The 144179-nt window shown below is 38.4% G+C and overlaps 6 protein-coding genes across 6 annotated transcripts; 4 read left to right on the top strand and 2 right to left on the bottom strand.

Moving 5' to 3' along the window:
- The first annotated feature begins 9348 nt into the window (after positions 1-9348).
- On the top strand, positions 9349-19181 carry LOC139735396 (uncharacterized). The gene is made up of 4 exons (XM_071646144.1): positions 9349-9870; positions 14432-14557; positions 15422-15478; positions 17946-19181. Exons 1-4 carry the CDS (start codon positions 9420-9422, stop codon positions 18536-18538), a joined length of 1227 nt encoding a protein of 408 aa, XP_071502245.1. The 5' UTR covers positions 9349-9419; the 3' UTR covers positions 18539-19181.
- An 8458-nt stretch (positions 19182-27639) lies between these two features.
- Positions 27640-29067, top strand: LOC139735395 (protein BTG2-like). Its single transcript, XM_071646143.1, has one exon. It carries the CDS (start codon positions 28178-28180, stop codon positions 28721-28723), a length of 546 nt encoding a protein of 181 aa, XP_071502244.1. The 5' UTR covers positions 27640-28177; the 3' UTR covers positions 28724-29067.
- Positions 29068-38906: 9839 nt separating this feature from the next.
- Positions 38907-72029, bottom strand: LOC139735405 (non-structural maintenance of chromosomes element 3 homolog). The gene is made up of 9 exons (XM_071646158.1): positions 71868-72029; positions 70356-70419; positions 68838-68917; positions 62465-62577; positions 61720-61799; positions 59527-59578; positions 58693-58755; positions 39742-39856; positions 38907-39381 (listed from the first exon to the last, which is right to left on the bottom strand). The coding sequence occupies exons 1-9, from the start codon at positions 72027-72029 to the stop codon at positions 39238-39240; spliced, it is 873 nt and encodes a 290-aa protein (XP_071502259.1). The 3' UTR covers positions 38907-39237.
- A 4965-nt stretch (positions 72030-76994) lies between these two features.
- On the top strand, positions 76995-98790 carry LOC139735404 (uncharacterized). Its single transcript, XM_071646157.1, has 8 exons — positions 76995-77121; positions 84703-86406; positions 88094-88363; positions 89469-89549; positions 90858-91096; positions 95873-96398; positions 98276-98487; positions 98787-98790. Exons 2-8 carry the CDS (start codon positions 84844-84846, stop codon positions 98788-98790), a joined length of 2895 nt encoding a protein of 964 aa, XP_071502258.1. The 5' UTR covers positions 76995-77121; positions 84703-84843.
- A 113-nt stretch (positions 98791-98903) lies between these two features.
- Positions 98904-103691, top strand: LOC139735394 (uncharacterized). The gene is made up of 4 exons (XM_071646141.1): positions 98904-99055; positions 99626-99848; positions 102096-102152; positions 103124-103691. The coding sequence occupies exons 1-4, from the start codon at positions 98928-98930 to the stop codon at positions 103625-103627; spliced, it is 912 nt and encodes a 303-aa protein (XP_071502242.1). The 5' UTR covers positions 98904-98927; the 3' UTR covers positions 103628-103691.
- A 14477-nt stretch (positions 103692-118168) lies between these two features.
- LOC139735393 (uncharacterized) lies at positions 118169-138159 on the bottom strand. Its single transcript, XM_071646140.1, has 7 exons — positions 138028-138159; positions 125391-125511; positions 122579-122764; positions 121550-121679; positions 120440-120521; positions 119279-119539; positions 118169-118999 (listed from the first exon to the last, which is right to left on the bottom strand). The coding sequence occupies exons 1-7, from the start codon at positions 138091-138093 to the stop codon at positions 118334-118336; spliced, it is 1512 nt and encodes a 503-aa protein (XP_071502241.1). The 5' UTR covers positions 138094-138159; the 3' UTR covers positions 118169-118333.
- Positions 138160-144179: the final 6020 nt, after the last annotated feature.

Below are 144179 nucleotides of genomic sequence, written 5' to 3'. Positions count from 1 at the left end.
AAGTTTCTCATTATCTCACAAAATAATGTTGAAAACCTGAAGTCAGGTTTTGGCCAAAACTATACGATCCCTTTAAGTAAACAGTTCTTGAATAGTCAGTGATCATGAATATGTCAAGTGATGATGTCATCCCCTAGCAACTTAAGTTATGGTACATAAGATTGTGAAAATTCCAGTTTTCATTCAAACAAATCCTGATATGAGCATTATTCTGAAGTTATTCAACCAGGAATATCACGTTTTAAACTTTTATAACAGAGGCATTGAGAGACATGCAAAATTTGTGACGTGATGACATCATCAGCTCATTCATTTGCATATTCATATAAACTGTACGAGAACTGTTCTGGAGAAATTAGTGGAACTTCACAATTTCATAGCTTACATAGATATCATTATTAATTTCTATCAAATTTTGATAGATAGAGTTTGATGAAATTTCACTGTTGTGTCCGTATGATTTTACTCTTACTTATCAAGTCCCGACCCCTAATAAACATAAATAAATGAATGAATAGATAGATTATATCAACATATAATAAATCAATGACTGAATAATGAATAAATGAATTAGTGTCAATAATTAGTAAACAATTCATGAATTAATAAAGAAATAAATGAATGAAAAACAAACTCGTTCGAAGTCTATGTCAACAGCAGCGGTATTTTGTACTTCAATCATTGGGAAGACATTGGTTCGATTCGTAGGTATATGAAGACAGTGTATCGATGTACGGAAGTGGAATGGACCCAGGAGGTTACACAGTGTGCGATATATCCTTGAATTGACCATAGTACATTGTACTGCACATTGTGTTTAATCACTTGAAAGTGACGAGGTTATCGATTGATAACACCCCAAACATGAGCTCATTGCAAAACAGACTTCTCGAAGCCTGTTGTTATAAATTCACCGATTGCAGGCAGTGAAGTGCCATATATCTCCCACAAAATAATGGAAGTGAAACTCTGGTTTCTTTACGACGGTGAACTCATATCCCTCTCCATGTCATAACTATAGTTACTGTTACGGAAAGCACACGAATGATTCGTTCTTCAAAGGCACAGTGGTGAAACTTGGCGTGTTTGGGTATACATGTATCTTATAACAGAGAGAAGTTCTCGACAGCTAGTATGAATATGTAAGCAACTTGTATCTCTATGTATCCAAATATAAATCCGTCTATTTTGATCTATCTCTTTCTCTCCCTCTCTTTGTCATATTTGATTACATTAAATACGCATCTATAAAAGTTTATATGAGCTCAGTTGGAAAGGATTGTCATCGTCTACTGTAGTCACTTGTAATGCAGGAGCGGGATTATTGCTTGTCGAAACAATTAATAACGATCGCGATATCGTTCGATATTCTTCGTTTGTAGCGCCGCCGTCAGTATCAGCAAACCGCTGCGCATACCAAGGGCAAAATGTTATCCAACCTGAACATGAAAAAGCAGAACATCTTTCTTCCTCCCTTGTACCCCCCCCCCCCCCCATCCCCTCCCCCAGAGCTCCCCATTTCCCATCAATCCTTCATTTGCGTCCATTTGTGTTCTGGTCCAGACATGTTTGGGTCGTGGAAATGTTTTTGTTCTCATTCAGTGTATCTCCCTTCTTACCTGAGCTGAGAGAGATGCGTGTTCATGGAACAATCATCAAAGCTGATCTCAAACTCCTGGGATCGCTGAAGCAAGGTGGAACCACTCGATGGTTTGATAACAAAGATTGTTTTGTTACCTCCAGCGCAGGGTAAGCCTTGGAGCAAAGTGGGTGTGTGCCCGAACTTATCCCTCACCACACACGGACACACACCGATGAACAATTGGTTATTGACGAAACCAGGGAAGTGTAAGCTGTACCTTGCTTTTCTTTATACTTCTCGTTTACGCAGAGTCCCCGAATGGTGCCGTCATCAGAGCATTGCTCAATACATCTGACGAGGATACTCAAAACCGCAAAATGCCTATTGTCTCTCCCCCCCCCCACGCTGTGGATAAGGCCAAGAGTCGATTGTACCATGGACCTACAACAACTTGTTGTAGGTCCATAGTACTCGTGCTGTAAATACTAACAGAAATGATTGTTATGATGCTTTATGTACAACTTGCTGCACAAAATTCCTTTCCACCCGGATCATGTTTAAAACATTACGCAGCTCAACATCTTCGCCCCCCTCCCATGTCCCAACTTACTGGGATCAAGTCTATCTTGCCGTCTTCTTGCATTATCTATAGTATATGTATTTATCTATATCTCGTAATGTATCTTTCTACCCGAATATTCATCTATTTCTATGTATGTATACCTCGCATCTCTCCCTCTCCCCCTGTCTCTCTAGCTCTCTCACTCCCCATACAATTTCAATTTCTCTCTATTAATTCATTCTTTCACTGATCGATGGATAGTACAAACTGGTCGGCCTAATCCTATGTATTATAGGAGTCCGTGCATGGGGCACAAGGTATTGGTGGATGTTTAGCAAGCGTTTGGCTCGACAAGCCGCGCCATGGGTAGACAGGCATACCCAGTGCATAGATACTATTGTAACCATAGCAACAAGAGCAGGCGAGAGAGAGAACAGATTTTTGATCGCTGTCGTCACACACAGTTCAAGACCCAAATATTTCATTCTCGGTCCATGTCTCTCCCCCCCCCCCCCCCCAAGTCATTCCATGTGAATGACTCTTCAACACCTTGAAATTTACCAAGTGAGTGCATTAATTATGGTGTCAGTAAACTGATCATGGTTTTTTTTAATACAAATTTACTGACCAACATCATTCCTGAGCACCTGCGCTGCCGACTTTCGTTCACCCAGGGAGGTGAGAGGAAACCTCCCTGCGATTCATCGTACCTTTTCTCGTCAGCGAGTTACAGCACAGTGACCTTCAATCTATGGAGTTTCAACTTTTTGCCCATATTATCATGTTTAGTAAGAATTCACAACTTTTGAATGGATATTGTCCGATTTTTCCTAGACTTAGAGAACTGATGTGTATTGCTGATACTGTTTTCCACATTTTTGTTAAACTCATACAAGATGTAATGATTTTTGGTTAATTCTCCTGAAAGTTTGCAATGCTAGACAACTCTTCCAAACATTTATGTACAGGACTAAAGTCCACAGTGCTAGCTTCTATACTTTTGGTCCACAGCCAAGACAGGTCAACCCCGAATGACGTCGTGTTTGTGCTGGTTCAAGATGACCCATTATGGAGCCGATTACAAGGAAGAAACGATCAGATATCGACCTACCAGCTGTGCAGACGTCATTTTTATCACAGCGTAGCAAACATTGATATCCAACTTTTATCACTACCTCGTACTTCATACATGTACATTGTACTCTGTTTGTGCTGGAAGGTACAGGGTCCATGGTTTGGTTTGGTTTGAGCAAAGGTCCAAACACCAAACAAGCACTGGCTGAGTGCACGTACGTAACTCGTATAATCAACAAATCGCAGTGACAAAGGCGAGGGTCAAAGGGCACCGAGAGGCGTCTTCTCGAGCCCTCCAGTGGTTGCAACTGTACTGCCCTCTGGACTGGAACGAAGCACTGAGGTTGTCTCCATAGTAAAATAACACTTCTCTCTACGAGCAAAGGAAACAGTTGGGCAATATTTCGGAAAAATCATTACGAGAAGCCCTTTTGAATATATCCCCTTTATGTCTGCAATACAGGATGCATAGCGATTTCTCGGGTGACTGTCTGAAAACGATAGATAGGGCCTACAACGAGAGGCTTTCCGAAAAACTAAGGAGAAAAAAGAAAAAAATACGACAAACCAGGGAGGTGTCACCTCCTTGGACAAACACCAAGGTCCTGACATGCTTTTATACTTTGAACAGAGAAGTGGGTTGGTTGTAGGTCTTACATACTTCGTATAGGCTACACGTTTATAAGTTTTGTTCAGATGCATTCTTGAAGAATAATAACATAGGCAATCATACAGGCAAGACATAAATTATGTTTACTACGAATGACTCCTAATTGTAAACAAATTCTTGTGTTTGGCGTTTATTAAACCGTATACTAAGTGCAGTTTACATGAATCTTTTCGCTTTTGCTATGTATGTACAACATGTAATAGGCCTTTCTATACGTTTGATGATGGTTAGAGTGGGTAGGTATATCGTGTTGTGAAGCGTTTGATGCCCTACTGAAGCTTTCAGTATTTATTTTCGTCCAGCCTTGCAATGCGATGCCCATTAGACTGCACACAATATGTCATCTTCGCGGAATCCTTACTGCAGTCAGTGTTCCAAAGCAAGCTGGAGGACGATGTCTGCCTCGTGCTAAACCTGTTTTTCTCCTCCCCACCCCTCTCAGCTCAGCGTGAGTTCCCGTCCGTGTTTCTTCCCCAGTGGTTTCGAGAACCCGTATGCATGTGAACAGCCGATCACGTTGCTCGCTCCGATAGCCACCACAAACATGCCAGTGAACTTGGGGCTCCATTATTTGTTTGTGTACTGGAGCTCTAGTTGATATGAGCGACGATTCCCGTGTATATCGCATTGCACGTGACAGTGAAACGTGAAGGGAGAGAGAGCGAGGGAGAGGGGTAAAAGACAGGTGGAGAGATGATAAAGGCACTGCGCGATGTTATTGTGGAGAAAAGGCACTGTATAGCTGTGAGCAACACAATACCCCATGTAGGATGACTTGTAGCTACAGGAAATTTGCTGCAACGAAAAAAAAAAAACCAAACCACGATCAAAACAACTCATGATCTTCATGCATAAACAATGTAGGCCTACCATGGTAACTTATATCCCGTTATACATTGCTAGGTAAGAAGGTACACGACTCTGAACAAGCTCAAACTTTATCGGAACTCAGAAGACGTTCAGGTCACAGACGAACGGAGGAAACCGGATTTGTTATAGGTTTCAAGGAAAACCGAATTATTAGAGTATGAGTGAACGCAATAAGAGATGTTCTCTCACATAGGGCGTTGAGACCAATGAAAGGATGAAATAGGATCGAAAGACGTGTAGAAAGAGTCCTAAACTATAGGGTCTACTTAGCATCCACAGCAGTAAAAAATACCAAATATAATATGGTATGCAATAATATACCCCGAACACGACTGACTGTTTTCACCGCCATAGCTCTCCCTCTAGTGCCAAGTTGTGTCAGACATTTTGTTTTCTGTTGTAGAAATTTAGATGAAGAAAACTGGACTGTAATGATATTCTGCGAGTTTTCAAACTTATAGGCCCAAAATGAAACATACATTTTGTGTTCGTTGTAAGAAGTAACGTTCATTGAATATAACAATCTAACTAATCCATCTAGCAGAGTTTATTTTCGGCTCCAAAAGTAATATGAGTTTGGCAAGGAAACAAGACAAACATCAACCGTTCTAGTGAGCACAAAGTACATATTCTGCAAGATTTGAGTGATGGAATATGAGTGATTTATATAGACCAAAATGACTGTACGTATAGTTATAACACAAAATGAATATTATCGATGCACGACTTTAGGGCTTACAGTTGATGGAAAGTTACATGCACGAATGTTATAAAAAAGATGATGGACATCAATAAAGCAGGTCATTTCGAAAACTGCGCGTGACAGGGTTTCATAATTATGTGACGAAGTATTTGCCTGGAGGGGAAATATCTATACCAATATAAGTATGACTCTTCACCTACATTGCATAATCGATACCGATTCCTTTTGTGTCAAATATTCTTCACCATCACAATCGACTGGTTTCGAGTTGGTAAGTAATTCTAAAGTAGAGCCTGTTTGGTAGTATTGATTCGTACATGATTCGTATACATCCCTCCATTCACGCATTGTAGCAGTCAAGTTTTTACTATGTCCATCATCTCTTGTACCTCAGTGCACGAACTTTGAAGCTATCCCCTATATTGTCTCGGATGCTGAAATAGCTTTGGTTGAGATGGGGGATTCACATTTTCACTTTTTGTGAGATAGTGAAAAATCTCTTATGAAATGTCAAAGAGCATAAAATATTCGGAAGAATTCAGAGTTTTATGAAAATCCGCAATGAGCGCTATACTTTCACAGTCATCATAAAATAAGGAAATGAAAATCAATCACCTTTAATGATTAATCTTAATATGCCATTCACAAGATTGACTTTCTTAACGTTATAGGATATACTGTTAATTACATCGTAAACAAAACAAGGCTTTGCTGAAATTTTGTTTTAAGCGGAAATGTATAACCTTCAAACAAATCGTAGATCATTAACGAGTGTCTGCATGTAAGCTCTCCTCACAAAATCCGCTGAAATGAGCACGTACACCACCTAAAAAAAAAAGAAAAAAAAAAAGAAAAGGAGAAGTGTGGCACGAACCGGAGGGGGGGGGGGGGTCCATGCGACTCTTGTGTCACTGTCAGACCTGTTGAGTGTTGTAGACGTCATATCTTTTGAGAACACCGACTAAAGGTTAGTGCAAACACTACCAAATTATCATTATACATGCACCATTACTGCAAACACACTCCCTATATACCATTACCAAAATGGACTTTGATCTCTAAATGGAACACATGTTTCTTACTTTACACACTGCACCAGGTATAAGGACTGACATAGATATCCTTCACCTCTTTAGGCCACTTTGATGAAATTCAAAAGACTTCTTCGGAATTTTGTAACCTTTGTCATCACAACAGCTGGTGACAGAATTGAAAAAAAAAAAGAGTACGCATATATATAGACCATGGAAATGGGTAAAAAACCTTATAGCTGTAAAGCATATACTGGACCTACTACATGACTATTATAGTAACGAAGGTCTTTCTTTGATCCTACACCGCCGCCACCTGATTATGTGCATCTTAATTAGTATATTCAGGTGCCTTGTATGATTGTGACATCGTGCATCGAAACTGACAAACGAACCATTAAGTCCTGATGAATAAATAAGAACGTAACAGAAATAATTTCACATATTTAGTGATGGCATTTACAATTTTTCTTTAATTTTCCCTATTTCAAAAGAGAGGGGGTATAGCTCAACAACCCGAGTCTCCCTATCATTATACTTGTGTATATACATCTTTATACGAAGGGTTTGTTTGCAAAAACCGATAAGTCCATTTTTGAAGATTTTGAAGTACGATCTCTGTCATAAAGTACAAAATAATACCTTTTAAATGATATATTGGTCACTTCATATAAAGGTATATTTTTTAAGTTATGGTCAAAAGAAGCAAAAATTTTCTTATTATTCTATTTATTTTTCTTTACCTTTAATCGCAAATATCTCCATTTGGCAAATATGGACTTATCGGTTTTTGCAAACAAACTCTTCATTGTGCTCTATCAACCAAATTATTTTCTTCAACAGGCATCATGGATGACTACAAGTAGGGCCTACATGGTAATGGGAAAAGTTAGACAGATATCTCTGCTGTGGGATCCAGAACATGCTGACTATAAAAACAAGAATCAACAACAGTAGGCATGGGACAAGCTCGAAAGTGATAATATATGCATCCGCCCAATAAAGGTGTGTGATATTGTATTTAATTTAAATCATTTTGGGGACGATATATCGTACAGTCTGAACACATGCTGATGTTGCCATTCCACACTCCCCTGCGGGTCGAAGAAAATTCTGTAATAGCATCTCAGGCCAGCGTCGTCAGCAAACCTTGTGCCATGAAGAGCTTGGAGATTGATGAAACCAAAGAGGTTCAAGAGATGGAGTAACAGCAGTGTTATTCCTTTGGTCCAATGTTATGCCGCCACTAAGAAATATTTGAAGTACATGTGCTGAACCAGAGCTGCCTCACAGATAAGAAGACAATAATTGATTCATGTGGCAATGCATCATGGACTCGTCACTCTCAATGGAAGATAAGAAGGTCTTGAGCAAAATATGCTGAATTAAAGATGAAACTTCGACCAGGCATACCCGGGCACTAATCTGGTATATCTATCAATAAAATTGAAGATTATTCCATATTAGTTTTATTTGTGGAAATTAAGCAGAAAAGTGATGAAACCAGCTTTCCAGGATGGTACAGTTTTAAACATTTTCACGATATGATACAGCTCTGATTTACACTTTTGTGCAATTTTCTGGACGGAATTAACTCTTGTTTTACATGCTTTATTATTAAGTGAAATTTCATTTCATTTGATAAATGAATAAGCAATGGCCAACATTATGATAACGTTCAAAATGAATCTTCAGATTGCTCAGCAAGACGGCAGCGTCGAACATCGATCATCAAAGGCACAATCGTATAACACCCGTGGAGTTCTTTTGTACATCAATAGAAATCTGACAACTGTTTGAATAATTACAACCAGTTGGAACTCCATGTATAAAACCTCCTTGATGAAACCATATCCTGAATGGTTTCTGGAATGTTTCATATACTTCACCTATGATGTGCGATCTTTCATGTGGCCATCCCGTACTCTTCTGACATAGGCCTCTATGGTTGTGAAGATCCGTGCCCGCATTCGTAACTACATGTGCTTTGTCCGGCTGAAGGTGCATATATAAAATTATATAGGGCCTTGGAAAAACTTCATTTATTTTTTTAAAAAGTGTATTATTATGATTATTCTTTAATGCCGAAAGCGCATTCAACACGACGTCGGGCTCTGGAATGTCCATAGTTTACGTCTCTCATCATTCAGGGTATACGGGCTGCAAAAGGGCGCATCAAAATACGTCTTCAAGGGGAACGCTTCCAGTCCCCAACAATCAGCGGAATGTGTTCATCTGACGTGTTAATTGTGAAATATCATGCCTTTGGAACAAAGCTGATTCCTTTCCAAAAGATCATATTATTATCACTGAATTCTGGAAGACGCCGGCATCACAAACTCTTCCATTGACCACTCGTCATTAACCAAGGTGAAACAAGAATGTGCATCACCTTGCCTTGAGCATAATGCTGAGAAATGACCCACTAGGTGGGACTTAATCAGCTTGAAGAATTGCCCAGTTTCTGATCCAAAGAATTAACCCGATCAGAAAAAACAGCCCGCTAATTTTGCTGCTAAGACCAATACGCGCTCTTCCGTTCAGAAAATAAGCCAAAGAAATCTTGGGCTTTTGCAGAATGGTCAGCTAATTCTCAAAATAGCGCGCTACAGCCAAACTAAACCCGTCTTATCAGCAGGCTCGAGCTTGAACATCGGGCTTATCGATCCCATCATACAACGCGTTAATGTTGATTTCCGGTTTTGACAACAACGCGATCACACACGGTACGTATCCGTACCACTCGTATTATACGCTACCCGTACACATAACACGTGTGTACCTCGCGCCTCGCGCCTTTGACTGTGTATGCATCACGCTATTCTTTACTGTACCGGTACTCAGCTAAACGTCAACAGCAACATTTTTCGTTGATTTCGTTTCGACCCATTATTTGGTGGATATTTCGGCTTTATCAATAGCTCGCTATGTCGCAGTGGTGGACCATATATGAGACTGCCATCCTCATAAATTTGTGGAGGGAAGACGATATTTTTTCGCGGGTAGCAGCGACAACGACAAGAAGTAAGAAAGTGTACGATGCCATCAGCGAGAAGCTGAAGAGTGTTGGTATAGAGAAGACAGCGAAACAGGTGAAATCAAAACTAAAAAACTTAAAGGCTGAATACAAGAGAGAAAAGGGCAACAACAAAAGAAGTGGAAATGAGCGAGGAATAAGTAAGTACTATGATATACTGGATGAAGTTCTCGGGGGTCGCCATGTTGTCGAGACCATGCCCATGCCTGCATCTGTCAGTGACAGTGTGGATCAGGATGACCCCGATCCTGAGGAAAGTGAGACCGACGAACTCCGACTCGAGCTCGAAGACAAAGGAGGTGGCAACCCCGGCCACAATCCGCTGGTGGACGTGTTGGAAGGTTTGTGTGTTTGTTTGTTTACTTTTTTTTTTGGTAATATCCCCCAACAAAATTGTTTTCTTCTTTTTGAATGAGAGCCAATGCTGTTGGTGTTACGAACTAAAAGAGTAAAAACTACATGATGTAGGCCTTTTTTGTCAGTAAATTTACTCTACCTTAATTGCCCTTTTGGGTTTTACTTGCATGGCTCAGCCTCAGCTCTGCCTCTGGTCTCGTTTTTTGTCGAGCCCACCGGAGGTTAGGGGAGCTTGGGAGACTAAAGGATCGCCTGCGGCGTCTGTCCGTCCGTCCGTCAAAAAACTCCAATAACTCTTTACTCTGGGCTTCAGTTGCAATCAAACTATGAGGGAAGAGGGGTCATACAAAGTTTCACATTTACCATATACAGGTGTATGTGAAGTTCACCTCAAGGTCAAAGCTCAGACTTCAGAGGCAGGGGTCAATGATCCTTTATAGGGCCCAATGTTAAGTTTTTATGGCGCGTTTCTATTATGGGTCATAACTTTTGATCCATAACTCCATTTGTGACCAAACTTGGATGGTACAACATGTAGATGTCCCTTGGGGAGTGGATAGTCACCACAAGGTCAATGGTCACAAGCATGGGTCAATGAACTTTTAGAGCCCAATGTGAAGTGTTTATGGCACGTTTCTATTTAAATGGGTCATTCATAAGTACATGTGTATTAAACTTTTGATCCATAGGTCCGTTTGTGACTAAACTTGGATGGTAGATGTCCCTTAGGGGAGTGGATGATCACCACAAGGTCAAAGGTCACAAGCAGGGGTCAACAGACTTTTAGAGCCCAATTTTTTATGGCGCGCTACTATTATGGGTCATAACTTAAAATCCATAGGACCGTTTGTGATTAAACTTAGATGGTAGATGTCCCTTGGGGAGTTGATGATCACCACAAGGTCAAAGGTCACAAGCAGGGGTCAACAAACTTTTACAGCCCAATGTTAATTTTTTATGGCGTGTTTCTGTTATGGGTCATTACTTTTGATCCATAACTCCATTTGTGACTAAACTTTGATGGTAGATGTCCCTTGGGGAGTGGATGGTCACAAGGTCAGTCAGTGGGCACGAGCATGGGTCAACGAACTTTCGAGCCCAATGTTAAGTTTTTATGGCGCGTTTCTAATGTGGGTCATAACTTTTGATCCATACATTGTAGGTCCGTTTGAGACCAAACTTGGATGGTAGATGTCCCTTGGGAAGTGGATGGTCACCACAAGGGCGAGACACATTTGGCACTTGCCTTGTTTTTAGAAGGCCCTACAGGACGTATATACACCTGTACATGTTGTATGTATATGTGTAGGCCCTAGGTGGGCAAGTCCAAGATAGGTCCCCTCAGAAGGCAAAATTTCATCTTTTCTCAATATTGACATGTTTGGTATCATTTTGAAGCTTACGAGTTGAAGTTTTGATTTCCATGGAGGAAAAAGTGATATCATGTAAATTTATGCAAATTTCAAGGGCTTCATTTGCATAAATGTGAAGTACAGCGTTACGTATGGGACATTTATAAAAATTCAGTTTATTCAAAGGAAAGCAAATGATATTTGATTAATATGTGGACATAAGTTCATCAAGTAGTTTATTTAAGCTTGGTATGAAAATTTAGGGATTATGCAAATAATCGTGCAAATTAGCTCGTGTCCTATCATGGGATGTCCCATAAGTAACAAATTGAGGTCATTTTTTTAGGTTTTCTCTGAAAATTCTAAGGTTATTTGAATGCCCTTTTGGAAAGTTCTAATTTATTGTTTAGGGAAGTTAAATACCATAGAAAGAAGAAAAAATAGTAAAAGAAATATTTTTTTTATAAGGGAATTAAATAATGTTACGTATGGGATGGGACATCCTGATACATATTGCATGTGAATGCATGTAGCTATGTAGCTGTGAGGGTCTCTCAGTACACAAATGGTCAACCATCCTGAAGAAAGCATTCCAACTTTGCAACTTCTTTTGAGTTATAGACACTCGAAACAATACATGTACTTGACTGAACAATTTTCAGGAAGGGGGAGATGGCAAAATACACAATGAAAATCAGCATTAAAGGGATGGTATAGTTTTTGTAGAAATGGGGATTCAGTTTTTGGCAACATTTTACAAGATGATTGGAAACCAATTATATGAATTATTAAAGAGCATAGAAATCTCAGAGTAGAGGAATTCAAAGTTTATTTGATGGAGATCCAATTTGAAATGGCTGAGATGTATAAAAACAAACAAATACAAAGTAAAATGAAGTGGTCCTAGTAATAAATGTGACCCACCTTTTGTTAGGACACCACGTTTCTGGATATCTCGGCCATTTCAAAACAGATTTTTGTCATGTTAACTTTGAATTCCTCTTAGAATTGTATGCTGTTTAAATATTTCATAAAAGAAGGGCTAATTATCTTGTAAAAGTTGAAATCAGAATTCCCATCTGAACCAGAACTATACAGTCCCTTTAAGTAGAGACCTCTGATTTAAAGGGTACTGAAACCGAATGTTTTATCAAGCAGATTGAAAAATACTAGTATATTGGGTAATGTTCACCACTCAATGTAGAGCTCTAGCTGCATTGTAGCATTGTATAACACATCACATGTTTGTATGTGATGAAAATGAAGATGTTACTTCAAATTAGTGTTTTTTGAATAATTTTTTTAATATTTTTATTGCAAGTGATAAACAAATTGTCCTTATTCAGTTTTCAGTTGTAGCCACGACAAAAATCATGGGTAATACATACTAAGATGTGACTCGAATCAATGACCTGATTGCTAGACAGACATCATCTATACGATTACTGGGGTTCCATGCAGCAGGTATTGCATATTTATTAAAATTAATATTTCTTGTGTCAAGTTGTTTTTTATTGAAACTGAATGGCAAACTGTCCTTCATCAATGGAAGTAAACACTTTACTATTCAATTTTTAGTAGTGACTATCCTGATAAAAATACAGGGCATACATGTACACTGTACATGTACTCATGTTGGTCATAAAAATATAGAATATGATTAAAGATTATGATTGTAAATATTTGGGGAATATTGTTCCCTTGACAATCTGGATCAGTATTGAGTAGTTTCAACTGATTTTACTTCAATAATTATGCAAAATACCCATAAACATGGTTCTCCACACACTAAATGAATGGGGGACAAAGTGTCCCGTACGTAACTGTCCCATACGTAACACGTCATGTCTGTCTTTAATTAGAACATGTAATTAGAGCTTTGCCTCATGACATGAAACTTGCCTCTAATACACGTAATCTTGAGTGTTGTAGCTTTAATCACAGTGAGTTACAAGTTGTAGAATGAAATACTTTCAGAGAGTTTTGAGGTTGAAAAAAATGTTCAAAAAAACCCCAAAATTTTTCTGGTCCCATACGTAACGGCACATATTTTCTTCTAGAATATAATTGTGAAGGTCATTTTTCTCCATTTTTTACATGATTATACTTCTCCTAGATATCAATTACCATGAAAAAGTTCAATATGATCAAAGGCCATTTACACTATTTTTCAGGTCATAAAAGTCTCTGAATGTCCCATACGTAACGCGCGCGTTATCTTGGACTTGCCCATATTCATTTTATTTAGGGTGTATTTATTTATATATTTATTTATGTAGGGCCTATTTACAGTTAACAAAGACTCTTCTTGGCCTTAAGAAATACCAAATTTGGCAAAAAGATTGTTTTATGTGATTTCAATGTTTCAGGGTCAGACATTGTATAAAGTTATGTAGAATAGTATAGAAGGAGGTTGCGGTTGCCTAGGTTAGTTTCTAAAATCAAATTTGAGACATTGAGATTTAAAAAAAATATGAAGCTAACAAACGGGAAGCAGAAACTGTTAGTTTAGTCGAGCACTACATTTGTAGCTAGTCCAAAGGCTTCAGACTATAGCCAGTGTTTTGTCTCTTTGAGGAGGAACGAAGATACAATGTACAGTATACAACTTGAACAACAAAACACTGAAGCCATGAGACTCAAAGTTGGCTATATTTTGGCGAGCTCTTGCCGTGGCATGGACTTTAGAAAGAAAACAAAAAATCATGACGTACATGTAGTCTATACATGTACTAGGATAAAGAGGTTGACCTCAAATGCAGTCTATTCCACATCAACCCGTCATCCCCCAGAAAAAAAAATAATAAAAGTGTAACAAGTTTAAGAAACATTGCATAATTTTAAAATTATATGATATTTGTGATGATGTTTCTTTGAATATAATATTAGAGTGTAAATCTAGACACCAGCCCCTTCACCATGCAAGAATGTCCCGATGATATTTTTTAAGTGGTTCTACATCTGTAGCGAGAATACATGAAAAAATAAGCATTTTGTAGCCAGAGCTTTAGTAAAGTAAACAGTGTCTGTCTGCCCCATATCATTTGCTATATTGTGCTATTTGCTATTTGTTATATTATGCTATACTGTGGTATTGCAAGGAAACTACCTAAATGAAAGCTTGTTTTCCATGTTGTTACGATCCTGTTGGGATTAAATAAGCATTGATTGATTTTCTTTTGTTTTGTTCCAGTTCAATTCAGTGATTGTTCAAATACCGTAGATTCTGGTGCAGAGTCTGATGTGCTAGAGCCACAAGCGGATGACCCTAAAGAACCAAACATGGATCCAACGGATGATGATGCTGCTGTGGAAGCTGGTGAGATAGGCCTACACAGTTCTTGATGTCCATGGGTGCGTTTATCAACTCTTTTTCTTGGCAGAAACAGGTTTTCCAAACAGCTTTCAAGGAATTTTTACGAGTTGATAAACGCAAAGCTGTTTTGAAAGCCCTTTCGGAAAGCCTTTTCGAAAGTCGCAAATTTGTGCTTTCTGAAACAGGTTTCCAGAAACCTATTTCTAGAAGCCTTTTGAAGTGAGATAAACGCAAAGCTGTTTTGAAACGGCTTTGTACTGCGGTTGCGAACCATGCACACCTTATATGACCTCTTCTCCTCGGGTTGATTGTGCAATGCAGCTGTGCAGTGACAGGCCAGTTTTCATGTCCGCAAAGAGTTGATAAACGCAACTATTTTGGAAGCCATTTCTAAAGGGCTTTGGAAACGGCTTTTGAAAGCCGTTTAAACAGGGGAAAGATGATAGACGCAGCCCATGTGTCGCATAATTGAATGCAACTAATGATAATATAAGAAAGTTGTAAAGTGCTGTTTTGGGGCAAATATTTCTCTTTAGGCAGAAATCATTTACCATTGAATAAAGGCATACCTTACAATGTAATTAGGAGACTGTAGGGGTGTAGTATGTGAATATTTTTAGGTCTACGAATACTTAATTTATTTTAAGTGGTTAAACATTTTGAACAAGTGCAAAATTTTTGAACCAAAATGGTCATGTAAACATTTAAATGTTTTGACTCACCTTAATTTGAAATTATGGAGCTCACAGTGCCAATTTAATAATCTGATTATTTAAACTATGATTATCAATAATGACTGACATAGAATGTAACATTTTGGTCTAAGTATTTTTTTTTGTATGTTACCTTATTTTACAAATCAATTAGATAACGAACTGACTGATGTACAAGTTCAACCAGCTACAGCATCGAGGAAACGTCCAGGTGATTTCCTGTCTCTTCTTTATTCTGTACATGTATATGTATGATTAAAATTAAACACTTAAGCATGCATATCCCATTGAATCTACATTTTGTACATTCCTTTGATGAAAGTTTTGTGCTGAAACTTTGGTCTTGTTAATGTTGTGTATAGTGGCAATTTGAAGACTTCTGATTTTTGGTTGTAAGGTAATTGTTGATTAAGCCACGGTATCTGAAGCCACTGTAGACATGGGTGACATATACTGTAGGTCAGAATTTGTCTGTAACCTCAGAGAGCTACTGATAATGGAAGCAGACATGTTTGTCTAAATGGTACTCGATGTTTTTTCAGCCAAATGCATTCATGTAGCTCCATGAGGGACTATTTCTGATAGAGAGTCGCCTGGTTAATCTTGCCATAGAAGTGGTATTATGATGGTTGTAGGATAATTAGAAAATATGAGAGCATAGACATTACAATTCTGCTATGCACGTGTGTTACACTGATGGTCAGCCAACTGCAGCTGACGTGTACCAAGTTTGCACAAACGTAGTAGTTTCAGTATGAAAGTGTTTTGTACACGGCCATTCAGCTAAAACTATTGTGAAATTCAATTCGATTCAATTTGCGATTATTTCATTCAAACAGATGAAAAACATTCAGACAAGGTATATAAATAAATTCAAATTGACAATACAAATTGTACATATGCGACAGAATGTGAAGACAGCAAGAAAAACAAAGTTCTTTGCGTAACTGCCACCATAACAGAAACATTTATAGTAAAAGTCATATTAAGTGGAACAAATATATGTGCACAGAAATTAAAACCAAAGTAATTAAAAAAAAACATGTTGAGAGAAATACAATAGACTCATAAAAACAAGACTAAAAGCAAACAAGGAAACAAACAGAGTAATACCCGACTGCCTAAGTTACTTTTCTTTTTCCAATAAGAATAATTTAAATCTTTGTTTAAAAACATTTAAAGATGGACTTATTTTAATTGTCTGTGGCAAATTATTCCAAATTAAAGGTCCTCTATACAAGACAGAATACGAACAAACATTTGTTTTATTAAGAGGTAAATGATAATTCAGAGTATTTCTCAAACAATATGAGTGAATGCTATTCAACTGAAACAAGAAGAAAGACTTGGACGAATGCAACTTTCAAAACATAAATACATAGATACACCAATATTATAATTGTTCAATTCAAAAATATCTAAGACACTACATTTCATAAAAAGAGGTTTAGTGGAGGCAAGATAATTGGCGTGACATATAATTCTTACTGCTTTCTTCTGCAGACGAAAAAGTCTGACCATAGAATAATTTGATGTATTTGCCCAGGCAATGTTACAATTTATAAATCATACATTTTACCGAAAATATAGTGAGGAAAATATCGTAATTTGTATAAAATACTGATACATTTTGAAATCTTATTAAAGACAGAATCAATATGTATATGCCGGGATATATTAGCAATAATGATGCCAAGAAATGACAATGAACTCGTAATTCTTATAAGATTGTTATTCATATACATGTATTATAAACTGCTGAATTCTGTATATCAATTTTCGTTAGCAAAAATCATGCATTGAGTTTTCTTCTCATTCAAAACTAATTTATTCATGAGTCAATCGTGAATTTTTGGAATCTCTTCATTAAAACGTTAAAATGAAATATCAGTATTATCATCATACATAAACAACATCGGCATACAAAATGAGCTATATTTTTTCTGTGACATTGCAAATATCATTGATATAAAGAAGAAATAAAAGTGGACCAAGTATTGAACCCTGAGGCACTCCACATGTCAGGCTACACAACTCAGTTTCCATCTAAACCAATACATGTACTAATAGAAGGCCTTTTCAGTAACAGTTATGAAAGTAACAAATAGATATGTTATGTAAAATAAAGAGAGTTATCAAAGTGAATGAGCTAGCTGTGAAGTTTCCGTATCATCCTGAGTGTCAACGCAATTGGAGAATTGTCCATATTTTCACAACAGCTGACTTCGGGCTGACTTCTCTGATCCCACTTTAGCATGCTATTCTTCAAGCTCGAGCTAAGTGTACCAACTGCAAAAGGATAATCCAACAAGTCGCCGAAACATTTCGCCATTTGTTTCCAACCATCTTCGGACGGTTTGGGTCATCTCCAGAGGCTGCAGTACTGTCCCTCCATAGTTTCTCACAAGTTTCATACACATGTTGGGCTATCAGATTTTTTAACATGTGAAATGGTGCTGACATCGACACAAACGAGGATCCCGTGGCAAGATGTCTGAAAACAAAACACATGAAAAATTATTTTAAAATACATGTTTAGACAGACAGAGAGAGAGATAGATAGATAAATAATAAATAAATAAATAAATAAATAAATAAATAAATAAATGTCAAGTTTAAATAAATTTACAATTCCATGTTTGTTTGCATTTTTGTTTTCATTTTCTTTTCATATTCAGGGGTGACAATGAAACAAACTTGGGAAGGCCTGAACCGTACTTTCAACAGTGCCTTGAGTCAACGAAAAAAGAAGACATCTAATGGCGGCCAAGGTCACGATAAGCCATGGAAATTTGAATCATCAATGAGTTTTGTGAAAGCCGTCAAAGAGAAAAGGAACATTGCATCCAATCTGGAGGAGATTGGCGATTCTGAAGGTGACGAGAATTTGAGAAGAGGGATGTTTGAACAAGTTGTAGATGAGTCGGGCATTTATGAAATCGATGATGATGACGAGGACAATTTGGCTCCATCGACGTCATTCAAACCCATTCCCCAAAAACCCAGTACAAAAAGCAGGGCTTCTAAAAGGAAGGCAACCGATGATACGCATGACGTCGCACGAGCTGGATTGTACAAAGTTATGACCCAATGTCTGGAACAAAAACAAAAATCCCCTCGACTCCAGTTCTTTGAGTCAATAATGCCACGAGTTGATGAAATGGCAGATGATCGTTTTTTAGACTTCCAGATAGAAGTTCTGAGCTGTCTCAAACGTTTTGGACAACAAGATCCTGTCCCCGAAGGCTTGAATGACAGTCACCCTGTATGACCCCAGCAACATGGTCAGCGTTAAGTCGACCCAGTACACCATCACCCACACCATCAACTCCCTATCCCATGCAGGGAGGATTTCTTCTTCCTATAGGACCATCCTAGCAATCTTATCAGTTTCTTAATGGAGATTACATTGGAATGACCCATTTTTTGTTTCAAGAAAGTTATTGAGTATATGTATAAAAAACTGACCCAACTCCACTGGGGGCTATTGTAGGTAAATCATTCAAAACTGATTATTTTTAATTTGTTTAGTACATTGTAACAATACATTTGATCATGATGGGCAACGCTGCATCAGAATATCAGTCTACATGCTAGTGTCATATTTTGTTAAAGGGCAAATCTAGACCAAAATTTTCATTTCATAAACAAAAGAAAAATTTTCCCTATAAAATGGTACAAAAATCATGACAATCGGATGAGAAATAAGGAAGTTATGAATTTTTGAATTTTCTCATATTTTCTGAAAACACTTCTTGCCCAGTCCCTATGAATATTCATTTGAGTGAAGTGGTGATGTCATACCCTCCCAATTTAACACACGCATCATACATGAAATAGTGAAAATATATTTTTTGGCAGATGCAGGTGAACTAGTATGTCCCTGTATTGAAAAAATATTAGAATAGATATGATTTCTTGTTTTGTTGGAGTAGATAAACAGTGGATTAATTGTAGCCTACCTAAGAATTAGATTTTTTGGGGGGTCATTTTCTGTTCATGAAATGTGTAGAAAATTGTGAGGTTGGTACAAATGTATATACATGTAAATGTCAATAAAGTAATAATAAATTCATGTATTCTGCTATGAAGCACAACTTCGGCGAGCACGTTACGTGTATTTGTGTGTACGTGTGGTGATTCTGTGTTTGAGTTTGTGTGTAGGCGTGTGTGTGTGTGCGTGTGTGTGTGCGTGTGATGTGGATGGTGATGGTGTGAGTGCCCACCTGCCCGTACAATTGTATATGCTGATGATATGACAATTTTTGTCAGAGATAATAGTTCGGTTAAAACAGTGTATGAAATTTTGTGTTTTTATGAAATGACTGGTTTAAAGGACAAGTCCACCTTTACATACACGAGGATTGAGTGGATGCAGCAATATTAGTAGAACACATCAGTGAAAGTCTGGTGAAAATCGGACAATCCGTTCAAAAGTTATGAATTTTTCAAGTATCTGTGTAGTCACTGCTGGACGAGAAGACTACTACAGTGTATGATGTCATATGCGTACAACCATATAAAGAAAATAGAGAATTTCACAAAACTTTACTTTTTGAATAAAGTGCACATTTCTTTGACTTGTTACTGACATATGTTAAGGGTGATAATATTATTCCCCCTGCCTTCTGAAAGAGAGAAGTCAAGTGTTCTTTTGTTATGCGAGAAAAGTGAAAATATGTGGAATTTTCTTTATTCTTTCTTTATATCGTTGTACTCATGTGACATCACAAGCTATAGTAGTCTTCTCATCCAGCCTGGGGTGAGCAGAAACTTCAAAAATTCATAACTTTTGAACGGATTGTCCGATTTTCCTCAAACTCTCAATGATGTGCTCTACTAATATTGCTGCATTCACTCAACCCACATGTCTATGAAGGTGAACTTGTCCTTTAAAGGTTAATTTGGAAAAAAAAAATATTTTGGATAGGAAAAGATAAGGATAGGGTAGGGGATCTTTCGTTTCGTAATTTAGTGAGAGGTGAAGATATTGGGGGTTTATTTTTCGACAGACCTGAAATTGAGGGAAGAAATGAATTATAAAGAGGTACTTAGTAAAATAAAAAGATTATTAAGTTGGTAGAAACAAAGAGATTTATCTTTGATGGGTAAGATTCATTTACTTAAAACATACGCATTATCCAAATTGAATTATACTTGTATATCATCGCCAATTGTTACTTCTTGGGTATTTGCAGAGGTTAAAAAATGTGTCTTGAATTTTTATGGTAAGGAAAAGACCGCATTAAAAGGGTTATTTTGTATCAAGATTATGGAGAAGGGGCACTTAGAATAATGAATTTTGAGTTGTTTGTTAAAGCTCAAAGAGTTATGTGGGTGAAGAGACTTCTTTGTGGAGAAAAGAACATGACCTGGATAAAGTATTTTCAATATGTTTTTAGATCAGTTGGTGGCACTTTAATTTTTCAGTGTAATTTTGTAACAAATAAACTTTCTTTGAAAGATTTTACAAGCGTGGCAAGATTTGGGAAGTTTGAGAAATTTAGAAGAGGGATATATGAATCAAATAGTATTTAGTAATACATGTAGATTCTTTTTATGTATTTATAGGTACAATGATATATAATGATTTTTTTAAAGGAAAATGTTTATAGATTAGAGTATGTCATTAATTTGATGGGAAAGGTATACGGCCAATTATTTATTTTCAAAAAGCAGGTTTATGCAGTGAGGAAATTGAATATGTTTGGAGGATTTGTGATGTTATTTTGAAAAGTGGACGATTTAGTTTGTCGTGGGTCAGTATTAAACCTGTTCAAGTGGATGATATTTGGTTAAGATTACACGGAAAAGAAATTAGGATTAGTGATATACATTCGAGAAAGATTTACGCTCATTTTTAAACTGATTTACAGCAGTTATATACATTGGAAGTACGAGATCAACAGAGTATTTTCACCTTCTCCCCAAAAGTAATCCAAGATATTTTCTCCGACCCAGAGTCACAACTTTTTTAAATCCCAAAGCTTAGGGAATTTCAGTTTGAACTTCTTCATGGTGCACTTTATACAAAAGTTAATCTGTTGAGATTTGGGTTTGTTTCTAATGATCTACATGTATGTTCTTTCTGCAAAAAAAAGCACAGACATATTCACATTTATTTTGGGAGTGTATTGAAGTGCAGGAATTGTGGCAAATCATTATTCAGAAATTGAATTTAGAAGAATTAGGGAATATCAACTGGGAAGTTGTTTATACAGGTATATCAGGAAACTCGTTAAAATTTAAAGGATGGAATACAATTACATGTATATTGATGGTTAAACATTTTATATTTAGCGAAATCAGAAGGGAAGGCACCGAAGTTTAATGATTTTATGAAGTATTTTAATATGTGAAAGAAGAAGAAAATAAGATAGCGAGTAAAAGAGGAACAGTTGGAATGTATTTGTTAAAGCATGTGGGACTGCAATCACCCATTATCGAAACATAGTGTAATAATAATGATAATAATAATGATAATAATATAGACATTATAACGCACAACATATCTACTCAAAGGTGCTCAAGGCGCTCTGTGAACAATACAAAAATTCATATCATAATACATTGTAGTGTACCAGTGGCGGATCCAGGGGGGAGCGCACCAGGTGCGCCCCCTTTATTCTTTGGTCAAAACAAAAGAATTTAAAAAGGGAAAAAAAGTGGGGGGGGGGGGGGGCATGCGCCCCCTCTTTACGGAAATCCTGGATCGGCCCCTGGTGTACTGCAACAGGCCTTAATAATACAGTTGTACTTGTTTGTCCCATTTACAGAGACCAATTTTTGCACACTGTAATCATCGTCATTTTTTTTTTAGTCTTCAATCAAAAATTATCATGTAAGGCTCTGCATGTGAACGGATGTAATTTTTCATTGCTGTCTTGGGATTCACTCGAATCAACCAATGCTGTCTATAAGATACCAACTGTTTATCTTCTGCATAAATGTTCCTTCTGTAGAGGCCTATAGTGTACAAAGTGCGTCGCCATAAAATGACATTAAAAAATGATTCACTGCACGCCCCAACGTGTCATGTTAGCAGCATTCTGTGTAACGAGCAAAGCAAGCAATTCTTGGTATAGGGTTTGGATCTGATAAGCACACCTTGATGCTTATTGATGGGAATAAATAAACACGGATCATAATAATTATCACAAGCTAAATACTAACAGTAGAATTCTAAGTAGGTCTACAGAACATTTTAATAATTACATGCAGGTAGTCAAACCTGTAAAGCGGCAAGGGAGACGAAAAAGGTGACCGCTATAGAACAGGGTCGTTAACATGCTGCTCTCTCGGAGAGAACTTTTTATTGGCCGTGTACGGCAGGTGGCCGCTGTCGACAGACAAGACAGGTTAGACTGTACAAGGTATAGATACTCGATGCAAACATTTTGAGGTGGAATAGTCTCTCTTCCGTCCACCTCAATGGTTTACACAAACCAGTGATCGTTATCTCTGAACCATCTCAGTTCTAGGAATCACCTGCCATGTCAGCAGCCAAATTCTAATCAGCTGTTTGAAATCAACACGAAGAGGGAAATAAATAGTATCATATTTCACGTTTATCTGTCATAATAATCTTTCTTATATGAGACGATAGTGAATACAAATTTGTGTGGTCCTGTCCGAATGCTTTTGATATACTGGTTTTTTTTTTGTATATTGTAAATTCCCCACAAAACGTGGATGCAGTACATAAATTATACGTGTTCTTTCAAGCGAATGCTCTTCGTCATGAACAGAATAAGAAGATCAGACAAAAATGAAACCTTTCAGATTCGTTTATTCAATGATCATGCACGCATTTTGCGAGAAAGCTGGTAAATTGAACATAAAAGGTTGCATAGTATGATATTTCCGCGCCCTTAGTAGCTCCATGGTTAGGCCTATACGTTATTATCTGGAATCTGACGAAATTAACCTCGTACTATAACAGTATAGTGCTCTTGAGCTCCACTATCAAGTTCTTTGTCCCCTGTACTTCACAATCTAATTTTTGTTGTTGTTGTATACTTTTAGAACATGAGGGAGAACATGAGGGACTTCTGGGGGGCATTTCATGAAGGAACTTGTCGGATAAAATATCTGACAAGTCAATTATATCCGACAAGTTTTGAGAAATTCTTTAGTCTGATTGGCTGATTTCTCTGAACTTGTCGGATATAATTGACTTGTCAGATATTTTATCCGACAAGTTCCTTCATGAAATGCCCCCCTGTTCTGTAAAACTGAGAGAAATGAAACTGATAGGCCTACGTACAGATGATAAGAAACTATATACATCCCCTCATTGACGGGAACTTATGGGGGGGGGGGGGTTCTGTAAAATTCAGAGAAATGAAACTGATAGGCCTACGTACAGATGATAAGAAACTATACATCCCCTCATTGACGGGAACTTATGGAGGGGGGGGGGGGGTATAGGGGTAAATTCATGACAGCATTGTTTGCAAATCCGCCATCCGGTTGTGTTATGATATGATATGATTTTTTTTTTTTTGCATCAAACTGACTAAAGTTCGTTTTTGAGTGAGAACATCGTTCGGGATATCTGCCTTTCTTTCTCCCTGGATGAGCATATTAAAGTCTGTTGTTTCCCCACAATGTCGATTGATAGTACAACCGGTAATCTCTGCAATGAATTGCACAACATATAGAGATTGATATGTCGTGCTTTCAGATATCACGTGTCTGTTGTCATGGTGATTTTCAGTAAATTAATTAAAGTACGAATTAATCAACGCGGCTTGTCTTTCTTTGTTCGTGAATTCTAATGCGAAAAATGTTGTACTGTATAATATTCATGCATAATTACGAGACTATACCCCTTGGAATTTCAACGCTTTCAGTAGGCCTACTTTTGATCAGAATTTGCGCTTCCGAAACATGGCCAGATGTCCCTTTTTCTTGGTTATTCCTTTACATGTAGGCCTATCTGCTAAGAGTATCCATGTGTTGTAACTCCATGGAGTATATACAGCTGTAGCTATCAATCACTTATGATGTCGTCTGCCTTGCTATGCAATCTAACAGCACTGCATGCTAACCTGACACAGGGAAATGTTTTTGTCGCACCTCCCTGCCTGACACGTTTCAACAGCACATGACGCTTGTAAGCGCTCGGGAGCGAGCAAGCTAACAAAAATAATTTCTTCTCACTCCCCCCCCCCCCCCTATATTGATGTCATTCAAATCATTCATAAATCAACCCATTCTGAGTGTTACATGAACAAAAACTATACAGAATATTAATGCAATTCAAAACACAAACAAATCCATTTTTGTCAATTATACTGCAAATAATCTCTCTTCAACATAGATAACTCGATTATAAGTCAACCCTTCAAACAATTTCTTCACGGGAAAGTTTTGACATGTACCAAACCGATATCCCTTGAATAATATATTGAATCATGTAACTCCTCACGTACAATGGCATATTATACATCAAAAAAAACACACACATACACACACACACAAAAAAAAACTCGATCAACTGGGCATTGGTGAAAATTGACGCACACAAAAGACACGCACACGTGACTATATACACACACAAACACAGCTATATGTGCATCTATTTTTTTTTTACTTCAGAAAGTTCATTCACCAACAATAACCATTCACACAAAAAACTATGCACATGAGGCATAAAAGGTCACACACACACACACACACACACACACTGATGATGGGATCAATGGGCAAGCGTGGGCGACGATTGAATGTGAAGTTCATCATGGGCAGAATTTGCTGATCATAAAAATTTACGAGACGCTAGCTCAGCGTACGCTTATTACCGATAAATGCAATCACTTTACAATACGTGTATTGAGGTTTCCGGTTTATGGCCATTCTCTGCAGAGGCCACAATACCAGTCTCGCGTCCATTATATTAATGACTGTCTTCAAATTCGCCTGATTCTCTTCTGGCTATTTACCAGGGAGGTGGGAGCCTGTAAAAAACTGTTACCATGGAGCTACATCCATGCTTCAGCCTACAGGTGTATGTTTTTTAAGCCATTAAGTCAAAGAGGTACGGTGTATACAAGGCGAGCCAGTATAAATTGTTATCATAATAATTATAATGTACATTGTTCGTGAGTATAACAGGTAGGGCCTACCCCTGAATTGGGTGTCTAGTAGGACCTATACCGTTGTCTAAAAGTGACGACTTATTAAAAGGTAGAAACCACTATTTTACGACAGGACCAAGTATAGGCAGGTTTACGCTGTACTGTAGGGCCTATCAGAAGGATTTATCACACATGGTTTAGTCTTACATGTGTAAAGGAAATCCATACAACAACCACACTATACGCACTACTGCTACCCTCACAATACCGTCGAAGCAGGCAAGAAGGATTATAATAGCAGGGTCCTATAGCTTGTTGTATGCTTATATCCATATCGTCTTCATAAAAACGTGAGATATCGCTGAAAGGGGTATAATTTCATCCAACCAACCCTGATAGATAATAGGCTTGGCCTTGATTACAAATAATTGCTTCGTTTCCGATGTCCAAACAGGCAGAGAGCCAAGGTACAGCAGGTGTACTTGTCATTATGTGCATCGATCGAAGCTGTACTAGGGGCCTATATCATGCTATTGACACTCCAATGCTATATACGCTACGATATTACTAGTCCGAGTTTTTGCTGATAACAGGTTGCGCATCATATCATCAGGGAGGTGGTCACCTCCCTGGTGGTATTGTGCCCTTGCCAATAAACGCCCGAGCCGGACCGCGGATCCTTTGGAGCCTACCATGGTTGGGCCATGCATGGAGCTACTCGATCAAAATCCTATTCATAGTGACCAGTAACTACAATATTATCGTTACTGTTTTCCCCTTATAGGCCTGTACTGTAGTTATTATCCTCCAGTATTGTCAGACTTTTGGCCTGTTTTTTTTTTCTTCAAAAAATACATTTCTTTGAGTAGGCAAATTGATGGACACGATAGATCAGACAGAATACCGATTACTATCTTTCTGGAACTGGGGACACGCCATAATTATGGGTGCTGTTCGTTATTCCGAAACTTCGCTATTCCGATCGAAGGGTCGTTATACTACGAAACACACAAATTCCCTATACCTAGGTTCGTTAATCCGAAAATCAAAAAGGTTTCGTTAATCCGAACATTTGTGGTGTTCAGTTCCGAAAGTTCGTTATTCCGGAGATTCGTTAATCCGAATATGAAATTCGGAATAATGGACCTTCGGAATAACAAATCTTCGGACTTCGGAATATGAGCTGTAACCCGCCATATACATATATGTATATGTATATGCCCTACTTCATCATGCAGCATGACAATGCTCTGTACAGGGGGAAAATCCCCCCTCACACCCTCACGCTACAAGTACAACGACACTGCTTATCCAATGAATCTGCCATAGTCATACTATTGTCATAACCATTTGTAAACCCATGGAGTATGCCCTTCCTGCTGCTGTAAAATAGTCAACGAGTGACTTGGCCACTGAAATTGACGAAAAATAATACATGTATTTCATAATAATGATCGATAATGTCACTGATATTCTCCCCACCCCTCCCCATTCTCTTTCGTTCATCTACTAATGTCAAACCAAACTCATCCCCTAGAATCTTTATACTCCCAAAATAATGATAACTTCAAACAAACTGACAATTCGATTTAAATCAATTTTTAGTGTCCCTTTCCAGCTTACTTAAATCATCTGAAGTATTGGACAACCTTTGCAAGATCATAAGCGTACTGTCATAATACATACTAGTAACTGTTATTCCATAGTTTATTTAATGTGCTGTATGTAGGCATATAATTATCATTAGGCCTCAACATCTGAGATATTACACGGACAGTAAATGCGCTGAGCTCAAACGTAAACAGAAACAAAGCCAGCAACGGGGAGACGCGGAATTGCCGTGTTTTTCCTTGAACAATGATGACAAGAAATGTAGGATTGTCGCCCGACCAAGCGTAAAATCCGGTGTTTCAGGCTGATCGATATAAATGATGGGAAAAAATCCGGCAAGGCGCTGGGAGAACGAATTCCGTAGAAAACTTGTATAGTCGCTATGAGATTATGTCTGCCCTAACCTGCCTAATCAGCTGACGTTCGAGCTTGCCATGAATGAGTGGTCCTCGATGGCGACCTTCCATGACGTCGTGCGCTTTGTAAAGCCCCAGTCAATATGCCTATTTATGGCGAACGAGACTGCGGCGAGCCTGCGCGACAGGTCTCTGATTGGCCAGCTGCGATAGACGCGACTGACGTCACATTGGCGCTGTTGAGATATCCTGAATACAATCCGTCTCGATTGAGAAAACATCGCGGTGGTCGCTCATCGTACCGCAGTAAAGTAAGCACTGCATTGGGCAATAATAATAAAGGAAGCTTCTGCGATCCCGAGCAAATCATTCACGAGCCTTACCCCGGAACCGCGAACAGCAGAAGGCACACTCGACGCGAATTTACTCGGGCAAAGACCGAATGAAAGTACTGTTTAAGCTGGAATTTCATAATATTTGGAATATAGAATCTACTTCCATTTTCTACGGGTACAATTGCAGTGCTGAAATATCGGGTATTTATCGCCTTACCGTGCTTACTTGACTGTATTTACATCGACAGCAAAGTGGTTTTCCAACTGCGCCATCATTGCATTCACTTGTAACCCGTCATTTGTATTGATCGGATCAAGAAAGGAATTCTGTTGAGTTAATGGCGCAATATTGACAACTGCTACGAAGGGGAAGATCTGAGACCATTGGGCCAACCATTGCAGCACAGGTCACATAACATCTCCATCGTCACAAAGCAATACCTGGCCTGGGCAAGCGATTCGCACCCAGCCTCAACGCAGAGAGAAGAGAGAGAGAGAGGGGTCTGGTAGACATCGTACTCCAGTGATGTATCTTGGCTTAGGGCTTCCACCAACAATGAAAAGGGAAGTGTATAGCGCGGTCAACTTTGTGGCGAAACTATTACAGACAACTAACAGGAATGTCGACCGGGGCTTGGTGGACAACTTCAGTCGCGTTCTAGTCGGTCTCCTCTGCGAGCACTACAACGCACACTGGTTCCCCGAGAAGCCCCACAAAGGTAGTGGCTACAGGTGTGTGAGAATAACCCAGATGGGAATGGACCCCATTCTAGCCAAAGCAGGTGAAGCAGTGGGTATGAGTATAGAGGCTCTCTATGATATGCTTCCTCACGAGCTCGCCGTGTGGATCGACCCCGCGGAAGTCTCCTATCGCATCGGAGAAGAAGGCTCCATTTGTGTACTCTACGATGGCAGTGATGATGACGCCTCATCGTCGTCATCGTCATCATCCAACCTCAGTGACCTATCGTCTTCGCCGCCAACCTCCCAGTACTCTACAGACTTCTTCAACAGCACGTCTACAGCTGACTTCGACTTCAACTTCAATAGCCCAGTCCCTGCCTTCCACTGACCACTGGACTCCTTCTACTGGACTTGCTTGCGGCGATAAGAACACCTTGAGAACTTCAAACCTGAGATGACTTTTCTTCGTCTTACTTCATTTCTGACCAGCTGACTGCCTCTGATCTGGATGAGATCTTTGGCAAGTTTGCGTTCTCTGGGGAAACAACAACACACAATAGTGCAAAAAAATTTGTTTTTAACCCTCTCATGTTTCACCTCTTCCTGGAATCTTCTGTTGCTTTGCTTTCTTATTCTCCACTTGTCATGTTGGTAGTGATATTTGTTGCCAATCTCTACACACATTCCCATTGCCCTATTCCAAATTAAGACTCAAGTGGTGTGATTGTAAACTGTCTACAGCTGTATGATGCCTTTTTACCAAAAGAGTCAAACTGTATACTGTAATGACTCCCAGTTGTTTATACCAGCATCTTGTCAACTCATGTAATCAATTCTATTGTGTGTGCCATACTGACTCTCAGTCGATTGCATGTGCTCCGTCCACAATGTTCTTTTGCACATTTGATGGGGTAGAAACAGGTCGAGTACTCTTCAAACAAACTCAGAAGTGCTTTTTAGTCTGTGCCTTGTTCATGATTTGTTTGACTTGAAATTTAAAACAGTTGAAGGCAACCTAGGAAACAGCAGAGATGATAAAAGAGAGAAGTGGATACAATTCTTGTATCTCGAATCCTCTGATTGCAAATGAAATGCAGTGATCATGGGAATGTTCGTCACATATTCCGTCAGGGTACGTCTACAGTAGTTGAAAGAGTTTTTTGTCATGCCTCGCCCAGAGTTACTCGTGAGCAGGTCTTGCGTGTAAAAAAAATATTGATAGTATAGAGGAAAAAAAAAAGAGGAGGATAGAAAAACACTTGAGGGAATATGATAGACGCATGTTCATCATTATTCATCACTGGGAGATGTGCAAGAAGATGATGTAGAGAAACGCATCAGCTTCTAAAGTTCTAGTTGTGTGAGAGTTTGTCATGTACACTGCTGTGCCTACAGAATTCTTTAAATCAGTATTACAAAGTATGGTCTTTGGGAAACAAACTTGTCTTTGTTTTATGGAAAGATTTTTGAACAAGTACATGCCAATTGTGTGACACTTGCCATAGAACTTCTGTGCTGTTATGTGCAAAGCATCTGTACAAAATGTGCCTGAAAGAATCTGGCCAGATGTTGATGCAGAATTGTCTAGTTTAGCAAGAACACAGATGACAAAAAGGTGCAACCAATGATTGTAAGTGCATGTTGTTTGTCCAACATACATAGGATTGGTCTAAAGAACCTGCATTCTTGAGTAGCCTAGGAGAGAAACCCAATTTTTGATCAGTTAACAATTCCTAGAAGCATGATTACAGGATGCTTTCTGTTTAATCACATGAAAGCACTATAACAGCAAAACAATAAACCCTTTATGTTTAATGTAGCTACAGCTGACTTGAGTCAAAGGCATTCATGCATTTTTATTTCATCAAGAATGTGTATCTGTAACTTTTGCAATATCAGTACTGCATAGACATTGGTTATTTTTCTGACAACTGTGTATTCAACAGATCAGGAATGCTGAAACATTGCATTCTTTTTATGTGTTACCATGGAAATATGCTTAGCAACTTTCTTCTAGATTGATTTGTATTTTAAAACTTAAAAGAAAAGAAACGGTGTCTATTTTTTCTAGAATGTAACAAACCAAAACATCTTGAAAGGCTGATATGTGGTCACATACAAAGTGTATTTAACTTACTGTATGGTCTTAAAAAGTGTCTCAAAACCACAAGTACATGATGTTACATTGAGCCAAGGAAATTACAATATGTGTGTCACCAGGGATGGCAGTTTGGTTACCCAAACTTTTTTTTTTAATGGTTGCATCACAAAATGGAAGAATTGTTATTCTTTGATGCAGTACAGTAGGTCAAGTGCTTTTTAACAACTATGGAAAGATATACATGTATGAGGTTGGAACACAGCTTTGAGAATGAGTGCTATTGCCTATGACAAATCCCATGTTTGATTTCACAATTCTTAATATGTTAATTGTGTGTTCTGTGAATGAGACCTTGTTGTCCACTCCCTTTGTACTGACCTTTGCACATGCCCTTAACTTCTCATGTAATACACATTGTCTTTTTCGTTATTCTGTATTCCTTCTCAGTCGCTTTGTTGTTAGACTTACAATGTAGTTATTGCCTCAGATTGGAGAATCTACTTACAGGTTGTGCACCCATTGAAAGTGATGACGCACTTAATATTGTTTCACTGGGCCTTACCAACACCTCTTGCTTTGTATGCTTTGTTGTTCAACCACAGCCTTTTAAAGTGTTGTTTTATATGGACATGCACAAATATTGCAACAGTAAGACTTCCAAGAATGAGTTTGACCTTGTATTCAAGCCGACATGGTGCTGTTTAAAAGAAAAAAAAAAAGAAAATAGAAGAAAAAACGGGACTGGCAGCAATCCATTGACTTTTGACATGACACGTGAAGTGGTAGTATTTGGTGTAAGTTTTGCTAACTTGAAATCTCTCGACTTGTACTGTTTATCGCTGTATATTTGTATATGGACTTTTTCTTCAAAAGATCTTGACTATCCAGGTCACTGTTTTGTGCAATGGCATTAAATACTCTGAGAATTAATCGATATGTGACCTTTATTTTTTACAGTTCTGCAAGACTTGGATTTGTATTATTGAACGACTGTGTCCAGAATTGTAGAGGATTTTTTGAATGAAATGCTTCGAAATAAAATATTTTTGTTCATTCATGAGAAAATATATATACCTCTCCATTCTTTTTTATGGTATTTCATTTCAGTTTGTGAGAAGTGGTTTGCTTGATTGCTTTGATTTTGAAATTGAGAATGGTGAAAAAAAGAAATGGAATACATTGTATCAATGTACGGTACATTGCACTGTGTGTTCATTTTCAGTCTGTTTCAGTTCATACTGCGCACCCATGCCTTGTCAATTTAGGCCTGATATTCTAGAGACATGGCACAATGAGATAAAGATAAAATGTCCAAAGTCCTTTATCAGTTTTAATTGCATCAGTTTTAATTGCTTGTACAAATTGTATGATCACTGCTGTGAAACCACTAAGTGCTTAGAATTCTGATCTTACTAGGGACTGGTTTTTTTTTTTTTTTTTTTTTTTTTTTTTGGAATTTATCATGGTGCAAGACAAGCGTTTCTTAGATTCAAATGGAGTGATCTGGACATCTGATCGATTTGCAGCACCATTTAGTTTCGAGGTGTCCAGGATACATTTTGGACGCTTACTACATTGTAGGGCCAATTTGCATTAGACTGTGCAATCTCACATAGGTTAGATAATCATAAATCAGTTATTGGCCAGTCAGAATTGAGTATTCAGAAACTTATGTTTGATTTTCTGACTTCAGTTTGATCTCAATTTGTATGCAACAGGGCCCAGTAGGCCTATACAGAAGTAGCACATAGTCTGAAATAAAGCACAGTAGATTGTATACAAAACAAATTATGCATTATTTTCCCAGTGCTGCTCTCTTTCAGCCCGGGTGAATTTGAATTGCATGAGGACTGAACGCAAATAATTGTATTTTAGGACAGAACACAACAGCAAACACAATGATTGAATGCACTCTTGATTTCCCTGTGAATATTTGAGTCAATGGCAATTCTGAGCAGCCATACGCTGTGACCCCCAAAAAGTCACACGATAGTAACTGAAGCAGTCACAAAATCTCTCGTCTTTCTATGATACATACACATACATATAAATAACTTCAGAATAATAGATGGTAGATGATGGCATAATTGATGATAAATCCACAGATCTGAAAAAAAAGCCTGACTTTCAAGCTACAGTGTACATCACATGTGACTTCAGCATACACACAGAATGGGACAAATACATGTAGTCTCTTCTCTTGATAGAAAATATTTTGTGTCCTTTTAGACATGCACAGTGGTCCTTGTGCTGATTTATGATCCATCCTAGCCTCAAATTGCAACAACAGATGAAATCATAAATCTTGCACAAATGACAGCATGATAAAAATGATGTACTTAGGCAATACAGCACAGCCCCACATAAAACTCTATACTGTAGGTCATGCTAGGTTAAAACTGTGACATCTACATGTAGATAATGTTGATGGCCATTGTGTGACCTGACCTGTGTGAACTAGACTTCTTCCCAGCCTTTTGTAGATTTAACGGTGTGTGTGTGTGTGTGTGTGTGTGTATGTGTACATATGTTTTGTGCATCATGTGTGGAAATCTCATTTGTTTCCCCCAAACATACAATCTGTTTCATTCTCTATGCCTCTATGCCCCATATGTGCAACTGTATACCATGGTATATATATATATATATATACATGTATATAATTTTCTCTCACTCTCTCTCTCCCTCTCTCTCTCTCTCTCTCTCTCTCTCTCTCTCTCTCTCTCTATATATATATATATATATATATATATATATATATGTATTTATATATATATATATATATATATATATATATATATGTATAAATATACATGTACATGTATATATATCAGAATTTCATTATAACTGAACAAATGAATAATAAGAAACATAGAGCAGATAATATTGCGGCCTGAATTTTTATTTTGTTGTAACCGTCGACTTGCCCTACAAGTATGTAGTTAGGCTCTTCAGTGCAAAGTACAGTTGTATGTGATGTTTGCATACCACTGAAGAGTGATATACATGTAAATGAGAGATGTAGACATAGGCCTACATGTAAATGAGAGATGTAGATATCCAAGTGAGACATTTCATGTGATGAGTATTTTTTTTTTTACTACTGTATACTGATGTGCCTATTTGCACATGCCAACATATTGCTGTGTGTGGCATATTTCTCTCTCTCTTTGGCACACTAGCCGGCCCTCTGTCTCTCATTTCATGGATGTCGAAAATAGGAGTGACCAAATTATTGGAAGAATACTGGTGTATCAAATACAATATCTATGAGATACCAGACGTCTCTGCGTTGCCAGAGGTGCTATTTATATACTGTATATAAGGACAGTAAAAGTGGATATTTTCTCAAGAGTAATTCTCATTCTCAGCTGAGATAAATGAATTTGGAATCAAAAGATATTTCATTACACATAACAAACAAAGACATTCCACCACTTTTATATTTACTCTAGTTTCATGTCACACAAAATGTGCAAACATTTTAACTTGTACAGCACAGCTGATTTTGCAGAGTCCCAACTCATCATATTTCTTTGTCTTTGTATCACATTACAGTGAGAAACTCGATATAACAAGGTAATTCCCATGGTTTTAAGTCATTATTATAATGAGGATGCCCTGTATTTGTCTTGTGTAGTCAACATGTGAAATACTGTATTTACTACGCAAGAAGTCGAAATACAGCTATACTAGTAACATAATTTCTTTCTTCACAACGTACGTTTTCTTGTCCATTCTTCTCATCCTTTGAAAAATGGACTGAAATGGCAAGGTTGAGCCAGACAATTTTTTTCCCCCCATGTTAACATCACAGGAAGGATTGTTTCTTTGTTTTGTTTTGTTTGTCAAATTCCTCTTTCACTTTTTCTTTTTCCGTTCACGGTCCACAGTTAGTTTACCAATTTCCTGGAAGGATGCAGTGTAGATGTGTATTCACTGGCACAGGATGCTACAGTAATAAACATCTTCATAAACACTGCTACAACAACACAGCACAGGCTTTGCCGATGTACAAAGCATACAGTTTACTTTCATAATTTAACCCCTTGGCTCTACAGTTTTAAGCCATTATTATATTATTGGATCATAAACTGTTACAAGACTAGGTTTGTGTGTGTGTGTGTGTGTGTGTGTGTGTGCTTGTGTGTGCCCAATGTACCTGCTGAATAGTTGTATATACCTGGGCTCGATATTAGCAGTGGTACAGGGCCATTTGGTGTTGGGCCACCAAATTCATCTTTTGATGGTCCGATTGGGTAACCAAGATTAAAAATGGAATGGAACTTTTGCTTTCATTTCAAGCCACTACATATCTTTTTCAGGCCACAAATATTTCAGATTTGATGGCTTGAACAGGCCACCGCTAGACAAAACGGTTAGTGTCGAGCCCTGTATTTATACTGTATACATCCTGTTTCCAACACCCATTTGGTGTCTACTGAAGGAAACCACAACAGACTACCTAGGGTCTGGTTGAGTGTCCTGTCTTTAAAGGGGAACTTTACCCTTATACCTATGATGTGGACTTAGTGAATGCAGCATTATTAATAGAATCCATCTGAGAAGTTCAAGAAAAATCAGACATTTTGTTACAAGGATTGAATTTTTAAAGTTTTTAAGCTGCCAACAATGGATGAGAAGACTAGAACAGTTTGTGATGCCACTGCTGGACAATATACAGAAAATACAAAGAGAATTCCACAAAATGTCATATTTTATGAAAAGCACACATTTTCTTGACAATCATTATACAGACATAGGGTAATATTACCCTCATGCTCTTCTAAAAGAGATAAGTCAATTACTCGTTCATTATGCTAGAAAAAATACAAATGTGTTGAATTCTCTTTATGTTTTCTTTGAATTGCTGTTCTGCAGTGACATCATAAACTGTAGTAGTCTCCTCATCTAGCTATGGCGGCACCTGTATTAAATCAATCCACGTACTGGTACATATTTGGGTAAACTTGCCCTTTAAGTCTCATAATTTTTCCCCTTTGTCTGTATGTCTGTAACAAAATAGTCCCATAGGGTGGGTATATTTCTCCCAAATGAAAAAGTACACATCAGCATGATATTGTATTATGGATATTGTGCAGTTTATTGCATGGTACTGACTGGTACACAAATATGTACATACAGAGGTATCAGGTAGGACATATAGGACAAATGATAACACGAGTTGAGCATGTTACCAGATAAGATTCAAACTAGTACTGGTAGGTCTACTCACGTAGGGATGGGGGGAGGGTCTGATAACACCCTTATATCCTTGTTGTAAATGCCAACACACACAGCCACACACACAAAAGGCCAACAGAAATGCTTGGCTATATTCATATATTATACATGACATATTAAAAAGTGTGTGTGTGGTGGTGCTGGAGTGCAAAAATTTGGTCAAAATGGCCAACTCTTTTCTTCAAAGTGATCATGTTCGAATACAGTGCTTCTAATGTACGTGTACATGTGAAGACTCTTTATACCAACATGTCGGTTAAATTCACCTCACACATCAATTGCTCACGTAGTTGGGCATAATCCTTTTTTCTTTGTAATATTGTGAAAGTGGATATTTTCGCGTAACTAATTTTTCGCGCTTGGCCGGGCAAGAAGAGTTTCGAGCGTTTTTAATTCTGTCAAGACATCAAAAACTGGAACTTATGGCACGCAAAAATACTTGCGTGCTTTTATTTTCACGCTAGCTTCTGGATGCGCAAAATGCGCAAAAATTTCAACACCTCAAAAATTTCCACTTTTACAGTACCACCGGTAGGTCACTGTAACTCCTGAGATTTGGAGAACCGATGTTGACTTCACACGCCCAGCTCTGTGATCAACCACGAGACAAAGATGAGAATATCCTGTTGTTAATGACCACTTCAATGACCATCCCTTATTTCCTTTATCGCTAACACATGTTACGAAAACAGGGAACAAACACATGCAATGCTTGTTCTTCCTCCAGCATTTCACTTTCAGATAAAGCTTCTAGGGATACATCCGATTCTGGGCCTCTGGGAGAGGAAATAAAGTCTACTGTAAATCCCACAATGCTTTGGTTATTCGTGAGCAACCAAGAATTTTTTTGTTGTTGTTGTTCTAATTTAAATTGTCTTCCATAGTTCAGCTATAACAATAGTGTACAGTCATATCTGCACAGTCAAAGTCTAGCCACTTTGTTATAATGAATAGGGCCTCAGCAAGGAGTGGTACTTTCAGACTGATAAGAAGTATGTGTAAAAGGCAAACGATGTGTCAGTCTTTACATCGCAACTTTCTTGTATATTCATGGGGAAAAAAAAGACAACTGAGCAAAGGACAATTTTCAGTTATTGAAGAACAACGTTCAATAGTGAGACTAAAGATTTCCTTATTAAAAAGTGACAAGACTTCAGCACTTGAAAATTTGGATGTATACAGGAATAGATTACACACACACTTACATGACAAACAGCGATTGATAGTTCTTGGTAGAATTGCAACAATTCTTTGACAAAATTTCACACCCTGAATATTGGCGACATTCTGCCACTAGATCCAGAAGAACAAGAAACAAAATTAACGCAAAACCTTAAAAACAATGCACAACATTGACAGTACAATGTTTTGATTTCATGCAGCTGAAATGCCATTACACTGAACACTAAAAGTGTAACCCTTTCAGGACTTCTTAGAAACGTCAGTATGAAGCGCCATATAAATGCAATTATTATTATTATTCTGTGTAGAACTTTCATTGTTCTTTACACATGGTAGTCTGTCCACTGGCTGTGATAGGGTTAGACTGTGTCAAGCGATGATACAGAGTAGTGAACACAGCATGACCATGAACACCTGAATGAGCAGACATACATGTGGTGAGTTGCATTATGGGACGAAAAAACAACAACTAAGTTGTTCTTTTTTGCGTGCCATTGACACACACTGCGAAGGGAAATTATCCTGAGAGTTAAAAAAAAAAAATCACACAGGACTGTTACATTGTTATGCATATTTCAAGAGTAACTATCTATCTATCTATCTATCTATCTATCTATCTATCTATCTATCTATCTATTTATCTATTTATCTATATACATGTATGTATTTTTTTGGGGGGGTGGGGTGGGGGGCATGTGAATGCGGCTTGCAGAGAATGCTGCACACATCAAGGCCCAAACCACCGACATCCCTTCTATCCAAGAAGAATTTTCAGGTCGAACAAACATTGAGGAATGATTTATCCTCAGCAGCTGAATCTTGTTTGGAAAGCTGACGAGGAGGAGCAGACATGAAACACCAAACCAAGCTAGCTCCCCCGAGGTGGAACCTGGCTCAATGGTGCACTAAAACACTCACCTTGGCATCAAGTTCAGCAGGAAATAGTACATGATAACTTTCAATCCTTGGACCTTTCCATGAGAGTAACATGGACTCAAGGCTAACACCTGGCAGAGCTATAATTCCTTTCATCAAAATTCATTTCAATATTGGGACAGTTTTTTTCTTGCTCTGGCAATAAACAAATAAATCAATGTTTGAGAATGTACATATCATGCATAACTTGCATATATTCCATTGAGATTAGACTAGAGGGTGGTAAAAATTTATAGGTTGGGGAGGAAAGGAGGTCCTGGGATGAAGATCGGAAGACATAAAACATTGGCTCATTGTTGATTGACTAAATGATTCATAGGATGAATACCTTAGCAACACTAGACCCATGACAAGTGAACATTGGCTGATCACAAAGACAACTGGAAGATTCTATTGGTAGATGAAAAATTAGGAGGATGTCGATACCTATCACTGTTACACTGACTGGCAGAATTTGGCCAAAAAACAAAGGCTTGCTACTCTGGTCTTTAGTACGCCATCCTGAAAAGGTCATATGAATCTGGCATATGTCGTTGGAGATAAGATACATCAATACATCTAAGCTATCCAGTGGAATGTATAACACAAGAATCTTCTTTCACGAAAAATAACTACACTGCTTATAACAAAAATCTAGCTAAAGAGAGAAATTTTGTCAATACATCTAGACATTTTCTCACATTATCTTACTGAGAACATCATGATTGTTACAAAAAAGTTAATTGTACCTGGTGTAAAAAATCACAGGATATGCAAACAGTAAGATACTTTCAACCCTCCATGACAAAAACAGAAAATGCCTCAAGAATTACCACAGTGTCGTGCTCTTAGTCTTAATCATGTCCAGGGAGTTACACTTGGCATGACATTACGAGCGAGTTTCTCCTTATTCATTTGTACATCCAAAGTCCACCTGACTATCAGGTGCATGGCAATCAGGAGTCTTTTGCACTTTGTCCGATAATCTAGACAAGGTCACATGACCTCATCATGCAAAGTTATCACTATTTGATCCACCTTTAACATGGAGGGCATCGATCCTTTGTTACATAGTATGTTCTGGAAGACTTTGGCAAACTCTGTCTTATGAAAAATACACATCGCCACCTCAAAGTCAAACATGCAGATCACAGCTGCTCACAAGGTCACTCTTATGTAGCATGCATGGGCCAGAAGGTGTAACGTACAGGGTCCATACACCACTCCGCTGGACATGTCCACTGTCTCCATGGTGATAAGCAGACACAGGAGTCTTGCTCTTGATAATAAATAGGCAAGGTATCTTGTTCTCCATAATAGGCATGCTATCCCAACATGAACACAATGTCTGCCTCTTATGGTTGGTGATTGCTGCGCTTGCCATAGATCATCTTTGCAAAGCTTGTCCACCCACAAGATGATGACTGCTGCCCCCATTCTCCCACTTGGAGACAGTCTTTCTAGTCCTCGTCCATATCTTGCTCCTGGTCGGCTGCTCCTTCCTCGTCATTGTCATAGAATGCGTCCGGGTCCAGGCCCTTCTCCAGGAGCACTTCACGGTACTGTGTCTTCCACACTTTAGGGTTGACATTATCACCGTAGAGCTGTATACCAAATGATCAAGGGGCAAGTAGGGACAAGTAACTACTACAGGCAGATCAGTATGGATGTTTTAATTGAAACCACACTGGAATAATTGGATATGGGGGAATAGTTGGGGTGAGACTTATAGAAAACAAATACAAAATCAGGCTAACAAACACAGTAATGAAGAATTTCAATGCACAGGTGATTCAAGAGGGTATGACAGATTGTGCAACATGATTATATCATAAGTATTACCAGGAGGACCAAACTGACTGGAAGAAATATTCTGTGCTAATTACACATGTTTCAACCCCTATGGTTGGCCTCTGCATAGGGATGTTGGACAGAAGAAGAAAAAGAAGAATGCAATTACCAACCTCTGCCACTGCCTTGATGATGCTCTCTTTACTGATCTCCTTCGCTGCTCTCATGCCCCACTTAAACTCATACTCCACTGGATCAGTGTTGGGTAACTTCACCATTTCCAAGTACCTGCAAACATGCAAAAAAAATACAATACACACATTTATGTATGTATACATGCATATATACATATATATGCATAAAAACACACACAAACGGACAATGCATAAACACACACAAACAGACACACACACAAATATTGATATACAGTGTGTATTACAAATCTTTGTACATGAGACTCTCAGAAATGAATCACTTAGACACATGTTTGTTCTCAAAATTGACTCGAGTCATAATATTTATGCTAATGAAACAATTACGGAAAAAAAAAACCCAGAAGCATACAAGGAACCAATCACTGGTGTTTTGTATGCATTATTTCCAAAGTCAAGAGGACTTCAGATAAATTAAATTGATCATGGTAACTCTCAAAGAACTGACTTGAATCCTCTGCCAGGGTTTTGACCAACTCATCCCAATATTTGGTGAGGCAATTTCTGCCTGCCACTAGCCGAGCAGGCTCGCACTAAGTTTGTATTGGCAGGTTACTATCTGTTGAAAAGAGAAAAATGATGGTATTTTCCGGCTTACAAGGTTTTCTGAGAGAAAACTAAAACGATGAGTCAGTGCCATGCACTGCCATGCCTGTGATGCTAAGAAAAGTTAGCAGGCCTCACTTCTCGTCTCAGTCAGCTGGCTTGGCCCGCCTACACAATGTGGTTACTAGACTGTGGTTACTGGCCTAGCGAAATGGGTACTATTAATAGGGCTCCCTCAAGGGCCAATGGAGACATATGACAGGAGATTAACGATTGCACCAACTAATGGGATGGGGCTTGATGTGTGTGTGTGTGGGGGGGAGGGGGGAGGGGGGTGAGCGGCAGACACCATGTGATAGGTAGAGGCCTTAATTATAGTACAGGAATTCGCATAATCTAATTTTAAATCTGTGATACTTTTATTGAGCTCTTGCCAAATCAGTTACCTTGTAAACAACAGCAAAAAACACCTAGAAATCTGTACATCTAGGTCTAAATTTTCAAACGACCTAAAATCTACTAGGTATACTCTGAGCAGGGAGGTGACAATACAAAAACCTCCCTGCTCTGAGCACATTCCACATGATTTAAACACAACTGCTGTACGAGCAATGGATTGTAAGAGTATAACATTTTGCTAATTGGAACTTGTAAAAAAAATATTAGTGATTGATTGAATGCACTATCAAGAACCACACTGCTGGAATGAGAAAGAAGTATCACCACTTTGTAGTATCACACCTTGGATTACAATACACGGAGCATCTATGTTTATATTGGGAGGCAATATTTTTTGCACATTAACTTTACAAATATCAATTGATTATAAATACAGCCAGCATTTTCAAGTCCAATCTAAAGGGACTGGACAGAATCCTTTGACTTATATCAATTTCAAATTGCAGCATAAAGTAAGCTTATATCTGTGCAGGTAGAATATTTCTTTGACCTAGGCAGTTTTGACTTGTGCAAGGTTGGCATGGGTGAGGTTGACTGTCTAATGAAATCACTGTGAAATATACGGTGTATACAGTAATCAAACTTGGAGTTTCAAGGACATATCAATGAAAAATTGATTCACATTCTAAATGTGTACAATTGGAGGTGACATTTAACCTTGCAATATCTTCACGGCAGGAAATAAATTGTGTATCACTCATGGGGAAAAAAAAAACAATTAACATAAAATCTAGGAGCCAATATTGTTTCAGTTAGGTGCATTCATATAATTAGTATACCAGGTAGTAGATTGATTTGTTTTATGGATTTAATATTTATTTAATACTTATTCATTTGAATCATTTAGGACAGTGCAGCGAAAAGCTCTTGCAGCGCAAAAGAATATTCATAGTTTCTGCTCTCAATAAATGATCCACTACCAATATTAAGACAAAGATCTGCAGAGTTTTAGATTACAGGATTGAAGAGTGAAGGGTTCATGGGGGGTGGGGAAAGAAAAAAGAAAAAAAGAGACTAAAAACAGGGTGGCTTTATGACAGTAGATACATACGATGGACATAAACTAACAGTGACAAACTGGGTATGAATGCAACCAGGTACATTTGTATCTCTACATGACACAGCCATTTTGTACTGTGATGATCTCTTACTAGGCTAGGAAGTTTCCACCCATGAACATCAGAAGCTATACTGTCCAACTCATATCTTCATGTGACTTGCCAAGGTCCCACCTTATCCTCATTAAATTATCACTTGGGGCTTATGTGATTGCTTGGCACAAATTTATGCCTTGTCATATTCTGGCCCCGCTTTATTAAAAGATATAATCAATCATAGATTTCCTTAACACACAGGCTGCCATAGACTTCTGATAGAAATCAACTATACAATCAATTATAACTCTTCATAAAACCAAGGAAGTACTAGTTTTCGCCTAGTACTGTACAAGAGGATATTTTTGCGCGACTAATTTTTCGCGCTTGGCCAGACGAAAAGAGTTTCGCGTGTTTTTAATTCCGCGGAATCAAGACATCAACCACTGGAACATACGGCATGCAAAAATATTCGCGTGCTTTTATTTTCGCGCTTGTTTTTGGTTGCGCGAAATGCATGAAAATTTCAACACCGCAAAAATTTGCACTTTTACAGTACCTCCTTGATAAAACAGGGCCTCTGTATTTGTGTTTGCAACCATGTCAAGTTACTGTACTGATTGTTTAAATCAGGAGTGGAATGGAAAGAAAAAAAGAGGGAATTATGAGACAATACAATTAAAGTCATGGCAGGGAGTGGTACTGTAAAACGAGAAATGTTCGCGTGCATTTTAATTTCGCGAATTTCGCGAGCGTGAAGATTCGCGAAATTAAAATGCACGCGAAAGTTCTTTTATACACTATATGCACTGAATGCCAGTAGCAGTTCGCGAAAATTTCATGCCGCAAAAAAGGCCGTCGGCTCCAATTCGCGAAAAATTCGTGCCGCGAATATATCATGTTTTACAGTATGTCACCACAAACCTTCACGCTACATATCTCTTTGGTTTGTGGTTTTGATGCGATATTTATTGAGCGAAAATATGTTTTCTTTTTTACTGTGTTCGTGTGAATCATGGGATGGAAAGAGTCTGGCACACTGTGAAAGTAAAGGCACACCCTCGATATGGATGTGGAGTGATGAGTGATCTGCTTGCACCTGCTTCTTGTATAAACTTCATTTCTGGAGGCAGAAAATGTCACGCACACTGTAATGGTTGCACAGGGAAGCAGGATTCTTTCAAACGTCGGGTGACTGAATGAAGAAAGTATAATAATTTCATAACGTTATAATGCACTCTGCCCGGCTTCTGAATTATGTAACGCCCACTGCCATTGATGCTTCTGTGCTTCAGGTATCATGTGCAAAAACTACAGCTGGTGAATTTAGTTTCTCATTTTGTAGACACAAAGAATGGAAACCCTTGCCAAAGGAACTGACCTATCACCCCAGAGTATATTCTCTTTAATTCTTGGTTTGTTTATATGACAATTTCAATATGTAGAACACATTGATCAGTACCGGTATTTTTTTTCTAATGTGCTTTGTATAGTATAAAAAACAAAACTGATATTATCATTGTAACTATGAAGTTGGCTGATGCCCAAGTTTTTTTAAATCTTTTTATTCAAACTGATTTGCTCAGCTGAAGGATATAATGCTTTTAAAATCTGGATGGTTTCTGACAAGTTTAGTTAAGATCTAAAACCATCTCTCCATGGTACGTAACCAAAACATCCCTACTAATTTTTATCTTTATCTAGAAAAAATTAGCCTGGAATAATTAAGTACCTCACTCCACAATGGCACCCCCCCAAAAAAAAAATAAAAAGAAAGAAAGAAAGAAAGAAAGAAATAAAGAAAGAAAAACAAAGAAAAACAAACAAACAAACAACAAACAAACAAACAAACAAGAAAACCTTGGTTCAACTTAACTAACAACTAAAGGGTGGTGAAAATGATAGCATCTTGTTTTGAGAACAATTTGCATGGTAAAAACACCTTTTCAATTTCTTCTTCTTCTTCTTCTTCCATAATTACATCCCTATCAATCAGGTACTAGGCCTCTATCATGATTCAACGAGTGGTGTCCTCCATCGGTCTGGAGAGAGGATGTGAGTGGGCGTCGCCAGCTCATCATCTACTAATTCTGGCACTCATCAACACAATAATGATGAGTTGAGCTCGGGCGAGGGACGCGTGGGAGTGGAAACTGAAGTACCCCTTGTTATTCGCTAACAAACACACACTCATATTTATATGTATTAATTGGCTACTACTGCACCATGTCCGGACAGATTGGCTTGGTCCAAGGTAGCTGGGTGTTTGGGAATGATAACATCTCGAGTAAAAGGAACGATGGGGCATGAAACCCTTCAAACCAAGCCACACCCACGCATGAAATCTATGAAAATATGTCATTTTTAACACACAATCAACAGGAAATGTAACGATAGAGATCATTGGAGAGAAAACACCATTCCAAAATACCTGAAACAGAAGCTAGACCTCTCCTATTACTGCTGTGTACAATGACAAGGTAGCAACATCAGTACAAACAACACTAGTAGCAGTGACAGAAGCATAAACTCTGAAGCCCATATACTTCTGTATATCCCATTTATTTGGTGAGTCTGCAATTGGGCATTCCTGACAATTATGCGAGTGGTTAAAGGGATGGTACAGTACTGGTGGAGATGAAAATTGGGCTTTTACATTTTTGCGAGATACCAAGAAAACACTTCTGATATAGTACAGAGCATAAAATTTTAAGAGGAATTCCAAGTTTATTTGATGAAAATCGGGTTTGGAATGACTGAAACATCCAAAAACAAAGTAAAACAAAATGGTCGTAATAATGTGTGGGTTCCACACTTTATTAGAATAACTCTTTTTTGGATATCTCGGCCATTTCAAAACCAATTTTCATCAAATAAACATTTCATTTCTCATAGAATTACATGCTCTTTCATATTTCATAAGAGGTTTCTTATTATCTCACCAAAAATGTTAGAAACCTGAAATTAGGTCTCAACCAAAACTATACGATCCCTTTAATTGAAATAGAATTGGTGCTTGTAGAATACAGCAATGGGCAGAGAAATGTACATGTGCATATTGCATTCACGTCGGGATCAGAGTCAATATTTCCATGTGTTGTAAAATTTGCAAATCGCATCTGACTTGCGAAATTTGCAAAAATGAAAACCCCACAAACTATATGTGGCATGTATAGGACTTAAAATGACTTTATAACATGGATTTTGGCCACACCATACAAATGTGCACTGTAGAAGTGGAAATTTTCGTAGTGTCGAAATTTTCGAGAATTTCGTGCAAGAGGAAGCTAGTGCAAAAATAAAAGCATGTGAATATTTTTGCTTGCCGTATGATCCAATAGTTGATGTCTTGATTCCGCGGAATTAAAAAGACCCAAAACCTATCTTATCTGGCCGAGCGCGAAAAATTACTCACGCAAAAATATCCACTTTTACAGTATTGGGGCCTCAGCTTGTCTGTGCCCTACATTAGACAACATTGTACATTATCTATGGTGTGTATGCAGAGAACTAATGAACTTGTCATGACTATGGCTTTCTAGCCATCACTGCTAAACTCTGCGATAAAACTAGGAATCTCCCTAAACTTCCATGTATTCTGTATCAATGCCATCCCATGCAATGCTTCTAATTCAATCAGCCCTGAATGAGTCTTCGTTCCAATGCTCTCAGTCATACTTTGCCATGCTATTTAAATAGCATTTGATAATCCCCCCCCCCCAAAAAAAAAAAAAAAAAAAAAAAAATAGCGGATGTACTGTAAGTTAGACAGCGCCACTCAGGTGAAATGATCATCTAACAGCTACATGAAGCTAATTTTGGTTCCCAAGGATAATCAGATTTACTAAATCTCTTTTCATTGACAATTCATTCTGGGATAATCCGTGGTGAGCAGCAAGCATGGTATGTACAGTGGATGTGAGGACTGGCAAACAAAAAAAATCAAGTTTCACTGAAATGCGATTTGGTTGCTATTCTTCCTTTAGATCTGGGATCTGTACAAACACACCATTCATGCACTACAATCATGAAGTGCAATTCCACTACTGTATACGCTATAATTTTCGCGTACATAAATTTTCGCAAATTGCCGCTGTCACATATTTTCGCGAGTGGTTAAATTCGCGATTGGGGGACCAGAGAAAATATGAAGTGGCAAAGAAAGTGTGAATTTTCAACTTACTAGCAAATAAGAATGATACTAGTAATACACTGCATGAAAAAAACTTACCAAACTCTGCGAACTAGTAAGTTAGAATTCAACATTTTTGAAGTGGTTAAGTCCATTGCGCTAGATTTCTGACGAGTGTTTTCCTTGCGATAATGGATTGGCTCTCTACAGTATTCGTAAGTAGACGTGGACGTGCGTAAACAAGCTTAGCCAGTATGGTCTGTTCAGTAAGCCGTGACATGGTATAGTAGTACTGAAATGTTCGTATCATCAAGGCAAGGGATTCATTTTGGAAGGTAATATTTTCGCGTGTTGTTAATTTCGCGAATAGCTCCCGACTCGCGAAATTCGCGAAAATAAAACCCCCGCGAAATATATAGCGTATACAGTATTTACTATGAGAAGACAGTGCTCAAACTTAGCAGTGGCCTGGGGCCACTAAAAATTGATGTCCGGCCAAAAAATTTCCCAAAATGCTATCTTTTGGTGGCCGATTGGGCAGCCTAAATTCATATTAATTTGTGTATTTCCTTGTATTTTGGGCCACCAAAATTTCATATTTAAAGATTTTAGTGGCCTGAATGGCCACCAGAGACAGAAGTTAGTATTGAGGCCTGGATATCAACTAAACAGCACTGTAAGAGTTTAATGAAAACTTGATGCAAAAGTAGGAATGCTTGCAATTTGAAGTTTCAAATATTTCAGAAAATCATGATTAATTACACTTGCAAATTAGATATGATGTCACTGCCTCACAAGTCTTGTATTGACTTGCACAGAAGTATTCATTAAATGAATCTTTTCTTAAATCAAATTGATAAAATAATAAAGAATGTATTATATATCATAATTTGATTCAAGCTTTTGTAGTGTTGTTTTAAACCAGCAAATGACTTTGAGCATAACAACTTTGCTAAATCGTTTACAGTACCAAAAATATGATTCTCATATTTTCTTTGTGTACAAACCTATGAGATTATTACTGAGTCGATGACATCATCATCTCTTTACATGTTATGACCAAAATTACTGCTTCATGAAAATGTGAAATTTGTTGAATTGATCGTTTCATGCCCACTTTATAACTCCCACGAAAACAAATTTTGAATCTGGAGCAGCAATGTACTCTAAATTCACTTGTAAACATTTCAATTTCCTGTTTCTTTGCTTGCCAGGAGTATTTCGCAGAAGGTTGTTTGCATCGCTACTTCACACTACTTCAGGGAAATGCCAAATCCTTAATTAAGTAATTCCCGCTTAACATTAGCCTTTGACAAGGCTCTCTCGCCGTACAAGCAGAAGGTCATTACAGGATGCAAAATCAAATGACCAGTGAGAGGCAAGCCCTTAATGAAACAGCTTTTGGGGATCCATCTGATTTTATTTTGTTTTGTTTTGTTTTGTTTTTATTTTCACATTAGGAAACCGTTTCATGAAAGTTGTCAGCCCTGACAAGTTGTCAATTCCTGACAATCACCATAGTAAGCCAATGACCAGAGCTTCTCAGCTCATCAAAACCAAGGATTTCATTGAAATTGCCAGAGACTGACAACTTGTCAGGGCTGACAACTTTCATGAAGCAGTGCCCAAGTCCTTTGAAATAAAAAATTTCGCTGCTGTCATTCGGTAGAGGAAAAATCACAACCAGTCGGCAGATATGTCTGAAGGAGCTTATGCATTTCACACTGACAGCAGATGAGTGAATATACCGAGTCCATTAGTCCACGAGACTAAATAAATTAGTCAGTGCTGAATTATTCAATAGGGGCTGCCGGATCCCCAGGCTGCATGAATAATAATCATATTTTGGATCTCAAAAAGTCATTGCACTGATGCCTCAGGCTTTGAGTGTTCAGCTGCGTTCATTCATGATTGTCGGAACTAACAACAGCAAAAGGGTCTTGAAAAAAGACTAACTTTGGATTGTGGATAGCCTGGCAGGTCGAGTGATGACTTTACTGCATCCATTACATGTGGGTGAGTACCATCATGAAGTAATGAAGTGTTGCTGCGATACGAGCACTACTCTAACAACTCCGCAGGCAATTTCGGAGAAATGAATGACAACATCGCACCTCACAAGGACATCAGCTCTGTAATCTTTCTCTTACCGATCAGAAAGGTTTAGAACTGTGAAAATTGAGCAAATGACTAAGACAAGCCCATCTGATTAGGTTTTATTTTTCCAAAACATGACAACTAACCCTATCTCTTACTTCTGAGCAAATGGTAAACTTGTCTAATATTTCACTTGACACTGCCTAAGCAGGGTCCTGTTTCATTAAAGTTGAGATCAAACATAAATCAGAAAATCAAACATAAGTCTCTGAATACTCAATTCTGATTGGCTGATGTCTGACTTATGTTTGATTTTCTGACTCATGTTTGATTTGAATGTGTAGACATTTACAAAGTACACCACCGATATACACTCCTGTGCATGCTGTCAACACTGACCATCATATGTCTTTCATTGCAAGCTCCTAATCTCCATTACATAGGGTTTCCACAGCTGTCTAAGAGGTCTAATTTGTGGAAAATGTACATATGTATGTGTATGTGCACAAATCTATTTAGCATTTCATAATATTCATCATGTCATATTTGTTGTGAGCATATATTCCTGAATATGGTGAAATTTTTGCAGTTATTCTATCTTTTTTATTTTTTGCACAGGCTCTCGGCAATGAAAAATACCAACACGCAAGCATACTGACGAAGAGGAAAACAAAAATTGCCCCACACATACCATCCCAGGCCACTGAAATAAAAAATCTGGCTAGGTATTGGGTGAAATAGCTGAAGAATATGACACTTACAGATTTCATCTTTAACAACGTACAAGCTTAAATACATGTGAATCAAAACATCAAAACGTAAATGCTACAAGAAAAGGTGCATAAATGAAAATGCTACTGCACAAAGTACATTACAACTACTGTAATTGTGGATGAGGGGTGTTTGTGTGTGTGTGTGTGTGTGTGTGTGTGTGTGTGTGTGTGTGTGATGTGTGGTGCGTGTAGGTGCGTGTTTTGTGTTTATTTCATTTCCCCCATGCACATACAGCTCTCAAAATGTTATCGGGGCTCTTACAAAATAAGACGAGATATTTAAACAGACTGTTGTGTGATCATGTCTAAGTGGAAATTTTTAGCACCAACTTTTGAACTTGGTCTGAATCATGTTTTGGCACTATGCTGCTTTGGCTACACCTTTCCCTGAGTCATGCCAACCACATGAACCAACTTGTGAAGGGCACAGCCCTAGGGTTTGGGAACAGTAGACCCTACCTCTGAATCATGGAGACTGAGAGAAAGGGCTATGAGAAGAAAGATTTAGTGACGGATGGACAGACAAGACAAGAAGACAAATTAAAGAAGACAGATTCAATTAGAATAGACAGAAAAGCATGAATAAAGAGAAAGAATTTTATAAAGCAATGTTTAGGTTTCACAATATCAGCAAACAGAGTCACACACACACACACACACACACACACACACACACACACAAATTAATAAATGAGATCTTGAAGAATGATCTCAAATTATATCTTCACCTAATGAATCATGAATGGACTTGCTCAATTATTTCCCATAATCTCATATGACATAAAATAAATGTTGTCTGCTCATCACATTTTAGTGAATGCAGTTAGTTCACCTCGGTTAATTAAAGCAAAAGGGGGTTTTGAAGCCTCCTACACCAGCCTCAAGCAGCCTTTCAACTCAGTGAATACAGAAGTCGTGGGGACATTGACACAAAGTCTCTGAGACGTCTCTACGATGTTTCCACATCATTGCCAGTAGGTTGCCATGGGTCTCTGCAAGGTAGAGATGTGGCAGACAAAAAGTGCCCACAACAAGGCTGCAATTATAAGGAGACGCCCAGAAGAAGTCTCTGAGATCAGTTGGAGACTGGAAACATTCTCTGAAAAACTCAGAAGTGTTTGATTATCTCGCGACTCCTTGGAGATCCAGCTAGTCTCTGTGATCAGCAAGACTCGCGTTGCCACCAGGTCGCCATTGGGACCCTGTTTACAGTGCAGGGCCGGGCTCGGCCGTGGCTCGGCCGTGGCCGAGCCCGGCCTCAATTGCGCGGCCGAGCCTCGCAATTTTGTCCGTTTACACTGCTGGGCTCGGCCGCCCTTTTGATTCAAACCTTTCAATATTTTGTCGTAGTGGCGCTCTACTTGTAAACATACGCAATTTGGTATTGTCTGGTTTTCAGACTCTTTGCCAAATGAAGTCCGTGGCAACGAAGTCGACGTTCGGGCAAAGGCCTTTGCCGAAGGAAAAAATCATTTGCAGGACAAAACTACCTTATACTATACTAGATTTCGACGTTGAGGAGGTTAATATCCTGAACAGCGAAATACTACAGGCAGAGGGTTTGGAAGCCAGACTAATACTGGCCGCGCATTTGGCCAAGTTTGTGTTTACATTGAGAAAAGGCCGGGCTCGGCCGCGGCCAAGACCACCTCCAGAGCGAGGACAAATGCGAGGCCAATTTTGGCCTCGCATTTGGCCTTTTGCGCGTTTACACTGAAGCGGGGCTGGGCTCGGCCGCGGCTGAGCCACGGCCGAGCCTCGCACTGTAAACGGGGTCCAAGTCTCCACACTAACGAGATGTCCACTTAAATCTCCTCTCTACCAACGTGTATGAATTGGTACCCAGCATGAAGCCACATGTTAATGTGATTGGGTTTTGACACGTGCATATGTGCATGTTTTGAATTGCAGTGTGGCTAGAATGCTCTCCAAGGAGACAGGCGAGAGCACTGTAGGTGTGGGTTGGATTCCAGTGACTGGGGTCAGCAAATGTTTTATAAAATACTTTAACCTTTGATAACTAGTTCAGACTATCTTCGTGCAGGTGTTTATGGGGAAATGTGTGTTATAGCAAAATCAACTAGTCCTCAATGGGTTAAACGCCACCAAGTGAAGATCACTGCAGGAGGAATAACTTTTGTTATTGTCACTACTACTGAGACCTGTTCCGATACCACGGAAATGTTGGTCAGTGCCACCTGGGTCCTTGCAATCTCTCTTCGGCCGGCGGGAAAAACAGGAACTGACAGAAAAGGGGAATAGGAACACTAAATGGGCGAACGGTCACAAGATGGTGAAGTGAGATAATCCAATGTAGGTTCCTCTAAATGGAGATAATTGGCTGTTCACACGTCTCTCAGTTTGCCATTAAATACTCATCAGGGTGAACCTACAGAGTGAGTGTGGACTAATGCACCTGGGTCTGTTCTTATTTTGACCTTTAATTTGTATCTCCTTCCTACTCTTCCCCCACCCTCCAATCAAAAGGAAAGGACACAAACACAACGTCATGTGTGTTCATAAACTGATAAAAGCGACAAACAGACTGGCAAAGAATTCTATTTGAAAAATAAGTTTGATTACAAACTTTAAGGTAGGTACACAAACTCATTTAATTTTATCCTGTCATTTTACAGTCATGCACTGCACATGATGATTCTACATCAAACAATTGTGCCTTACTGCATGCATATTATTTTATAGCTATTCTGATTATCACTGATCTTAAACAGATCTATCTCTAAATTAATAACCTGCAATGTATTGTACCAAACATGAGTGGATTTTGTTCCATATTTTTTTTTTTCATTTTACTGTATGATATGGCCAAAATTGTAAGGTAGCAGATGATGACCTTTGCAAATGACTTTTAGCCAGTCTTTTCTTTTTTTCTTCAAATTTGAACACGTGAAAGACTTGTCATATCTCATTCTCATGACATGTCTGATTAAATTTCATCAATCCCCTCACTGCATGAGTTCTAAGTATTGCCTGATAAAACAATCCAAACATTGTGCCATTGACCTTGTTTTGTAACCCATGACCCATGATCTCACGTCCAGTCCAGCAATTAGCGGGATCTTTCTGCCCATCTGAATGTGGGCGAAAAATCTTGGTATTTGGATAGCGATCGACATCATGCTATTTTGTCTGTATGAATCTCACTAATGTGTTCTCCATGTATTCAAACCTAAAGCCCCAGTCACATAGAAACACGGATCTTCAAGGAACTACATGATGATCCAGGGAGTTCCGGGATAGTTTTGCCCTGGATGGAGCATCGATGAGCGTTGATGACTGTACAAACGGTATCAACACGGCAGCTACACGGACAAGGCCGGAACAGCATGGCATCTACACGGCACGTACATGGACCAACACGGCAGCTACGCGCCAGCCACACGGACCATCCCGGACTGCTCTGCCAACACGGCAGTCCCCAGACAACCCCAGATGTTTTTGACCTCCAAAAGTTGCCATGTTGGCCTCCCGGATGTCCAAGGATGCCCAAGGCGTCAACACGGATCTCTCCCTGGATCACCCCGGATCAAATCCTGGGTGATCCGGCATGTCTATGTGACTGGGGCTTTAAGTAAATTCCTTCTGTTTTATCACCCCTTCCCCCTTGATATTAGATTTTGAATCTCAACACCTGTTCAGCAACCAAGAACATCACCAGCTGTTTACTTGGCCACTCATGAATGTGTGCATTCTACAAACGCACATATGCTCTATGGCATGCACAGTCACACATGTACATGGGCACGTACGCATTAGTACAGACTGGTGCATACACAGAGACATACACAGAGACACACACACGCACATATATATATATATATATATATATATATATATATATATATATATATATATATATATATATACATATATATATACATATGGGTGAGAATTTTGAACGATGTACAATTGCCAATTTTTGTACCTTATGACATTCTTTCCCTTATAACACGCCAGGATGATCTAAGAAACCAGATTTTTTCATGTCATCTCAAAGATTGGTAAATTTCCTTTCAGGAAATATATGGTTTGGTTGACTTTTGCCTGATATTTTTCATTTCACAAGGACTTAAAGCGTAAAAATACGGTAAAAACGCTATTTTCACAATAATTTTTGTTTTTTCAAACTAATGATGTGCATTTTTAATGGTACGTGGCATCTAATATCTGACCATGTTCTGGATCTGACATATCATGGGTATGTACCACAAAATTATAAGAACTTTATGAGCACGTATAAAATTACAGAGAACAATTAAAATATCAAAGTCCTAAACAGACGAACGTCCGTGATGCTTTTATTTCTATCACTGCTGCAAATTCTACTTTGTTGTCCCAACTGTAACGTATACGAAAATTTGGTGTTTCACCTAATGAACATATCCTGCAAAAATTGTACGTCTGCTGGCTGTGCATGGGACGTAATATTCTTTTATGCAAAATTATACTCAGTTTTCGTCACGGACGTGCTTCCGCTATTTTCTAATAAAAATCGTAGCCCATGAAACGTTATTGGCGATATTGTTCTGAGTCGTAATCAACTAAGATCTAGCAACACGATGATATGTTTGTTTTGAGTTTTTGTCCATCCTTTGTCAAATAGGAACCGAAATTATATTTTTAGACGAACCTCCAAGAAAAAAAAGAACGTCCGTGATGATTAAAACGTTTTCGAGTGGGACACCATCTTGCTTTGATGGCGAAGGTGCATTTTACCTTTGACTCTCTAGCCGAGAAGCTGCATGCCATTTTTGGAGCGGACTGAGGTTCGTCCGCAGTTTTTGGACCATGCAATTCACCAAAAACCATGCATATAATTAATATTTTCTCTGCAAATTCACCTCCTGATCCCCCTCTGAGCAATACATATGTTGTAAGGATGTCAAATTTCTTATAATTTGCATTGACAATACCTTTTCAAATTTTTGAAAGAGTTAGGAAGGCTAGGTACTCTCTGCCGATTAGTTATCCGTCCTGGAACATGACCCTAGTAGTAGAACGAACGTCCGTGATAATTCCAGAGAACGTCCGTGACGTATGCAATCCCTCCGATAGGGATAACTTGTCCCGAAAGTGTCCTGTATTCTTTAAAACTTTTGGCTCGTATAGCGACAAATAAAGTTTTACAAAGTAGAAAATGAGTTTAGAGCAGTAGTTTCAGATTTTTTAAGGCGTTATGTGATCATGATGAACAAACAATTGAAAATTTACTCAGAATTTTACGCTTGTTTTCCCTCTAATTATACAAAAAAACAGCTAAACACTTAAAACAAAGTTACAGGAAAATGGAATTTTGCGTAATCTGTAATTTCTGTGCGTTTAAATTTCTTTCTAATGAGGTTCTGGAGACAATTTGTACTGTTACAGGTTCTGAAAGTTTCGCTCACGGACGTTCTGTCCTAGAAAGGAAATTTCTGACAATTACAAATATATCACTGCACATAAGATTAATGTTAGTTGAAAATATTACCAAATCACCGAGCCGCTCATACCCGAAAGTGAATAGCGTTCAGCACTCAATTTACCTGTAATAACAAACGGAAAACGTTTTTTTCACGGATGTTCGTTGGTTGAATAAGTCAGTGGATTACATAGTAGGAGAAAGAGGATCAGTGCCACTTTTTAGTGACAGGTGCTCTAAGTGTTTATCTTTTGAGTATGGTAGCTGCCGTCTCCAACAGAACACATCCAGTTTTGGTCTCCATAACGGACGTTCGCTGTAATTGTCATGATATTAAATGCCTTAATTCATTCTTATTTTTCTCTTCATGACGATTTTTCTCTCATTCCTTCAATAGCCTGAACATGCTGCGACCAAATAGAAAACAAATAACAAAACAAAACAAACCAAAACAAATCCGAAAAGTGCTACGCAATCACATTCAGGATAATGACGGAAGAAGTCTGTAATGAGCATGTGTTGAATAAGAAACGGAAAAGTTTCAAAAGGACGTGGAAGCAGTTGAATGAAAATGACTGAGGAACAGAGAAGGGAACGAGCTCCAACACACAGAGAAAAGAATTGCCAGTGCACTCCCATTATACCAAATTCCTCTGGAGAAGTTTTTGTTTGTTTGTTTATGTTTTTTATTCATCGAAATGCCGTCACAAGCGAACAAAAATCATTCAGTATACAATATTGTCTGATGAAAACACACAAATCCTCCGCTTATCATCACATGATGTTGTTTTATACTCATAAATGAAAAGCAATATTCATTTGTAATTGTTTCCAATATTTTTTTTTCATTTTACATTTAAGAGACAGAGAGATCGTCAATTTGTTTGTGCATTTGTGCTTACTTTGAAAACACATGCTCAAAAAAGTAATGATTAAGAATAGGTTTAACTTTGCACTTTGATACGTTCGCTCTTCCAAAGATTCGTTACTCCGATGTCCAAAGGTTTGTTATTCCAAAATGAAAAAAAAAATTGTAGTTAATTCAGGAGGTTTGTCATTAGAAATGTTTTTCGAAAAATAGATATTAAGGATCATTATTTTTAGGTCCGTTCTTCTAAAAGTGGAATGGGCCTAATATTCGTTTAGGTGAAAACGGTTATTATGAGGTTTTGAAATTGGAGGATTTTAGTTGTTAACTTGTTTCTCCACATTTGGATAAGCGAACATAATTTTTCATGTTCCAATTAATAAGCCTTTCGGTTAACCTTCGGAGATTCCTTTCATTTACCGAATAAAAAAGCTTCATAATTATACGAACTCTATCAATTTTCGTATTGACAAACTGTATGAATAACGAGCCTCCGAAATGACGCGCTACAAAAGGTTTGTTATAACAAACCATATTGTATAATATCGAAGTCACAAACATCCATCCAAGTTATATGGACTTATTATGGACTTGTTATGACGAAACTTCGCAGTATCGAACCAATTATCATTTCTGACTAATATAATAACACAAATTCTCCTCGGTAACAGTGGGTAACACGAAGAGCAAACACAGAGAGATTTCTTCCTAACATATTCGTTTGCCCTCCCAAGCTAAACTTCGTATTTCTTTAACGGAGCACATTTCTGTTGTTTTTCTATATTAATTCTTTGTCATAATTTTAGCTGTGACCATGTTCGTTATATAAAAAGCAAATTTTGCATTGTAGACTTTATATAACAACTTTAGGACCTGAATATTTACTTTATGATAACGATATTTTGATAAATATATTCGTTCTCAAGGATGGACTACGTCACTGAGATTACACGTACGTTTGTATGTTCATTTACGAGAGATGGAAAAATTGTTTTCTTTGATTCCCCAGTATGAGAAGATAAACAAGCTTATATATTTGAGAATTGGTAATATCTATTCAGGATTTTGCAGAGGAGTTTGTTCTCGACATGAAATTGCTGTTTGTTGTAAGTAGAATGCGTTTCCAACTCAAGAGAGCTGCATTGTTCAATATCTTGTTTGTTCCGAACGTCTGTGAGCTACATGCGAACCTCCGTGATGAAAACTATGCTATGTTTGTTGGGTTATAGAGACTGCCCAGATGAGATACATCTTTAAAAGGTATATTATTATTTGGGAGTGAGGATTTAAGTATGGGATAGTGAAATAAGAGGTGAAAATATTGAGTTTCAGTAAAATGCGCGTAAAGTCAAGAAAGTGTTTAGCGGAAGAGCAATATTTCCACAGAAATGACGAATTTAGTTAAATCATCAGTTGTCTACCATTACGTACAGGTTAAGAGTACAAGCTTAATATTCTGCAATCACGTACACATGTCCCTTAAGATATTTCGTTAGGATTTTGAACTGAATCAGATCTTTGGAAACTATGTTAAATGGTATTCAAATGTGTGTGCAATACTATTCCTCACGGATGTTCGCTGCTCTGGACATGGTAAACTTCAGCGGTGAATAAAAACTTGTTCCTCTGGGAAAATCCTAGTATAATTGGGTTCATATTAGAGCTTGAGTTATACTCTTTCAGGTAAGATGAAGGATTTGGAGAAATTCCTACTTTTTAAATTTTGCCTTGTTTTGGCTCAATTGTACATCGTTCAAAATTCTGACCCATATATATATATATATATACATATATATATATATATATATATATATATATATATATCTATATATATATGCACAGACACACATTCATAACAGCACATCATGAAAGATGCTCTACTACAGCATTCTCAATAAAATGGCAGACACAATTACACACACTCAAGTAACCGTGCATTCATCAAATATGGAGCACCACAGAAAAGATGCCCTCATGATATTTGGCTTATCACTTTGTATGAGGGCATCAACAATATGATGAAAGTGATTAGAGCACTCTAAAAATAAAATCTACCCACTGAGTTAGTGAAGCCATTTATACACAGCATTATATACCTGGGGGATACTATGGAAGAAAAAGGAATGGTTTGATCTGGCTACATACTATTAATACTACTTCACATCTTTAGAGAGATTTTATTTCAAATAGGCAAGTTTACATAAAATATCAAAATAAGGTCAAAGGTCAAAGAAGTCAAAGGTCAAAATTCTGTGTAGAAGTTTTGAAGCCCTCACCTAGTGCCATCACATAAAGCAAATGGAATCGAAATCGGGTTAGAAATGGCGAAGGAGTAGCATTTTGTAGCCAATGTACAATATAGGTCAAAAATCAAGGTCAAAGGTCAAAGAAGACAAAGGTCAAAATTCTGTGTAGAAGTTTTGAAGCCCTCACCTGGTGCTATCACATAAAGCAAACGGAATCGAAATCGGGTTAGAAATGGCGAAGGAGTAGCATTTTGTAGCAAAATGCAGAATATAGGTCAAAAATCAAGGTCAAAGGTCAAAGAAGTCAAAGGTCAAAATTCTGTGTAGAAGTTTTGAAGCCCTCAACTAGTGCCATCATATAAAGCAAACGGAATCGAAATCGGGTTAGAAATGGCGAAGGAGTAGCATTTTGTAGCAAAATGTACAATAAAGGTCAAAAATCAAGGTCAAAGGTCAAAGAAGTCAAAGGTCAAAATTCTGTGTAGAAGTTTTGAAGCCCTCACCTAGTGCCATCACTTAAAGCAAACGGAATCGAAATCGGGTTAGAAATGGCGAAGGAGTAGCATTTTGTAGCAAATGTACAATATAGGTCAAAGGTCAAGGTCAAAGGTCACAACTGAAATTCTGTGTAGAAGTTTTAAAGCTCCCATGTAGTGCTATCATATAAAGCAAACAGAATCAAAATTGGCTCATAAATGGCAGAGAAGTAGCAAATTGAACATTTTGATCACACACGGACGCACACACGGACGGACGCACGGACGGACGGACGGACGCACGGACGCACGGACGCACAGACACACACACGTACGGAGCCCGTTTCATAGTCCCCTGCTCGAACTCGTTCGGCGGGGACAATAAGAGATGAATGGGGTTTACAAGTGAAACAAAAAACAATTGCGGTACACAATACTGTAGAAGTGGACATTTTCGTTGTGTTGAAATTTTCGCACATTTTGTGCAACCAGAAGGTAGCATGAAAATAAAAGCATGCAAATATTTTTCCTTGCCATATACAACATTTGTATGTTCCAATACTTGATGTCATGATTCTGCAGAATTAAAAACAAGCAAAACTCTTCTTACCTGGCAGAGCGCGAAAAATTAGTCGCCCCAAAATAACCACTTTTACAGTATATATTAACACTAGCTTAGACTGAAGCTGGTGAGTGAAAGTTTTGTTCTCACCCAAAAATAAAATAGAAAAGAAAAGTCAAAAAATGAAAAACAAACCAGCATCAACAAAAAAGTGATGGAAATATTGCAATCACTTACAGCTGCCTTGTGAAATCTTGCGTGATGGTTTTCTTGATGTCACCAAAAACAGGGTCGTCTCTCCTATGGCAAGAAAATAAATGCAAACTCTATGTGAGGTTTTTGAAGAGGACACTTTCAAAAACCTGTGAATATATTCTACTTTCAGCCATATGAGTAAGCCACTATATTAATCCCTGCCATTATCACTTATGGCAAATCAAAGGAAGCAAAGCAAAATATAAACATATATTAATGAACTGTAGTATACTTAGGGCAAAATTGGCTACAACATAGACTTCATATTATTGAACGTCATTGATAACAACATAATGTAGTGTACGCAGATGTATGCCAATTTGGATTAGGATTAGGATTCTGTTTCTATTAGCTACATGAAAGTGCACATAATTGCAACTCACTCACAAATTGCCCTACATCGATGTAAATAAGGACTGAATTGATCAGTGTAGCCATAATGTATCAAACTGTTGCTATGCTGATATCATACAAGGCTCAACGTTAGCAGTCTATCCAATAAAGGATAACATTAAATCCCTATCTCTATGATATGATAATCTATAAAATATAATCATGAATATGTTGTATCATGCAAAATAATGTTCATGCCCCAATTCAATATCCAATTATCGTGTTAGACTCAGTGAACTTAGTTAAAGTATGTGGTATTTGGAGTTCTCAAGCATACCTGCCAATTTTCACATGATTATCATGGCTCATTACATTATGTTAATTTTTCTGCATTTTTTTGGCCCACTCTCCCCCCCCCCCCAAAAAAAAAATGCTAGTGTAGAGACTTGCACACATGTGTAACTAAAATATTGGAATACTTACTCATCTTGGCCAGTCCGAAGACCTAGCTTGCTCAGTAAATGCCATAGTTGCTCTGCAAGAATTGTACACCAGATAGAATTTTAAGCACATATTCAAAATCTTACAATGTTTCTTGCTAGAATCTAATCTATATGGCTATTTTCTTCATGTTCTCATTAAACAATCACATGGGTAATTCCGTGAAGTTGGGGCACAAAGTGTGACATTTCAGCATAACTCAATACTAATTATGCTATACATATATTCTTTATAGGCTTTACATTTGTATTGAGACCATACATTTTCCTGGAAATTTTGTGCCATTCAGACTCAATTTTGATGAAGTTATTGAAAAAAAAATGTAGCGGTGTCCTGTAGCATCGTGACGTGTCCATGTAGCATCGTGATAGTTAAAATCTGGTCCTTAAAGACAAATTAATGCAATTAGCCTGACCAAAATTTGATATAATAGGCATGATTACTAGATTAGTCAGATAGCTAAATATCTTAACTCTCCTTTCCACAGTTTTACTTTTACAAGAAAATTACACAATGTGTCACTATGCTACATGGTGTCCACCAAATGTCACAAAAAAGGACATCGCGTAGCATCGTGATACATTTTGTAATTTTCTTTTAAAATCAAAACTGTGTACAGGAAATTTGAGATACATGTATTTAGCTATCTGACTAATCTAGTAAATATGAATATTGCATCAAATTTTGGTCAAGCTAATTGCCATAATTTGTCTCTTTGGACCAAATTTTAAAATTTCACGATGCTACATGGACACGTCACGATGCTACAGGACACCGTTACATATTGTTTAATAACTTCATCAAAATTGAGTCTGAATAGCACAAACTTTCCAGGAAAATGTGTGGCCTCAATGCAAATGTAAAGCCTACAAACAATAAATGTATAGCATAATTAATATTGAGTTATGCTGGAATGTATTTTTCAAATATCACGATGCTACATGGACACTGCCCCAACTTCATGGAATTACCCACATGCAAATAATAAAAAAAGACACATAACAAAAAAATCAGGCATTGTAACTTTCAATATCTTGATGTTGACTAGTAGGCTTACTGTGCCAACCAAGTTTCCATATTTCCATGGGTATTTTTAGGTGCATACTACCCTGACCTTCAACCTGTCAGCCATAAATATAAGTCTACTAACAGTCAACCAACAGTCTTCCTGTACACATAATTTTTAAAAAGATGACTTAGACAAGTCACAAGCTTTTCCCTCTTGAAAAATCCTAACATACGCACAGTGTGTATTAGAATTAATTTGTATTCATCTATCTTACAAAATTGGCTCGGTATGCCACAAATAACCGCTACATAAGACTAAATCCTTTATCTATCTTACAAAATTGGCTAAGTATGCCAGAAATAACAGCAAAATTAGACCAAATTCTTTATCTATCTTATAAAATTGGCTCAGGGTGCCAGAAATAACAGCAAAATTAGACCAAATCCTGTGACAAAATTAAGAAAGATGAAAGAGATTACCAACCAAACTCTCCTTTCAATTTTGATGAATATTTTTTGTAGGAATACACTGCAAAGATCTGTCTGTGCAAATAATCTTCATATCCACTGAAAAAAAAAGTTGACATACTTGTGTACTGCTTAAAAACCTTCCCAGGGTTACATCAATCACATATCACAGTGTCCCATTCTGATATTGTGTTTCTCTGTAGGAAAACAGAAAAGTAACAGAAGTAGATCCATGAAAAGTTATAAACTGATTTTCTACAGAGAAAAAAAATTTCCTCAGTATAAATCAAGAATAATATGCTCTGGTATTCCTCATCAGTGGATAGCTTTTGTCTGTGCCCAAATATATGAGAGAAATAAAAATTGGTGTACAAATGGAGTGGAGAGCTGCTAAACAACTACATCACACAGGGTGACCAATTGTCTTTAATACTCTCTACACTTTAACAGGTTATAATTTTTTTTTTTTGGCGTGTGTGCGTCTGATATTTCCCCAAATTTTAACTGATTTACTACTGTTATTTTTCTGTTTTCATACAATGCAACATTGGATTGGAAGAATCTAACGTTCCATTCTGCGTAGGGACTCGAGAAGAAGAAGAAGAAGAAGACACAATGCAAATGAAATGCAACGTATCAGGTTAGACTTTCCCTCTAAAAGTTCATTGGAATATCAAAGGCGATAAAGATCTGACGTACTATCTGGCATGGCACCCTCATGCATGAAGATAAGAGCCAGAATGGTCCACAGCAAACCAAGTTTGGATTCATCTGGCTCCCTGTACATGAACGAAAGTCAAGAGATTGATTTAAAGTTACACCCACTGCTAAAAACAAGAGTTGAGTCTAATACCATTGAGATCAACAAAATTCACTGAAGCAGTGACCTTGTTTGGTAAATCATGGCACATGGATTTGATGAGAAATTAAACACTAGGAAGCCAAGAAGGACAGACAATAATGTAATAAGAGATAGATAGATAGACAGACAGACAGATATACAGAGACAGAGACAGGTGGTGGGGGGGGGGGGGGGGGGGTGGGGGAAGAAGGTTCAATCATGTGTGTGGCTGAGATCCAAACAATACAACAGCATTAAAACAATGTGATGATTTAATTACACTTTTGTGCTTGAAATGTATGTACTGCACAGGCACTGTAGGTTAATTGTATGCAATCATGTTTACTATTATATACAACCTTTTGGTACTAGGTGCTTTGTTGACAGAGGTGTCTTGCAGACCTAAACGAAAAAGGTGGCTTGTAGAAAAAGATGGGTTGCTGCAGTGGATTGAACACATGTACTTTATTATATAGGTTTTGTTGCAATAATGAATTTGTCGTGATGTGGGACTTGTGACAACAAGTGACTTTTGAAATCCAAGTTGGTATCTTGCAAAGAGATTGTATACCAAATCAATCTCTTTGGCATCTTGCTACTCACGGAACAAGATCCTGTGTCAGGTTGGAAGCCAGATTGTTGAGTAGGAAGTATAGCTTCTGCTTGTTCTTCCCTGATGTCGAGTGTTCCGCCTCAACCAGCTCATAGCCAAACACCTGTAGTCAGGTATAAAAAAGGTAAGATGACAGACACTTGCTGTGATCATCCCACTCACGTGAAGACAAAACCACCAACACACAAACAACACATCACTACCATGTAGATAATTATATTCGCTGCTGCCCAAGGCATTGTCACAAGGGGCTAAGTGGGGTAACAGCACATGACATCTCGGTCCATGTGCAGTTTTCAAGGATGCACGTGATTGCTAAAAGTGTGCAACGTGAGAATGCAAAATGAGGCCTCCTGACAATTCCAGATCTTTCAACAACAACAAAAAAGCACCAACATACAAAACAAAATTTGCAACTTCGAGTGTAACATCATTTGTTTGTTTTTGTTTATACAGCAAACCTGGATGAATATAATTTTTTTTTTTTAACCTGGAAACATGAAATTATTGCATTCTTTTATAAACAAGAGTTTATTCATAATGCACAAAGCAACTACTACTAATAGGTGTAATATCTCCATTGTGGAGGGATATGCAAGAGATTCCTCACACATCTATCCATCCATCCATCAATTTATCTATCTATCTATCTATCTATCTATCTGTCTGTCTGTCTGTCTATTCCTATCTATCTGTTTGTTAATCTAAAGCTATCTATCTATCTACATCAGATTCTGGTTTTATAATATCTGGAAATGTAGACATGAATTTGAGCTATGAAGACAGTACTATAGTTAAATTGAAACTTATCTTTGCTCCTATCAAACAATATAAAGATTAGACATAACATCTCTTTCTCTTATTTAAAAAAAAAAACCATTCATAAAATTAACAATCTAGTAATTCTTTATCAATTTCCAACAATATGCAATTTAAGTCAGTATTTCAAATAACTTTTACGTGAACATTGTTCTATTGCACTCCTACTTTAAAGACTCAAAAGACACAAAAATAATATTTGAGGTTCTATTCAGAATATAAACTTAGCTTTCAGGAGCCAAACCATTGCTAATTATGAATCAGAGTGAGACATACATTTTATTCAACACATGTGTTACTGCCTTGGAGGCATGGTAATTTTTCCATGGACTAATACATGGTAAGATGGTCCCTGTGTATATGGGCTTGATTTGTTATACAGTTGTACTTGTTATCCTGATCTAACAATCATCCAAATAAGCCTTCCTCCTCACATTCACAAAGCTTAGAACCACTAAAGGAATGGAAGGGATTAGCAACAACAGTTAAAGGCAAAACCCTGTAAAAAGAAAGACCTTTAATTTGGTAATCTTGGGCTACACACCCTTTAATACAATACTCCTAGCTTTGCTTCATCAACTACGCTGAAGTGCCCCTTGCCCAGAAAGATTGTTCTTCTAAGAATTAAAATCCTCGTAGGATTTCTGGATCCACTTCTAGGACCATCTGCTCTCAAACAATAACTGTTCTTTTCAATGGCCAAGAGATTAAAAGAAGGCCTACTCATTCAGAGTAACCACATTTAATGAGAGCTCCCTCTAACAATGGGCCCTGGGTAGACTCAGAGGCTGATCCATTTTCTGAGAATGTTAAAGGAAGAAGGGATTAACCCAATCACCTAACGACTTTCTACCAGTGAGTGGTCCCATTGCTTTGCCAGGTACTAAATGGGTGGACTGTATTCTCCTCCTTTCATTCAATCTCAATCCACTAGAAGATGCATCAATGCTAGTGTCTTTCATACTATTGCACTCATGCACGCACAAATACACAAACACACACACACACACATACACACTTGTGAAGACCTTCAATAAAATAGATCTATACACTGTGCATCTTTTAAATAATCGAGGTAGTCATCCAAACTGGTCAAACATTTGACAAGAGACCATGGTTTCCTTGCTTTTACCACTAAAATTTTGTATACCCTGCATAAAGCAACCAGTGATCATAAAACTATAGTTCCATACACAAATAAAATCTTGTGTAATTACCAATGTACAGCAACTAATCAACACCTACAATAGCCTACATTGGTCTTCAAAAGTACGGGTGTCTACTACCATTGTGTCCAACATAAAACCAGTAGGAAAAGCCTAGAACAGCCTGTCTCTTTTGAGTACTAGCATGTGTTATGATACACAGTGATGCCAATAAAATCTCCCAAAGATTTTGTGTTCACTCTGATTTTTTTTTTTAAACATGAGACTAATGACCTCCTTCACTCACACCCTAACTGATGCATAAACACTGCTTTTACCATCCTATGTCCCCCTCAACATCACTCAGAAATGACTTATTGCCAATCAAACCTTTTCAGCACTCTCAACATACAGCCATGTTCAGCTTACATGTACGCCTTTGGTTTAAGCAGACATAGGCCCTGTTTAAACATTTTATCAACTACAATCATTATAACTTCAAATACCTGTGGTTACCACAGCACCAGCCACAATGATTACGACTGATTGATTGTTGTTTGGCTGCTGTCATGGTAACAGCAAACACTGGAAAGTGCATCTGAAACATGAATCAGGGATATCCTATGTACTGTAAACGTGGAAATTTTCGCGGTACATTAATTTTCGCGGATTTCGCGCTACGCTCGGCTAGCGCGAATTCAAAAACGCGCGAATATATCTTCACAATTTTCTACGCACATTTTGAACGGGATGAATTGTGTGCGCTTCATCGATGATACTGCTACGTAGTACAATGTACAGGCATGTTTACGCTACTAGTACTGTGCGAAGAGACGATACCCTAGATTGCTGTGTACTGTAGTATGCATGTGTGCACCGCACGCATCGATGCTACAGTCCCCCGTGACTACGGTACTAGAGTCACAGCTGTACTACGTATTTGAGTGCTTGTACTCGCAGTCGAGCCGCTCGCTACGTCGCTTGTCGTACGCTGGCATAGCAAGCTATGTAGCAGAGGCTTTGGATGAAAGCAGTGAATGTGTACTACAGTAAAGTAACCTGCTGCGGAGCGCGAATTTAAGAACCCGCGAATACGTTTTCGAGCCGCTCAGCGCGAAAAATTAATCGCGCGAAAATATTGACGTTTACAGTATTCTATTTTTGACTGAGGGCAAGCTCATTCTATTTTCTCATTCAAGACCTTTTTTTTTTTCTAAATATACCAAAACTCCAAAAGTACACAGTGAGATTTTTACAGTTTTTAATTCCATCCAAATGGTTGCTTCATCAAATCCTAAACACTTTTTCCAATGACATGCTCAATCTAACTAATTGATTCTCAAATACATACATTGTACAATAATAATGCAGTATAAAACAAACTGTATTCAATAGCAATGCCATATTTGGCATAGATACATAACTTTGCCCCACCTGAATGACCCCCACCCACACCACCTTCTACCCCATCTCATATAACTGCAGGTTATCTACAGGTTTTAAATGCATTAACGTGATCTACAGCCTACCAACCCTTATCATCACAGACAGGGGATGGTCCAAGGTTAACAGGTGTGTTTTCCTGTTACCTACCACAGTCTGACTTTGGATTTATATATAATGATGGACACAGACATATACAGGTACAAATTACACATGTACAACATGTAACAGCAAGACTGCCTTTTACAGTACATTCTGTATAATGGTGTGATAATAACCTTGTGATATGACCTCAGCACTTTATCTCATACACACATGACTTGACCAGCATTACAGTTTTCAGCATTATGGTACAATTCCACAAGTACTTAGATTTCAGGCCTATCAATTCACATAAAAAACAAACAAATATGCTAACAAACTCCATAATGCGAATAAGTTGAGGAAATGGGGAAAAGTAGTCCCCCTGCCTTCCTAACTCAATGAAGATGAGCTGGTTTGCCATCACACACATTTCCTGTAGACACCTGACCAAGTATACTCGGGACTACTCTTTAAGACGTAACATATTCAACAGAGCACCTGAGCTTTTTTTTTTTTCTTTCTTTCTTTGATTGCATGTAGGTAAGTGTGATTCACAAAAGCTCCCTTTGGTCACACCCTTTCCCATCTCATTTTTAAAAATAAAACTAGTGACTTCAGCTCAGATTGTCACCTCTTCAATCTACCTCTCAGTCTCTGCGGCCCAGGACCACATAACCACATCAACCATATTAATCCAAGCTGGTGTGTTTCCTTAAGCCCTGACTCACATGCAATGTTGTCACTTGCCAAGGTATGAGACAGTTTAACCCATTGAACACTAGTCCTGAGTATACAAGGGCAGGTGTCCATGGGAAATGCATGTTGTGTCAAGCCTGTCCTCAATGGGTTAATGACAACCACTCTAGCAGTGTGAGCATAGTGTGCATCAGAAAAGGAGAAATACATTGGTTGTATGAAGAAGAAAAAGGGACCAAATATTGTCAAGGTATTCATACTTATGTGTAACCAACCTCACTTTATTGGATATCTCTCATGTATTTGACTGCCATTTATTTGTTCAATATGTGACACGGCACACACACACACACACACACACACACACATTTTGATGCAATGTGATTCTTTTGACAGTATTGATTAATGGAAACGTGACATACATGTAGTTCTCAATTGTAAATTATTATGAAAATTATCAAAATAACCTTTAAACAATTCTTACATCTTTCTGAGAGGTCTGTATGACTGGAAGAGATAGTGTATTAAATTCAAACAATTTCTCATATTATATTAGCATGAATTTTCATTACAGTACCCAAACATTGGCCAGTTTTATTCTATTTCTTACTAAAGCAAAGAAAATCAATTTTTACTTGATTTTATACATTAATTGTACTAGAAAAATAGAAAAATGTATTTTTGTTTTTTGCTGTTTTTTTTTTGTTTTTTTTTTGTTTTTTTGTGTTTTGTTTTTGTTTTGTTTTTTAAATACCACAGCTGAGCTGTACTGGAAACAATGGAAATATAACACTTTCCAGTATTCTCCAGTATTGTAAACACAGAATAATACATGTACATCTCAAGCTACATTCCTAGTGACATTATTATTTCTTTTTATTTTATTTATTTCTTTGCTTTTACAATAATACACAATACACTGGGAAGAATGCAATTTCATAGAGATTGAGTAATTGTTGCTCACAACATATTGAGCGACAAGTGCCTGGGAGAAAAGATCCAGGTTCAGAAAATTAGCATATATTGATTGGACTGACAGCATTCTGTAATGGGTGGATGTCGTGTGTTATGCCTCAGGTTATTAGGGATCCTTTTCATCAAAGTTTCACATTGACTTGGAAAGAGACTCAATTTGCATTACTATAAAGAACATCTCACAAGAGGGCAGCATTTCACTTAAACCTACTGTAGACATACACAGCAGAGTTGACTCAGTACGGTGTATGAAAGGTGACTACTGAAACATTGAGGGTGGCACAGCCATTACTGTACATAACTACCTCAAGTTTCAAAATTCATTTCATTTCTAGCAAACACATGACATTATTTTTCTGAACTCAAAGAATGCCAACATAATCCTGGGAACAATTAGAGTTCATTTGGACCAACAGTCGTGGTCTAATCATATAATCTTGTCATATCTTGGTAAAAAAGGGTTTTCTCTGCCCTACCATCATCAGTAAATAATTTTTCTGATACAACACTGTAGACGCATCTCATGAATGCAAGCGTTCATGAGGTTAAGAGGAGAATTCCAGGCAATTTTCATAATTTTACATCATGTAGTAAATAAATTGATAGTGCCATGTATAGATTAGTGGAAATTATCATGGTCCCTGAGCAGATGAACCAATATTCTGAAAACCCATAACAAATTAAACTGAACTAAGATGATGGCATACAAAGCTCACATATTCCATTACAATACCGCTTGCTTAACAACTTAACTGGTGTAGAATTTATGCATGCTTTCTTTTGCTCTGCTTCCATGAGCACCAAATCCTGCATTCTTTATATGAAGCTGCTATGTCATCACCTTTGTTCACTGTGATTTGTTATGAATTTGAAATAATTCTTATTCCTTATCCTGATCACCATAAATCCTGTAACTCTGTTTCTAATGTAACCAATTCATAGATGTTTGAATGCAAAAGTCTGAAAATCATCCAGAGTTTTCCTTTACATTACCGCAGTGACACCTTTTTCATTCTCAATACAGCAACATATGAAATATATCATCAAACTTTTTATTTCTGTCACAGCTCCATCATAGAACACAAATTTGTTTACACAAAAGTTATACTGAGGAATTTACTAAAACACTGCTTCTTTGCACAGCTGTACTATAAGAGATGGGAAGGGGTAATAGTTTACGTGAATATCAAGTCACACTTACATCATGAAGTATGAGTTTTCCTCTGCGCATCACTTCCGGTAAAATATTTCTGTGCTCCTTCATGACATTCTTATTCAGATCTGGTGAGAAAAGGACAAGTCTGCTTATCAACATAAATTACATGAACATACATGTCCATCAGAATGTGAGGTAATGTATACTCCATATATTTAGCAAGTCTAAATTTTTGCGAATTTCGCGAGTGGCTAAATTCATGATAGTGGAGTGCAGTACTGTATGGAGGAATGTATGCCTGCATGTCACATTCATGCCGGGATCAGAGTCAATATTTTTGGCAAATAGCACCTGACTCGCAAAATTTCTGAAAATAAAAACCTCACAAAATATTTGTCGCAAACAGAAATAAGTACACCTGTACATGGTCTGTGGACATTGTTGAGCACAGTCAACAAAAGGTAACCGTAGCAACCACTGTTCATCCTTGAAGGATTTTGCTACAACCGTGTATGTTCATCCAGTCATTTCATTCAGTCATGTTTCCGCTAGACTCAAAGGCTATTTATCAGTTAATCTACAGACCTGTGCAATCGAATCAGTATGATACAATCAATTGTACACTTGAAATAAAATGTGAAAATTACTAGTAACCCAACCCATCAAACTCTACCATGTTGGGTTGATTTGGATCTATACCTCATATAATTTCATTCCACTCTTTGATTCAAATGTTATGTTTTTATAAAGTTTGGCCCTTGGTCAAATAAAACTTCTGTAGAAGAAAGTAATATCTGTACAGTAGGCCATATAAGTTAAATTTGACATCAAATCACCTATGCATTGCTGCCAAACTCTGGAGACAAAAAACAAAACAAAAAACAAACGAACTAAAAACAACAACACACCAATGCACAATAGCCATGGTCAGACTGGCAAAAGATCACAAAGTTTAAGATCGCAATGTCTTTGCGATCTTTGTTTGTCCCTCCACACTGGCAACCAAACTTTTCGATCTTTAAGTTCTCAAAGTTTGGGTTACTGGTGCGTATGCGCAAGAAAGAAGAAAGAATGCGCTGTCTGATGGCTAGTCAGATTGTGATGTAACAATGAACATCTGTACATCACAATGACGGCACGCTTTGGAGGCACAGCCCGCAAACAGATGGTGGACTGGTCACGTGACAAACTTTCATGTTTCAGATGCTAGTGTTCACACTGCCCAAAGATTGAGAAGATTGGTGGAGGTCTAGGAAATATCCTTAGATTGAATGAGAAGTTTTGTGGGAAGTTTTGTGGGAAGTTTCGGGAGAAGTTATGGGAGAAGTTTCGCTGGAAGTGTGTGGTTACACTGGCAAAACTTCCAAGATCTTTAAGATCGCAATCTTAAACTTTGCAATCTTCTGCCAGTGTGACCACGGCTAATGAAACATATGTATACACTTGTATCTAAAGGCAAAACACATATTTCTGTCAATAACATGGGAAAAGGGGAAATGAATAAGAAGAAACACACACAAAAGGAATGGCACTAGTGTAATTATAGTGCACTTTAAAACCTACCTGCTCTCTTCACTGGAAGTTTCTTTGTCTCCATGATCAACATGTACTGCACAAAGTCACTGACCTGTGGAGCAATTCAGAAGAACACAAAATATTGGTTTCATGCTATATCTCAGCAATTCATTTGAATTGTTAGATATGCTTCCAATGATAGGGTTCTCAAGACTTTGGTTCAGTTCTGTAGTCTTGAATTTTGGCCATTAAAAGATATCTTGAGAGAATGAATACAATGTTCTACACAAAGTGCTAAGAAATCTGAATCTAGGAGAGTACTCAAAGCTTTGAATGAAAGCCAAAAATTTTCCAGGAAAGGAGATCTATGCAGGTGAACCTTGTTATAACAAGAGAGTCGGGACTGTAAGAATTTTCTATATAGTATAACAAAATCTCATAAAAACAGACACCGAAAAGTTGACTACATAAATTCATGTACATGCAATATAGAACTGCAGATGATCAGGACATATTCAGCCCTACTTGCTCATGAGTCATCTTTTTAGCAAACATGTCTGCATCATATTACCCTGCATTTTGATGTGCAGAATACACATGTTTTGATATCAAAGTACATGTAGATTTGTTGACATTGTTACAACCGTGCACCTTACAGCGAACTACCAAACTATTCAGTATGAATATTCAGTTTCTTTGTATGTCTGTGAGTGTAAGCATCTTGCAGAAATAGATGGAGGTGAGGAGATGCACGAGGGAGAGAATGTTCTACTCTTTCCTCGGAATCCTACCATCCATATGAAAATCACCTTGTAATAATAAAATCTTGTTGCACCCAAACATATTTTAATGGGGTTCACCTGCACTTAGTTAGTACTTACATGGCAACACAAATATTTGAAGTTATTTCTGTGCATATGAGAACTTTTTAAATATGATACTCCAAAGATGTTTTTATTTCTCTGTCCACATGAATGCAACTAGGTAGATCTTTGAAACCTTTGAATCAAATATGCATTTAATTTCTTTCTTCAGGTTTACAAGTGATCATCCCTGGCTAAAATGCGATATGAACCCCACTGTAAATCTCTTTAAATTCCTCTAAAAAAAAAAAAGAAATTAAAAAAACACCTCTAAAGAACACAACTCATTTTTGTGTTGATGTTTTTTATCATAACTCTTAATACATTGCCTACCTGAAAGAAGAATTACCCCATGAAAATATCTCCCTAATTTCTCACATCAGGAAAAAGAAAAAAAAAATCAAACATGAACCAAAATATGATTACGACTCCAACGACTCCATCCTCTTTGGTTTTAGATATTAATCTGTGGGTATTTCAAATGAACTTGCAATAGGCCTACTCAATTTTTCCCTAAACAGTAGAGTAAAGAACCAATAATCCAAATATAGTTTATAGCATGGTGATTATTTTGACAGCAACAACATACTCAAATTCTCAAGTGTTTCTTCATCCCTTTGAATGTGATAATAACAAAAAGCTAAAGTTAAGAAATGGTAGATCTACAGGTGGAGAAAGATCAATCATGCTTGCTCACTCTTCTATTGATGACGTCAGGCGGCAAACTGTCTGCTGCCCTCTGGGCCTGCGTCAGAGACTGCGACTGTTGTGTCATCTGACTCTGTGACATGGTGTGGTTTGTGGCTTCTTCCTCCACTCTCCTCCGGCCTGGACGAGGGGCACTGTGATCACGTGGCATCTTGTTGGAGCTATGATAGGCCTAGACTTGTAGATCTAGACCAGTGAAGCAATCTTTTGAGACAAGAGGTAAGGCATAAGGCTGCGTTCACATAGAAGTATTCGGTATTCGGTATTCGGGCACCGAGTACACCACCACCCGCACCGTCAACTCACCATCCCATGCAGTGAGGATTTCTTCCTCCTACATCCCAGCAAATCTTATTAACAATTTCTAAACTGCATCAGAATGTCAGTCTACATGCTTATTTTTGCTAAAGGGCAAATCCAGACCAAAAGTGTCATTATTTCATAAACGAGAGACGGTATACGCTGCAAGAAAATCGAACAAGCTCGATTCCCACTTTGCTTTACTTTTCGCAGCTATTCGGTACTTTCTAATAGTGCCCTCCTATGTGAACCGGTGTGAGGAAATCCTATCGTTCGATTCAAGCTATTCGCGTGCCCCGAAAAACGAGCCCGAATACCCGAATAGTATACTTCTATGTAAACGCAGCCTTATATAAACAGAACTTTCAAGTGGTGGAATTTCTTTGTTTGTTTGTTTGTTTGTTTTTTTTTTTTGGGGGGGGGGGTGTTCTGATATGTCACATGCATTTAACACAAGAATACAACTGCAGAATAAGAAGCAATAAATTTACAGCCATAGTAGTGTTGTAAAATAACAATGTCACATTGTGACTCGATGTAGCAAAAGAAATGATCCAATCTGCAATCACTTCAGCTTGCTTTGTTCTGTGTCTGCCAACACTAAAACACTCTATGTAGAACTCTAATTTACTTTAGTCTAATCTAGTTAGTAGTAGCTGTCTACTTGCGGAGTAACATTAGAGTCTAGTAGTAAGTACAGCAGAGAGAGTACAAACATGTCTTACTTTGTGTTCCACTTCCACATTTTATTTTTTAACATTTGACTATACAAGACCGGTCGTACACTTATGTATTTGGCTTAACTGATCGCTATTTAATATTTTAAAGTAGATTGTTCTGAAGCAAATGAGATGAAGCAAAAAATATTTTTCAAATAGAGGTAGAAGCTTGAAACTTGGCACCAACCTTGCTATAGTATAACGTTAGAAAGTTTAAGACAAAATTTAGATCAATCACTCAAAGAATTCAAGATTGCAGGCCATCAAAGCTGACTTAGTGTAATTTACCCCCCCCCCCCCCCCGTAATTGCTATTGCACCATTTGAGTAAATGCATTATTTCGATTTTGATACAATTTTGTCTATCTTTACTCTATTTTTAGGCATTCTAGAGGTCCATATTAAGCGTTGCATTGCCTATTGCAGTATTGCCGGTGTTTTATAAGTACCTCTACTGAACTACTAGACTAATTAATACTTTTTAGGTGGACTTAGCAAGCAAAATGGACCGCTGACAAAGTGAGTGTCTCTTGATCTTGCTTGCTGCTTGCGACCAGCAATAAAACGCGACTCCTGGCTCTATAATGTAGTGGTAGGTCGAGAGTCGTGTTCTCGCACTGCACTGTCTACCGACCGCGCGACGACTGGAGTCCACGGCATGTCAAAGCCAAAATATGTGAGGCACTTCGTTGCGGATAAACAAGCATAACACTGGGTACAGTGTGGAATTTGAAGTTACTTGTTACTTGTTACTTGTTACTTGTTGAAATAATCCCAAAACTGCAGCTCCGTTGAAGCTATACCGGGATGAACAATCCCTGCCGTGTGTCAACAAGGGTGCAGAGCCAGAGGTGCCATAGTCATAACCCACATATTTACAATAAAAGTGGTTGAACCCGTGCAAGTAAAAATACTTGTACGATAAGAAGTACGATAACATCTGCAATTTACGCACATTAATTGTACCGTAGAGTCTACTTATACTTACCGGTACCTGAAGCTTGCAAGCAAAGTGACCTGATGAGTAGTGATGACCACTGCCGAAAATTCAAATAACCGCCATAAACGCTACAGCTTTCAATATCAGCCAAAACACAAGAATCCACTGCACCCATGTATACAACCTAAGTACACGTACGACGCGACGCGACGTTCGTTCATCAAGGATAGAGATAGGTAGTCCGGATGCATTTTCACACGATTTGTCGACGTGCGCCGTTCGGAGATCGTGTGTACGAAAGGCCGACGGTAACTGTACTGTCAAACCTTCCCGCGCGCGCCCTCAACTCACAGGTGCTTGTAGTTTAGGCAGCAGCTGTGTAACATCTAAACGCCTAAGTTAGTGGAAAATATTCATCAGAGGTAAAAACAGCTTTGAAAAAAAAAAATCGCTTTATAAATATTCATTTGAGTCCATTGCATAAGTGGCTTCAGTATATCTTCTTTTATTTGGATAAAAGAGTGATGTCAAAGTACGTGCCGATTTCTGGACAGACAAAAAAGGTAATTTCCTAATGAAGAGTTCACACTATTGTACGATAGTGATATCAACTTTCTTCAGGATATTTGTAAAAAATGTTATTGCACGTTATCATCAAATTACAATTACAACGGGAAATGACGGTATCATTCCCTGTCAAGACTCCTGAAGAAGGTGGAGGCCACCGAAAACTCGAGCACAATAAACTAATTCTTTATTGGCAAAAAAATGCATTACTAGTTTATTTCTTAATTTTTCATTATATATATATATACAATGTATATATATATATATATATATATATTATGTACTATGGGTGTGTGTGTACAGTGGCGGATCCAGAAGGGGGCGCACTGGGTGTTCTTTTTTTGTTGTTGTTAAAACAAAAGAAATAAAAAGAAAAAATGTGGGTGCATGTGGCCCCTTTTAATTTTGTAAAGGCACCTCCCCTTTACAGAATTCCTGGATCCACCCCTGTGTGTATAAATGATGCACCATGCGGTGCCATGGGGTACTGTGTATGGCCCTATCTCATGTTAGTATGATAATAATGGGGGTGTGTATAAAATGAACTTTACCTCGCAGTCTGAGTGCGTTTGAGGGCATGAAAAATCTTTCGCACAGCATAAGACAGAGGAAGTAAGTATAAATGTTGTCAAAATGAGTGCCATTTTAAACATTTCAAAGTAAGTCCATCATCAGATAGAGCAAAATTAAACCTTTCCAGTAATACCTCACTTGTGACATAAGTTATGATTAAACATATCCTGTATTTCTAAATTATTTTCTTTGTTTTTTAGCAGCTTTAATCACAAATATCTCAACTTAACAAGAATGGAGTTAGCTTGTTTTGTTTTACACCACTACCAAAACTTTGCACTTGGCATTTATGATCCCAACAGAATTTCAATCCTTTTTATTACTGTATTAGTAATAATACATGTAATGATAATAGTAATAATAATAACGATAGGAATGCAATTTTTTATGCCTCCGCCTCGAAGTGGTGCCGGAGGCATTATGTTTTCGGGTTGTCCGTCCGTCCGTCCGTCCGTCCGTCCGTAATGAATTTTGTGGACAGGGTAACTATCAAAACCTTTTGAGGTATCCTAATGAAACTTGGCATGAATGTGTATTGGGGGGTGAAGTTGTGCCTATCAACATTTGGGTGCACATGCTCAAGGTCAAAGGTCAAAAGGTCAAGGTCAAATACATATAATTTCACTATTTCCATCATATCTATGCAATGCCTGAAGATATTTTCTTTAAACTTAATGTATACATGTATTACCCGATTAAGATTCTCTTGTGAAAATTTGGGTCATGAGGTCAAAGGTCAAAGGTCAAAAGGTCAAGTAAAAATATTAAAACTTCACCTTTTTTCTCTGTACCTTGGAAATTGTTCAAGGTATCTTAATGGGATATAGTATATATACATGTACTGACTGGCAGTGATTATCTAGAGAATATGGGGTTCATGGGGTCAAAGGTCAGGGGTCAAAGGTCAAGGGCAACACTTCAAAATTTTACTATTTCCCTCATGTTTATGCAATGCCAGCAGGATTATTTTTTTTTACACTTGGTGTATGCGTGTATAACCTAATAGAGATTCTCTGGAAAGTTTTTTTTTTCTTTTGTTTTTTGCCTCAAAGGTCAAAAGGTCAAAGATCAACTGAAAGTGCTGAACTAAGTTTTTCCTCCATATCTTGGAAGTGGCTCAAGTTATCTTGAAATGTACTTCGTATTTATGCAGGTTCTGCCTGACAGTGATTATCTTATGAATTTTAGGGTCAAAGGCCAGATGAAAATGGTAACAATTTACTATTCAATACAGAAATTGCACTTTTTCTCCATACCTTGAAAATTAGTCAATGCATAAACGTATGAATGGGTCAAAGTCAAGTTAAAGTCCTTAAATCCCAAATACATGCTCTCCTATTCATCCAATTAAACCTACATGTAGGTCAAGGAAGGTGAACATTCAACACATTTGTGACAAACTTGTCATTGTAATATTTTGCCAATGTATGTAATCACACATTGTCCACATGAACTATCTAGACCTATTAGGAGAATCATGCATTATGGCGGAGGCATATCAGTCGCCATAGCAACATTTCTAGTTTCATAATGTTTCAGTGTAATTTGATATAATAATTAATTGATGTAATAATAATATGTGTATATTTGGCACCCTGGGGTACCCAAACCCACACCATAATTATGATATATATATATATATATATATATATATATATACATAAATAAAGAGAGAAAAAGAGAGAGATGGAGAGAGAGGGAGAGGATGCATAAATAGATGGAGTAGATGCACATGTATATCTTGAACATTGTAATGCAAAAATCAATCTTGGCACCTTTCATCATGAGTAAGGAGCTATGTCACAGTGAATATTTTTTCAATGACTTAAGCGTTGAGCTAAAAAAAAAAAAAAAAAAAATCAGCAACCACTAGCTGGGGATTCCCCAGGCAGGTCCACTGTATTCACGTTTACATTCTCCCCCTTTGAATCTGCATTGCTGTTTCACATAAGGAATCGTATCGTAGCTTAACCGCACATAGGCCTACAAGTACTTAAATCCCAAGAGGCCAAGACACGTATGTGCCTACTCACTTAAGCACAAGAAGAATATGACGTTCGTCGACTTCGGAAAGTTCGGTGTCATTTCGACAGGAAAACAGAGACTTTCTCTCGCACCTCCCTGCTTGCAGCTAACTGATTGGAGGTAAGTAATTGCCGCAATAGCTGCGACATTTCCGTCTTTAATAGTAGATGAAGGACGTTATTTGATATCTGATCTTATAGAGTATGGGAGAGAGGCATGTGACTAGTAATGGTAGATCTAACTTTAGATGGTTCCCTAACCCCGGGCGCTCCATCCCACCTTCACGTTCGGGCTGGTCGCAGTTTAGACAGAAAGATCCGTCTGTCCGGAGGACTCTTTTATATTTTGCCATTAACGCTGTCCTCAGTAGACAGAGGGGATCCGTGAAGCCAGACGCAGTCTCCGCGGAACATTCCCCGACGGACAGATACAGACCGATCTTTCGGTCAAGTCGCAGTTTAGATGGTTCCCCATCTTCTACAGATCAATGCTTCTCAACCAGTGGCCGAGGCCCGCCCACCCCTGGAGGGCCGCGAAGCTCTTACAGATTTGCCGAAATTACAATTTGACATGTCTTCCCAAACGAAAATAAATTTAAACTACACATGTAACTTGGCCTCAAAAAACTTTGTATTAGGAGCCAAAGTGAGCCTCAGGTTCAAAACAGGTTGAGAAAAAAATTGCTTTTGAAATGGCTGAGATATCCGGCCAAAATAAAGCGATCCTAATAAAAAGGTGAGACCCACCTTTTATTAGGATCACTAGATATTGATTTGATACTTGGTGTTTGGCTATCTCAGCCATTTCAAAACTGATGTCTGTCAAGGAAACTTTGAATTCCTCTTAGTCTTAGAATTGTATGCTTTTTGACGTTTCATTTAAAGGGGTTTCCAATTAAGTATCTTGCAAATACTGTAAAACATGATATATTCGCGGCATGAAATTTTCGCGAAATTGGAGCCGACAGCCCTTTTCGTGGCATGAAATTTTCGCGAATTGCGACTGGTGTTCAATGCATGTAGTGTAGACAAAAACTTCCGCATGCATTTTAATTTCGCGAATTTTGGCGCCCGCGAAATTCGCGTAATCAAAATGCAAGCGAAAATTCCTCGTTTTACAGTAGTTAAAAGCTGAATCCCCACCTCAGCCAATACTGACCATCCCTATAGCGGCTTTAAAATACAGGTATTGCATCCAATCCTACCCATTACTGAGTTATGTTTATGGGGAATACTAGCATACTGCTCAAAGTAGATGTGGATGAGTAGATGCTCTGCTTCAAGTTTGTTTTGCTGACAATGTGACACTGACTGCCTCTCAAGTAGACTGAAAGATCAGTGTATTATCATTGAGGATATGTTCCGCACAGATTATGTCTGGCTTGCTCGATGCTAGGAGAACCATCAAAGTAAAAAAAAAAAATGTTATAAAACTCCTCTGAACGGATGGATTTTCTGTCTACCTCTCAAGTGGCTCTCTGACATGAAATATTATTTACAAATGTACTAGATAGGTACCATTCATTTATTCATTCATTCATTCATCTTACATGTATTTCCACAAAGGCACTTGCTTCAGCCAAAGGCTGTTCTTCCTCAAGTCTGTGCATCTTAAAAACTTCCTCTGACGAAGATTCTGCTAGGATCGAAAGCTCAGGCCCCTTTTGACTCCTTCCTAAAAATAGTTATACATATTATGATACAGGAACATACAAACATACAATTAAACCCCCCTTGAAATATACAATAAAAGATATGTATAAAAATCAACATTGAAAAACAACATCTACATTTGAGATTACAGGCCACTTCTTCCTCTTTTTTTTTTCTTCTTCGTTGATTATCATTCCTCCTCCAGTCTTTTATTCTTTTCCACTCCTTCGTGATGTCGACTTCAATGAATTTGAAAAAGGTGAAATCGGAAATAAAACCAAACAAAAGAACTAATACGGTAGATGTAAGATACATTAGAAAGTTAAGTTTTGGTGATCTCAGTTTCATGATATACATATTAATTACAGACACACATGTTTACAAAATAAAAGTATCAAGATGATGTAATGATATCATTGCCTTTTAAGTATCCATTCAAATACTGAGCCTAAGTTTTTACAGTGGTTTTTATACCCCCGCCAAACGAAGTTTGAAGGGGGTATATAGGAATCAGCGGACGGTCGGGCGGTCGGGCGGTCGGGCGGTTGGGCGGTCGGGCGGTCGGTCGGGCGGTCGGGCGGTCAGGCGGTCGGTCCGTTGCAAATCTTGCGTCGCGAACTACTTCCTCAGTTTTCAACCGATTCCCATAAAACTTGGCACAGATGTGTGCCTTGGGTTGTAGATGTGCAAGACGTATTTTTTGACAGTACCCAAAAGTACGTTGCCATGGTAACGGCATATTATGGGCAAAAATGGGTACAAATCTTGCGTCTCGAACTCCTCCCACAGTTTTCAATCAATTTTTATGAAATTAGGTACAGATGTTCATCTGAATATGTTAATGTGCAAGACACATATTTCCGCAGTGGCAAAAAGTGCGTTGCCATGGTAACAGCATGTTATTGGTAAAATATAGGGCAAAATGCTTCATGGCAAAACTGCTTCATCAGTGTTCTTCCAATTCTCATGGAATTCATATTGAATGTTTGTCTTAGGATATAGGTCAGCATGACACATTTCTTGACAGTGACAAAAAGTATGTTGCCATGGTAACAGCTCACATATTATGAGCCAAAATGATGGAAAATTTTGTGTTGCAAACTACTTCCTCAGTTTTTGCCCAATTTCCATGAAACTTGGTACAGATGTGTGCCTTTGGTTGTAGATGTGCAAGACGCATTTTTCGACAGTACCCGAAAGTACGTTGCCATGGTAACGGCATATTAATGGCAGAAGATCAAGGAAAGATCTTGCGGATTTAACTACTTCCTCAGTTTTTTGACCAAAGCTTATGAAATGTGGCACACACCTTGATCTTGGTGGGAAGATGTGGAAGACATATTTTTCGGACGTGTCGGAAGCTGCGTTGCCATGGTAACGGCATATAAATGGCAGAAGATCAAGGAAAGATCTTGCGGATTGAACTACTTCCTCTGTATTCGACTGAAGCTCATGAAATGTGGCACACACATTGGTCTTGGTGGGAAGATGTGCAAGACATATTTTTTGGACGTGTCGGAAGCTGCGTTGCCATGGTAACGGCATATTAATGGCGGAAGATCAAGGAAAGATCTTGTGGATTGAACTACTGTAAAACATGATATATTCGCGGCATGAAATTTTCGCGAATTGGAGCTGACAGCCTTTTTCGTGGCATGAAATTTTCGCGAAGTGCCACTGGTGTTCAATGCATATAATGTAAACAAGAACTTTCGCGTGCATTTTAATTTCGCGAATCTTAGCGCTCGCGAAATTCGCGAAATTAAAGTGCACGCGAAAATTCCTCGTTTTACAGTACTTCCTCAGTTTTTGACAAAAGCTTATGAAATGTGGCACACACAATAGTCTTGGTGGGAAGATGTGCAAGACATATTTTTCGGACGTGTCGGAAGCTGCGTTGCCATGGTAACGGCATTTAAATGGCAGAAGATCAAGGAAAGATCATTCCTTGGGTAAGACTGTCGTCACGGGGCGGGGGTATTAATCACCTTAAGTGATATTTCTAGTATTTTTCTGAATTTTGCAAGTTGCCTTTGAACTGTGAATAGAAATGTGTGAAAACAACAGCACAAAGAAATGTCATTGTTTGGAAACAACAACAACAAAAATGCCAGCACTGAATGGCTTGTGCCGAAAGGGTGGGTTGGGTGGTGGCGCGTCGCGTTAATGGGAACACCACCCTTCGTCCAAAGCCCCCCCCCCCCGGTTTTGCCGAAAGGGTGCGTTGGGAGCGTTGGGTCGCGTCGCGTTGACTGGAACCCCACCCTTCGTCCAAAGCCCCCCCCCCCCCGGTTTTGCTGAAAGGGTGCGTTGGTACTTTTTCTCATGTAATATTAAAAGACGAGTTTTGAATTTATATTTAACCTTCAAACAACCATTTCAAAGAGGCTATCGTCCGGATCGGTTTACACTCTATTACAACTTGGTCTACAGCCAGTTGGTCTAATAGACTCAGGGATCTCGCCAGTGTATATCACCCTTGTCGGCCCCGACAAGCGTGCGGTTTGAAGAAGCAATTGCCGACAAGGGTAAAACTTGCCGACAAGGGTAACACCACGCGTGAACTTGCCAACAAGGGTAACTTGCTTGACGAGCTAAGTTCGGACCAATTTCTCGCCTTTTTAAGTCTTTATTATCTGGCTAGAAAAGAAGCTAGATGTTGAAAGCAGCAGCAGTTTACATACAGACTGTTTAATATCAGTTGCTCTAATATATACCAGTTGGTCTAGTCATCATTTCGTCCAATTACTGTTTGGTCTAATTGCTATTTGTTGTTTAATATCAGTTGGTTGAATATGAATTCAAAACTCGTCTTTTAACCCTATAAAGCCCAAGGGGGGGGGGCACATTGTGCCCCCTACCAGATTTTCATTCGCCACTCCTTCGCCCTTAATCCAGTTTGAACCGAATTTGGTGACCTTTCCAAAAATCTTATTCCGAACATTTTGATATATAATTTAGCTATATTTGATATTGCTGGTTGCCATGGCAACAATAAAACTGACAACCATGTCAGTCAGATTTTGCATATTTTTCTGTTCCAATTCCAATTAACCATATTATAATGTATAAAATGGGCGTTTCTTGGCTGAAATTTGCTGAAGGAGCAAAATGTGAAGTAATTATGGCCCTGAAATGTTTTTCCTATTATTTCCTTTGTTTTTCTGTGACAATGCCATAAAACAGTAGATATAATAGAGATATATACTTGAAAATAACAGTATTTTCCAAAGATTGCCATTCTTTTTTGTGTCATTTTGATTCCTCCACCCAAGTTATACCTCTAATATCATTTGTTTATCACATTATCAATCTGCAAACTTAAAATTCTGATATTATTGGAATATAAAATGTGATTACTATGCATGTACCTATCCCTAACAATACATCACAGGTCTCATAATGTATTTCTTTATTTTGTTATGAATAGCGCCCCCATGTAGTGACCTTGACAAATTTCAACCATAAAAAATAATGAGCTTTGACTTGCAGATCATTTGTGGCAAGTATGAAAAATATTGGTCTATGATAAGACATACTGGGGATAAAGAAATTATACAGAAAAACCATGTTTTTAGCATATTTCCTATGCATTTCTGTATATTTTGGTAAATAGCGCCCTCTATGTGTCACCATGAAAAAAATCAAGTATGCGGTCATGTAGACTATGAGTTGCTCTACCCATGTGCCAAATGTGACGATGAAACATCAAACAATGAAATCAAAATAGCTTGGGCTTTATAGGGTTACATGAGAAAAAGAGAAAAAGTACCAACGCACCCTTTCGGCAAAACCGGGGGGGGGGGGGGGCTTTGGACGGAGGGTGGGGTTCCAGTCAACGCGACGCGATCCAACGCTCCCAACGCACCCTTTCGGCAAAACCGGGGGGGCTTTGGACGAAGGGTGGTGTTCCCATTAACGCGACGCGCCACCACCCAACCCACCCTTTCGGCACAAGCCGCACTGAATCATGCACAACCAGTAATTACTGCAGGTCTAGCAAGCTGTGTGGGCTATGATGAAGCAATATCTAAGGCATAAGAACACTCTAGTACAATACTTAAATGCTGAACACACTACTTGTTATTGTATGGAGAGTGTCAAGTAATAAGCATTCAGTACTTGTTTTGTCATTTGTTACTCATTCTTATATGTGTTGTAAAACTAAAAGATAAAGTAATGAAGTTATCCTCACCCTCCCAACTGCAAAATTAACAACATGCCAAAAAAAAAGTCTGATAGGTAGCACAGTGCAGAAATAAAGTATATATATATTTGTATCTGTTCACAAAAATTTCAGCACCTACATTACACAAAATTGTAGATACCGGTACCAAATTTGCGTGAAAAATACAAATAGTGTTCAGGTGTAAGAAGAAAGCAATCATTATTATTATCTTGAGAAAGGGGTTGTAGTTACTTCGTCAAAATTTGACAGAAGAAAGATTTTTTTTTCTGGTACTATTTTTCTATACAGATAAATTTGAGAGTTTTGAGGCATTTAGATTATAGAGACTTAATCATTCATTTTGTAGGTGTGGTTGTATGATATATCACTGTGTAGAAAAATACATGCCTGCTAAGCTTTAATATGTCATATAGGCTTATATATCTTCTATCATGTTGGATGTTGATGAAACTCTGACCATGCTCATATTCTACTGCATTATTGAACCAAACTTGAACATAGAGAACATACTGTAAAGCGAGACATTTTCACAGCGTGAAATTTTTACAAACTACAAGTGGCATGCAGTGTATATCTTGTGTAGACAAAAGCTTTCATGTGTATTTTAATTTCGCAAATCTTAGCTGTTGTGAAATTCACAATATTGAAATGTACATGAACATTTCTAGTTTTACAGTAGAATGGAATTGCAAAAAGTTGAATGTGAATACAGAGTAGTTTTTCTCATTAAGGTGGACACTCATGGGGAGTGGTTTCATAAATGTAGTTCACTATTTCATCATGCAGCAGAATTAAATTGAGTACCATGTAGTCACCCCTATCAAGGCATTTTAAAAAAATTATATTCAAAGTGAATAAATCTCAACTTTTCCCACCAGCACTCCTTGGTATGAAAAATAGTAGGGATTTAATATCCAAAGACAATTCATCTTGTGAATTACAAATACAGTATATCATAGGTGAATTGTATATACTTTATAAGTACATTTCTCATTGACTTGAGTGGCAGGATGTAACATTGCACAGTGTGGTGTGCTGAAGAGATCATTATTGCGCAATATGCCATGATCCTGCCAAGCTGTGTCATAAGCATATTATGCTATGCAATGTATGACTGTTAGCAACCGAGCTGTAGTGTAGTATGTGTATCATGCATTGCACACATTTCTTTTCCTCCATAGTGCACTATAGCTGCAAACCATAGCTGTACATCTAAGAGCTGTCTTCACAATGATAACAGTTAACAAGTAAGTATGTTTGTCATGTGGGTATCAATTAATATGTATCATATGTGTATGTGTGTCATGTGCACTGGGTAGCTTTATACTCTTGGTGAATTACAGATTGGCAGTTAGTATTATCGAGAGTGTAAACTTACAAAATTTAAAAATTATCTCAGCTCAGTTTTTAGAATCAAGAAAACAGCTGTACTGAAGTGTTGAATATTAATTGACATTTTCAGTTTGCTCTCCTTCAGTTTACTCTCTTCAATTGAGTCTAATTGTTAATCATTACCAAGTGATCATTTGTAGCTATATGATTGTCATATTTGACCCCATTAATGCTATAATATACTTGGTAGAATGAAAAATTTAATTTTGATGTGTCAACACAACTTGTTAAGTTTTGTTCTATTTATGATTGTGTTACCTCTGTGATGTTACTACGTATCACAAAAACAGCATGTGCAATGTCTTCCCTCTGCCCATACATTTTGCCAGAACTCTCAAGGCAAAGAAAATTTTTATACTAAGTCTCTCAGGTAGCTGCATGGTATTTGATATTCAGAAGAAGAGAAGCATACAACTGTAGTAGGACCTATGTTTCAAAGCATGTTTATTCTTGTCCATTTCTCTGCAGTAATGATGTCTAGAGGAATACACATACAAGACCAGGTGGGGAGTGTAAAGAAGTGACTGAATGCATTCTGGCAAGTACAGATCATCTAGCAAGGAATGATTATTTGACTTTCTGCATCTATGTTTTTGTCAGTCATTGGAAATGAACAGAATGTCAGCAATGGATGTCATGGAAACGATCAGTGGTGTTATGACTACTATTCAGGACTTTTTGAAGAAAAATAAGAAATGGCGTAGAATTCCACCAGTACACATTCGCATAAAACGATGCGTAGAGGGGAATTCATTGGAACCCTGCCTTGAACCTTTTGTGCATGCTTACCTGTACATTACCCCAATCTCAGGATGCATTGTTAGGGATGATTATGTGTGTCTTGCGGAATGCTTTGACTCAGCACTGGCCAAAATCCAGAAGATCTTGGAGAGTCACAATCCAGCAGAGATCAAAGATGTTGAGGACATATTTCTGCAGCAAGCATCTAAGGCTGAGCAGATAGCTGTGGGAAATATTACCCATGTAGTTGAGATGAAGAAGGGTAAAGTGTGTATGCGCAAATGTTGCCCTCTCAGCTCTGCTGACTACCTTCCGTTCCATCTACACTTCATTATTGAGGCACTTGATGCTATCATCGCTCATCTTGAAAATGCCCAGCAGTCTTCACTTCCCAGTGGTGGATGTCCATTCCAGGTCATTGCAAACATTCTCAAACAAAAGTGCTCTCCATATGCACTGAAGTCCTTTGGGGGGTTTGAAACTTCAATAAAATCCAAGGCTCTCAAAAAGATTCTCAAGAGTTATGACAAGCTCTTTGTTGTCAGCAGTATGGGTGTGACACTCAAGGAGGGCATTCCACAGATGGCTCATGAGATGGTAGAAGCCAACTTTTGTCGCGCGTTGTCAAAGGTTGAGCACATGCTCAGAGGAAGCCCAGGGTTCTGCGAGGAACTATTTGCAGAAGCGCAGCGCAGATATTCTGATGCTGTACACAGCACGCTTGGGAGGAATGTCAATGATTTTATTCAAACTTTAAAAAGCCAAAGCAAAACCTTCCATGTCATAAAGCATCAGAATAAACATTTCATCCTCTTGCGAGAGACAGTACATACACAGACAAACCCGCTCCTCAGTGGAATCAACAAGGTAAAGAATTTCATCACTAAAGGGTGTGATGCAAATGGGAAATTCGCCTTTTCTGAGCTGGTCAAAAAGTGCAGTGGTCTCACCAAGGATGAAGTTTTCTTTATTGGTAAGAATGCACAGTTGATAAAGACTTTCTTGAACAGTCATCCAGACCAATTTATCGTGGAGGAGCAAACTGTGTCTGTCGAGCCAAATGCACCATCCTTGCCAGCTGGTCTAGCAAAGTACCCCTCAACATGTTTGCCGGAGTGGCCCAGTGGCCCACTGGTGTACCAAGTCAAGACGCCTACCCAAAATTCTCTGGCATCACCAGCCTCCGAAAATTCTCCGCCATTACCAGCCTCCACTTTGACTTCTCAGCAGAATGGTGGTGAGGATGTTGTTGGTGATCATCCTGACATCACGTCCTTCATGCAGTCACTAGTGAGCAGTGATGCTGGAGAAGATACAAGACGTGCAGATGTCAGCAATGACAGCACCTCAGGGCAGCGATGGGGAAATTCCACCAGGATCAGACCTTCTAGGAAATCCTTCCCAGGAGAATGTACAGTCACCATTGTCAAAGTGAGTTTGTGTCTTTCTTCCTGCCATTTTTACACTCACTTAGTAAATTGTATCCATGATGAGAGTTTCTGATTTGCAAGGGGATTTAGGTGGGAGAATCTTCCATAATTTACAAGATGTTCGGGGTTGCAGTTGCTAAATCTCATGTATTTTTCTCCAGGTGAAGGGGGATAATCAGTAAACACTGATCAACCCAGCTCATTTTGCCATATACAGACAAACAAAGAATCTCAAGAAAGTTTAGCCTCATCAATGTGACATCGATGAAATTAAAAGGATTTGAAATGGCTGAGATTTCCCCCCCCCAAAAAAAAAAATGTACACAATGTAAATCAAAATTATCCTAATGAAAGGTGGGTTCCACCTTTTATTAAGATTAGGGGGGACCCACCTTTTATTAGGATTTCTTTGTTTTGGATATCTCAGCCATTTCAAAACCAATTTTCATCAAACAAACAGTGAATTCCTCTTAGAATTGTATGCTCTTTCATATTTCAGAAGAGGTTTCTCATTTCACAAAAAGTTGGAAACCTGAAGCTCCATCTCAGTCAAAACTATACCCTCCCTTTAAAGCTGGGTGTAGTGTGTTGGCCCTACTTTATATTTGGCATGAATTAAGTTGTATGATCTGCAGATTAGCTGAATATATGATCATGGCTCAGTGTTTGATAAACTGATCAATATAGAGAGAAACTTTTTCGATTTGATAATAATAATAATAATAATAATAATAATAATAATAATAATAATAATAATAATAATAATAATAATAATAATAATAATAATGATAATAATAATAATAATAATAATAATAATAATAATAATAATAAAAATAATAATAATAATAATTGACAGTTCTTATTTAGGGCATTCAACACAAAGTGATAATCTCCCTATGGGCTCAAGAAATGGAAAGATTATACGAAAACATACTATTCCAATTACAGTGATGTTTCATGTTTGCTTACACTGTAAATAAATGCATTTTCAAAGCAGACTTGAATCTATTTATATCAGTGATTTGTCTCATTTCAGGGGTAAATTATCCATAAGGTAGGGGCATTAAATTGTATTCTATTTCATGTATGATGTAAATAGCTTTCGTATCATGGCCTGGATTAAAGCATTAAACTGTTTTCGATTGAATAAAGTGTGTTTGCTTGAACTCTGAAAACAATTTTCTTTATTGAAATCTTAAATCCATAATGTGTCATAAACCTCAAGGTAAGTACACCCTCTTGCTTGTTTGTTTTTTTTGTTTGTTAATTTGTTTATTTGTTTTGTTTGCTTTTTGTCACAGATGTTGCCAAAGTAACTTCTGATGAACTGGATGTTTATGTAATTCTCCTAATTTTTATCACTGTGACCTTCATAGGAACTGTGATATTGTAATGTCTGAGCTTGTATGTAGTCTAACTTTGTTTTGCAGGGAAAGTTGGATGAGGAAAAACACAATGCTATTCATGGCATACCTTTGGCAATTTACAACATGGTATTATATTATGAATAACAATCTATAATGCATGTTTAACAAATACCCAAATGAATAACAATTTGTAACAAATATATCTTTCTTTACAGTATATAAAAAGTAATAACTCTAAACACAAAAACATCAGTGATTATATAACTATCAATGAATGGTCATTTGTCAATCAGTTGCCAATGAATTTATGTTATTATGCAGGACCCCAGTAGCTTCAAGAGGATCACAAGTGAGAAGGTGTCACAGTATGACCGTCCAATCATCGCCGTAGTCAGCTCTGACCGATGGCTTGTCCTCCACTTCTGGGAGGGAGATGTGTTTGCGATAGATGTGGGTGCATTGTCGCCGCTGACGAAGGGAGATCTGTCGGGAAGTGTTGGCAAGATAGCAGGAGGCCTACTGGAAAATGTGAATACGTGGTCTATTATTGGTGTGGTAGGAGATTTACTTCGCAACAAGTCAATTTTGAAGGTATGTCTTACCTAAAAGCTGCATAATTTACACTATATTCCTGGTGACCACGGCAGCCCCATTTGTCTGAAATGTGCAGTGCGCTGTGGGTAAATGAGACATTCTCTTGTCCCCCCCCCCCCCTTTCCTTCACATTCTATAGTCTTGTGCATTCCAGTCCTCGCCCCGGTGAACATATAGCTATCAGACACTGTTCTTACGGTGTCTGGTCAGGCGAGACTATCAATATTTTCAGTCGCGTCCAGCTATGGACAGCTTCCAAGTTTTGTTACGGCCTATTACGTGCTGCCCCGTTTTGTTGCTTTCACCCCATTTTATCACTGCATACAAGATTTCTCATTAGCAACGGGACTGCTGTGGCAAATCTTTTAACAGTCTAAAAATGTGACACGGCATCCACGGCAATCATGGCCTGTCACGTTTGCCTATCCTGTCTCACCGCATTGTTTCAATTAAAGTCCATCCCGTCTTGTCCATGATGGCCTGAAACAGGGCTGCCGTGGTTGCCGAGAACATGATGTAAATGCAGCTTTAACATCTCTTATTTCAACATCAGCCAGTTTTATTCCACCACTTCTGAAATATAAAAGATAAGTGCATTTATTAACCAAATATATCTGGATGACCCATTTCACTTTAGATAGATATTTAGTCAAAATGTTTTTAGTGCCGCTTGAAATGCTTGTCAATGTAATTTTAATGTGATGTGTCTGTATTATTGTTTTTACTTTGATTGAGATGGTTTTGTCATTTACTCTTTGTTTGTCTGAATAAGCACTTTGGTATTTGTGTTTGAAGTGAGTGGACATGTTGTTATCACACTATCAATGTCATTGTCATTGTCAGAACTTTAACACTTACGTTTATGTTGCAAATGTGTTGGTGTCGAACTCTGATTCATTTGGAGGATGCCTGCTGCCTATTGAAAAAAAAAAATAGGGGAGAGAGTTCTACTTCTTCACCTAATCTGTTCATTGGTTTGTAAAGGTATGAATGTGATATGGCATTCTAAACCCACAGTCTATACTTGCGGTTGGGGGGGGGGGGTCAAGTTATATTAAACCGTGTTAAATTATTTGAAGTTTTTGGTCATCTTTTATTGTAGGTGGTGCGTGGAGCAGTCGCCCTATCAGTTGATCTTCAGCAGCTGGCTGGTCTGAACCTAACCAAGGTCTTTGATGTTATGGTAATGAAAAAAATCACATGTTGCTGTTCATTCTCATATTTTTCATATGTTAGAGTAAAAACATTTCTTTCAGTCAAGATATTTGCTGTCATAATTGCTTCTTTTTATATCACAATTTTCAGCAGCCTTTAATTGCTGAATTTTTAAATAATGCATTATTTGACAAATTGTTTCAGAAGATGCAAGTTCCCGTTTCTCACTCAAATTGGCAATTTTTGGTATGTATTTTATGCATGAATTTAATGAATTTTAATAATCAGTCCCCTCTGATTTCTCTCCCATTAAGACATGCAGTTAATGGTCTGGTATAGTAGGCCTATTGGTTGAGGTGAGAATCCAGCTTTCAACTTCTTTCAAAATATACAGAAACCACTGCATAAAATGTTAAGAAGTCTCCAATTCTAAGAGGAATTCAAAGGTTATTTGATGAAAATCAATTTTCAAATGGCTGAGATATCCAAAAACAAAGTAAAACAAAGCAATCCTAATAAAAGGTGGGTCCCACCTAAAATTTTATTATGATTGCTTTTTTTAGGATATCTTGGCCATTTCCAAAACCAATTTTCATCAAATAAACTTTGAATTCCTCTTAGAATTATATGATCTTTCATATTACTTTTAGAGGTTTGCCATTATCTCTAAAAAATCATCGTCAAAAAATGTTTTAAACCTCAAACCCCACCTCAGCCGAAACTGTACCATCCCTTTAAGTTCAGAGGTGACAGTGAAATGAAGCCAAGATGATAATTTCTGTAGGGGATTCCCCAGGGCTATAATATTGGTTACACCAGTATTAAAAAGGTTTTTGAATTCTAAATGGTGTATTCAGCTTTCTTTCTTGTCCTGTACTACCTTCGGTCAATTCATCTGAACCTTCTCCAAACGCCCAAGGTTAATACCAAGTACTATGGGCAGCGTGCTTTCAGCACCTTGGCACCAACACTCTGGAATTCTCTTCCTTCCCAACTCCAAGATGCATCAACTGTCAATAGCTTCAAGAGCTCATTAAAAACTTACCTTTTTCGCACTTTATGCTGTATAATTTTCTTTAGGTCAAGTTTTGTTTGTTTGTTTGTTTTTTCTGTTTATGCATAATGTTATGAATGTGAAGCGCACACTAGAGACTTGTGCGTGTACTATGCGCTATATAAGATGCTATTATTATTTATTGTTACAACATTACAGATCAAATACCATCAATGTATTGTTGATAAAGTAGAGCAATTTGGGTTAAAAGAACCACAAAGTAATCATGACACGATAAGCCTCTCTCCAGAGCTTAAATTCATGCTGGACATGTGCCTTCAGATTGCAGACAACATCATACGCCAGCAGAGACGTCCAGTGTCCATTGAGGAGTTGCAGGAGTTGTACGAGGTCACTCCTTGCAGCGAGGTCAAGGTTGTCTGGGAGAATTCCAAGTCTGTGGTGTCCAGTGAATTGGTAGACACCAAGGGGAGGATGAAGGAAGGTGCCATCCAGCAGCTGAGGGAGCTGGTCACACAGAGCTCCTGCCTTATCCCTGACCTCTACCAGGTCATGCTAAGGTATGACCTTTGACCTTTGTTATGCTGTAATGCTACATCAGACCTAGTTCTACCACAACACACTCCATTCTGGCTTTGACCTATGACATTCCAACCACTGTAACACTGTATTAGACCTCTTTCAGAACAGCCAAGGTTATGACCTGTGACCTTTGAACTACACTAAGGCTGTCATGCATGGACATTGTGCCCAGAGCATGGTTGGGTATATCGCTACTCTGGTGATAAGGTTTTACATGTACAGTCAAACTCGCATACCTCGAATTCGTCGGGACTGAAGAAAATGGTTCGACGTACGCGAATTTCGAGGTACGCGTACGTCGAATTTTCTTTGACTTATCCGATGTTTATCGATGTTCGACGTTTATCGATGTTCAACATGGTGTCTGTTATAGTGCCTACTGATTGTTTGCATGCTTGTCAATTTGAATTTAATCAACTTTTATATGAATGAATTGAGTGAAAATCGGAAATGAAATCAAAATTTCAGAAATAAAGATTTTGGTGGCCCGATCGCGCCACCAAAAAAAAAAAGTCGGATGTTTGCCTTTACTTTTGAAAATGAACAGCGGTAACAAGCGGCTACGTAAGATGCTAAAATAAATGTCAGAGTTTTGCGTTTAATTGTTGAAATGAATGACGGTAATATTCGACTCGGTATGATAGTAAAATAAATATCGGATGTTTGCTCATACTTTTGGAAATGATAACGATAAGACTCAGCTCCGTATGGTGCTAAAACTAATGTTAGATATTTGATTTTGCATTCGGAAATGAATAAGGATAACATTCGGCTCCGGAAGACGCTGAAATAAATGTCGAATTTTTGCTATGACGTTCAGAAATGAAAAACAATAACATTCAACTCTGTACGATGGTTAAATAAATGTCGGATGTTTCCTTATACTTTCGAAAGTAAATAGCAACAGCATTCGGCTCCGGAAGATGCTAAAATAGATGTCAGATGATCGTTTTTATGTTCGGAAGAAAATAGCAGTAATATTCTGCTCCATCATGTCCATATGATGCTAAAATAACTGTCTGATGTTTGCTTTTAAATTTCGAAATGAATAACAGTAACATTCAGCTGCGTTTGATGGTAAAATCAATGTTTGATGTTTGCTTTGACGTTCGGAAAAGAGTAACAATAATATTCAACTCCTGACAATGATGAAATAAATGCTGGATGTTTGCTTTTATGTTCGAAAGTAAATTGCAATAACATTTAGCTCCGGAAGATGCTAAAATAGATGTCGAATGTGTGCTTTGATGTTCTGAAGTGAATAACAATAATATTCAACTCTGTGCGCTGATAAAATAAATGCCAGATGTGTGCTTTTACGTTCGAAAGTAAATGACAATAGCATTCAGCTCCGGAAGATGCTAAAATACATGTCGAATTATTGTTTTTACGTTTGGCATGTTTGGAAGTGAACAGCAGTAACATTCTGCCCCATACGATGATAAAAAAATATTGGATATTTGCTACGGTACATTTCAAAATAAATATCAGTAACATTCAGCTACTTACAGTATACGTTTCATGGTCCAAAATGTCTGATGTCTGCCTTGACGTTCAAAAATGAAAAACAGTAACATTCGGCTCCGTGCGATGATACAATAATTGTCAGATGATTCATTTCACTTTCGGAAGTGGACAGCAGTAACATTCGGCTCCGTTCGATAATGAAATAAATGTCGGATGTTTGAAAGGAATAACGGTAATATTCTGCTCCGTACGATGCAAAAATAAATAACAGATTGTTGCTTTAACATTTGGAAATGATTAATGGTATTAATCCGCTCAGTTAGATGCTAAAACAAATAGCGGATGTTTGCTTTCACGTTTGGAAATGGATTAGGATAGTATTCAGCTCCGTAAGATTCTAAAATGAATGTCGGTTGTTTGCTTTTACATTTAAAAATGAATAACGGTAACTTTCGGCTTTTTACAATACTAAAACAAATGTCGGCTTTTTACAATGCTAAAACAAATGTCGGATGCTAACAAATGTCAGCAAATGCTCCCATTTTCTCATTTCAAACGTAAGTTTTGACCTCCTCAATATAAGGGCATCAACTCTTATAATGATATCTACGCCTATTTGTCAAATCTTTAAACACAGAGTAAGATGATTGAATTTTCTATTCATTTGTTTTAGACATGGACATCTGTATCACTTCAATAATGCTTAATATTAATTTGTCTATGTAATTAGTAGGACCGATTTAGTTTTTGTAATGTTTTTCCTGATTTTTTTTTTGTCACCAGATTTTACTTTCGACCACCAGAAAATAAAAATCAATGATATTGGTGGCCCGATAAAACTTAGTGCGGAGCCCTGTGTATTCTATTCTTCATTGTGATCGGCCTATACTTCCAGAATTTCATAATCGCATTGCTGGAAAAAAAAAAGTTTCAGTGCTTGCGTTCTCGGGGAAGTAAATTTCGTGAAAGGCAAAAAAAAAAATAGTTTAAAAAAAGGCACTACGAGGGAGATTGATGTTTTGACAGTGGAGCGTGATTAATGGCAAAGATATAACTGTCAACGTAGGCAGGTGCGCCCCGACGGTTGAGAAATCTACGTGCACGGTATGACTGTCTCGATCAAAAATCAAAACACAGTGGTTAAAGAAAAGCAAATGATGGGGCAGCGCGTAGTGCTATCGTAAAGCACTCCATTGGCACGCCCCCCGGGTGCTATGTGCATACCATGTACGTGTGTTGGTAGGTGTTGGGGATTTTCCTTGTCAGCTGTGTATCGGGTATTTCTTCTTGGGCGCGCGATTGTTCTGGTCTCAGAATATTTACAATCGAGTGTGAAAACATTTGTGACATGTCTTCGCTGTCCACGTGCGCTTAATCGGAGATGCTGAGTGATGTTTACAATTTCGATTCGAGCAACATGCTGGGAAAAACAATAAGTTAATTAAGATCGGGACATTAGATTTCCCTTCGAGGTAACCGAACTTCGAGTTATCTTTTTCGAGCTACGCGAATTTTAATACACGGAAACTCCATAGGAACAATCGGGACTTTCATTTTGCCCCCAAGGTAAGTGATATTCGGCTTATCCGACGTCGAGGTATCCGAGTTTGACTGTATTAGATTTCAATGCAGAGCATGACAGGTTAAGACCGATGACCTTCATGCATGTGAGTGTTTGAAAAGCACATTACAACCGTTTCCAGAACATGCTCGGGAATAGCATGTAATTGTAATGCTATATATATTAAACCTTTTACACAATATTCTTGGCAATGTCAGACCTCTACAACAACAAACCAGGAATTAATCTGTGATCTTAATGCAAAGCTGTAAAGCTGTATCATATTTCTATCAAAACATGGTAAGGTATAACCTCTGACCATCATTTTGCCATTTAAAAGCTCCACCAGAACAGGGTATTATATGTGACCCTGCATCACAAAACAAACAAAAAGTCGCCAGACATGAAATTTTAGTTAAGAGCGTATTCTGAAAGAGCAGACTTTAAGCTTTAAAATGATGTTTAACTCAAATCAAATGGACTTTCCTAACCTATCTAAATATTGGAAAGAAAGCACACACTCAGGAAAAGTATGAACTGAGAAAAGACGCTCTGAAGTACAGTGTCTAATCAAGCGCTTTTTACCAATCCGTGCTGGCTGTGCGATGAATGGGACAAAAACAGGATGTAAACCACTTGAGTAACAACAATGAAGGGATTATCAGATTATATTGAAATTGAGCATGCTTTATCAACACATTCGGTCCATAATCAATTCCAATTTTCCAAGCTCTAGCATCATTCTGTCAAAAGTTATTAGAGTTGAAAGTGAAGAGTGTGTACACGGTTTTTAAGAAATGAAAAAGGGACTCTAAAGACATACCTAACCACACTATTCTACCAAAAAATGTTCGAGATAAACTACTTAAAAACACACTGTCCTGCCCGTTTTATGATCCCAAATTTTAGCATAATGTAGAAGAAGAAATGCTCTTTCAGAAAATATGAAAAAGTCTAGATTGGCTAGGTTGACCCATTACACAAATATTTTCAGTCCTCACACAAAATCAGTGTGTGCGACTTTTTGTTCGTTTTGTGATGCACGGTCACATATGAACTTTGCCCTTCTTGCTGCTGTAAGACATTATCAGATCTCTGCAGGAACACTTCAGGGGATGATTTTGGCTGTTGTACTGCTGTAATGGCAGGATCAGACTTTCTTTCAATTTCTGTATAAAATAGTCCATTACCTTCGTGCTGTGCATTACAAATAAAGGCTCTATCAGACGATAACCATATTATGCTTGGGTATGACCATTCATCATGCTTTGCATGCATCCCTCCATAGATTATTTTTATTGATGAAGAAACCAGCTATTAGCTTCATTTTCCCACTTCTATGCAACATTTTAGTGCATGTTTAGTGTATTTTTGGAGTTTTAGGATTTTGCTAGCTTTCCCTTAAATGCTAATGTAATCACTTTTTCACTGTCTGCAATGATAGAATTGATTTTTGTAACAACAAACAGCAGGTGCTGAAAGTGTAAGAGAATATGAAAGTTTTCATAATGTATTTTGATTTGTTGCTTGATACAAAATTTAGATACAATGAAATCAAAGTGCTGGTCCCAAGGACTTTATAATTATAATGGCATATGCAGCCCTTCTGTAAATCATATGTATGTATTTTACATTCATTGCATTATTCATGGTTGATGTATCCATTATGGTTCACTTCTCTGTATTAATTAGTGTGTCTGTGCATTGCTCCTTTGTTTACTTGCAGCATGATGTCCGCCGACATGCTTTTGAAGCTGAGTAAACGCTGTGAAGTTGCAGTTAAAACTAAGAAGGCCAAAGATTCTTCTTCTCAATCGAGTGGCAAAAAGTCCTCTACCTGTCAAACTTCAGATATTTTCTCCATCCCTGGAACCTTCCCTCCAAGCATGACAAATGGCTGCATCCCTGATACCATGGCAACAGGAGTTCGGCATCATCCTATGGATGGAGTAGAGGGATTAGGTGGGGAGGAGGAGGAGGAGGGACTGCATGGTTTTCCAATCCAGATGTCTTCCAGGGAGAGGGTAGCCGTCGGTCAGTCCGTTAGGTCCAAGAGGTCACTTGCTCATGATGGAGAACAGGGTAGCAGTGGGGGAGTGCCTGCAGTAGGAAGAGATGACCACCAGCAGTCTCCGAGGACCAATGCACCTGTAGCAGAGAGGGAAATCACTTCCACTCCTGTATGGATGCAACCAATGATACTCCAGTACCAAGGAGATGGGAAACCCATCTATGTTCACCCTTTAAGTGAAGTAAGATATTGTCTCATTTTCCCTCGCATGCATTTCACTCAGTACATGGTAACTGACCAATATTTTGTGCACTCAAATAAAGTCTTTATTTTGACAAGTAAATTGTTTGATAGTGAAATGGCCCCTGCTGAGGTTGGAGGTGGCAAGATCCTATACCAGTTTTTCTCCTGTGTAAGTGGGGCTTCTACAATGTATTTAACCCTTACTTTACTGTGCTTTGTTTTGCAATTGGTATTCATGGTGGATTAATTGTCACAACTATTGGGAAACGAACTGTCAATAAACAGAGATTACCAAACCCCATAATTGGAATTGGTCCAAGCATGCAGCTCAGCCCAAATGAAACCCAATCTGTGGGACATTACACTAAACCAAGCATATGCATATTTCACATTGACTTCCATGGCACCAAGTACACATGTACCAGGACACCCAGAAACAAAACGGCAATAAATAATGATACAGTAGTCTCAAACCTCCCTCGAGTCTGTTTGTTGGACAGAATAATCCCCTTCAAAGTTCATTATAGAATGGGTAGCGAGAATCCTGTGATCTCATTGGTCGAGAGCTATGTGTTGATTTTGTACTGGCCGCACGCTGAGTCACAGTGGTAAACATGTTATCGCGCACTTGTAGCAAGAGTACGTGCACTTGTAACAAAGGTTAGTGCACTAAGCAAGCTAAAACAATCATGCATCAGTTTTTACTGGATGCATGGTTCTGAAGAGAAACCATGCGTCCAGTAAAAATGATGCATGGTTTTTCGGGCTCTCGCCTATGGCAAGCCAAAAGGAAATGCATCCAGTAAATTTGTCATCGGGTATCACGATAGAAAAATAGGTTTTTGGCAAGAAAATTACCCATCCTATAAAACAGATGACACACGTCTTTTCATGTGTCAGTCGGAATATAGTGTGCATGCGGTAACTATGGAATTTAGCCTAAACCCACTCGGCTTCGCCTCGTGGGTTAAGCATTCCATAGTTACCTTATGCACACAATTCTGACTGACGCACTCAGACCTGTGCATCATTTGTATACTGTACATATCATGCCATGATGCCAATGGCTCTGAAAATGCTTCAAAAGTAGGCAGAGCTTCTAACTTTAATGTGTTTTCATTATAGATGATTCAAGTGAACAAAATGTACTTTCTGAAAGTTGGTGAGAGACTTTTTCCAGATGTGCAGATGTACATAGAGGGAGAGGAATTGGTTGGAAAATAGTGCTTCTAGTATGAAACTAAAAATCCCTGTGATTATTTCTGTGGATTTTTTTATTATTTTAGACATTAAGTAGGGACTGGAAGTGTTTCAACAAAACTATTTCCCGATAAAGTAGTAAAAATAACACGTAGTAGAAAGTCTGCACCATTGAATGCAGTTGCACTCACACCCTTGTAACTAAAGTGGTTCTTGATTATTGCATGAGAACTGTTTAATTAGGGCTCAAAGTTGGTCATAATTTGTTTTTGTTTTTGTTTCTTTTTGCAAGTTATACAAAAAAAAAATCAATATCTGTGATCTTGAGCTGGATGAGTGAATGGAAATCGGCCTTTTTCTCATTGCTGTAAAATAAAACATTACAGTGATTTTGAAGAGATAAAGAATATGTTTCTTCTGTGATATCCGTATTTTCATGCCTGTTCATAAAGCAATCCTCAGGTGAATGACAATACTTTGCTTTTGATTAAATGTGCACTCACTACATTACGTACTTGACCTCTCTGAAAATACTGTTCTTTATTTGATCCTCACACTAAAAGTGTTCTCTTTGCTAGTAAATACGAGTTAACTCAGAACCTTACTAGATCTGAAAATAGTTATGTTCCTGCCCATTGTATCCTGTTTGTGTGTTGGTGATATTTTTGCTGACAGCTGGCATCGGTGCCCATCAATCCCTGTCAAGTCACTGAAGAGCTGGAGGATGCTTTCTTGGAGATGGTCAAAACAGATGTGCAAAAATTTGTGGGAGTTTTTGATGGCATGATCAAGGCATCCCTGGAGAGACTCACTGAGAAAGACCCTCAGTATGCCCTGGAAAACCTGGCAGAGGTTGTCCTGGACATTGGAAGGAAACCATTAGCGAGGTATAGTTTTGAAGTTATTTTTGTATACATATTGCAAGTATTCTTATACTGAAAGTTTGAACATTTGGCTGTTAACATTCAAGAAGTATCCACAAAGAAGACAGAATGACTCTGAACAAGTGAATGTTGTATATTTTATTAAAACTTGTTTCGATCCCTTTGGTGCTGTAATATTAATCACATGGTCAGAAGAAGTAGACCAGTTACGGAGTTTGCTTATGTTTATTTTGAAGTAATGTTCTTGTCTTTTCCCCCTGGATTTTGGATGAGCATAATTTGATCTGTCCCTTGCATTACAGATGATTTCTGAACATGGAGATGAAAACTTCCAGGTCCTTTTAACAGATGCATTTATATTCACTTGTTATTTATGTGTGAAAATAAATTACTGATTAAGAGCTTGGTGTGACAGATATTTCACATCACAGACAAGGACAGACATGGTGACAGAGAGTCTTGATGGTGCTCCAGTGTCAAGGGAAGTCTTGCAGGATTTGATGAATGGAGACATGGTTGTCATGACAACAGAGCGGAAGGCTGGCATCATTGGCACACTGCATCGTATGGGGTAGGTTTTGAGGTAGGATTGAGTGCACCGGGTAACTGAGTGCTCTACTCAAGAGAAACAAAAGCAAAAATAAGATATAAAATTCTGAGTGGTACAGGATGCATGTGTCCCTCATATACCCTTAATGATGCTGTTTTTCCTTTGTTGTATTCAAATTTCATTAAAGCTGAACAGTAAAGTATATGAAGACACATTTATGATAATATTTGGACCGAATTTTACTTCTTTGTGATGAGAATTTCGTTGTAGCTGTGTTTGTTATAACAGATGTGCCCTTTATATGATAACTAAAAGCTACTGGTATTTTGTATGACGTACAAAAAAGTGCACTCATGTCATTACATGTCCGTGTGGTTGTTATAGGTGTGACATCAAATTCATATTTCTAGTGATTAAGCTTGTCAATGTTAAATAAGAACAGAAATGATGTCTTTACATGGTTGCATGTAAATTTTTTGCAGACTAACTCTTTCTGAGTGAATTTATTTTCTGATATATATATATATATATATTTTTTTTTTTTTTTTAAACCAATAAAGTGTTATTGCCTTTTTCAATTTCTGTGTGCAGAGTCATGACAAACTACCTTGGAGATGCAACAGGAGTCACAGCCAAAGTAGAGAGGCCCATCCTGGGTTGTCTCAATCCTCTTTATGACCTCATTATTGAGGATCGATCCATTCTGTTGTGGGGGCCGCCTGCTGTAGGCAAAACCACTCTGCTGAGGGAAGCAGCCAGAGTCCTGAGTGATGTCAACGGCAAGAGTGTCTTCATTGTGGACACGTATGGAGAGGTAACATCTACCCTTAACTCAAGACTAGTCCTGAGTATACACAGGCAGGTGTTTGTGGGAAATGCGTTTCATAGCAATATCAGCTGATCTTCAGTGGGTTAATATGTGTGTTTGACAACTTCATAACATTAATTCCAAAGTCTCCTAGTGTTTCAGTAAGTACCACAGCCATTCTTCATAGTACGGTTGTTTCAGAAGAAGGTTGGCATTGGAAGCAAGGGAGCATTGCTTTGAATTGGGATAATGAATGAAGCGACCTCAGGGGTGTATCCAGGATTTTTTCTGGGGGGGTCGTAATCAAAATTTTTGGACCTTTACCCTTGCGAGGGAGCAGAGCGACTGAGTGGGGGAGGGTGTGGGAGGGGGTGTCCACGGTAAGGAGTTTTTGAATCTTATATCTTAAAATGGGGCCATTTGGTGCATACAAAAGTGATCTTTTCGGCATGGCAGTGCGGCTTAGAAATAAGGTATGGCATATTAAAACTAAGTTACGAAATTTATGAGGTTTTTGACAATTTGCTGGAACACCACCTGGTCACTTTTTTTGCTGTTGTATATAGGGTAAAAAGCCCTCTAAAAACAAAAATGTCTTTTACAAAAAGTGGACCTTTTGAAAATTTGGCGGGGGGGGGGGGGGGGGGGGGTCGTACGACCCTCCCGACCCCCCCCCCCCCCCCCCCCCTTGCATACACCCATGGACCTAAAGTGATTTGGTAAGTATAAAGAAGAACAGTTTATGACAGATCAGACTGTAACTTCAATTCCTCAGTTCAAGTGTTTTTAAACTCTGAGCAAGTTGAGATCCTGTTAAAATCGAGCCTTGTATCTTATGCTGCGGGCAGACGGTATTTAGAATGTGATTTGAATTGACTTTATTTGTTTTAAGTGCCTGCCAAAGAAGGAACAAATGCTTGTAAGTGAGCATCCTCAGGACCGACAGCTTCGAGTCCCTTTATGAAAGATTCAAGAGATGAGGATGAAGGATGACTTTCGGGCACACCTCCTGTGTCTATGAGACTTGAACCAGGGACCTTGCCATTGATAGTTGGTGGTCCTATTCATTGAACCACAAGATCTCCCCCTATTCATATGCCCACAACAAAAACAGTAATGTACTGCATGATTCTAAAGACACTGCTTCTGATATCATCATCATCACATCGTGGTGTTTACATCCTGAGGTACAGTATTCATCGCATAATCGGGACAGGTTGGGAGTAGCAAACACGGCCCCTTTAAGCGAGGTGCCCGATTTCGCGATGAGTACTCACCATACACTAACGGCATACGACATGTATATGCAGTGCACACACACACACACACACACACACACACACATGCATACTGACGTACTGTACATGTACATGAATACACAACACGCTACCCCTCGGCGCAACCCTCCAGCTCTCCCTGCATTCTCGCAATGATGTAGAGTAATCGCAACCGGGTTCGATTCTGCTGTCAAACACGCGTGTTTCACACATAATCAATGTCAGCTCATAGTCTAGATTCATAAAACGTTACGTATTCGCACATACATTGAACCCTTCTCATCTTTCACGCTCTCCCTCCCACTCTCTCCCCCATTTCACTGAATACGTAACTGTTCATAGCCCTCATTTCAATCACGTAACTTTTGCCCAGTCACAACTGAGGAAGATTGTGACGTACACACAGATCACAGTGTACAGCTGTATTGAAAGTTGAAACCAAAGACAGTAGATAACAAGATGCATGTACATGTACCGTGGTACTGGATGGACGGAGGTCAAAACACACCAATCCGAAGCTTGCTTTGTAAGTTTGTTGTAAACGACAACTGATACGGAATCTTTGAAATATTGTTGTGGTATTTTGGTAGATTTTTTGTGTAAAATATTAACAAAATCAAAGATCGCTTGAAGAAAAATTGTCCCATTTATCAGAGGTCCCCGCCCGATTATCCAGTGAAAATAACGTGCGTTGGAAATGTTTCTGGGAAGCGTATATCATTTAAGCGAGGATCCCGATTATCAGATGCCCGATTATGCGATGAATACTGTACTATGTAGTGCTGACCTGTACGTGCTACTCCAAAAGACATTTGGTGTAATGACAGTAGCTTGAATATAATGGTTGAAAGTAGTCTTTGAAGAGTATACTTTTTCAGTCTACTGTTTCCAACCATAACACACTCCATAGAAAGAGTCACATGAATATAGAGCCAAAGTTTGATGTTAACTCCTTAACTTGTGTGTTTTGTTGCAGATTTGCGGGGAGGGAGATGTGCCACACCCGTCCGTTGGCTCGGCCCGGAGAGTGCAGGTGAGTTTGGGGTGGTGGCAGTGCAGGAAGGGTGTCTGATACCAGAACTATCTGATAATAATGATGATGATGATGATGATAATAATAATAATGATAATAATAATAATAATAATAATGTCTTATATACCCAGGGTAGCCTCTTTTATACAACTGGGTCGAGAGTTACATGGTGGATAAAACATCGTGTCCAAGGATGTAAGTACTGGGCGGGATTCGAACTCTGGTTCTCCGATCGGAAGTCGGGAGTCTTATCCACTATGCCACAGCGCCCTCATGATGTATGCTTTGATAGACAGCAGATGATTTTGAGGAAGCTACCTTCTTCTCTCTGATAGAGATCTCACAGAGTTGAACAAGTTAATTTCTGTGATTGTCACACATTATCATACATTTATTTGCTCATGATGTTTGCTTTTTTTCTTGCTTTACTTCATCTGATGTGACACACTTTCTGTCAAAACACATCATAGAAATAAGGGTGAATTTGCTATATTGACATTGTTGGATTTCAGAGCATAGTTATGATGTTAATATCAGGCAAAGGAAGGTTAACTGTATCGACATCATACCATGGCATTTTGGCTTGAGGATAAAAAGCAGTGCTACCCATCATTTCAGAGTTGACTGTGTGGAAATGAAAGAGTGGAGTGCGTTTTACACTTTTAGATTTGACATCATCATTCTTTCAAAATGATTTAAGATCAAATTCAGTAGCTGCTTTTGTTAAAGTGGGTATTTTCATGTTATAAAAGATCCAGAGGGAATAAGATGACAAATTATGGCTGATAAGAAACCACAGTACATGGATATTTTCCAAATGAATGTAGTCCTTTTAATCTACTTATACGATATTTGTATGTTTCTTTTAAAAAAAGAATAATGAATTGAAAATGAAATGAATAAAATCCTCATCTTTGACAAGAGATGAGTTGTTCCTATTTCTGATGATTCTTCTCCATGTCCCACTCAAGGTACATCAGAGAGAGCTCCAACACAGAGACATGATGGAGACTCTGCAGAACCACAGACCGGAGACGGTCGTCGTTGACGATGTCCAAGGTGAGGAGGAGGCAGCAGCCGTCTTTGAAATGAGGAAACAAGGCACCCAGGTCATTGCTGCACTCTGTGCCTGTTCCCTAGAGGATGTGATTGGTGATCTGGCTCTTGGGCTTCTCTTTGGAAGAGGGAAGAGTGCTGGAAGGAGTCTGGTGGATGAGAACAGAAGAGGAGTTCAGGGGAGTGTTGCCTGGCAACGCTCGTACACTCCCGTCTTCGACACACTGGTGGAGATGCGGGACAGGAATCACTGGATCCTCCACAGAGATCTGGTGTCAACAGTGGATGCTGTCTGGGAGACGGACACGACACTCTGTGTGGAGGAGAGAAGAGTTGTGATGGGGTCTCAAGGGGGAGAGGTCATAGGTCACGAAGAGGTCATTGCCATGACAAAGCCATTTAAGCTCTATGAGCCATGAGTTTCATCGTGGGTCTGCATACACTTGCTCCTGATAACTCTCCTTGACTTGTAAGGTTTTTGCTGACTGTCATTTGTTGTTCGTGTATCTGATTCATGAGAGCTGGTCAACACATGATGCATTTATTTCTCTCAGCTGGTACTGCAGATACGTTCTTTTAAACATTTTTGCTTGCCCTTGCACAATATTGCCGCTGTGTTTTTATTTTATTATTTGTTATTATTATTTGTTAATGTGTGTGAAGTTTCTTGGATTTTGCATCACTTTTAAGTTCATTTTGAGTTTGTGATGCCTTTAATTGCTTTTGCAGTGGCTAAACATGTTCTAGCATGGGTCCCAGTGCTAATTTAGAAAATACAAGCAGCACCAGTTGAGTGGAATGTAACTTAATGACCCAAGTCTTCTCTTGTAAGAGTATAGCTATTATGGATAGCAAACTGATGTGACCCCTGAGGAGGTCAAGGGTGTGGACATTTGTTGAAGCAGTTTGAAGACTGGTAAAGACCTGCTTGGCTCATTGATTTGCTAGTTTTGATGAAGTTGACACACATATCTCATTCCAGAAATAAGTCTTCACCAAGTCCTAATGTTGGTATCAAATCTAAGGGAGGATGGCTGGTGTTTCCATGACGATATGCTCAATACATAATTTCATCAAATCATGTACTTCTGCCATTTTGTCATGGAATGTGTGCTGTGCCTTGAAGCCAAAGCATAGTTCTCGTATGCCTGCAGAACTGTCAATTTTTGCTCTAAAATGTACACATATGCATAAGAAATGTGTTAAATAATGCTGTCATAACACAATTTCGGTCAAGCAATAACAAAAATGTGAAATATTAGCCAAAAAGCTTCACCAGAAGTAGTACAATTGCAATACATTGGGCTACAATGGGATCCATTGCTTGTGAGTCTACATGCAATTCAGTACCTCTATTTGGACATGATTCGATCATCAGATACTAGCTCTGTTCTACGTATCCACTAATGAACGGGAAAGTGCTTCAGGAATAAGAGTTGGTTTTATTATTTCACACTTTTGATCTCAAAATGCTACTGTACTAAACAACTCTTTTTCTCTGCAAATTGTGACACGTTTTGTGGTAGAGCTTCCTGATATATTGCAAGCAAATTCCAAATGTTTGAAGATGAATTTTGAGCTCTTCCAAGTGCTATGTATTAGCTTTAAAGTAGTATGTAGAGTTGTTTCCACCAAAGTTTCTTTATGTTGCCATATTGAGAATAAATACAAATACTGTATGGGGTAGTTTGTCTCAATATGGTAACTTTTTTTAACCCCTTGGGTGTAGTTATGAAGTGTGTGGTGGTTGGTCAGCTTTTAGCTTTTTCTGTTATGTCTTTGATGGGCAGTGGCTCTGTTTCATGTTATGTTTTGTATTAATAGCTTCCCAGGGTAAAATTTGTAGTGTGCTACATAATATTCTTTTATTCCTAGTATCTCAACATTTGCATTGCAGAAGATATACTTGAAATTATAGACGTTATAAACTTAGGCCTACTCAAATCAAGTCTTAGATGAGAGTTCTGCTATGTTTGGGCCTCCTTCTAATTTAGACATGTGGGATGGTTACTATAAAGCACACTATACTTACTCAGATCATTTGAAGGCATAACAAGCCACTGTGATTATTGGCATTAACCTGTTAAAGACTGGTCCCGAGTATGCTTGGGCAGGTGTATATGGGAAATGTGTGTTGTCGCAAAATCAGCTCGTCCGCAATGGGTTAAGGAGTTGATGTAACAAAAGAATTTTGTGATTGTAGTAAAGATACTGTAGTAGAGTGGAAGATTTATGAAAGAAGATTTGTGTGATTCCAGGAGTTTTTGTTCATTATATCAGTTATTTTGTGATATCAGAAACCAAAAATCATTCAAAGGCTTATTTCACCAATTGTACCATTAGAATAAAAAAAAATAGTTACTCTATGAAATTATTATTTAAATGTCTTTATATTTGATTTTTGCAAGTGCAATTTTGAAATTCTGCAGACACAGAGAAATTTGGTGTTAGATATGAATTACTGTAAAACGAGGAATTTTCGCGTGCATTTTAATTTCGCGAATTTCGCGAGCGCCAAGATTCGCGAAATTAAAATGCACGCGAAAGTTCTTGTCTACACTATATGCATTGAATGCCAGTGGCAGTACGCGAAAATTTCATGCCGCAAAAAAAGGCCGTCGGCTCCAATTCGTGAAAAATTCATGCCGCGAATACATGTGTTTTGTTCCCAGTCTTGATAGTTTTGACACACAAAATACTGTGTGTGTAGTGAGTGTAATTTCGTCCCCACAGATACCTTAAAGGACAAGTTCACCTTCATAAACATAAGGATTGAGAGAATGTAGCAATATTAGTAGAACACATCATTGAAAGTTTGAGGAAAATCGGACAATCCGTTCAAAAGTTATGAATTTTTGAAGTTTTTGTGCAGTAACCGCTGGATGAGAAGACTACTGCAGTGTGTGAATAACTTAGATGTCACATGCGTACAACAATATAAGGAAAATATAAAGAGAATTTCACAAAATTTCATCTTTTGAAAAAAGTACACATTCCCTCGACTCGTTACCGACAAATGTTATGGGTAATATTATTCCCCCTGCCTTTAGAAAGAGGCAATTCAAGTGCTCTATTATTATGCGAAAAAAGTGAAAATATGTTGAATTTTCTTTACATTTTCTTTATACTGTTGTACGCATATGACTCACAAGCTGTAGTAGTCTCCTCATCCAGCGGTTCCAACACAAAAATTTCAAAAATTCATAACCTTTGCATCGATTGCCCAATTTTCCTCAAACTTTCACTGATGGGTTCTACTAATATTGTTGCATTCTCTCAATCCTTATGTTTATGAAGGTGAACTTGTCCTTTAATGTATATTTTGTCCCCAGTCTCCATCATTTATGCCGAACGCCGAATGCGTTTGGTGAATGTGATTTTGTCCCCACTGATATCTTAAATTATATTTTGTTCCCAGTCTTGGTAATTTTTGACACACAGAGTAATATTATACAATGTGTATGTTTGAATGCATTGGTGGGGACAATATTAATCTCACCACATACATTTTATTTTGTGTGTCAGAAACGATCAAGATCGGGAACAAAATATTCTTTACGGTGTCTGTGGGAACAAAGTCATTCGCCACGCGTACGTACATGGTATTTTGTGTGTAGAAAAGAAATCATTCATCAAGACTGGGGACAAAATGACCTTTAATGTCTTATTGGGGACAAAATTAAACTCACCACACACATTTCACTTTATGTGTCATACACGATAAAGACAGGGGGAAAATATACTTTAAAGTATTAGTGGGGACGACATCACTCACCACACGCACGTACATGGTATTTTGTGTGTCAGAAACGATCAAGACTGGGGACAAAATATACATTAAGGTATCAGCGGGGACGAAATTACACTCACTACACACAGTATTTTGTGTGTCAAACACTATCAAGACTGGGGACAAAATATATTTTAATGCATTGGTGGAGACGAAATCAAACTCGCCACAAACATTTCATTTTGTGTGTCAGAAACAATCATGACTGGGGACAAAATATACTTTTAAGTATCAGTTGGGATGGCTACACTCACCACACGCACGGTGTTGTGTGTGTGTTCAAAACGATCAAGACTGGGGGCTATTATACTTTAAAGGAACATTCCAGACGATTTTCATAATTTCACATCATCTAGTACATAAATTGACAATTCTGTGTATAGATTTGTGGAATTTATTGTGGCTCTTGAGCAGCGAAACAATACTTTGAAAAACCTTAAACAAATTACACTGAATAAGGATGATGACATAGGAGGTTCACATATTTCAGAAATGTAGCAGTGTAATTCCATTACAATATATACCGCTTGATTGCGAGTTCACCTGTGTATAATCTATGCATGCCCTCTTCTTTTGTTCTGCTTCCTTGAGCCCCAACTCATGCATTCTTATAGTGACTCTGCCATGTCATTATCTGTCTTCATTGCAATTTGTCCTAAATTTTGAAAATATTCCTATTCTTCATCCAAATTATCACAAATTCTGAAACTCTGTCCTCAGTATAACTAATTTATAGTTGTTCAAATGTAAAAATCTTAAAATCATCCGGAGGTCTCCTTTAAAGTACATGCATGTGGTGAGTGTGGTTAGTTTTTGTCCCCAATGATACCTTACAGTATATTAATGTCCCCGGTCTTGATCAATTCTGTGCACATAAAATACTATGTGTATGATAATTATGTGTAATTTGTCCCCACTGATACCTTAAAGTATATTTTGTCCCCAGTCTTGATCGTTTCTGACACACAAAACACCGTGTATGGGGAGAGTTTAATGTCTTCCCCACCTACACGTTAAAGTATAATTTGTCCCCGGTCTTGATTATTTTTGATGCACAACTGCAATGTGTATGTTGTGTGTGATGTTGTCCCCATTGAAACCTTTAAAATATATTTTGTCCTCTGTCTTGATCGTTACATGTATACATTACCTACAGTGTGTGTATGTTGTGTGTAATTTTGTCCCCATTGATACCCTTAAATGTATGTTCTCCCCAGTCTTGATCATTTATAACACACAAAACACCGTGTGTGTGGTGTGAGTGATTTCGTCCCCACTCATAGCTTAAAGTATACATTTGTCCCCGGTCTCATCATTTTTGTACACACAAAATACCATGTGATTGATGTGTGTAATTTTTGTCCCCATTGATACCTTAATATATATTTTGTCCCCGGCCTTGATCATTACAGGTATATAGTCCCCGTTTGACACATAACTTACGATTTGTATGGTGTGTAATTTTGTCCCCACTGATACCTTAAAGTATATTTTGTCCCCAGTCTTCATCATTTACGATACAAAAAATGCCGTGTGTGTGGTGTGTGTAATTTCGTCCCCACTCATACCTTAAAGTATATTTTGTCCCCAGTCTTGGTCATTACATGTATGTGTGTGTGTGTGTGTGTGTGTGTGTGTGTGTTCTTGTAAGAGGCTTCAGTTAGGGATGTAGTAGTGTTTCACTCTTGGCAACTGCGGATGCAATTTTTCACACCAGGCATGCATATGTCCGTTTATTCAGAGTAGCTAGAATACTTAAATGAAAAAGCGCCCTCTTGGCTCAATTGGGACCTCAGTGGTATAAATGCACCTGCCTGTTCTGCATATTTAGTGCCTTCATGTACACAACTTGAATGTACCTCACACTATTCAAATGGGAAACATTTTTACATTTATCCACGATATGTTTTGTATGTACCTATACACTACAAGAAGCCTTGTTTTTCACTTACTAAACTGAATTTAAATAATGTAATAGTTATTGATGTTTTTTTTTCATCTTCAATTACCTGGTGTAGGTAATTTATCAAAATGAAGATTTTTTTTTTTTCAGAAGTATAATGGAGTACATTCAGTTACCCTGAGCAATGTTTTGTATTCCCAGTTGAAGCCTCTTACAACAATGTGTGTTTGTATGTGTTTGTATGTGTTTAAGGCGGGGATTTAAGATATGGTGATACATGTATGTGGAACATGAGGTATATCATAAGGCATTCATGGGGAAGGAGGGATGTTACAGGCATGCTAATGATAGCTAGGCCAGTGCTATAATGATGTAATATCTTATAGCTTCATTTGGCAAGTTCCTGTGGTGAAGGCAAATAGCATGGAGAATGCAACATGTGATTTTTCCATACCACAGAATGGATGTTCCATGATTTATGATGACGGCTATCTGTTCATTGTGAAATTTTCTGTGGTTATCAAAGTTTGAGTTTTCTCGGAAATCATCGGCGGAACCCATGGCTGATATCACGTGTGGTTACGTGCCGCATTTTGTGCATTCTTATTTTCTTCTTTAATCATGCCTGAATAGTTTGTTGGAAAGGATAGGGATAAAAGGTAAGGGAAGGATGGTGATATCCAGGGATAGAACATTGGCCTTTCTGTGTTCCCTTCTACCAGGGTATTATTGCTTACCTGACAATATTCATGTAAGAATAATGGCTGGGCCCTCTGGGAAATAGTGTTCACACTCAAGAACTTGCTCTTGGTGAATGCAAATTTATCATTTGATAATGACAGTGATAATTTTTATCAGTTTGATTGATTTTCCAACTGTTCATATATTCTATATCCAGGGATTTTTAATGATACACTCTCTCAAATGTCTCTCATATTGTGTAGTTTTGTCTTGAGTAGCAAAGAATATTGTCTGATTTCACCTCACTGAATTATTTCTGTAATTTAACTTCCAACATTCCACAGCAGTAAGCATCCTTCCAGCTGCTTTTATATCTATAATAGTGTGTGCTACTATCTCTGCATTGATGAGTCATTTTGTTTAAATGAAAGAAATGAAATAAAAGAATTCATAATCTTTGAGTGACTTAGACTGAAATATGAACTGTTAACTCAAATTGAGCAGCAAATGTAAATGCTCTATCCAGTGAAGTGCAAATGAGGAAAAAAAATATATATATATATTCTAATCAAAGTATGTCTAAAAGACATTTTTGTATGATAAAAGATTTGTTCTGTTGGTAATCGCATCTTGACAGCTGAAAATGAGTTTGATGAAATATTTCCCAAATTCTGAGGAACTCTGTGGGATACAGATTTTCCTGTACAGCAAAAAATAGTATTTCATTATGATTTTACAGATAAGGTGATCTTAATAAAATACTTCACCTAGAGTCTCTGAGATTCAACAGGTGTCTGTTAATGTTGTCCTTGATTTTTTGTTATCGTTCGTGATTGAGAAATAACATAGTGGCATGTTTTTGTCATTGTTTGGTTTTATATATGTCCAGTATGCTCCTATTTCATGTCTTTAGTGGTGCGCATAAAGTGTTTTTCTTTCCATAATATCTACCGAATTATTTTGGACACACATTTTTTTCTCTGTTATGTTGAAATGATGTTCCCGATTCTCACTGTGCGTTCAGTGCACTCCCATTACAACGGACACATTTTATAACGAAATTCCGGTTTGAATACAGTGAAGTAAAAATTCAAGTCACAGAATTATTATCTACGTATCTTTATATACTTTATTTGTTCGGTTATAATGAAATTTCAATGTAATGAAAGAAACTACCGGTCCCGAGGACTTTGTTTTAACTGGAGTCGCTTGTGTATAGGCCTTACATAGAAACACTAGTTTTATCATCTTATACACTGTATTCATTTCAGTCAGTGCTTCAATATGTTGTGTCAACCAGCCACATTATTTTGCAAATATGTTTACACACAGACAATAAGATGTGTAACAAATTTCATGCACACTATTGAGGAGAACAAACACATTACCATTAATGTGTGTATTCATGTATGTGTGTGTGTATGTATGTATGATACAGGGGCGGATCCAGGGAGGACCGCAACCGGCGCATCCCCCCCTTTATTTTTTGTTGAAACAAAAGAAATAAAAAGAAAAAAATGGGGGGGGGGGGGAGGGGTGCGTGCGCCCCTCTTTAATTTTGTAAACACGCCCCCTCTTTACGGAATTCCTGGATCTGCCCCTGTGATATGTATGATAAGTGTGAATGTGTGCATGCATTTTGTGTTTTTTTTAAATTTCCGTATTATAAAAATTGACATATTCCATACAGAAAGAAGAATGTTTTACATGAAGGTCAAGAAAAAACAACAACAACATAATATACGGAGGGTAGCCCATTTTCAGTAGTGACAATGATTGTCACTTCTGGTCTTCCATGGGGCCCTGTTTACAAAACATTACTCAGGGACTGATAATAAAATAAAAACATTACACAAACACACGTGGGTGTATGTGCGTTTCTGCCATGTCCATGACTGTATGTACAGTATTATAAGTCAGTATGCGTGTATGTTATGCGTGTATGTATTTATGTATGTCTGTGTCTATTTTGGTACGTATGTTTGTATGCATTTGTTGTGTATGTTTGTATGTAGTTGTTGTAGGTAACTATATGTTTGTACATGATTTTAGAGGGGAGAGGAGAAGTTGGGCTGTTGAGCTGTTTAATGTGATCTTGAATTTGAATTTATCGTGCGATGATCGATGCCGGCCGGCATTGACGAAATGAAAACAGTATGAGCACAACATGTCGGGTTATTATTGAAATCAGTTGTTTCTTTATTGAAATGAGTATATCGAACGTCATCTTCTAGATTTCCTATATCATCTGGCAGCCTATTACATCATGTGAGTATATCCTACTTCACAATACATCTCGATATTCGTCATTTAAAGTTTCTGACTGGGAATACCGCAAGTTGATGCAACTCACTATACGCCCAACTATGCCAGTGATCACAAACTTAAATAAAGTGTACGGTGTCTCAGACGAGAGCCTTTAATGCTAAATGCATTGTAGTGATTTCCTTATAATTAAGTGGTCACGTAACTGGTAAAAGTCACTCGAAACTGTGACTTTGACGTGACATTCATCGTGTCCATAACCATGAAATCCCTGCATTTGCCCTGAACGTTATTTACCTTGTTCGTGGTATATCAAGTGAATTATGACAGGTTTTGTGGTACTTTAAGGGACGCCTGTATTGCTCGATACGTGTACATTGTTGTCATGACTTCATAATCGAATCCAAAATACAAGTGTAGAGGTAAAAGTCATTTGAAATCATAACACTGCACAATCCAAGCAAGCTTCGATGCTTATACATTTTTTATCAACATGGCTTCAACTTGGGTGCTTCGAAGCGACGGACAGTGTCTCCATCCAAATGTGTTTCCAAGTCCACTTTTGACCATGGGTTAGCATCATTTTTTTTTTTCGGTTTTACGGTCTCACCAGGTACATGGTACATACAACAAAGGTCATCAATAATATTTTGGTGGAAATTATGAGTTAGTTGCCAGGAAAAAACCCACACATTTAACAAATTCCGTTTACGATGTTTGAACTTAAACGCAATCAAAGCACAATTTTGTCGAAGTATGATGATAACTATTGTATTAATCTAGGAATTAAATGAAACCAAAACAAAACACGAAAGCTATCACTAAATAACAGACATTTCATATGGAAAACGAAATGTGCAGGATTTACAGGAAAAGCGCCAATATAACGTCAATGTTTGATAGATTTACACATCTCCATCATGATATCACAAACCTGGTTTATTGTGCGCCCTGATAACACCCCCATTTAAAGGGACACCTCAAATTTATTCAAAGGACATAAAGCAATAATTGTAGAAGGCAGTATGATTATATCGTAGATTAGAGGGTGGTGATCGTTTGAATGGGTACACCTTTCAACGAGATATTTCCAAATGACCCTCTTAATCATGTGACTAAGAGAATGAATTATTACGCAATCACGTCATGATCGAGATAACTATTCGTTCCGCACTGATTACTCAAATAGCAATTTCACTGAAACATCTGCATGATTAATGTAAAATTGCGTTTTATGAAATATTGTTATTGCACTGCCTCTGTATCAAATATCTTTATCCCTTTCAAAATTTCATTAACGTCCTGCATTGTGTGCGCAGTTTACGTATTACTTGCAAGTACAAGCGGTTTAGCCCAAATAATAAGTAGAACCCACTGGAAAACGTCATTCAATATCTTTACAAATCAGATACTAGATTTCATCTACCTATACCCAAGCTTTTCAGATTTTTAAACGGGATGCAGGCATAATGTAAACCGGCAAGATACTTTTCTCTCTAGAACCTGAATTGCTAATATATAGTCATAGCCGTGCCGAAGTTGTCCGATACTGTACCATGGATAATTAATGTTAACCCTCCGTGTACCACAGTCATCCCTGTCCATAGGTTTATACATGAAATTTGTGCATATTTGACTCACTGACACGGAGAGGGTTAAACGCCGTTTCGTCTCTTCATAATACTGGTAAATGTCTCATTCATCCTGCCCAGTTTAAGGCCGTGTCACACCTTTCCGGGCAAGCTACGCGGGCTTGTTGCGAGGAGGGATTTTCAATCACGCAGGAGAATTTCCCCGGGCGGACAAGAATGTTTGCGAGTTTCCCACTTGTTTCTTACTTACTAGACGCGTGCTACTTACCTTCTACTTGCGTGTATTCCGTGTGACCTGCGTGAGAGCTTTGAAACCGATCCGTTTTCTGTTACGAACGACTTTATACAGGTACTAAAAAGTACCTGCGTTGGAGTTGCCTGAGAGGTGCTGCCGGTAAGGGTCTCCTACTGGTGTTCTGCGTGTACCTCTGCGAGCGAACCCCCACGACTCACTCGGAACAAGTTTTGAGCATGCTCAATGCCTTGTCATACCGTATCTGGGGAAGTTTTGTGGCTTGGTTGGGAAACAAATTTGCTACCCGGGGCTCTCCGCAGTTGGTCCGCACCTGACAGTACCTAGCGCGTATCTCGCCTGTAGTTGCCCGGAGGTGCGCATGCAAGTCCGATTTAACCGCAGCCGAGTTTTGAGCATGACCAAAACTTTTTCCGGGTGAGTCGCGGGGATGCCCGGAGAGGTCCACGCAGAACGCCAGTAGGAGGCCCTTAGCGGCAGTATCTCGCGGGCAACTCCACGCAGGTATATACTTCGCAGTCCCCGTATGCAGCCAAGATAATGACATTTTGTGGAACTTTTGCCATTCCTTCAGAGGAATTCCTTCACTGAGTTGTCAGCCCCCACGCGACTGGTACACAGGTCACACAGTATACCCGCAAGTAGAATTTAAGTAGAACGCGTCCAGCAAGTAAGACACATGCTCTGACTCGCCCAAATCCTTGTCCGCCCTCAGAAATTGTCTGGTATGCTGGAAAATCCCCACACACAACAAGCCCGCGTAGCATGCCCGGAAAGGTGTGACAGGGCCTAAACATGGTTACGGGTAAAAAGATTTGCGTGCGCACCTCCGGGCGACTACGGGTGAGATACGTGCTAGGTACTGTCATGTGCGGGTTATCTGCGGGGACCTCCGGGTAGTAAAAATTGTTCTTCACAAGCCACACGCAAGGCTTGCCCGGAAAGGTGTGACACGGCCTTCATGAATACATGATATGCAATTTCAATTTGATTAACGACGTGGGTTCTATGTGACAATGAAATACAGCTTCTCTGATAACTTCAGGTAAAACACATCAAGGTACCAAAATTCCATTTCCCAGGTACAATGTGATTTCACCGTGTACAGAATTCATCGCCAGACTTTGGTTGCATCACTGTCTGAACACTTTCCTTTGAATCATGATGGTCCAAACTTGGAGGCAAGAACCCTTATTTCCCCAAACGTCGTTTGATTTATCATTGATACATTATGGGTCTTTTGATTTCAGAATAACAACTATTGTGGCACACCCATGGTCACATTGTTGGAAATTCATCATCGGTACACTATCAAGTATTACACCCTTTTACTTTAGGAATACTGGACAATGCCATGGAATTACATGTATTCATAAAAACATATGATAATAATCTTTCTTAAAGCGTGCCATGTTCAAACTGAGCCCTGACCAGTGCTTGCATGATATATAATGTAAAGGTTTAACATTTAATGTTTTTTCTACATAATATGTGAAACGTTTTACAGTATATTGCTGCTAGTGCAGGTTACGTAGCGACCTGTTGACTATGAATTACAGTTCAGAAATATATGTTTTAAATACATACGGTCTGTATTTTTAAAGCAGACTTTCTGGCGACTCTGCTGCCATCAGATTTGCTGCAATTTTTACAGGAATTTTTACTATCTTTATACTATTTTCACGGAATTAGTTGAAATTGTCAGGACTAACCCGAGAAAGACATCAATATTGTTTCTCCCCAGGTAGGCCTGTACATGTAACATAATTGAGAGCAGGTTCAAGAATAGAATCGTTAAAAACAGTATGGTTTCTAACACTAGCTAACTGCCGGCAATTAACGAATTTGTCAAGAAGTAAATCTGCGGTCCTTATATCATAAGAGTTACTATGGATTTGATTGATTTATTCCAGTTAAGCTAGAGATCATAAGAACTCAATGCAAAAACTTACAAAATACACTTTGCAACTTGATGGTTGCCGTGGGAGACATCCGGCATGTCAACAGTAAATTCACTACGAATTCACTGTAAATTCACAACAGATTCGCAACAAATTTACAATATTGACAGTAAAGCTCATATCTATTGCATAGTGTTTTGCGATTTTCCACTGCTTTAAAAAAAGAACAAGTTCTTGAACGATTGCAGAAATTCGTCATTTCTACGACAGCTTGTTGAATCTACTCACTTAACGGTAGACATCTGTAACGTGTGTCTAAGATAAGATCACTCACCATATTCAGTTGACTCATGGCGAAACGAAGAGATGCAAATACGCTAGTAGCATAAAACAAAACAAATAAAAAAACAAAAAGCAAAAAAGTAATAACTAACCTTGCAATGAATAGGCAATAAATTGTAAATTGATTAAAAAAAAACACACACACAGAAGTTGTGACATTTTTGCGCATTTCAACATGCCAAACGAAGTGTTATCTACTTTGGAGGAATATTTTGCAGTATTCATAATTAATCACGGTTAAATCATCGCAATTTTTTTGAGATGACTGACAGAAATCGAGAATTGTCTTTTCGCGAAATTCACGAGTTGCCGTAACTGTGTTTTTTTTTTAATCTTGGTTCATGTTTTCCACGAGATACTAATATTTGTTTTGCAGTGTCCTCCAGGGCCATGACAGCCATAAGTATGCTGTTCAGTTTGTTTGCACCAAACTCGTCCCTACGTTTACAAAATTTATTGAAATTGATTTAAATCTCGACCGTCTCAGCAAAACAGCAGAAACTTTTTGTTACCTGAACGGTGAGCTTATCTTAGCTGGAATGAAAACAAAAAGTGGTATTTTGCATTATTAGACCAGGGAACGGGATGTAGGATGTAGTCATGATAATTTTGACGTTCAGAATAAGTACACAATCCATTGTAAAGTAAGTATATTGCTGAATGTAAAACAGTATAAACGTTATTAAATATTCATTTACAAATGCTATATAATATTTAAGATAATATGATATGATAAACTATCTATAGCTCTCACAATACATCTCTCACATTCAGCATGTATGAATAAATATGAAACTGTATGTCTGCACTCATCCACAAGTCATCTCCAATGAGACAAAGTAAAGCATATCACTCATGAAACCTGAATAATGTGTGCACTATGTCCAGAACGATGAACAGATTCTGTTCTACTTCTGATAAATATATTTCATACGCCCTCGGAAATCTTACAGAAAAGATAGTGTTATTGCATGTAAAATCTTCTCAAATTTGCATCACGTATGAATATTTATAAATACCGTGAAAGTCTTTCCATTCATTATTCTTTTGCACGATTCATTTCGACCATAGGCGATTCAATACAACGCAGTGAATGAGTAAACAATGTCTCGCAAATTCATTAAGACAAAGCCGTCCTTTGACCTCTGACCCGGTAGTTGTTCGTTGAAAGTGGTAACGTGTCATTATTTTGTGCTTACTCAATTCGAATTCCGGCCATTCATCGCTGTCGATTCGCAACTGCAGTCTGGAGGTTCTTTGGTCCACTGAATACAAGAACTGTTTTCGTTGAAGTTTTTGTTTTGCTTCTTTATTTCAACATCTTTATGTTCAAATCCACCATCGGTTACTGACTTGTCACATTTTCCCAAACGCTTCAACACTTTTAGGAGCTCCATCATCCCATGCTGCGGATATCCAGGCATTGATATGCATAAACTGTAATGTTGATAGTACAGAGTATGAATGCCTTTTGACTTCCATATATTAAAGGACAGACGATTTGATGGGGATAGAAAGCGCCGACAGTAATAAACACACCACTCCTTCGTTTTTGTATTTGTTTTTCAATTTTCTTACATCGCTGTTGTGTCACGTGTGGTTCATCTTGATTCTCCGATCGTCTATTATTAGACATGCGACAGGAAATGTTGAGGGCGCTGTCGAGGTGACGGTTCTCATTGCTATGATTCCACTTACTCCTCTTATAAGATAATGTCTATTGCTCTGAGAATGTTCGCATGTGGAATGCAGCAAGTTAAATCACAGTTTAGTTTCTTTGTATCCGAATCTGAAAGTTTTCTTTATACTGATTGTATTGGTGCTCATAAATTAGATATAACCTCGAAGGTTCTTACATGCTATAAACACAACGTCATTTTCGAAAACTGAAATGTCAGGATGAGAACAAAGAAAATGAATGCAACAAAACCATTTATGAAACCAAGTTTCTTGTTGGCTGTCCGATACTTCGCACGAAGGGATATGGCGAAATGGGTTTCCATAGGCACCGTTGATGTAGCACCCCTGCACAATCTCTGCAGCGTTGTCTTGTATTATCTTTTCTCTTCGTTTAATGCAATGAGCAAAAGAAACGGACAGCAGAAATTAGTTCAGAAGAAATAATGTGAATATCGTTGCAACTAATTCTGAAAATCAAATATTGTACTGTGTAAATTGGTGACAAACAAAATGAAGAATATCTAGTGCAAAGAGCCGCAATCAACATAAGATGAAGTGAATTACTGGCCGTGAGAATAATATACTTTGTTTTGTAGCGTGCATTTTTCTCATGTTGTTGTTGCATATTGAAACGGCTGTCCTTAGGCTGTACCGAGTACCCAGACTCTTGCAGTAATCTCTTAGAAGGAGAGGCTGAGCCAAGGCGCTAAGGCTTTGGTCATACGTCTGTACACGGCAGCCCGTCAGTATCTTCCCAGCTCAAGTTAAAGTTACACTTGCTCATTAGACCCTTCTCAACGACAACGAAGTCGACGTCCTTTTTTAGCGGAGTCCTTTCCGTCACTTCCTCGTCATCATCATCGAACTCATCTTCGGCCTCGAGGTCTCCGTTCAGAGTTGCATGTGTGGGCATCTGGAAGTGCACCTCGCACGTGACCAGCTGCTTAGGCGTGTCGGTGACGGGCGACGCCTTGCGCCCAGCCGCGGCTGCATCTGCGCCTGCGCAGTTGCCCGCCATGACGGGTGCCTCGTCCGGCTCGTCCATCTTGAATCGAGTCCGTTTGTGTCTTTTCGACTCCGACGACTTGAGCGCCGACACCAGCTTCATCTGTTTCTTCGGCGAGTGGCTCAGCGAGTTCATCTCGATGGTCGTGCACTCCTCTCGCGATCGTCGACCTCGGGAGAATCGAAGTATCGACGGCGGGGACTTGTTGGCGCTAATGTTACCTGGCTTCTTCAAGATCGACGGCGACCTGCCGCCCACCAGCGGGCGCTTCGGGTGTGCTGGCGGAGAAGTCTTGATGAACTTGTTTGAGCGCACCTCACCCGGTGAACCAATCTTTGCTACCGGCCGCCACTGACCGAACTTGTCTGTTGCTGTATCCTGCGTTTGAACGAAACAGAATCTATATTACTGAAAGAGATTACAATGCAAGCAAAATAATACAGAAAATACAGAAAATTTGTTTCTTTCTTTCTTCTTCTATATCTACGAGGGGATGGTTGCATGATAACCACATAGAAACGTCAGTATATGCCAAATTGGATGGAATTTACTGGACACTGGCTGCTCAATTTAAAGCCAGCTACCGCCGGAAAAGAAAAGAAAACTACTCTACGCTTTATTAAACTTATTGGATCACGTGCTAATTCAATCAGACACCTTTGGAATGTCGAGATGAACCCGCGGTTCGCTGAAGCTGGCTGACTTTTTCTTCGGCTCCTTCTTTCGTAACGTATCTTCAGAGGACGAGGAGTCGGCTCCCGTTGGCTGGTCCGATGACGAGATGTTCGTCGAGCTGTTCTGCTCGTCACCTTCACTCTCCAGACGACCTCGGCCACGGGATGACTGGGCCGAGGAGCCGCTTTCAGAGGCCTCGTCGTCGGACTGGGCCACGCGGATCATCGGCATGTCGTAAATTTCCTGTGTGGTCGATTGATTGATTGATTAATCGAATAGAACGAAATAAACAAGGAGGGTTTCAGATGAGTGAACTTCAGAACAATATAGAATTGAGAAACATGAAGATCTTTAACTTGTTTTATTCCATGGGCGTTGTTATCATATCCTTGATTTTATGTTCATAGTAATCACTATGATTACTGGAGTAAACCAGAAGCAGTGAATAATAGTAGGTTTAACACGACGGCATGAAAGCAATGAATGCTTCTAGAAAAGCAACGACAGGACCGAAGGCTGTAAGTCTCATCCCAAGGAATGAACACCGAGCCCTGAATGTCACTGAAATCCAGCAAAACGGGAGAAAATCATGAAATTCCAATTTACACGTGTTTTACGAATCACTAATATTGGTCACTATCTCATATTTACACGAGATGATGCGAGGATATTATTGCGTCACAAGTAGGCCATTGACAACTTATTTTTTTTCTAATAATGGATTATTACATTTTGAATAATGGATAATTCAAATGGAAGAAGTTACCTTTGCGTCATATTGTTCTCAGCGTTTAATGACTGAGCGATGATTGGTGTTTTTATAGGGAAAGGGGCTAGAGGGGCTTTTAATCATTGACACTAGTAAACTTGACGTCATAATGACTAATACACATATGAATAGGAGAGCTGTAGGGGGCGACGTCCTCGTCTCACCTAGTGTGCACATTGTGAGTATGATCGCTATCCTCGTCTCGAAAAAAACAGCATCAAACTGTAGAATTCCTGAACTTTCAGACATTTCTTTGACTGATTTCGATGAAACTTTTAGCACATTGTTTCTTTTCCTTCATCCTTTCTATGTTTCGGTCAACTTGAACACAGAGAGGTGTTGTGTGTTTGTTTTTCTTCAGCGTTCATACTTACCATAAGTGTTTTTCTCACTGTCGCGACATCGTGTGGATATTGGCGGGTCTGCGATACCGTCTGTTTGTCTGACCCACGCTTCCTATAAAACCACACGAAAACAACAGCAACGAAAACAATGCAAAACAAAATAGAAAAGAATGTAAACAAGAGTACGCAAATCAAACCCATACTTACACAGCCCGAAAATTATATGTCAGGTCAACACGCATCGATCAAAGAGTGAAATGAAGTGTAAACAAGCCACTCTTTATCTGTTTGGTAGTTGATGTGGATTCTTAGAACGCATTACTATAATTTGATTTATTGTGAATGTGAACCATAGTATCTAAAGTAAAAACAAAATGATCATACAGCATAACCACAACCTGCCCTTAAATATCTTCGCTGTGTTTTCCAGGAGATGTGATGAAATCCAAGACATATAACTGTTCATTTCTTTTCGTACAACGTCATGAAGTGATTTTCAATTGTCTCAAACGATTTTATGGACTTGTGGGACTTGTGATAATACCGACACGTCACGGAGTTGCATGATTTTTTTCTGTAGCCTTTTATCCCTATCTCCGACAGTGGATCATGTTATGATGTCCGCCCAAAGAAGAAATTGAAGAATGGTTGGGTCCCGATAAATAGAGCGGCTTACAACTGTGGAAGACAAATTCTAACCCGCTGAAGACGGGCTGATTTTGCTACAACACGTCTTGCAGGCAGCTCGGTAGCAACAAACAGTACTTCATCTGAGTTCTTATCATTGTGGTTGCTATCATTATTACAGCTTGGAATAACTACAAAATGATTTTGGTTTCCGAACTCGTCACTCGTTGGTTCATTCATGTGCCATTTAAAGACGATTGCCATTCACCTGTCAGAAGGGGTGGGCATGATCTAATTGTTTTGCAGTGTGGGACTGATCAATTGAATGGGCTTGCAACCTACTCTGCACCAAAAGTGAACTTAGATCGTTTGCGCGGGTTTGTAAATGAACTCGCTCTCGCTCTCATACAATGACCTCCATTTTTGTGACATACGTCCAGGAAACAAGCTGTTTTCATTTCTTATACAAGTACTTATAATAATGCTCAGCTGGACTCACGAATTGATACTAACATGTATTTGGACTGTGAACGTTTCTCCACGAGGAAGCAGGCTAGCCAGAGACAGAGCAGGACAGCCACCCCGACACACAGGCCTGTCACGATCACCTCAAGTCGCTCCTCGTACGCAGACTGGGCATCATCTGCTAAATGCAACATAACATAACAGATTTAGGGGAATGAGTATCGTATTAAAACAATCTACGCACTGTAAGAGCTCGATATTCTTAAATGTGCAACAGCCAGAAGTTAAAACTTGCTCAATAATTGACAACTTTCCTAAGATAAAAAAGTGTTAATATCTGTGATTTTTTTTTTACAACGATTTTTTTTTTGTAATTGATGTGTTGCAAAAGTTATGGTCAGATTGATTATGTTCATTGTTTTGTTTTAACGTGACACTGATTCCCAAATGGTCTGTAATATGTAGCTACTATCATTGTTATTTGCTATTTTTGTGAACACAGGCCTTTGCGGTGTTTATTTTCCAGAGATAATTAGGTAAGGCATAATAGTTATGCTTGGTTGAATGCGATAACACGGAACCAACATGTAACCAAGGAAATGGGATGCAAGACACCGCTCGTAAGCCATGAAAGTAAGCATTTTTTTAATCCCTTGGCAAAAAGTCTAGCCTGATTGCCATAGGGCCTACAAAAGAAATTCGAACACAGAATACAAAGTTTAGATTAACCTCCTGTAAATAGGATAAACTTGAAAGTCTTATAGGAGAAACACATATCATACTATATACTAACATTCAAGCGCGTGTCATGAATTTATGCTACAGTGCTATTCAGGACTGAATTAGATTCAATTCAGATAAGGGCATAACATTTAACACTCAAAACGAGCGAAGCTATCTCGATCATTATCGACCATGAAAATGGAATCACCAATGTTCCCATCCAGCGACTACGGTTAATGTGACAATGAAGGCAATGTTCTCTGACTCCGCCTGTAGATTACGAAGTCAAGACAGATTGAAAGACAGACTCTCTTGCACTTGAATGTTGATGTAGAGCTTTAAAACCACACCCACCTGTCGTCGTCCCGTTCCGAGTCGTGCCATTGCCTCCTGCGGTCGCCAGCGTTACGGCGGGCCCCGGTGTGGTTGACCCGTTGTAGACGGACGTCATACTCTCCAAACCGTTGCTCAAGCCTAGCCTATTCCTTGCCGTAGATGGCGTTGTCTTCGTTTGCAGGAGAACATCGGTTGCTACAGAATCTAGGGAAGAAAAGAGGTAAATGATGTTTTAGCTCCAATCTATGCAAGAATTTCTCTTACTTAGTACTTTGTCTGTCATGTGTTGGCTTTTGTAAGCTTGCAGACTTGAATGATTACTCATCTATGTTCTAATCAGCTCTTGGCGCTTTAAACGGAAGGAACAGAATGATGGTGACGGAAGGTTGCATTCTGTAAACAGAGCCAGAAAGAGTCAACATAGATTCATGAGATGAGGAGGCCCAAAACATTAATAGCGAGAAAAGATGTAATATGTGTATTCGTGTTTGTGTGCGCGTGTGCATGTGTGTGTGGGGTGGGGGGTGGGGGAGAGAATGAGAGCGAGAGAGGGAGAGGGGGGGGGGGGAAGTGCGAGGGAAGGAGAGGGATGGGGAGATGGAAGGGGAGAGAGAGGGAGAAGATGAAAAGGATGTTAAAGAGCGAGGGAACGCATTCACGACGGTGCCATGAATGTAATAGGTTGACATTCCAACGAATTAAAAACCTACGGGGACAACAATGCCTCCACACGAGGAGAGAAATGTAGCTATATGTTACTGTGAATGGTTTTGGGTGTGGTAAAATAACATCGTATTTCTCTAGTCTCATAGCTGTCTCTTTCACACACACACACACACAAAAGAATCTTAATTTCTGCCAGAACGTATTTGTGGTGTACAATCTGTATCTCAGTGAGGTGTTTCTCCATCAAGGTCATCCACCCATAAGAGGTTTGGTGATGGAAAATTGAATTCTCCCTACGGTTTCTTGTATTTGATTTTCCCTCACGTACATGCCGCTCAATCGGTTATCCATGGAGCTCTACGGTCTATTATATAGATATCAGGCTATGACTTGCTATTTGATGTGCTGTACATAACATGTATATAAACGTTCCTAATTCTGCAGTTCTTTGTGCATGGTACGGCTCCGATATTTGGCAATGCAAAGAAGAATGATGAAGTGAAAGAGGACTGGTAATAATCAGCTAAAAGATTACAAACAAAATCACTTGGAATTGTATGTAACATTTTAATTGTATGTTCTTGTTCCCGCATATGATTGTGTGAGTATCATGTCATTGTGACCTGTTTCAACACGGCTACAAGACCCCTCGATTTATCAGCCGCAAGCTCTATCTAGGCGGCATGCTTTGTAAAAAGAGAATGTTGTAATCTAAATCTGCAAAAAGATTTTTTTAACATTAAAAATCAAGATTTGGCAAAATAAGTGTTCAGGGCCCCGTTGCAAGAAAGTTGCAATCAATTGCAAATAATTGCTAATTTTGAAACAACCATTCTGATTGGTTCAGGGTCTGCCCTATTAAGAGACATGCATGCAACAATGATTTTGATTGGCCAGTGACAATCAGTTGCAAGTTGCGTTTAAACCCAAAGTTTCTAGCAACGGGGCCCAGGAACAATATGTCACGATGGAGAGAGAGATAGAGAGAGAGGGGGAATGGGGGGGGGGGGGAGGGAGGGGGAGAGAGATGCTTAAAAAATATACATGTATTCATATTCCTATCCCGTAACCCTACGACCTTGTGTCTCTCAAACCAATGTACGTTTCTAATACAAGTAAAAGGAAAAAAAAGCAGATCAGTGTGTGACCATTTGTGACTGTGCATTTTGTATAATGTGTATAGGTATGTGTGTGTGGAGGTGGGGGGGGGGGGGTTGAGAGTTTGCATCAAAAGGTATTGATGTTGGAACTTGACGTCAATAATCTTTTAATGTGTATCATGTTATTACTAAAGACTGGTCGTTAATGAGGGCGCCTCGACTGATCATCTCGTGGGAAGCCACTTGGCCATTAAGTCATTAATGCCTGATGTCATCAGTCCACGAAGCTTCCCAACAAGCCCGAAATGAAACCACGCTAGGAATGCATTCTCTACATACGGGCACTTCAAATGGTAGAACTGAACAAAAATGGTAGAACTGCAAGTTCGTAATCCGAAGTTGAAATGATTAAACAACATGTTGACATCTAATGAAGATTATGTCAAGTGCTATTGTGATTCTTGAAATCGTGATACATGATAACACTTCGCCGATGTGATACATTTATCTTATGTCAAAATATAAAGTGTTTAAGTACAGATATGATAATTGTGTGCATGTACTTTAGGATCTTTGCGAATGTATAGCATGTATATTATGTATGATTATTGTGTATTCAGTACACATACATACGTACTCACATACATACATAAGTCATTGCGCCAATTCCAATTTTGTAATCAAAGACACACAAAAGTACCTTTAGTGTCGATCTGTTAGTGAGTGTAGAAATTGACCGGACGTTGTTTTGTCATCACATTGGGGGGGGGGGGGGGGGGCATGATTTACGTGATAATAAACATTTTAAATGAACAAGTGCAAACGTGCCCCGTCCTTCCTACCACCTTCCCTTTTTCTAACTGCCTCACCATCAGTGGAAAGAAATCTATCAATAGCTCTGTTTCCTTGGAGGGTGCAATGCCCGAATGAACCGATTAAACAAAAAACACGTCGTAGCAAAAACCGATGAATAGGGCATCAATTTCAACGCTTCCCCATTATGGTGGAGGGAAATAAACACCTACAAACAGAGTAACATTGGGACAGAGACACCGTCTACTTACAATCTCTTGAACCAGCGATCTTGAAGACAAGACAAGACGGTGGCTGAACATCGTGGAAGCAAGAATAGTTTATCCTTATAATCGAACCTTTTAACCTCTCCGATCCTGTCGTGTTGATCCACTGAAAGAGACAAAAAGAAGATTTTATTTTCAAGGCTTCATTTCGATGTTGGTGCTGGTTTGTAATGGTTACCGTATGTTATTCCAAAGGTTTGTTAATCCGAAAATGAAATAAGGTTCGGTATTCCAATTTTTCCAAGGGTACGTTAATCCGAAAACGAAACAATGTTCTAAAGTCCAAAGGTACGTTATAGTACGCACCTTCTCTTCATTTTCGGATTTACACGAACCTCCGGAATAACGATCTTTTTTATATTCATGGATGAATTACCTTATAATACGAAATACATTTCATTTTTGCAATCACGAACCTTTAGAATAAAAAACTTTCGGAATAATGCCACAGATGTTCTTGTTAAAGAAGCATTATCATTTAACGAACATGAATTTATACAGAATTTGTGTATTTCGGAATAATGGACCATGGGAATAACGAATATAGCCGTCATCAATATGGAGGGGTTCTGCAGAAACATCGTTGTACATCTGTGCGCTTAAGTTTCTGCGTGTACGTCTGAAGTTTCCTGTGCATCAACTTACCTCGTGATGGTTATGATCATGTCTAGAGTGTCAGTATTTGGCAATAGCTTTTCGAGGGTGGCGTGAAGAAATCATACATATATGTGATTTTGATATAACGATCAGCAACGAAATGCTTCCCGAATACATCCACTCTTCCAGACAGCAAGCTAGTCTGTTTTCATGAATAGTATAGTTTCTCTTTTTTTTCACGTTTAGATACTGTATCGTCTCTCCCATTGTCTAAGGACAGGGGAAGAAATTTGCATCTTGTGTTGCTCGCAGCAAAAGACAAGAATCAATAAGTCCTGCATAATTTACAGAGCGGCTCATTTCAACCCCCCCCCCCCTCTTTTTCTTTTCTTTCCAGCTTGCAAGATTTGTAATATGCCGAAGTCCTATATAAAATGTCGCTCACGTGAACCTTACCAGTCCGGACATCAGTACACTTTGGACACGTGATAGAGGTCGCTCACAGTTCACAAAGGGTTCGATGGATTGTAGAGGAATATTGGAAGAGATAGTATATACCAAGTTGCAGTGTTAGCAGGTAGCAGGCGTACTATTTGTGAGTACGAAGTATGGTGATGTCAAGTTTGTCATAATTCGTGACACATCGGTATATGTATTTCTATATCAGACACGTGTACAAGATACATACACCTGTTTGTTTGTTTGTTTGTTTGTTTGTTTGGGTTTTTTTATTTGTCTGTGCGGTATAGACACATACAATATATTCACAGACAATGTAGGGAGATTGTCACGTGTGGTTATTCATAGTGCTGCAGTGGAATCTCAAGTTACAAATTTATTCGTGTCCTTGCTGGGTATGGTTTAAAAAGAATAGGACTAGATGAAGTAAACATAAAAACAAAAATCTCAGAACATTGTACATAGAAAGGTTCGATTAAGGGGAACGTTTGAGTCTTGCAAACTGACTGCGGAAAGACCGTGGGGACGTCAGAGTTTCACTCCATGCTCACAATTCGGGTAATATTAGGTCGTTCCGTTCTTCTGATAATGACTGTTTATCTATTCTGCGCAAATCTTGGATGGTTCCCCCCCCCCTCTCTCTCTCTCTCTCCATATTTACCACTAGTTTGTATTCTGACTTTTTTTTTTTATTTTGCCCTCTTCCTCCACTGCTGGTTCGCACGTTTTTTCCCTCTCCCTCACTCTGTTTTCGCTTCCGTTCTTTTTGTTTCTTGCTCACTTTGTTTCAGTCGCACGACGTGGGAATTACACGTTGTCGCCTATTATTTAAGAATGCTGGTGATAATGTAAGGTCCCCACACAGTATTTATAGAGTGCTCACCTGTATTACAATCTAATAGACGGTGTTCATTAATTTCCTTGGGGATAGCAGCTGCTCCGCGCGTCGACCTAACGTGTTCGATGGAAAACAGAGCATTCGCTTTTTCCTTGAACTGGACACAACGATGCTCTCTCACACCTCCTGTATTGTTGTTCCATCTTGCCGGAGGTTTAATGGAAGCAATATGAATTCACATGTTTACATTTTTATCTATTCATCTCTTCCTTCATCTCTAGATGTCTCGAGCGAAGAGAAGAAGCGTGGGGTGATGAAAACTTTTCAGCTTGAGATAGGTCTCCAGAGATTCACTGTTGAGATTGCTTTCATCACATACCTGAGATGTTGCTCAAGAGGTGCTTAATATGGACAACCAACTGGGTATTAAACAGAATCTTCTCTCTCTTTGCATACATACCTTGGCTGATTGCCATGTCGTTCTTATCTTTTGTTGTTACCTCTGGTTGCGGGATTTAGTCTTCTTTTCAGGTTCTTGATGTAAAAACGTTCGAATTGATCTAAAGGGAAGATTTGATCATACAGCGTAGCCTGAGATGGAGAATCGCGTATATCATGACCACCAATAATCGATACACCATAGTGAAGCTAAAACCTTCTTTTTAGCGTAATCCAAACCATCATTGTGGGGGCGCTGTGGCATAGTGGATAAGACTCCCGACTCCCGAACGGAGGACCGTGAGTTCGAATCCCACCCAGTGCTTACAGCCTTGGACAAGATGTTTTTACCCACAATGTCCCTCTCGACCCAGGTGTATAAATGGGTACCTGGCAACGCTAGGGTAATAATAATAGCAGGGCCCTCTGGTAGAACAGTGGCAACACTGAAGAGGCTACCCTGGGTAAATAAGACCATATTATTATATATGTATATAATATTTGATAGCATGGGAATACGGTGGTTTGCTGATATTATACACAGGAGAAGGCAGCTTCGAACTACCCCGTCCACAGCTGTCCACGGGAGACAAAGGTTCATTACCTGCGTCTTTCTCTCTCCTTCTTTACAAAGCTGTGTAAATGTGAATCTTTGAATGACGGAGAAGAGAATGGAAGAGCGCTTTATAGGGGAGTAGTATAACATCGACGAGACCACCCTGTGTATAGGCCATGATTTGTCGGGGTGCATACCCACAAGACCGATACCCATGAGTCATACAGCCCACGAGTCCTACAGCCCATGAGTCCGACAATAAGCAAATAATGCCCATGAGTAGTATATGAGGTCGCTTTTTAAGAGGTCTAGGAGCAGGAGCAGGAAGAGTAAACAAAAGAATATTCATGAGCATGATCTAAAACAATAAAAGCATATTACTAAAACAATAAACTCATTGTGAAAACAATAGCATATTGCTAGAACAATTAAACATCATCTTGCCGACAAATTGCATAGTATTATTGTTAAAACAAAAGAATTCATGAGCGTGATTGAGACCGACACTAGGTAAAAACATCCCATGAGTTCGACAGATACAACACGGGGTTAAATGTGTCGGTCTTGTGGGGCTTGTTAGCTTATATAGTATCGAACTAATGGGCTGTATGACTCGTGGGCCGTATGACTCGTAGGCTGTATGACTTATGTGTGTCGATCTCGTGACATGTACCCGATTTTTCTCATCATCCATCGTAGGATTTTTATTATATATGAATAATTCGGACCAGGAGTCACAGTAAGGAAGACATTAGCTGGAACTTTTCGGAGGTGTAGGAATGATAAAGCCGAAATTGTTTAAACGAGCTTTCATTTTCTACGAAACCTCTGAACATCACTCGATTTGCTATTGAACTGTGATTCCAATCGGTAGGGTCGAAAAACTCACAAGGGATCGAAAAGTGATATCTCGCACACGTACAATTTTTTTTTTCTCTGAAAACCTCTTTCATAAACAGATCATGACAATTCACTGCTCCCTTTGATAGCAAAGTGATACACAGTACCAGCTAGTCTCTGTGCACCATACATGACTTAACGGATTGAAAGCTACCACATACTGCTATAAGTTTAAGAAATCCGTTTTTGGTCTCTGATGTATTTCTTGTTTCAAGAACTAGCACCTGGAGGGTTAATATAGCTACTCTGTGAGAACTAAAAAGAAACAGACCGTAAAGACAGACCTTCAAATGGAGATCGTGTCGTGTGCAAGTCTTCTAATCTCTCTAAACAAGCCCGCAATCTCAATGGTAAAACAGAACTCAATATGATTGAACCGATGGGGTCTTGTCTGAGAATGAATAAAAATCGATATCACCAAATAAGTCCAACTGCACGAAAACGTGCATGCAAGTGGAAAGGCTTCTTGACTCACACTGAATGAAACTTTAAAGGGACTGTACAGTACTGGTTGAGGTGGGGATTCATGTTTTGAACATTCCTAAGTGAGATTATGAGAAACCTCTTATGAAATATGAAAGAGCATATAATTTTAAGAAGGATTCAAGGTTTATTTGATGAAAATTGGTTTTCAAATGGCTGAGATATCAAAAAAAAAGTGATAATAATAGAAGGCGACATGCCACAATTTTATTAGGTTCTCTTTGTTTCACCTTGTTTTTGGATATCTCAGCCATTTCAAAACCGATTTTCATCAAATAAACTTTTGATACCCCTTAGAATTGAATGTTCTTTGACATCTCATAGAGTGGTTTCTGAATATCTCGCAAAAAGTTAAAAGCTAAATCCTCGCCTCGACCAGAACTGTACACACCCTTTAATACGCGGACAATCTTATGAAATAATGAAACGTAATATAAGAGAAGAAAGACTTTACTCGTGCTACATGATTACATTAAAAGTCTACCATTCTAAATCTTACAAACGAAATGACAATAACCAGTACACGCACTTACATAGTAATCAAATGAGAAATGAGAATCATGAATAAGTTATAGGAAGTAAGAGAAGAGAAAAGAGCAGGGCGTATTATGTGATGCCATGGAATCAGGAGAGGGACTCAGAAACCAAAGAAAACAGTAAGTTTCATGCAAAACTATGCGTGCATCGGTATGTGCGTGAAGATCAGCCCAGGAAGGTCGCTCAGAGGAAAAAGAAAACTAGTTATCTAGTTCATCTAGGGCATCATGTTGAGCTCCCTGTGACAATAATAGTCTGGTAAATTAGTTAATAACATGTCAAATCAGACCCCATCCACCTAATGATTGTTTTTCCACCCCTCCCCTCCCCCGTCCTGCATCATTTGAGGCCGTGAGGGTATCCAGCCTTCCGAAAATGAGGCCAATGACATCACAACTTAATTGAAGTCACGAGCGTGTCGCGTCTCTATGACGTCACAAATCGCTTCTCGGGACTTGACTCACAGGCGGCGTAGTAATATCAACCAAGTGTAATATCCCGATAGAATCCTAGTCCCTATAGGGTTTCGATCTGTCGTTATATTATGACAGCATTTCTAGTTATCAGCACAATATATAGGATTTCAGGCAAGTGTCAGGGCGATATTGATTTCATAGAAATCAAATCAATGAACCTGGATATTCTTTTCCCCCTAGAATGTGGCACGCGACTGGTTTTAAACATCAGGATGTTCGGTTCACATAATTATAGACGTAATATGGCACTATATAATCTTGTGGATCTTTGCACTCTATTTCCCCATATTTCACACTAGAATTCTTTAATCACAAACTCCTGAAGAGACATTTTAGAGAGAGGGTGGGGGAGGGGGGAGGAGAAGAGGGCTAATAGACAAAAAAAAAACCCAACCAAACAAACAAACAAACAAACCACAAAATACGGCAACAACAGGAACTATTTATTACCCTCATTTAATAAAGGAAAGTAAATCCCAAATAAAACATTCTTACCGAAGTGACAAATAACAACAGAAAAATAAAGTAATATGTCATCTTTGCAGAGCCTAGCGGATACAAATAAGAGAAAATAACTCAAAACGAAAGCATGAGCATACGATGTAAACATGCTCTTAATAGAACTCGTGCTCGACGTTTAACTCATCTCATTGTAAACACGATCGTGCATGAAAACCTGAGAACTGTACACACCCACAACATTTGACGTAAACTTCTCTAGAACGACTACTTACTTGTGCGCAAACAGACACACACCTACACAAACTCACTCATATACGGTTAACTCAACTCTTGCTGAGTTAACATGATGAACTGGCATCTCACAACTGACAGGCTAACGAAATCACCAACGCCGTGAGTAATCATTGATACTAGCCATTTGAAGATGCGAAGTTTTGTGCACTCGGAATGTTAGCTGAGTGAGTGGAGTTGAATGATGATGGTATAGACATTGCATCACCTTACAACGGCCCACATGCACGGAGATTTGACTGATAGAAACTGAGAAAAGTAAGATGTAGGAAAGATGGTCGTGTCTATATCACAGTGTCCGTGACCATCTGACGCCATTTTGGTCAGGCAAAGACATCAATGAGGACCAAGTTAACCTGATCGTGATGTACAGCTCTCGTTTGCTCTCCCAGCAGGCACTAATAGGCAGACCTTCCAACTTATTTTATTAATTCTATTTCCTTTTCGTCGGTAACAAACACAAAGAAAAACAGTCATCAATTCAATTCATGCACGCCTATGAAATATCTTGCCCAGACTGTCTGAGTCACCTAAAGCACAACTGCCTTAAGCAGCTCAGTGTCATCGTCAGTGCATAAAAGTCATATAGGTATTTACGTCTCTTTCTCTCTCTTCTTGATACAATGACTTTCTACTTTTTTTATTTGTACCTTCAGTTGAATGCCTCTGCGTCTAGGTGCGAAGGTATATTAGTATGGTAAGTTAACAATTCGCACAGGAGTATCAAAAAACATCAAATGCATAAAGAAGTAATGGGCATACAAATCAAGAGTTGGTATTGAGAAGACATAAGGGACTGAGTAATACTGGAATATTGGTATCTTGCTCTCGCAGAGTCGAGAGTAGTATTCAGCGCTGAGAAAATCAGATCATATTCATATGTTAAGCACGATACGGATTTCAAACTTAGGTAGGTCAATACGGGTGTAAAATGATATCTGGTAATAAAATACATCATGAGATTCTATTTATCGTGAGCTACTGCGGTGAAAAGCAAATATTATTTTAGCCTCATTCGTATCGTCTTCCTTCACTTCTTGTTCTTTTTCCACTTTTCTTCTTCTTCTTCTTCTTCTTCTTCTTCTTCTTCTTTTTCTCCTTCTTCTTCTCTCTCCTTTACATTCTCAAGGCGAATGGAACACTGTAGAAAGTCACATGAAATTCTAAGACTACACTAACTACATAGGGACGTGTCTCAGGAGGGAGATTCTGAGAAATGCTCCCTATCAAAGCTAGCCAAATTTCAAGCATGCTTCGTCGTGTTTTCTTTTTTAATCTCATTGTTCCCTGTGGAGGAGCATGCCTTCACTGATTAATAAACGAGATTGAGTTGTCACGTCTGCATGGCAAAGGCGTTTGTTATCATAGCAAAAATATTTAAGTTCCTACACTAGTACACACTCACCCACAGAAAGACAGACAGACAGACACAGACACAGAAATACACACACACACACACACACACACACACACACACACACACACAAACACACACACAACCTTACACATTGTAATGGGGTACACCTTTGTTGTCTGGTATCGCTCTGTGCGATCAGTAATGAAGTTGATTTTTACCCCATCATTTTTGACGGAAAATGAGCATTCCGTAAAGTCAACTGTGCCGTTCCCTGTACTCCCTGTACTCCCTGTACAAAGTATCCCGAATACACAATATATGCATCAAACACACGCACACACGCACACACAGAGGCCCGAATTCACGAAGGTGGTACAAATGAAACCATGGTTTAAACCATGGACAAAAACCATGGAGCGCCAAGAGTCGCACGGAATATTTCGTTACGAAATTGGTAATTTCGTCGACAAAATGACCGTTTCGTTAACGAAATTATCATTCCGTGGACAAAATGTTCATTTAGTTTCAAAATGTTGTCATTTCGTTACAAAATAATCATTTCATCGACGAAGTGACTGATTTCGTAACGAAATATTCCATGCGACACTTGGCGCTCCATGGTTTTTGTCCATGGTTTAAACCATGGTTTCATTTGTACCAACTTCGTGAATTTGGGCCATAGAGGCAAACACACACACACAAAGACACACCTATGGGAGATCAATGCATTCCCTCGTGGATGGAATGAGCTCTTGGGCTCGAATATAAAATATCCACAAAGGCAAGCAAAACGGAGTAATGCAATAAGAGAGAGGCGCTCGGTTTCAAGGTCACTTTCTAGAACCGAACGGAGCGCAATAAAAAATGCAGGCTCTTTGTGTTAGACTGTCGAGTATACACGCCTCACCAATATCGTCATATTGCATGAGTTCCATCCAGGTAATACGATTAAAACACAAAATATGACGCATTTTCCTTGAGCCTGAAGAACGCCATCAATCCATGCTTTTAAAACCAATGATCGCTAACTCTAATAGGATGCCAACTGCGTTCGTCAGGCAGAAGTAACACACTAGTAATATTTCTCAAGGATATGACACATATTTTTGCTTTTTCCCATTTCAGGTCTGCTCCTTACTCCGCTATATGACATTACCGTTTTATCAAAGCCATCGTACTCCCTTCATCGAGAGTATTATGAATACCCACATGTTAATGTCAAAGTAGAAAATCCTGCACTTAAACTCTTCTAGGCTTAAAGACATTTCCTGTTTCATACAGACCTGTTCGGTTTGTAAAGTAAAATGAAATTTGAATGATTTTTTCCGATGATTAATAATGACGATACGGAGGGCATAGAATGCATAATGTCATCATCACAGTAGTATTTGATATGATTGAACGTGTTTACTTCTCTTTACAGGTTAGTCATTGTACACAGGTAGACACACCCTTACGACGTCATCATACAATGTGTCTGGAAGAAATGAATGTCCGTCTAAAATGTAATTCGATATAGCTACTACGTATCCATATTTCATTTTGTTCGTAGATCCCGTTAAGCAAAGAAACCAAGTTCCACTAAAACAAGTGGTTCTGGAGGTTACAGCAGCAGCGAATAACGCGCCGCATGCATCAAAACACGTAAGTCTTTCGTATTGCTCCCTTGTGTACTACATCTTCTGCAACTACTACTTAGATACTGAGATTATATATGACCGCCACTTGCAAAAACATTTTACTCTGTTAATTCAGCCCGTGGCGCCATCATGGTTCAGTCCATCATAGTCCTTTGATTAAGCCAAGTTTTCATTCACTGTTGGTTTTGGCGTATCGTGCATCTCTTGTTTTCTTTTTGTTTAAGTTTGAGTTTTTGACAGAGAACTAAATCAGGATGTAGAAAGGAGGTTCGGGTGAAGGAATACCTACACAGAGTCTGGTTACCGACGAAAATTACCGCTGTGTGGTTGGTTCGCCCCATTTCCTACAAGTCAAACACAACGACGGATTAAGCACAGCGAGACCATCAATCAAAAAGACAGAATGGGTAAAAACAAAACTAAAGAAAACAAAACAAGAAAGAGAGAGAGTGAGAGATACAGATACACAGACGACAAAGGAATAAAAAGGTAGAGAGAGAGAAAAGGAGAGAGATAGAGAGACAGACAGACGAGGGAATGAGAGAGGTCATGCTTACTAAGGAACCTTTCTTGTGTTTTTTTATATTAGCCATTTTGAGCAGGAGTAGATATTCAGGCACGGCACGCAGAGTCACTGAAATAAATGATATTATAAATATCCTATACATATGCGTGCGTATGTGTATGTGTGTGTGTGTGTGTGTGTGTGTGTGTGTGTGTGTGTGTGTGTATGCATAACTAATATGGTTCCATTATTTATTACTGTATAATTTTGCTGCATAATTCATTTGGATGATTATTAAGATTAATGCTAGAAGAATTGAATTATCACTGTTAAATTTAAGCAATTTTTTTTTGAGAGCATAGGGGAAGTGATTGTATGTAAATTGATAATTGTTCATGAAAATGTAATTTTTGTTATGTCATTATGTACAGCAATAGCAAATTTGCTATAATGATCACAAATGTATATTTTCGTCATTTCAATTGTAGCAAATGAAAATTATTATTTTTTTATTACTTTGAATGGAACAGAATAAACATCGTTGAAAAAAAAATGTGTGTATGTGCATGTGTGAATGTGTGTAATAAATGTCTAAATGATCATATTCATACATCATGTCTAAAAGAGAGTACTTAATAACATAGGATTTCCCGCCAATTTTACACATTTTTTTTTTCCCATTCCAATTCATCTATCGTACAATTAGATCTCTTCCCGAATTTTTGGCTTGATAAAAATGTGCAATCAATTTAATTTTCGGGCGCACCAATTCGTCTATGGTCAATCTGTTTTCGCATTTTTGTATTCAATTTCGTTACGTTGCAATCCAGTTTGTTCGAGATGACTTTGGAGCTGACAATGGCATTCAATTTAGTCATTGTGCAAAGACTTTCAAATATTACTAATTCGAATCAAAGAAATCCACGTTACCCAGCAGATATGCATGTTCACTCAGTATATTCATGGAGCTTATTTAATTATCCAAAAGCAACATTCTAGTGAAATATGTTCATTCTTACCCCCGACTTCAGTCTATCTACACGTAATTTGTACGTGATAGGTCTACTCCAATACTGTTCACACTTGCAGACGTATTGTTCAAGTGTATATACAACTTGTAGTTGGTAGTGTCATTTGGTTTACAAGATTGATTTATCTGTTTATAGATAAACATCTGTCCTTATATTATTTTTTTTCTCTGACCTATGTTATGTCTTGAATTGTAAACATGAACTGTCGCAGTAAGACGGTGCAGAAATAATGAACCACTTATGATACTTGATGTCAGGTTGGTGTGTTCGAATGAATGGCTGCATGAATAGCTGGAAACAGCGCAAAATAATAAAAAAGTATTTAAACAACAAAACATGTACTATTACCAAACTATATATCTCCATATAACACCAATGACTCACTTATATAAATCAAATTCAGCTGACATGTATACCAGAAACAACAGTGTTTTCAAAAGTATTATATCGCACTCTTCAATTACACAATTTCAATGTACATCTCCTTAGTTTGAATGCTACAAAACAAACTTGATCAAAATGCAGCTTGACAGTAAGTTCTGGCGACGAAATTGAATGGCATGAGACCAAAGTGTATGGCATGCATACATGCAAATGACAGTGGGCGAAAATGGGAGATCAAAAATGAAACTGAATGACTCAATCTGCATCGAGAGATTTCGCGATGAAATCGAAGTTAACCAGCTTTTATAGCATTGAGCACGAATATGCAAAGAGAGCATTCGAAGAATAAATTACGTGCATTATTTATGTAACCTCAAGTCCTCTACAAAGTCCAGATCCATTGTGTCATTAAGTCATCTACTTAGCTGGTTTGACTTATCGTATTAGCCTCCACTCGCTTCATAATTAGATCTTCATGGAATCAATGTTCTTGGGTGACGTGAATAGTGAAATATGAATATCAATAATCTGCACTCTAAGCAATCAATACTCATTCCAATAACAAAGAGCAACCTTTTTACCATCTATAGGCGCATTTTTGCAGGGCAAAAGAACTTGGATAATCCGGAAAACACTGAAGAGCTGTATAACCATCCCACTCTTTATTCTTTCCCTCTTTTTATCTAAGATATTTTGTTCTTAATTTGACTTTTGTCAGAATGATCGACTATTCTTTCTTTCTCCATCTTGTTTTTACGATGGTTGACAATATTGAAGTTTGCAGACGCGTTCCTAACCTGGGCATCTCTCTTCCGGCCTCGGGTTTCTATGGCAACAGTGAACGGATGGACACATCCTACTCAGAGTGAAGTGGTCCACTCTTACACGGGTCAGTTTACCAACTTTATTTAGCCCCATGTATATTTTTAGCCAGTAACACCGAGTGACGAGCTATTTTAATGCCCCTGTTTCTTTTCACTTGCCACTTCTATTTCAATTCCTTGGATTGGTTTCGCCTTCATTGTAGTTTATTGTACGTCAGGTAAGACATAGTCACGCCTTAGCATAGAAATGTCTTGCAAGTCTATCGCTGATAAGACAGGATGCATAGGATTTCAACTGCGTCCACAAACTGTTCGTTGCCAGTTCGTTCACAATATGTTACTAGCTCCCATACTCATAAATATAACATAAAAACACATACAAACATACTCCTGTTTTAGCTATATGCAAGCATGCCAGCAAAAGCCGAGATAAGATATTCTTTTCCGCCTCAGGATTTGCACACGTTGTCTGCTAACTGTTCACCAAAATACATTCTTGCTTATGATTGCCAATTCATATTTGCAAATGTCCTTTGTTTGTATTCGAAAATACACAATTGGATGAGATTACACATGATAAAGCGACCTGTGCATCAATGGCTGTGGGTAACTTATATATAAAGACGCGCGAGTATGGTACTGCTTGCATCAATTTGCCTCCATTATTACACAGACTTGTAGACACATCGCCACAAATTAGAAATGACAGGTCGTTATTACAGCATCCATAAGCATGCCTACACACATGACGAAGTGTCAGTGCATATAGTTATCTCATGAGCAGTTCGATGTGTTCAGCCACACGTGAACATTGTGAAGAGTGAAGCGATAAAAATAGACCTACCTGAATGCTCAGTGAACGGTTGGCGGCAGAAAATTTCAGTTGCCACGGCAACGCGGCGATGTTCATTTCTATAGCATCTTTCCCGCCCGTGTTAACCGAGGTATGGTACGCCTGCGTGATCCTGCACGTAGTACCGGTAGCCGGGCCCTCTTGCTCCGTTCCCCTCCCTGCGTCCGACGATGCTTCGACGTCGGTTGATGGCAACGGGAAAGACAACGACGGAGAGGAAGAAATGGATGACGAAGGCAATGGCTGAGATGAGAACGACGTCGAATTAAGTGGCTCTGGCTGAGAAGGCGGGAAGTCTAGCAGCGGCACTGGTAGTCTGATTGAGGCTGAGGCTGCGGCCGAGAGTGGGGTTGTACACTCTGTGAAATATTGGAAGGTAGATAATATTGTGACGACACAAAGCGCGCGGATTGACGTGACACGACCAGTGAATCTACCAATACACTGCCATGGCTTTTATCACAAGCATTTTATGACTCAGAAATAATCACACATCGTATTTACTTAGTGATCTAGCAAAATAGTCTCACGTTTCACTCACACTTATTTGGTTCGCAGGTTGCCAATGTAAGATAATCTCTACCTCAAATCATTGAACACGTCGAATGGCATTATCATGAACCATTGGTTAGATTAGCTTACTTGCTTTCTGAAGATCCAGAGTACTACTCAGTATGTACTTAAAAGTTCCCATCCCATTTCCCATCCCTGATGTAAATCCTTTCCGCCCCCTTCCTCCCTCAAATTCCATCGGTTTACCATGGACCTGTAGGTCCATGGGTTTATTATCTCGATAACTCTAAGCCCAAATCAACTTTTTTGTTATTTGCATCATTATTGATGAACTTGCACACCCTGTCAAGTGTTAATGAGTCAAAGATGGCTGAGTGATTGAACAATATGGGATGCCATATACATTTTAGTCTCTTCACTGAAACTCTGTCAAAGGTAAACACTGCTATACAAGAAATGCTCCGCCGCGAAAGGAATTTAGAATAGAAAGGGTGGAAAAGCTGATCCAAAATGAAGACCTAGGCGTGATTAACTGGCGTCACATCAAAACGATGCTGTAATGTATTCGTAAATACGCTGTGAAGAATAAATGGTGATTCAATTTTAAAGATTGAAGAAATTTGCTCTCTGAGCTATATAGTGATGTTCAAATGGATGACGGAACACTAAAACCCACAGAGATGTTAAATAATACAGTCAATGTCGAGATATTTACGCACACTTATCTACTGGCTGGTTAAAGTAAACCGTTTATATTTGAATTGTTTATCTATTTCCATCAAGAAAATGATACATGATACAACCGTTAATAAAAAGGTTTATTCTATCAAAACAAAATATACCTATGATAGATTTGATCTCATTTTTTTATTATCATTTTTGAAGGCATGTTATAATTTCCGTTCCACTTTTGGCCCCGTTTTGACCCTTCATAATCAGACACACAGGTCGTAAGTATAGGGTGATGCAGCTCAGATTATCTCGAAGTGCTATCATTGTTACACAATGCCTTTAACCGTATCGCAATCATCCGCATCCCAGTGCAAATTGGCACTGGCGACGGGTGCGAAGGAGACATGATATATGGGTTTGATGTGTTAGGGAGAAGAAGACGGGAAGGAAGCGCTTTGACACCTAAACACACACCTAGAGAGTAGTCATGAATCAAGCTTCGTCTTGGAGCGACGTGAAGACTCCTGGGAGGGCGCTATGTTACCCTTTTCTAATCATAGCGCTACGATGGAAAAAAAAAAACTACTTCACAAAACTCAGCCTGACCTCCGACATTTTGATTATCCTTACCTGGGACTTATATGGACAGATTGACAAGTTGTAACAAAGAGCAGTGCTTTTCTGCCAGTAGGCTAGTACATAAATCAATGATTTTACCCGGTTTCTATAATTTCATGATGAATATAGCAATAGTAAGTAGTAGTAGTAGTAATAGTAGTTAAATAATACTGATGATTATGATGATGATGATGATGATGATGATGATGATGCTATTACTACTACTAATGCTAATGATAATAGTTATTGTTATCATTATTTTTATTATTATTATTATTATTATTATTATTATTATTATTATTATTATTATTATTATTATCATTATTTTGATTATGAGAACAACATCAGCAATGATGATGATAATACGATGATATTGATAATGATAACAATAACCACAATAATATAAGAATCAACAACGATTATCTAGGGCATTACACATAATAGTCATTTGTTAGGCCTCATGTTTGTGGCATGACCTTTAACGAATCCTGACTACTCAAGGTGTATTACATGTCTTGTGACACCAGTCATGCTCTTCACGCAATGAGGTAACTATGCAGTAGAGTGACGTCATTTTAACATTCGGAGGTTGACAAGCTTTATGCTCTCCAGCTATGCAAGTTAATATTCCAAACCTAGTGACCGTGGTATCCTATCAGAGTGATAGCAAAGATACGAGGGTGGGGATGGGAGGGGAGAGGCTCTCCTGTGTCTCGTAGAGTCGTAATCAGCATACATTACAACATGGAAACATTATGACTAACATTCAATTTTATTCTGATGCTTTGCACCAAGTCTTTTTATTTATGCAAAGATGGAGACTCCAAGCAATATTCATCTGCCTCATGTACACAGCGACTGCTACATAATAAGGTGCATACCGATCATTGGAGGAAACTAATGACCGATCTTTGGGTCTTGTTTGCCAGAAAAAGAAGATACATGGTCCTATTATTTCCTCGACAATAGTGGCTTGATAGTCCATATCCCTTAGGTGTGTAAACAAGAGACTGTAAGTGTTGACCTACACTGCAAAAAGTCCGGTGTTAAATAGTGAACACCGAGCTGGTGTTAAATTTTCGGTGCTCATTTATGGTGTTAAATTAACACCTCCGGGTGTCATTTCCAAATTTTAAACTGTTTTTTGAAGAGTTTCTTAGTAACTGCACTTCTTGTTGATTTTTAATTTAAACAAGACGATCAAGAATTTTACATTAAAATACTAGATTTTTGAAAAAATGTGAAAATAAATTTACACCAAAGTAACACCAGCTGGTGTGGTCCCTTATTGAAGCTGGACGGGTGTTAAACAATTGATATTAACACCAACAAATATCAAATCAACACCATGTGGTGTCATTTTTGAATTAACACCAGTACAGTGTCAAAATAACACCAGGTACAGTGCCAAATTAACACCACGAAGTGTCAGGTGAACACTTTTCAACACCATCACAGTGCATTTTTAACACCTGTTGGTGTGGTCCTTTATTGAAGATTGATCGGTGTTAGATTTAACACCGATGTTTTTACAGTGTAGTGGCTTGATACTAGTAGTCCATATCCCTTGGGCGTGTAAACAAGAGACTGTAAGTGTTGACCTACCATGCGTTCCAGCAGATGGAAATTCATAAGACTTGTCATAAATTTAGACAAGATAACGCATTGGAAGTATCATGTGTAAAATACAACATGTAAGAGAAGTCGAAATCACAGTGCACACATGCCCATTTATGTGTTTTATGATACGCTATGACAGTTTGCACAACAGTGACTTCTTTACAGAATATTTTACAGTCATTATGCAGTGCTCTGTAAGTGGAAACCTTCAGTATTACAGGATACTGTGATGGAATGAAACACCATCTGTATAATAAAGATAAAAGCAAGGACAGAGACCAAAACTCCTTTTGCCTTCTCTAAACAGAATTGATTTTCACATACAGAACGGGATGTTGCATCATTTAAAATTATGACACATTAAAGCTGCGTGTTATACAAGTTCGAAGTGAAAAGAGCGGGGAGGGGGAGGGGGTAGGGGTGGCCAGGGGTGGGGAGAGAGCTGAGTAGATTGAGATTGAGAGGAGGATGTAGTACGGAGATTCCGTACGGTCGAAGTCAAGTGCGTCTTTCCGAGGCTTTGAAATAGCCGCCACCCGCGATGCCATATCTGTTCACGGTGGGTGTGAATGGGCGGGTAAATGAATCTCGTTTGCCAGGGCCAATATTGCCCCGTATCTCGAGGCAGCTTCTACGCCGATCAGTTGCAAGTGGCGTGACTGATCACATCACCAAGGGGATTGAATCGCATCATACCGTGACGAAGTAGATTACACTGACAAGGAGATATGGTGGGAAGAGAAAAGCCAGGGGTGGGAAGGGGAATGTCGGGATCAGACGCAATGTAATGTGATAATGAGAAAGCATGTACATGTATACAGACATGAGTATCCTGGGTTGTCTGTGAGGACGGGGTGGGACTGATGAAGCATTCACGAACGGAGTACTCATAGGAAGATCACGCCTTTTTCTGTCATTGTCCCAAAACTATGGAACCACCTCCTCTTACAGTATATCTTCAACTAAATCATTTATATCCTCCCTTAGGTACTTAAAAAAACAACCTCAAAGCCATCCTGTTCCAATCATATCAAGATGTAGGTTCATTTTCTTTCTTACAATTGCGCTATGATCAGTTTGCTGTAAAAGTGCTTAATAAGAAACAGTTATTATTATTATCATTATTATTATTATTATCATTATTATCATTATTATCATTATTATCATTATTATTATTATTCGTTATTATCATAATTATTGTTATTATTATTATCATTATTGCTCGTTATTATCATAATTATTGTTATCATTATTATTATTAGTAGTAGTAGTAGCAGTAGTAGCAGTAGTAGTAGCAGTAGTGTCATTATCATCATCATCATCATTATAGATAAGACACAATAATGCAATACGGCAAGATAATGGAGAGCATTCTTCTGTTACTAAAAACCCAGTTTTCTGTGTCCTCTGTGTCTGCTTTGTGTGATTTGACTGTCCTTCTCTGTGACTGCATCACAGCGCCACGAGCACCAGTAGGCGGACCTGAGCTCTTTATAAATAGCCACTATTATCCTCACCGACTGGAGAATTTCCAGTAATCCACAACAAGAACAGAACGTATAAGTAACAAAGTTTGCATGGTTTGGATCTTCGTTCTCACTGGCCGTATGTATCTTGATATCTCTTGATTGTAACCTTGAGTGAAAATGGCCTTTAAAATCTTCCCGCCTCTGTCATATACTTGATATATCTCTGTGTAAATATTACCCAAATGCTTTAGCCATGGCACACCAACAGATTGTTTCATTTCATTTCATTGCAATAAGTAACATTACTGCAGTTAGTCCTGTGCAGTGATTACGAAATATTAAACAATGCAACAAATGCAACAAATTTCACACTAAACGGCATTTAAAAAGCAGATTTTATAAAATGCGCCACAAGTTCAAATGCTCTACCCCGTTTCCATTACATAATCGATCTGTCTGAGAGACGATTAAGTTTTGAACCACATCTTTTGTTTTTGTTTTTTGTTTTTTTCAGAAAGGACTGTTGACATTATACATTGGCCATGAATAAACAAAAGTATTCATTTGCATCCTTGGAAGTTGAAAGGACTAAATCTGGATAATATTCAAATCAGACAACGTCGATCCTAGTTACTCCTTTCTGACGAGTTTTTCATGACCTCCTCATGTGACCCTTTGTGATCATGACCTCTGCCCTACTTTTTGCATGAAAACAAAAAGATGTGGATCATGTCTGTACTTATCGTCACACAATTTGAAGTATTGCCGTCATATCACTTTGAATGATTATTAAACAAATAATAAGATAGAAATGAAAACTACTAAAATACAACAAACCCAAACAAATACAACAAAAACGAATACGTATTTTATCTCGTATGTGTATAATGTAATTATCTGTCTATCTATCTGTCTATCTATCTATCTATCGATTTGTATGTATATAATAAAATTATATTTCAATATGAATTGTAATATTCATTTGAAACAACAACATCTGACATGATAAACTAAAACTACTACAAATACAACAAACCCAAGCAAAAACAACAAAAACGAATACGTATTTTGTATCCTATGTGTATCATGTAATATTATCTGTCTATCTATTTATCAATTTATCTATCTATCTATCTATCTATCTATCTATCTATCTATCTATCTATCTATCTATCAATCTATTTGTATGTATATAATTATATGTATGTGTATATGATATAATTATATTTCAATATAAATTGTATTATTCAT

This window comes from Diadema antillarum, unplaced genomic scaffold (genome assembly GCF_040938485.1).
Source record: "Diadema antillarum isolate AM-2024a unplaced genomic scaffold, OU_Dant_1.0 seq00000576_RagTag, whole genome shotgun sequence".
NCBI lineage: Eukaryota > Metazoa > Echinodermata > Echinoidea > Diadematoida > Diadematidae > Diadema > Diadema antillarum.
The sequence above is the reverse complement of the archived record's forward strand: the minus strand, read 5'-3'. Positions and strand labels throughout refer to the sequence as shown.

Excerpts from the sequence above, each read along its gene's own strand:
- LOC139735396 (XM_071646144.1), top strand. The coding sequence starts at position 9,420 with ATGTCGCAGTGGTGGACCATATATGAGACTGCCATCCTCATAAATTTG. Across the intron at positions 9,871-14,431 it reads GCTGGTGGACGTGTTGGAAG|TTCAATTCAGTGATTGTTCA; the intron begins GTTTGTGTGTTT and ends GTTTTGTTCCAG. Across the intron at positions 14,558-15,421 it reads TGATGCTGCTGTGGAAGCTG|ATAACGAACTGACTGATGTA; the intron begins GTGAGATAGGCC and ends CAAATCAATTAG.
- LOC139735395 (XM_071646143.1), top strand. The coding sequence starts at position 28,178 with ATGTATCTTGGCTTAGGGCTTCCACCAACAATGAAAAGGGAAGTGTAT.
- LOC139735405 (XM_071646158.1), bottom strand. The coding sequence starts at position 72,029 with ATGCCACGTGATCACAGTGCCCCTCGTCCAGGCCGGAGGAGAGTGGAG. Across the intron at positions 58,756-59,526 it reads CTTCGGACTGGCCAAGATGA|GAGAGACGACCCTGTTTTTG; the intron begins GTAAGTATTCCA and ends TTCTTGCCATAG. Across the intron at positions 39,382-39,741 it reads TCATCAAGGCAGTGGCAGAG|CTCTACGGTGATAATGTCAA; the intron begins GTTGGTAATTGC and ends TTTGGTATACAG.
- LOC139735404 (XM_071646157.1), top strand. The coding sequence starts at position 84,844 with ATGAACAGAATGTCAGCAATGGATGTCATGGAAACGATCAGTGGTGTT. Across the intron at positions 86,407-88,093 it reads GTACAGTCACCATTGTCAAA|GACCCCAGTAGCTTCAAGAG; the intron begins GTGAGTTTGTGT and ends GTTATTATGCAG. Across the intron at positions 96,399-98,275 it reads ATGTTCACCCTTTAAGTGAA|CTGGCATCGGTGCCCATCAA; the intron begins GTAAGATATTGT and ends TTTTGCTGACAG.
- LOC139735394 (XM_071646141.1), top strand. The coding sequence starts at position 98,928 with ATGGTGACAGAGAGTCTTGATGGTGCTCCAGTGTCAAGGGAAGTCTTG. Across the intron at positions 99,849-102,095 it reads TTGTGGACACGTATGGAGAG|ATTTGCGGGGAGGGAGATGT; the intron begins GTAACATCTACC and ends GTTTTGTTGCAG. Across the intron at positions 102,153-103,123 it reads GCTCGGCCCGGAGAGTGCAG|GTACATCAGAGAGAGCTCCA; the intron begins GTGAGTTTGGGG and ends GTCCCACTCAAG.
- LOC139735393 (XM_071646140.1), bottom strand. The coding sequence starts at position 138,093 with ATGAACATCGCCGCGTTGCCGTGGCAACTGAAATTTTCTGCCGCCAAC. Across the intron at positions 125,512-138,027 it reads ACCGTTCACTGAGCATTCAG|TGGATCAACACGACAGGATC; the intron begins GTAGGTCTATTT and ends TGTCTCTTTCAG. Across the intron at positions 120,522-121,549 it reads CGTTCACAGTCCAAATACAT|GAAGCGTGGGTCAGACAAAC; the intron begins GTTAGTATCAAT and ends GTGGTTTTATAG.